Source organism: Rattus rattus, chromosome 3, assembly GCF_011064425.1.
Source record: "Rattus rattus isolate New Zealand chromosome 3, Rrattus_CSIRO_v1, whole genome shotgun sequence".
NCBI classification, from domain to species: domain Eukaryota; kingdom Metazoa; phylum Chordata; class Mammalia; order Rodentia; family Muridae; genus Rattus; species Rattus rattus.
The window spans coordinates 72,565,068-72,709,246 of NC_046156.1; the positions used below are offsets into that span (position 1 = coordinate 72,565,068).

At 38.9% G+C, this 144,179-nt stretch overlaps 1 protein-coding gene across 1 annotated transcript; it reads left to right on the forward strand.

Annotated features, from left to right (window-relative positions):
• Positions 1–41,716: 41,716 nt before the first annotated feature.
• On the forward strand, positions 41,717–111,797 carry Glrb (glycine receptor beta). Its single transcript, XM_032898199.1, has 9 exons — positions 41,717–41,838; positions 75,772–75,878; positions 77,414–77,481; positions 93,665–93,894; positions 94,001–94,083; positions 95,901–96,041; positions 99,850–100,002; positions 104,376–104,668; positions 110,075–111,797. The coding sequence occupies exons 1-9, from the start codon at positions 41,717–41,719 to the stop codon at positions 110,366–110,368; spliced, it is 1,491 nt and encodes a 496-aa protein (XP_032754090.1). The 3' UTR covers positions 110,369–111,797.
• The last annotated feature ends 32,382 nt before the right edge of the window (positions 111,798–144,179 follow it).

Sequence of the window (144,179 nt, forward strand, 5' to 3'; positions counted from 1 at the left end):
TCTTGCAAGAAAGCTTTCTTCTCTGTATAATGAACATGACCCCCTGTTCTCTTTCTATTCCTTTCTTCCCTCACTCACCAACTTGCTCACACTGACTCTAGAATCCAGTTATGGTAAGAGGTGTGCTTTCTCACAACTGATTATTTCAACAGCTTTTATTTTTTCCCTTTAGTGCTGGGATTAGGTGGACAGCCTTCTGAATGTTAGACAAGTGTTCTGCTCTGGGCTAACTCCTCAGATCTCAGCATTGACAAGTTTTAGAGAACTTGATTTTAGTACTCTTATACCATTCTCTGTTTTTCAAATAAAGAATATTGAATTTAAATGTATAAAGTTCAGAATTGAGAAAACAAAAAATGTCTAGTTTTCCTCCTAGTATGAGTGAGCAAGCAATCTTAGAGAGGAAGAATTAATATAAAATTTGCTTCCCACATTTTGGAAAAACACTGAGACAAGCCACAAAGAAATAGCAGGAATTAGCTACAATCCAAAATGCTGCAAACAAGTGGAAGAGATTAGAATAACCAGAGATTCAAACAGACCACAAAGCAGGACATTTCATGACTACCATAGAGATACCAGAAGCAGGAAGTGGGAAAGGCAGGATGATGAAGTGCTCAGTGTTGATGGCAGAGGAGAGTAAACAGATGGGCAGAAGCCTGTCAGAAGTCTGTCCTACTTCCTAGACTCCCTCTAGATTCTTCCCTTGGGTGGACATAAGGGGGAAGCAAGTGGGCAGGAAATTCTAGCTAAATGATTTGCTGAATCTCAATGCCAGTTCCACAAGGCCCTTTGTTGAAGTGCTAATTTGGAGCTCATTGAAGGATAAAAATCAAGCAGTAATTGGCAATGCATATTGTGTTATTTGAATTTCATGTCAAATTGATGTATAAAGTGTAGGGATAGTGTTGTATGGGCAAAAAAGGACCTTATAATTTACAACCTCTTAACTAGTTGTTTATTTTGATTATTGATTTTGGACAAATCTCTTAAAAATTGCCTAAACTCCACATCCCTCATTGTGGTGTCTTACTGAATGACTGCCAATAGAATTTAAGCTTCATGGGTTTACTTGATTCTGTTGTGATTTTTAGAGCCATCGAAGATATTTTGTTTTTAAAACAGTGTAATATGCTTTAAAAATTACATACAGAAGCTTAAGAAACAGTGAGGGATATTCAGGAATGTTGGATCAATGCGTTTGCTTCCAGACATGCAAACAAAGAGGAAAGGATTTCTTTAGTAGTAGCACATGGTAGGAGGGCTGTTTTTAAAGGCATTGTTCTTATTGCCCATTGTAGGAGGATGTCTTTGCAGTAGACTGTTCTTATAGCATACTGTAGGAAGAGTGTTCTCAATGGAGTTGTTCTTATAGCACACTGTAGGAAGAGTGTTCTCAATGGAGTTGTTCTTATAGCATATTGTAGGAAGAAATGTTCTTCATGGAGTTGTTCTTATAGAACTGGTAGGAAGAAGTAGAATTGCTTTTTGTCTTGCACAGAAGTATTGCATTTTTACTGAAGTGGGAGAAAACATAATTACCTTTTCCCAGAATCAGAAGAACATTGTGAGAATCAGAAGAACATTGCGACCTATTGTCTTAACAACGCTTTTCTTCATGACAGTTATGATATATTTGGAAAATACACAGTAGTTATTAAGGAAACCAGTTTTGAAACTACTGAATAATTAGTCTAGCACATACATAGGGGTTGAGTTTTGGGCACATTAGCATCTGGAAATCTTGACATTTTTCTGGAATGCTCAAATAAGAACCAAAGTGACATTAATTAAAATACTGGATTCTGAAACAAAATAATGTGTAGTAAAGGAATAAAAATATTGGAAGTTGTGACTATGGACACCGACAAGAAAGACCTGAGGCTAACACTAAACTTCAACACTATGATTCTGGAATTTATTAAGCAAAACAATGTGTGGAACATTTGGAAACAATCTGTGTGCTACATTATGCATTCACGAGCTAGTTATTTGGATATTGTGGCATTTTTGGTCACTGAACTTTTGAAAAGATATAGACAAACCGAAATTGATTGAGGAAGGATGAGAACAATAAGAAGTTAGATCATTCAGGCCTGGAGGAAGTTTAAAGAATACTAAAATTTTACACAGAGAAAAGCCCTGAGGAGCAGTCTGGTTGCTATGATTGGATGCATGAGCATTTTTCTAATATTAGAATCAATTAATAGTTTCCCCTTGGCAATGCTACCTAGAATAAAAAGGGGTTTAATAAAACAACCTTTTACTTGTTTTTGACTCTGCCTTTCTTTATTCAGTGATGGAAATGCTAGAAGTCATCTATGTAATCCTTGGAAGGATAAGTCTCTCTAGAAAGTAGAAAGCAGGTCCCCAGATCTTTCTGAACAGAGTATCCTCCTTAGTAAATGGACTCCATAGGTATCTCTGTGTTTAGCTGGTATTAGAAACCAGATATTTGGCTAGTTATCTTTTAACATGGTAAACAGTAAACTGTAAGGAAGAGATAGCCAAGACTACCAGAGTCTTGAGAAATACAAGAAGATCTAACTAAATCTACATAGGCCTATAAACAGTGGTTCTCATCTGCTAAGACACTGGGAATATTTCTCAAACAGTACTAGCAGAGTCTGGGCCATGGCTACCAACAGCGAGGGTTCATAATGACCAGAAGCAAGACTGTGAAATCCTTGCAAGGTCAATTTCAAAATGCCATCCTTCTTGGGAGGTGTAAGGCTCAGTGGCTATGGCTGTCCAGTTGTCAACAGAGACACCATGTGGTGGGGAGAAGTAATGACAGTCAAGATATAAAACAGCTGTCTAGGTGTAGGACACATAGAAAACTCGGTTTCTCTTGTAATCAGGATATTTTGTACTAAACTAGAGATAGAATTGCATTCACAGTCCAAGATAGAAGCGTTGCACAGAAAAGGACCACTATATTAAGATTACATTTTAAAGATAAGAGGAATGGCTTAAATTCAAGTTGAAAACATAATAATTTATAAATTACTCATAAAAAGCACTCCTAATATGTCTAGGTTAAATAAAACCTTCCCATGTTCAACTCCCATGGCACTAGAAACATCTACTTAGAATTAATCATAACTGAAAATTTGGATTTCTTGTATCTCTGGAAAGTCTGTCTCCCCTTCAAAATGTGAATTCTACAAGAACGCATATTTCTCGCCTTGTTCCTTTACTGTAAACTCAGGTCAAAGGTGTTTCTAACATGCAGCGGATACATCATTTGGTATATAGACATATCCAATTATCCAGAGACTACAGGGCACTCTTACTCAATTTAACAGGAAAAATTAAATGTGGTATTCAAATCCCTTCTCACAATGAGAATCCCACCCCCAATATATAGTTACTAAATATCATATTAAAAGAATTATTATAGATAAGAGTCAGCACCAGCCAGACATAATTCTGTCAGGAAACAGAAAAAGAAGTGTCTTAGGTTTCTCTAGAGGAACAAACATGACAGAATGAATGTGTGTGCGGTGTGTGTGTGTGTGTGTGTGTGTGTGTGTGTGTGTGTGTGTGTGAAGGGAATTTATTAGAGTGACTTACATACAGGCCATGGTCTAGCTAGTCCAACTATGGCTGTCTACCAACGGAAGTTCCAAGAATCCAGTAATTGCTTAGACTGAGAGGCTGGATGTGTCCACTGGTCTTCAGTATTTCCGGGATCCTGGAAAGTAGGCTCTGATTCCAGTGAAGGCATGAAACTTGCCAGTAAGGATGAAAAAAAAAAAAAAAAGGCAGACGCAGTCAGCTTCCTTACTCTTTCCCTTTATATAGGTTACCAACGAGAGATGCAGCCCAGGTTAAAGGTGGACCGTTCCACTTCAAATGACCTGGATTAAAGGCATATCTTCCCACTTCAAAAGATCCCGATTCAAAGTGGGTCTCCCCACTTTAAATGATTTAATTAAGAAAAATTCCTCACAGGTATACCCAGCTGCTTGGGTTTTAGTTAATTCCAGATGTAGTCAAGTTCACAACCAAGAATAGCCGCAGCAGCAGGCATGGTTCCTATTTTTATTAGGTTAATATTCAAATCTTGATTCCAAATCCTAGTAAGGAAATTACAAAGGAAGTTACAGACTACTCTTGGGCAGAAATGCAATTCACCATTATATAAATTCCAATACCAGATGAGGTCTTTCCATATGCAAAGTTAGTTGAACATTTGCAAAAATGACATCACTGCAATTTATTAAATGAAGGAGGGAAAGGGAGCCAAGGGAAATGGCAGGGTTCCCTTGATAAGACTTAGAAAAAGTATTTGAGCAAATGCAGTATTTATACATGATAAAAAATCTCAAATATTAGGAATAAAGAAAAACATATTAACCTATAAGTGAATAGATTTACATAAAATATAAAAAGATTTATAAAATAATTTTTAAAAAAATAGAAAAAATTAAGAAGTTATAAAAATGGAAATCCCCCCTTTAAAATCAGTAACAAGAAATTAATTGAAATTTAAAAATTCACTTTCAGTATACCATTCAATATTTTGCTTAGAACTACTGACACTGTAATTAGTAAAATAAGGTAAGAAAAATGACACAGTAATCAGAAATAATGGAGGTACACAAAGTCATTATTCATAAATAATCATATGGCCAGAAAACATGAAAAAGTTGCTGTTAAAATCAATTGATGAATTTTTCAAGTATGTTGGATAAATGTTCAATATGCAGAAATAATTTGCACTATAGTAACAAGACAACAAACATAAAATGAAAAGTAATAAATGACAATATTATGTCATAATCAATAAATATCAAATATCTATAAGCAAACATGTCAAAACCTGCATACTAAGTATAAGCATGATGTATACTTATTGGATGGTACGATCTTTGAAGGCACAATATTAAAAAGAACAGTAAATTTTCTTCGATGTGTGCATAGATCCTATAAAACCACAAGAAAAATCCCAAAGGTTCTATTTTTAATCCTAAATTAAAACTGCAGACAGTGTGTAGTGGTACACATCTTTAAGTATCTGGGAGGCTGAGGCAGGTGAATCTCTGTGATTTTGAGATCAAGTTAGTCTACACAGTGAGTTCCAAGACAGCATGGACTATAACAGAGATCCCATCTCAAGAGAAAAGCCATTTTAAAATATATGCAGATGATTCCAATAATCATCTTGGCAGGGCTGATGGAGATAAATAAAAGTAGACCCTACTAAATGCCAAGAACCATTCTAAAGATAGAGTAAGTCAACATAATATTTATACAAAGATAGCCTAGTTCGACCATGGACCAGAACAGAAGATGTAGAACACCCTCTCCTGCCCTTATCAGACTGTTGATCAATGCCCTGAGTCTATTTTGCTTTTCAAAAGGCAAAGCTTATTCCCCATCTAAAATGCTACTTGGAGCTGATCATTTTCAATTCTCCTTCTTTGAGGATCATTTCAGTTGAAGAAAAGTGGTCACCCCCTCTTCTATGTTAGCCTGCATCCATCAGAGGAACAGAAAGACACAGCTACTCACTCATCTGGGCAACTCTGGAAGGGTCAAAATCTATTCGTGGGATCCACAAAAGCTCTTGTAGAGATGGCTTGTCGGAATATCTTCTATTTCCAATGCCACTTCTTTGCAGTCTCGTCCATACTTAAGTGGAATCCCAAGAACACTTCGTAAATGCCTGGCAAGCTCATCTTTCTCAGAGTCTGCTCCACATAAAGGCGAAACTGTAGCTGCCAGTGCCAGGACTCTGCAAAAGGAGCAGATGCTAGAATGTGTTTCCAGAGTCCAGGTATCTGTTATCTGATGACATATCTGCAGACAGCGACCTTCTGCAAAGGCAACTACATAGTAGTTCCACTAAGCCCTGTAGGGCCAGATGCAAGGCTCTTCAAGATGGTAAAACAGCAGGAGCTTGATATGTGGCCATTAATTCTTCTGTGCATTGTTTTCCATCCTTACCTAATAGGAGGGCCATAAAAAAAACACCTCACAATTAATTAAAATAATCAAAGAGTCACAGACATTTATTGCTTTTATTGGATTGTGTCGATCCTCTTACACAATTCTGTTCCATGATACTGTTCAAAATCTGCACCCATATGTAGGATGACGTCATTACGCAGGTGAAGGCATGTACAGGATAGAATGAGGTCTGTCATTGGACAGGAAGGAAGTATGGGCAGGAGAAAAGTTTTAAAGGAGGAGGAGACTGGAGCAAGACAGGGGAGAGGGAGCAGCCGAGAGAACATGGAGGCAGACGTTAAGATTTCTCTCTGCAAGACATACATGGTATGTACTCATTGATAAGTGGCTATTAGCCCAAATGCTTGAATTACCCTAGATGCCTAGAACAAATGAAACTCAAGACGGATGATCAAACTGTGAATGCATATCGCTCCTGAGAGACACAGCCAGAATACAGCAAATACAGAGGCGTATGCCAGCAGGAAACCACTGAACTGAGAACAGGACCCCCGTTGAAGGAATCAGAGAAAGAACTGGAAGAGCTTGAAGGAGCTCGAGACCCCATATGTACAGCTGCCAACCAACCAGAGCTTCCAGGGACTAAGCCACTACCCAAAGACTATACATGGACTGACCCTGGACTCTGACCTCATAGGTAGCAATGAATATCCTAGTAAGAGCACCAGTGGAAGGGGAAGCCCTGGGTCCTGCTAAGACTGAACCCCCAGTGAACTAGACTATTGGGGAGAGGGAAGCAAGGGGGGGAGGGTTGGGAGGGGAACACCCATAAGGAAGGGGAAGGGGGAGGGGGATGTTTGCCCGGAAACCGGGAAAGGGAATAACATTCGAAATGTATATAAGAAATACTCAAGTTAATAATAATAAAAAAAAAAGATTTCTCTCTGCACATTTACAATTGTTATGATTATATTTAAGGGATGGATGTGTACAGGATTGTGTGTATCTAGATGAGCCAACTGAACTGTATCTTATCTAGATGAGCAAATTATTATCTTATCAATTGGATCAGAGGTTATTGTGCTGTGTTTTCTTTCATGTGGAGATTTAATTGAGTTAAAGTACCTGCGTGGTGGCTGGACACACAGAGCTGCCATGGAATAGGGATGTGTATGTCTGGCATGATGGCAACCTGTCTTAGGAACTAGATGGGTAGAGAGATTGTTGCCAGGCTCAGAGACTAGCCGTCGGCAGTGACGATGGGTAAGATGCTTTGCTGACTGAAATGAAAATATCCCACAGATGCCATGTGGCCCTACGGTGCCAGCTATAGTGTGTGATAAAAGAGAGCCTTTTTTAATTTTACCGCAACACCCATACATATAGCACAGAACAGAAATTATATTGTTCAATTGGTTTGATATCATTATCTTAATTGGAATGTACATGTCATAAGTGACAAAGTGTCATAAGTGTCAAAGATGCCTTTGTACCATCCATATATTTCAATAAAACTCACAGATTATCAGCATTTATCATAACACTGACATTTTGAAGGGTCAAGAGGTCCTGTATGCTTAGAAATGAGAGAAAGATTATTGTTTTACTTATCTCCTATTATTTATTTATTTTTATTCGATATATTTCTTTATTTACATTTCAAATGTTATTCCCTTTCCCGGTTGGTTTCCTGTCCATAAACCCCCCATTCCCTCACCCTCCCTCATACAGGTATTCCCCCATCCATCCCTCTTACCACCCCCGCCTCCGACATTCCCCTGCACTAGGGGTCCAACCTTGGCAGGTCCAAGGACTTCTCTTTCCACTGGTGCCCAAACAAGGCTATTCTCTGCTACATATGCGGTTGGAGCCCTGGGTCAGTCCATGTATAGTCTTATCTCCTATTATAATGAAGGAAAATCCTGGGTAGATCCATTTCCATTAAGCATGCACTCAGTGCTAAACCTAGAGATGGTGATGTCTGTTTTACTATTGTATTGACAAGTAACACAAGAATCTTCTACCCTAGTGATAGGACCTACAGCAGAAAAGGATTCTTTTGCCCCCTTATTCATTTATTATTTATTCACTTTACAGCCTAATTGAAGCTCCCCCTTCCTTCTAGTCCTGCCCTCCCACCCTCTCACCCAGGAAAGGGTTCTTAAGATCTTATGTTCTTTAGATGTAGTCTCTGGTTTTCACCCTTGTGCTAATTAATGCATCAGTAGTTAAAAAAAATATGGAGAGTTTATGAGCCTCTGAGAAGACAACTTTACATGGAACTTCAAGGTTCTACAGCAAAGCTTTATCATCTCCACTGGAGTATTTGATGTCTTTGAAGAACAGTCCATGGCTTGGTGTATCTAGAATAGTAACAGTCTAGACAAGTACTGGAGCACTGTGAGTGATTATGTGGTACGAACTGCTCCTGATAAGCCAGGATCTTCCAAATCAGCCATGAGATGAAGTCTACCAATAATCCTCTGTGAGTCAGAATTGTTACATTTTGCAGACCAAGTATAGGAATGTCTAAAAGCCCAAGCTGGTATTTGAGGTTTACCCCATGTCTTAGATAAAATTTCTATTACTGCAATGAAATAGCATGACCAAAAAAGCAAGTTGGGGAAGAAGAGGTTTATTTGGACTACACTTTCAGATCAGCATAGTCCATCATTGAAGGAATTCAGGATAGGAACTCAAACAGAGCAGGGTCCTGGAGGCAGGTGCTGTTGCAGAAGCCACAAAGAAGTGCTGTTTAGGGGTTGGGGACTTAGCTCAGTGGTAGAGCGCTTGCCTAGCAAGCACAAGGCCCTGGGTTCAGTCCTCATCTCCAGAAAAAAAAAGAAAGAAAGAAAGAAAGAAAGAAAGAAAGAAAGAAAGAAAGAAAGAAAGAAAGAAAGAAAAAAAAGTGCTGTTTACTGGCTTGCTTTACTTGGCTTTCTCAGCCTGTATTCATATAGAACCCAGGACTACCTGACCAAGAAAGGGATCACCCACTCTAAGCTGCCCTCCTCCCACCAATTAACACTTATTGAGAAAATGCCTTACATCTGTATCTCATGGGGGGGTATTTCCTCAACTGAGGCTTTTTCCTCTTGGATGATTCTAGCTCATATCAAATCGACACACAAAACCAGCGAGTACACCTTAATTATCTTGAGCTGTCAACTTAACACAACCTGGAATTGCCTGGAAGGGAGTCCCAACTGAGCAATTGTCCTCATCAGATTGGTCTGTTGGTATGACTGTTGGCTATTGTATTAATATATATTTATACAGGATACCAGACCTCTACCAGTGGTGCCATTCCCCAAGCCTGTGGTCCTAGGCTACACAAGAAAGTTAAAAAGCATGAGTCGGCAAGTGATCCAAAATCCCCAGCCTTCTGGTAAAGTTTCTGCTTCAGGTTTCTGCCTAAGCTTCTTCCTGGCCTTCGTTTTGTGATGGACTGTGATCTGGAAATAAAAGTCAAATAAATAACTTCCTCCTGTGAATTACTTTTGACAATAGTGTTTATTACAAAAAACCGGAATGGAATGAGAACAATGAAATCGCTCAAGACCCCATGCTACCGATCACTTCTTCACAATCCTCTCTGCTCACATTCTTTGCTAAATTGGTTGTCCAGAGGGGTAAAAGTATCAAGGTTTGTTCTGGGTTGGTCTGTTCTTGGAAATGAAGGAAAACCATCGTAATGAACAAAGTTTCAAGGAAGTACCTACTTTTCATAAGTGGAGAAATAGATAAAAGTGAGAATTCTGTGGAACAATGGTCAGTAGCCAATGGCTTGTGAAGCTAGTCAGCGGGTTAGAAAGGAGAGAATTGGAGATCTGAGAAAAGTTGTTGGAGAAGCATTTTGATTGGGTACACAGAGATGGGCACCATGTATGAAATATCTCTGTATCACATGTGAGTCTCCACTAGAGAACACTAGTAAAGAAGGAAGAAATAAGCAAATGGACATGGTTTTTTCATCCAGTTAACCCCAGCCAGCCTCTGTCACTGTGGCATCCCAGAGCTGCACAGTATATTCATGAAGGAAACAGTGATGGTGGCTGGGGTTAGTTATGACTTGGCTCAGAGGCTTAGGTTCCATTTAGCAGGATGGAATTACCCTTTCTATTAATGCCAAAGGTTTAGAAAATAAAACCCAAATTCTTCTTTAGAATCTTTTCCTTTGAGGAAGCTACTAGTTACTGAAGTGAAGTTGGCAGCAAAGCAAACCTGTCAAGAGGAAAGGATCATGGTGGATTTGACAGGAAAACTACATATTATAACAAGTTTTTAAATTTTTCTTTATGTAGGGCATCAGTAAACATCATGGATGTGCATTTACCAACTGTTTGATCCAACAGCATGAGATCTTTTGTAACACTGCTGCCAATCGTGTCTCTCACTCTAATCACAAAGACTGTGTCAATCCATACTATAATCAAGAAACCTTTCCTAAAGATTAAGCAGATTGCATAATTTAAGGAGAAAGAAATGATGACTAAGTCCATCTTCAAAATCCAGGCCAGTAGTTTATCTCACTAAGATTCCTCTTCTAAAGTTGTCTGGAAGGGGAAGCTCATTAGATTCTGGGAGAAGTAGATCTATGCTGTGGATGAATTATAGTCAGGGTCATGGCTTCTGCTTCAGAAATCACAAGATGATCCTCTCTCTCATCTGGTATTAACAATGCTAGAAAATGGCTTTTAGTTGTCAGTCCTCATTGAATAGGATATTCTTAGCCAAAGGCTGTAGAAAGCCAGGCTTCTTTTTAAGGTCTGTACCCAAGGACTGAGGCGCATCTTCAAGACCTCAGCTTTAGCCCTTACTTAGCTCCACAGTTTCTGGCATGGCTCACTGATGCTGTCATTGGTGTGGTGCTTCAGTCACGCTTCCCTCTATATAGCCAGTCTCAACTCTCGGTCCAGTCTATTCTTTCCCCTCATACTGATACTGATCCTAGGAGCATTCCACAGCCAAGGGTTGACCTGCTTAATTCCATCTCACCTTCTGCTTCCAAGGAAACACATTGTATACAAACACTATTAATAAATCAAATATCTATATGATAAACCTATATGTTTGTGGTAGATGGTATTTTCAATGAATGGGACTAGCTGAAATGTCTGCCAATTGAGAAAAAGAAAGTGTTTTTTCCCTAACTTGAATATCATACAAATATTAGTGTCAGATGACTCTGGGCAAAAACCATTAAGGATAAATCAGAAGTGTTTTTAGGAGAAAAGAAGAGAGCTCATTTGACTAATATTTCTTAAGTAGGATGCAACAGGCATTAATGATACTGTAAAAAATTAAGAAATTGATCATTTAATTTTTAGAACTTCTGATCACTGAATATTTAAAAGACTTGAAAGGCAGGCCAAGAATGTTTACTCTTTGTGTGGAAGAGGCAGGGATCAGACACTCAAGGTCCTCCACTATGTATGTTTGAGTTCAGTTTGAGGTTCATATCATACTCTCTCTCCAAATCAAACAAACAAAAGCACCAAAAACAAAAACAAAACAAAAAAATCATTAAGGATGTAATTACTCTTTCCATCTATTCAACATTTCTTTAAAAATATCAGGTTACCTCATGGGTATTCTCCTGGTCAGATGATAGACAAGCCAAATTTGATTCACTATTTTGTTTTGTAAAGGTTGAAGTGTGAAATGTTCTGGGATTATAAAATGATGCTGGTAGAACACAGATTATATTCTGACAAGAATGAACTAGCTTTCCCTTAATGCGTCTCAACAAAGACCCCATAGCACATGAAAGAAGGAAGTTGGTAATATTTTACATCTCAAGACAGAGAAAATCCAATAATGATGTAAGAGTCTGTTGTATGTCAAGATTTTTTCTGGGGAGATATAACATATTTATCCATCACAGATAGCAAGCCTATGACAGACCAACATCTGGAAGCCACCAGAGACCAAAGAAGCACAGAAGTTCACCAGTTTGATGGACCAGTGGGTTTCATTTAGGGTTACATACAGGAATCTGTAAGGTGTACAGGTGAGGGGTTACTTAGAGGAGCAGAAATGACTTAAAGACAGCTGCATCACCAAAGTTCTCCCTAATATGGGTGACAGCTCACAAATGCTGGGATCCCTGGAACACGCTGCATACCCTGCAGGTAGCTCAGTAGGATGGAGAGTGTCCTTTCCAAGTGACTCGGTTGCTCTAAAGCTCTTCTAGGCAGCTGAGTTGGTTTCTGCTACTTCTAGGCTCCTGGTCTGGCCTCAGAGACTTCTTTGCTGCTTAGCTTATCCAAGAAAGACCCTCAGCCATCTTTATTGCTTACTCTGGAAAGGGGGTGGGGGATGGTAGCAAATCTGGTCAGTTTCATGGACTTTCAGAACCTATATTGATTTGTTTATATTCTGTCTTAATAAGTTTCCTTGGGGGATGGAAGGTTTTAATATCTTAGAAAATGCTACACAACTGGGTTCAAGCCTATTCGTGCCCACATAGCTACCTAATAGTCAGTGACTCCATTGAGTTTTATGCCCATGGTGAAGAGGGTATACATAAGCAATTGATACAACTAGGAAACACAGTGAAATGAAGATGTAAGGGTCCGATTATTACCTTAAGGGGCACTTTCCAGTAATGCAACTTTCCTCCACTGGGCCCAACCTCCTAAATGTTTCTCTATTTGCCTATAGTGCCACAGACTGTTGATCAAGCCTTAAACTGGGGTGGGGAGGGGATTCAGGGAGATTATCACAACCCTAGTAGTTTGAGATTACTGTTTTATTCCTACTGTAGTCAATCAGTTAATCAACAATGACTGCTGCTTAGTCAGGGTTCCTACTTTTTCACAAACATCATGACCAAGAAGCAAGTTATGGGGGAAAGGATTTATTCAGCTTACGTTTCCACATTGCTGCTCATCACCAAAGGAAGTCAGGACAAGTACTCAAGCAGGTCAGGAAGCAGGAGCTGATGCAGAGGCCACAGAGGGATGTTACTAACTGGCTTGCTTTCCTTGGCTTGTTCAGCTTGCTTTCTTACAGAACCCAAGACTACCAGCCCAGGGACCACACCACCCACAATGGGCCCTCCCACACTTGATCACTAATTGAGAAAATGCCTTACAGCTGGATCTCATGGAGGCATTTTCTCAAGAGAGGCTTCTTTCCCTGTGATAACTCCAGCTTGTGTCAAGTTGACACACAACTATTACAGCCAGTAATACATACAACTCCAGCCAGTACAACTATTACAGATACTTCATGTATTGCAGAATCCCACTTTTCATCTTTCATTTTCTTGCCACAGGAAGTAACAACTTATGCTTCAAGAATCTAGATGAATCTTCATCTCCCAGTTTAATTTTCAGACACAGCCATGCTATCAATCTTCCTGTTACACTGAGTATCTGACTCTTGCCCAAACTGCTCCTCCTGTTATTCATCTTCCTCCACTTCTTTCTCCTCTCTCTTCATCTCAGAATTGAACAGGTAAAGCAAGGTTATGCAGGTAGTTACATGCCCATGGAGAAGAGATTGATTTGATGGGCATTTATCTGGTGACTTAAAAAATGCCTCTCTGTTTATAAAGATGTCCCAATTTTGTTGTGGTTGAAAACTCTAGAGATTAATCAGAGAAGGAATCATAGGGACTGCCGTAAAAGATGAAATTTATTGTAAGCAATTTCATGTATAGGGATTATTTTGACATCACACATAATTCTGAATCTGAAGTAGCAAAGCAAATGACTTGGAAAGAAAGATGGGCATAAATGGTGGACAGCAAGACCAAAGAGAAGGTTATGTTGACAAGTTTTATTCTGCATTGGCCTCTTTACATTCCAGGCCAACAGCTCTGGTGAGTGACTTGTAGAAGTTGAAGCTCTTCTACACACACACACACACACACACACACACACACACACACACACACACACACAGGCACTCGCACATGCACATGCATACATTTGGCTTAGTAATCGAGGCTAGAAGAAATCTGGTAGAAGCTGAAGGTCCTATTGGCTGAGGAAGTATCAGATCCCCAAAGCCAACTACCATGGTAGCTGCCATTTTTATGAGCTACCGCAATGCAGAACAGTTCAGTAGAGACCTTCAGAGTAGTGAGAGAAAAAGACTCTTGCTTCTATTGCTTTGCAGTCCTGACACAAAATGAGTCTTGTTGCCCAGAATACCAGAATAGCTTGATATCTTGCAAAAGAGTAATTTTCACAATATTAAGATTTTGTAAACTGGAGTACAAGTATGTCATGAAGATGACAGAATTCTATAAATTTCTAAATGCATGGATATCTGGGTGTGCCACTATGTCCATAAATTCTGGCTGCAGCTTCTTGCACTAGTCCACAATATATAGCAGTGTACCATCGTGTGGAACAAAGGTAACTTAGAAAAAAAACAAACAACAAGAATCGTAGTGGCTACGTGCCAATGCATCTTCCTGATTTGAGAATACAGAACTTCTTAGAAGAATCCTTGAACGTCCGCTGGGCTGATGTTCATGTCCACCTCATTTATGGTGCCCTGTGTGTCTTCTCACAGGGCAGTTCCCACCTGTGTCTACTGTTCTCTACAATTACTTCTAAAATGAGGCATCGGCCACCTTAGGGCCATCATTATCTCTACAGGACTTATATCTCCAGCATGTTTGGGGCCCAAGCTTTTGCTTTTCAGTGGTTTCAATTCTATGTTCTATGAATTTTGATTTGGAGCCAACATGAAAAACAATGCAATTTAAAAATATACTTAGAACATTAAGCTGCAGCTCATTTCTTTATTAACATCCTTTCTAGGTTAATTATTAAAATGTTACTTTTTTACACAGGCACAACCATATGTGACCCCTGTATCCTGTGTCATTAATTACTTTATCCACTATGCAGTGGCTCTGACGAGAGAAGAGAGGGAAGATTTCTTCTGCTCCACCTCAGAAGACTTCCCAGCATCTAGAAGGATTTTATATTTTGCTTTTATAAGTAAATGAGATTCTCAGTTTTGAGCTAGCTAAAGTGAAGTAATAAGTCCAAGTCTGTGTATTGGAAGAACTCTCAATTGTTATTTATTATCTGCTTAAGCTAAAGTTCATAAATCAATACTGTCTCACTTACTTACAAAATAATCTTATTTGATAAATTGGGCAAGTGAAGAAGTCTACTTCCTGAAACTATTTTTATTTATCATTATAAAGTGAGCTAAATACATTATTCTTCAAGCATGGAAATGATATTAAATCTCCTGAATTTTATTCTGATGCTCACATCTCAGTTTGTTTTTGACAGTTTTAGAATTTGGCCTTTCCTGAGTTTCTTCTAGACTATTTCCCATTTGGAGTTAGAATCTGCTACAGCCAATGTTTTTGTGCACATGGAAAACTCAGTGAATAAGAACATAGTGAATACACTATGAGTGGTATGTCTTCTTTCACTAGCTGAATGATGCCTATGTTGCTTGCAGCTGTCTCCTGAGCTAACTGAACCTCACCTGGTATCTGAATTTGTTTTTCAAATAAATACAATTAACTCAGTCAATTGCACATATGTTATTTTGCTAGCATTTGCTCTTAACAAAAACAGAATGGAGACAAATGAAGAATTTTTGTTTTTCTTTAAAAAGCCCTTTGGTTTATAGCATGCCCAAACAGAAACTTTCTATGAGGTATACACTTGAGATTCTTTTGATAAGTTCATTTTCTAAATGCATCATTATATTACACATTATAAGAGAAATAGTATACATATTATCTTTATGCTATTTAAGTATACAATTCATACTTTAAAGAAAACTTCTGGCTCTATATAGAACTAGATACAGTCAATTTTGATTGATTAACTAGCTTACAAATTCCTTTTTTTTTTTTTTTTTTTTTTGTGCTGCACTTCAGATTTGAAATGTCCTCATAGGTCCCTGTGTTAAGATTGACACTGCCCGTTAAGGTTGTGGGTTACTGAGAGGTGGGAGCAACATTAAGGGATGGTGTGTGTGGAGAGGATAGGTCACTGAGGCTTGCTCTCTATGGAGATATTGAAAGCCTGGCTCTTTCTTCTTCTTTGCTTTCTAGCAACAATAAAGTGACTACATCTCCTTTGCCACATGTTCCCAAGATGATGGACCATGTTACTTCAGAACTAGTACACAACAGGGAGCCAAATAAGGTACTGAGCTGGCTCAGTGGGCACAAACACTTACTCTAAAGCAAGAGGACTAGAGTTCCAATCCCTACAACACATGTAAAAGCCAGGCATGGCTGTTCTACCCATACACCATTGTGGGGAACAGAGACATCTATCCTGCTGGCCAGCCAGTCTAGCTGAAACAGGAAGACTTCAAATTGACAGAATGACACTGTTTCAGAAACTAAGGTGGAAAATAGAGGAAGGCACTCTATAGCCTCTGTATGGGTACTCATGGATGCTTATATACACTATGCACACAGAATCAGGGAATTGTACTAAGAGGAGGTTATTCACTGAGGTTAGTGTTGGAGGAGAGTTTGAAGAGGGGAAGGGATGAAGAGGAGGACTAGGGAAAGGGGTCAGCATTATCAAGAGAAATAAAATAACTAAAAAACAGAATAAAACTAATAAACAAACAAACAAGAAAAAAATACAAGACCAAATTAGAGTTGAATTCCCTGGAGCCAAGAGCCAAAATAAATTTCCACTCCTTATTTGTTTACCATTGATGTATTGTTGCATAATGCAAACATCACCATCACCTAGCCAAACTGGCAGAAGCAGAAGTTCTTGGAATAATAGATTTGTTGAGTCCTGCACAGCCTGAAAGGGACATTGTGACATAGTTTCCTGCCCCTGGAGCAGTGCAAGTCAGATGTGAGCCTTCATGAGGGCTGACAGTTGCTATGGGAGTGGTACTTGTTTGTATAATAATGTAAATAATTTACTTTATATTCCTCCTTCTAGAAATGTTCTCCCAGTCAAGGTTAATTACTCTATGATAATTAGAAGCAGCAAGAGTCCTAAGTCCAGGAAGCATGGGCGTGTCTCAGCAAAATGGTAAACACTGGTACCTTCAGGACAGATCTTAAGGCTTTGGGAAAGAACTCTGAAAACACAAGTTCAAGAATATATAATCTCTCAGCTATGCAAAATATAAGGATGCAAAATCAATTATATGAGGGAATTCATGGACCTAAAAAAACAAAGGTAGCTAGTTGCACTATAAGCCACCTTGTGAGAAAGATATTAAAGAAGGAGATAAAGAGATTTAGGGAGTGATGATCACAGGGCAAGATTCTGTCCAGCTAAGTTTATTGAATGAGTTTACAAAGGCAGACAGATTTCTGAGTTCAAGGTCAGCCTGGGACAGAGCTAGTTTAGGACCAGGTGGGGTGGGAGTGGTGACCTCAGAGCTGGACCTCACCCAGCTAGCTTATTGTCTGTACTTACAAAAAGGCAGGCAGATCTCTGAATTCATTACTATGTTAAAAAAAAAATCTATTTGCTGTCTTTTTCTAAGACTCAGGGGCTAAGGTCATAAAATGTTGATTCATTAGATAACAAAAGGTGAATCTAGGGCAAATGAATTGATATGTAAATAAAAGACTGAGCTTTTTTTTTTTTTTTTTTTTTTGGTCTGCAAAAGATAAGCTACCAGAGAGCTATTGCAGTTTTTCTTTTTGGCAGGCTTTCTGACTTTGGTCAACAAAACTGTCGGCGCCAGCACCGACACGGTACCGAGAATCGGGCGAAAGCCTACGGGATGAAAGAAACACGCATACACACACACAGGTTATCGTGTCAAGCCAGGAGAGGAAGAGAGGAAGAGAGAGAGAGAAAGAGAGAGAGAGAGAGACAGAGAGAGAGAGACAGAGAGAGAGAGAGAGAGAGAGAGAGAGAGAGAGACAGAGAGAGAGGAAGAGAGAGAGTCTCCTGTAGCTTTATTCACCACTTATATACCCAAGTCTCCAGGTAGAAAATAACTGGGAAGCACAGTGGGAACCCTGGCTCATGACTACCTGGCTCGTGACTTCGGTGACAAAAGACCGACTAGGAGACCTGAATTAATTAGGGAGAAATCCGAGAAGACCAGCCTAAATCTCAAGGATAAAGGCTGAGGAAGTAAAAGGCAGAAGTAAATTGACCACCACCCAGGTGTGGTCCAGGTGTGTCAGTTCCACATGCATCAGTCGGACTCAGCAGAGGTCATGCAGTGGAGACACTGGGTGTTTACTACTTGGTCTTTTCTTTCTGTGCCGTAAATACATGGGAGAGGCCTCTGTCCAACAATCCCATGACTTTTACTATGGCCATGCAGTTACAAAGCAGTTAGACTGCAGGCCCAAAATCAATATGGCTCGGAGCATCTCCCCATTTTTCTTTTTTAAAAACCATTAGGTGGAATTTAGTGGTCTGAGAGAGAAGATCAGACATGCCTCACAGAGTGCCACATAAATAGATTGCTATTGGGTTCATCTGCCATGGTGAGCCACTCTTGCAGTTAGGACTGCACCCAATGGCTAGGAATGAACTTTTATGCTGTAACACACCATTCTGGGCTAACAAAGGGTCGTGTGTGTGGTTAAGGAGGGAGAAACTGGGCAGAGGAGCATTTGACCAGCCCGCACGTTTAAACGGGGTGTAGCCACCTCTGCCTTATCTGTCATAGGATCACCTTAGATGATAATCTAACTTACAGATATAGGTTCTCTAAAGATAAGTCCTCAGCCCCCAAGGCACCATGTCTTAGATTGGTCAAGGGTCAGTTCTTAAATGGGAAGTACTTAGTGCTCTTAACAAGCTTCTCCAGCCCCTCACCAGCTTTTATTTACCTTAAATCTTAATTAAAATCGTCACTGAAGAAGCTACATCAGGTCATCTTCTCATTCCTCTTACTTGAGCCCAGGGGCGAAAGAGTAGGAGCCAGATGGCATTAATATAAGAGATTGTGGAAATTGAGCCTCTCCCGATAAGTTGTAGGCACCTCATCTGGTTCTCCTCAGCTGCTATGGCCATACCACCAAGGGCCTAGTCAAGCCTCTCCTGTAATAAAATTTAGATTTCCCAATTGTTAGCAACTACTCCAGAAAGATTGGGGGAAGGTAACTCCAGACACTGCAGACACAATGGCTGCAGCAGTAATGGCTGCTACAATAGCAGCGAAAGTGCCAAGGTCTTTCCCAGGACAGTTCAGGATCGGCCATCCTTCTCTGGAACAACCAGCAGGCAAGGGAACCATGTCTGAGATCTGCAGAACCAGGAAGTCCCTGAGCAGGGGCAGTTCTAGCATTAAAAATACAGATAACTTCCCATGGGTCCACAGCAGCTTCCAGCAAACAGCAGTGCACAGAGGTCGGAGCGCAGGCCGAGGTGGGGCATTTAAACCACACACTGACTGCAGCAACGCCCAGAATTTCTGTGATGACAAAAGATGAAAGGGAATCCTCCATATTCCTCCAAGGACACAGGAATGACCCCAGGGACCCAACCAGGAGAGAGCTGAATCTTCATGCTCCCAGGATCAGCACGCTCACCAGCCACTCTCTCAGCTGGCACACTCCCAAGTAGCATCCTGAAGAAAAAACACAAATATTCCTCTTCCCCATATAAAATAAGATAAGCTACCAGAGAGCTATTGCAGTTTTCTTTTTGGCAGGCTTTCTGACTTTGGTCAACAAAACTGTCGGGCGGGCCCAGCACCGACACCGTTCTCGTCTTTATGGACCGAGAATCGGGCGAAAGCCTCCATGCGGATGAAAGAAACACACACACACACACAGGTTATCGTGTCAAGCCAGGAGAGAGAGAGAGAGAGAGAGAGAGAGAGAGAGAGAGAGAGAGAGAGAGAGAGAGAAGCGGAAGGAAGAGTGAGAATGAGGAAGAAGAGAGAGAGAGAGTCTCCTGTAGCTTTATTCACCACTTATATACCCAAGTCTCCAGGTAGAAAATAACTGGGAAGCACAGTGGGAACCCTGGCTCATGACTACCTGGCTCGTGACTTCGGTGACAAAAGACCGACTAGGAGACCTGAATTAATTAGGGAGAAATCCGAGAAGACCAGCCTAAATCTCAAGGATAAAGGCTGAGGAAGTAAAAGGCAGAAGTAAATTGACCACCACCCAGGTGTAGTCCAGGTGTGTCAGTTCCACATGCATCAGCCGGGCTCAGCAGAGGTCATGCAGTGGAGACACTGGGTGTTTACTACTTGGTCTTTTCTTTCTGTGCCGTAAATACATGGGAGAGGCCTCTGTCCAACAATCCCATGACTTTTACTATGGCCATGCAGTTACAAAGCGGCCAGGCCCAAATCCAATATGGCACTACACAAAACCTAAAAATTTTTTCTGACTTTGGTCAGAAAAACCCCAATTTTGTCAAGCAGAGAGCTTTTTGATTTTTCTTTTCTGGTAAAAGAGTGATTTTTTTTTTTGTTTTTTGTTTTTTGTTTTTTTTTTTAGCAGACAGATGTCTAGGAAGTCATCTTGAGCAGACTAGCGAGTCATGGTTGACTTTGAGTTGCTTCTTCTCCATCTTGCAAACAACCTTTCCTCAGGACCCACAACCAAACCAAGGATGATCCTTGGCAGTGATTGGCATCAGCATAACTTTTGTTGTTGTTGTTGTCATTTTCTCTTTTATTTTGGGGAGAAGACCAACAGTAAGATAGGACTGTTATCATTTGAGGTCTTGGAGATAAATCATAGCTCAGGCTTTGTACAGAATTTCTTAACTGGAAAGTTTATAATTTCAACACATTAATTTTTTAAAATTCAATGTGTAACAATTCTAATAAAAATAACAAAAGGAAGGATATTAAAGCAGGAGCAAAATAAAAATGGTAGTTGTTTTAGGATCACAATATTGAGATTTACTCTCAAGGAATGTTTGCTTACCATGTTACTGAAATTTCTAGTATTTGGAAGTAAGTCAAAGGTGAGTGCTTTAGTTATTCTTACATTTCTGTAAAGAGACACTGTGACAAAGGGAACTTATTATAAAAGAAATCATTTAATTGGCGTCTTGGTTACAGTTTCTGGGGATGAGGTGAAAAGACCTCCGGAGAGGACCTTTCCCTCAGGAGGAGACCCCCAAGCGCCCAATGACCGAGCGAGGCCACTCGGATGCAATCAGCAAGAGGGTTTATTGAAAACACAGGTACCTCGGGCACACAGTCTCTTGAGGACTTGCCCAGCAGCTCCAGCATGGGGCTTTATAGGTTTGGGGAAGCAGAAGCGGGCGTGCAGAAGCAGATGCATAGTTACGGGGATTGGTGGATTTAAACGAGGCATATAGACATGTTCACATATGATTGGTTATTTCACAAGATGAGGTAATAAGGTATAGCTACACACATTGGCAGGTTTGAATCATATTCGAATGAGGTTGTAACATGGTAAAAGAGTACATGCGGGCTGGGACGTCCTGAATGTCGGGGGCCTAGGGACTTATCCCTTCCTGCCAGATCTGGTACTCCTAGTCTGTTCTGTATTCCTTTCCTTTTATGGTCTATTAGTTTTAGCGGTGACTCGGCCCTAGGTATCTGGGCATGCCTGGGCTCGTTCAAGCCTGTTGCAGCTCTGAGTTAAGACTCATGGGGTGGGTCTTTCAGAGGAACCTGGCAACTGGCAGCCTAGACTGATGCTAAAGCAGTAGCTGAGAGCTCACATCTGATTTGCAGGCAGCATGAAGAGACAGATGAGAGATAGAGATAGATAGACGTTATGTGTAGTTTTGTCTATACCACTTTGTGCTCCAGGCTGATCACACAGGAGCACCTGCCCATGATCTATCTCAGATCTGCGAATAGAAAACACACACACACACACACACACACACACACACACACACCAGCACACAAGTCATTCTTCAAATGCCTTACTAACTCAATGACCCGGCACTCCTATATCTTCCCCCTGAGACCCCAGGTCCAGACTGGGAAGTGGCTAACTTTACCAGAAATCTAACATGGCTGGTTGGCTTTACCTCCTCTACTACTGTGTCCCCTTCTCCTCTCCCCAGTTCTCCTGATTCTTTCTGTGTCCTAACCACACAACTCTTAACTCTCCATGTCCTTCTGCATACTCAACCATTGGCTACTGGCATCTTTACTGATAGATCAAAAACCAATTGGGGGCAAGGATCTTCAGCATAGGTAAACAAATTGCTGATCAAAACATCAGAACCATCCTTTCTTGATAGATAGATAGATAGATAGATAGATAGATAGATAGATAGGTAGATATTGATTGATTTAGCATAGTATAGGTCTTTGAAATCAGTGACACACCTCCTTCAATATGGCTGCATATATTTCATACCTCCTAATCATTTCCAAACAGTTCCATTAACAATCAAACATATGAGCTTATGATGTGTCATTCTTGTCCAAATGATCACAGTGAGTCTGCTCATTTTTAATATTTGTATTAGTTATTTTTATGCTGTTGTGCCAAAACATCCTAGATAGGATCAAGGTTATATTCTGTTTCAAGTTTGAGTATAGTACATCATGAAAGAACAGTCAAGGTAGCAGGATCTGGAAGCAGCTAGTTACCTCATATCCAATCAGGAAGCATAATAAAATGATGATATATATCAAAAATTAAATAAACTAGTTTATCCTGAGATCAAATAAATTGATCTTAGTATTATCATGTTGAATTAATCAATTCCATGAAATCTCCTGGAAGTCTCTTGATTGCCACTTGATGACTTGCACATGATGATGTGAAAGATCCCTGAAGAGAGACCTTTACTCAAGTCTTGGGAAATCGCGGACCCCAGACACAGAGAGACCATTTTGGATGTAATAAGCAAAGGCAAGGTTTATTACGGAGACCTATTACGGAGATCTCCAGGCCGACACATATCCCGCGCAGGAGACAGAGGTGTCGACCCTGAAACTCAAAAGTCAGGGGTTTATATAGGGAAGGCTAGGGGGTTTGGCGCGGTTTCACACAATTGGCTGTTTCAAACAGTGGCGGCTAATTTTTGGCGCGGCTGTAAGTGATTGGCTCATTTAAACATAGCAGTGAGATCACAACACAGCACAGCACAGCAGAAGAGTACATGCTGGCTGGGGCTTGTTTTTCACAGTGTTTAGCCCTGAGTCTGTGAATTTTGAAACTTATTCTTTTAATTTCCTTTCAGATGAAACTGTCAGACCTTACTTTCTGTGCATGCTATCTATAAGTATATCCCGGTACCTATATGTCTATCTAGATGCTTTACTAAATTATGTCATTTTTATATATTCTATTTCTTTTAGTGACATATTTTTACTTCCATAGGCTTCTTTTAAAATCCTTTACATATAATGTCCTATGATCAATCTACATTAGGAGGACTTGAAAGGGGGAATGGACTAATTTTTAGTGCCAGCTTATCATATACAAAGTGTAAAATGTGTTTTGCAGCATGAGTGTTACAGGCATTCTGTGTAAATAAGGCTTCTGCTTGCTTTCAATCCTTCATGATCCCCACTCGAGTTTCTTGTTTTCACTCATCTCTCCCTTTAGGTGACAGACAGCCACTTCTGCTATGCAATTGTCATTTAGGAGAATTCTCTCCTTCACATTCACAATAAGGCAGTTTATTCCCTCATCTGTATAAATGATTTTATGTTTACTTAGTTTATTAAATTTATATTATTTAAACAAATTCTAAATATATTTTGACCATATTCTTTCTATCCCACAAAGACCTTCCAGATCCTCTCTTCCTCTCCACCCAACTTAAAGTTCTTACTAAATAAAACAAACAAAACAAATAAAATCAAACAAAAACTCAATACAACAACAAAACCTCCAAAGCCAAGAAAATGAGATAACTCCCTTCCCAAAGCCACCAAACAGTAACCAAATAAAAGCACACAATAAACTGTGGGGTTCACTGTATGTTGGTCAACTATGCCTGAACATGAGGCATGCTCTGAGTGTTTGATGTACCCAGTGTCATTTGATTGAAGACAACCTCTTCTGTAGGTATAAGTGATTGTTCAGTTGTTAAACTAGTTATAGGTTTCTATGCATTCATTCATTTACTCATTCATTCATTCTCTTTTTAAATATAACAAAATATAATAAAATAAAACAACAACAAAAATCCTATCACAACAACATTGGACAAGACAAACTAACAGAAGGAAAAACAGTTCAAGAGAAGTCTTATGAATCAGAAGTTCACTTGTTTGCACACTAATGAATTCCACAAAAACAATTAAAATGGAAGTCATATGCAGCGGACCTGGTGCAGCAGACTATTTTAGTTTCTGAGTTCATATGAGTTTTGTGTATGTTGATTTAGAGGGTTTTTTAAAAAATATTTTTATTATTATTATTATTATTATTATTATTAGTAGTAGTAGTAGTAGTAGTAGTAGTAGTAGTTTTTGGTGTTCTCTATTCCTTCTGGCTCTTACACACTTTCTGCTTTCTTTTCTGCAGTGTTCCCTGAGCGCTGAAGGTTGGGATTTGTTGCAGATATCACATTCAGGGCAGAGTCCTCCAAGGTCTCTCACTCTCTGGCTGTGGGTCTATACAATTGTTCCCATCTTCTGCATAAGGAAGCTTCTCTGATGATGGCTGAACAAGACATTGACTATCATTGGAAGTCATTTTATCACCTCCCCTTTTTTGACGAGTGTCTGGTTCTTGGCCACCCAAGAATTGCTGTATATTTTTTCCATCCCATGGAGTGAACCTTAAGTAAAATCATGTATTGGTTGGTTACTCCCATAAGTCCTAGCATATCTTGAAGGCAGGACACCATTGTAGAAAAAGGGTTTGTGACTGGATTGGTGTTCACATTTATCTTTTGAAGATGTACCAAGTATGCGCCCGTACCAAGATACTGGAACACAGTGATGAAGGCTCTATATAGGCATCAGCTTGAACTCTCCATATTCAGTGAGTTGTGTAGGTGTTGGCTTCAGTAATGAGAACTTGCTGGCAGTTTGTGGAGGGAAACCTATAGTCTCAGCAACAGTCTAAATTGGTTTTGGATTCACATGAGATGCCTTTGGCCAGCAGCTCAATTAGATGTAACCCATCTCAGTATTGGAATCTTCATTTGGCAACAAGAGATGGCCAACTGGGACTCTGTCTTCCTCATTATTTAGGATTTCTTTTTAATCATCATATATTTATATATTTTAGAAGTTTCTGCTGTATTATGGTTCTGCACTGTCCTCAAATGCCCCTTAATTTTAGCTGTTTCTTGCTTGGCACTAATGAAGACATAAGGGAGGAACAAAACTGAGCTATTAGTAATTGTGTTTTTGTGCTAGTTTCTGGGCATTGAGGACTTGAAAGATTATAATTCTAGATCCTAATATCTGGTCTTGTCTTTGTTGTCTGGGTTCTTTTTCCTTGTTTTTCATTTTCTGCCTGATTCTTAGAAGACTGTAGTAGGAAAATAACTGTGGTTTTCTGGTAGGAAAATATCTGTGGTCATAATAAGTGTGTCCACTGGTGGTTTCAGGTAAAAATGTGTTTCTGGATTGTCTTAGTTAGGGCTTCTATTGCTATGATGAAATACTATGACCATAAAGCAAGTTGAGGAGAAAAGAGTTTATTTAGCTTGGACTTCCACATTACTGTTCATTATTGAAGGATATTAAGACAGGAATGCAAACAGGGCAGGATGCTGGAGTCAGGAGCTGATGCGGAGTCTATGGGGAGATGCTGCTTACTGATTTTCTTCACATGTCCTGTTCACCCTGCTTTTCTATAGAGCCAACAACCACCAGCCTAGGCATGGTACCACACACAATGGGCTGGGCCCACCCACATAGGTCACTAATTGAGAAGGTTCCTTAAAGATGGAGCCCAGGGAGGCATGTTCTCAATAGAAACTCCTTTCTCTCTGACTGTAGCTTGGATCAAGTCGACACACAAAACCAGACAGTAAATGGATATTGGGATTTGAGGCTTAGGAATGAGGAATAGGCTGTGGGTAATGAAGGAGCTTCACAAGAAGAAGGAAACCAGGGTTTTCTACCAGGTTGTACTTCATTGGTCCATTTGAATGGGTGCAGAAAGGCTTATTATCTAATCCTTTCCTCTTTAGGTTAATGGTAATTAACTTATTAATTTATTGCTAGCTTTCAACAAAAATGTTCAATACATGAATGTTATAAAATGCACTGAGTGTAAAAATGTATCTGTTTCTTGATTCTTTTTACTATCCCATACACAGACACCAAACCCAGACACTATTGTGAATGCCAAGAAGTGCTTGCTGACAGGAATAAGAGGCTCCCAGGACCCAACAGGGATGAGATTAGTTGAAATGCCCAATAAAGGGGAGGGAGAACCTGTAGAGACCATATCCAGAGGTAAGGCAAGGTCCTTGGTTGGGGGCCACACACTCATCCAAAATTCTTAACCCAGAATGGCTCCTATCTTAAGGAAATACAGGAACTAAGTGTGGAGTAGAAACTAAAGGAAAGGCCATCCAGAGATTGCCCTACATGAGGATCCATTCCATATATGGACACCAAACCCAGACACTATTGCAGACACCAATAAGTGCTTGCTGATGACAGGAGCCTGTTATAGCTACCTCCCGAGGCTCTGCAGAAGCCTGACAAATACAAAGACAGATGCTCACAGCCAACCTTGTACCTTAATGGGACCTCAATGGAGGAATTAGAGAAAAGAGCTGAAGGGGTTTGCAACCCCATAGGAAGAACAACAATATCAACCAGTCAGACCCCCCTCCCCCCAGAGCTGGAATGAATCAAACCCAATACTGTTTATTTCCTTGAGTATCTTCTCTGTACTGGAGAGCCAATGGATATTATAGTTCACTATTGTATTGACCATAATAAGTACATCTGGCTCATACAATGTGGTCAAGCGTCCTGAACCCAAGAGGGAGTTCTTAATCAGCTTCCCGAGCAGAGAAAGCCTTGCTGTGTTTACACCGATCCTTCAGATCAGTGGTCAGGATGAGCAAAAGGAAAAAGAGAAATTCTAATTAGTTGCAACAGCAAAGATGAAGACAGATATAAAGAACGTTGTGCAGCGACAGTTCTCTAAAGAGGTTATTTTGCTAGGACATAAATAACCGGTGATGTAAGGAAAGGAACGTGAAGATAGGACATGATACTTCAAGAATACCTAAACATCCCCTGAGAAATAACAGCACCAATAGACATGCTACAGTGGAAAGGGGAATCTCAGGCAGCCCCACAGCTAGACAAGAGCAATAGACAACTGAGAACTCTTGAGAGTGGAAGACTTAACCTTCCCCACTCAAAGGTTAAGTCCCTAATTGGCTATCTAAGACTCAGTGATGAACCCTCAAATATATATCCATACTAATAACACTAAATGAACTCAGCAGACTATATGTAATGTTCATTATATACAATATATTATAAATGTGTATATATGTAACAATAATAAAGAAAAGGAGGCCATCAAGAAGGAATTTAGAAGGAATGGAGGAGCATGGGAGAGGTTGCAGGGAGGAGAGGGAGGGGGGAAATGATACAATTTTATTTTAGTTTTTAAAATAAAATATGAAATTGACTGAAAATTATGTTGAGGCGTTATTTGAAACTGTATTTAATATCTTCATTCAAAATGGTGTTTATTTTAAAGACTGGAATATATCAGAGAATGGTCTTCAGAAGGCATTGTAAGATTTGTTTCCTTGATTTTCCCATAGAAAGAGACATCGGAGAATGTAGGTAGGAAGAGGAAAGAAGGGGAAGAAGAAAAATAAGAGGAGGAAGAGGAGCAGGAAGAGGAAGAGGAGGAGGAAGACGGGAAGGAGGATGAAGAGGAGGAGAAGACTATTGATGCAATTGAAATGCCCTTCTCAGAGTAACGTGTACCAGAGCATAGGCAGAGTGTTGGGACAAAGAGGAAGGCCAAGGAATGGCAGAGATCATAACGAAGCAGAGTCTCCAGGAAGAGCGTTAAGGAAGGATGGAGGTAAGGAACTGGTTGAGCAAAGAAGAGACTAGAATGAAGCCAATCCCAGAGTGAAGACAAGGAAGTGGGCATTAGTTTGTGTGTTTTGTTTGGCTTTGTTTTACTTTGTTTTGCTTCATTTCATCGGCACAGAAAAGAATACAAAGTGTGGTCAGACAGTTAAAGGAATAGCTCTCTAGCAGACAGTATGAACTCCAGTACTTTGTCCTTCTGCTCCATTCTGACAGCACAGCGTCAATAGCTGCACATCAGCTACTTCACTTGCAAACTGTGGAGAGAGGCTAATAAGCCATCATTAATGTTCCAATGAATTAGAGTAAAGGAACTCTATATTTGCTCAGAAATCTTCGTGGGTTTTTCTTTTTTGGCTTTCCATGGTTATTTCACATATCTACAGTCTTCCCACACTTCTACACAACCAAAGCAGGTGACAAAATAGACAGGACAAGATTATAACTTCTCTGATGTGCTCTGAGTAAGTCTGTTTGTCATATGAACTGTTCTTGTTTGCTGTTAGACAATTAAAAACTCTTTGGTTTCTTCCCCTGTGCTTCAAGTATCATCATGTCTCAGGTACAGAGAGACTTCATTTCTCTCCCTGACTTGACATTCATACCCACTGTTTCTAAGGACATCATTGGATGCCAAGGCTTTCATCACTTAAAAGTAGAAATCTTTTTCTGCCTTTCCTGACCTTCACTTGTTTACTTGTCTGTCTACGTTTCTTGAATTTAAGATGACCAGACTCCTCCTACCAGCGCCTCAGGGGCACACGCATCCTCTCTTTTACTTCTCTGATTTACTGATAATTCTTGTTGGTCTAAAAGCCATGATTTTTGCCTACTCTACCATCCTTTGCTAATTTTTCTCTCTCATCTCATTGAATGCTCCTTTCAGTTTTGAGTTCCTGTGGGTCCTTTCTGTTCTTCAGTCTTTGTCCCAGCTAACTGTATAAAACCCTTCTCTTCATTTCATACATTTTGGCCACTTCAGTTGCCATCTAGATGGGGATGACTTAGTTCAGATTGATATAGGGATTGATATAGCAGAATCCCATAGAAGAGGTGGCTTAAACAATTTCTTTTTTACAGTTCTAGAGCTATGAAATCAAAATTAAATATTCTCTCCCTGCTCTTTTTTAAATAATATTTTAATGTAGAAAATCCTGAAGCATTTTTGGTGACTTCTTTCATGTTGATTACACATTCATTTTATCATTTATGTTCTCAAGAATCCTTTTACATCTTCACAGGACCAAAGGCATCTCCTTTCATTGATGGCCATCCTTTGCTACATATGTAGCTGGTGCCATGGGTCTATCCATGTATACTCTTTGGTTGGTGGTTTAGTCCCTAGGAGCTCTGGGTGGTCTTTCAATTGATATTGTTCTTCCTATGGGGTGGTAACCCCCTTCAACTCCATTGGTCCTTCCCCTAGCGCTTTCATTGGGGTCTCCGGGCTCAGTCTAGTGGTTGGCTGTGAGTATCTGCATCTGTTCTAGTCAGACACTAGCAGAGTGTCTCAAGGGAAAGCTGTTAGCATGTGCTTCTTGGCATCAACAATAGTGTATGGTTTTAGTATCTACAGATGGAATGCATCCCTATAGGGTGGTCTCTGGATGGCCTTTTCTTCATTGTCTGCTCCATTTATTGTCCTTGCCCAGGAACAATTCTAGGTTAAAAATTTTAAGATGAATGGTTGGCCCCATCCCTCAACTGGGGGCCATGACAATCTACTGGAGGGGTCTTTACAGGTTCTATCTCCCCTTTATTGCGTATTTCAGCAAACGTCATCTCTGTTGAGCCTCTGGATTCCTGGGCATCTAGGACTTTCTAGTGGTTACCTCCAGTTCCCCATCCCTCACTGCTACATATTTTTATTTCATTTCCTGACCCTCTGTAATTCTCTCCTGTCCCTTCCAACACCTGATCCTGTCCCCCTTTTTCTCTCCCCCCTCCTCTCTCCCTCTCAGGTCCCTCCCTCCACCTCCTCTGATTATTTTGTTCCTCCTTCTATGTAGGACTGAAGCATCCACACTTTAGTCTCCCTGCTTCTTAAGCTTCGTGTGGTTTGTGAGTTATATCCTGGGTATTCTGTACTTTGGGGCTAATATCCACTTATCAGTGAGTATCAGTGTCATGTGTGTTTTTTTGTGTCTGGGTTACCTCACTCATGATATTTTCTAGTTCCATCCATTTGCCTGTGAATTTCATGAAGTCATTGTTTGGAATGTTTGAGAAGGAGAAACTGGGAAGGGGGATGGATATCTTTTGAAATGTAAACAAATAAAATGATTAATAATAATAATAATAATAATAGAATCATCTTATGTTGCCTGAAGGGGTATGTGTGTGTGTGTGTGTGTGTGTGTGTGTGTGTGTGTGTGTGTGTGTGTGTGTTGTTAGTGTGTATGTGTCTGTGTGTGTTATTAGTACCGGAATGGAACACATCACCTTATGAACTTTTGCCAACTGTTTATCACTGAACTGGCCCCAGCCACTGAAGCACTTTCAGATCTATATTTGGCTACGTGTCCATCAGAACTTTAAGGTTATTTAGCAATGATGCCAACTCCATTTTCCAGAAGAATAAACCCAATTTATTTTTCACTGGATATTTACTATTTCTCTGGAAGATCTATGCAGTTCAATAGTTTCTATTTCCTTCTATGACCAAGGTTTAACTTAGACTTGCCCCTCACATTGTGGGACATGTAAGATGCCTAGACAGACACCATATCCAGTTCTCCTAGAACACATAGATTCTGCCTCACCACTCCTTTCTTCCTCCAGCAGTATGTTTTTACAGTTTGGCCTTTTTTCCAGGGAAACATTTTCTGTATGACATTAGTCATTTTTTATGGAATCTTCGACTTATGAGATCTATCTATCTATCTAAAAAAATATTTCTTTGTCAAATATTTTCAAACACTTGATGTCCCAAGTTGCTATTAAAAAAAAAAGTACCAGACTGAATGACTTAAACACATGTTTCTTCCTAACAGTGGTAGAATCTGAAATCCAACATGAAACAGTTGGCAGATTTGGTGGGTAAAGGGTTCCATGCTGGTTTGGCTGTGGGTTTTTTTTTTTTTTTTTTTTTTCTTTTTTTTTTTTGTGCTGCCATGATAGACTAAGGAGGCAGGTGAGCTGTCTGGAATTCCTCCATCAGGTCATTAACCAATTCATTAGTCTATTCCTTTAGGACCTAATTCCTATTCAAAGTTCTTTTTTCCTAAGACCGCCTCATTTCCAATTAAATAGAATTTCAATATAGATAGTTTTGAGAACATAAACTTTCTAAACAGAGATTTCTCTTTATGTGATAAAAATTGGCTTGGTAAGTATCATATAAGTCTTACAAAGGAAATATGAAAGACAACATTTTCCTTTATTTTTACCACAGCAATCATCCTAAGTGCTAATATTGTGTTTTATGAGATGGTGGAGTGTTACATTTTATCTGAATAATTTACTCTGCTTCATTTTTCCTGACTGAATTAGTTACTCTCTCACAGTGACTAAATATGTATCAGGTAGAAACTGGAAGGAGACAGAGCTTATTTTGACTTACAGTTTTAGGGAATACAGTCCCTCATAGAAGGGAAGGCATCTGGACATACAGAGTTTGGACTAAAATATATACTTTTGATATAATTTATATTGGGGTTCTGGTCTAATTGCTTATCAGCATGTAAAAGTATGCAAATAAATCCATATTTATCACTCTGTACAAAGCTCAACTCCCAGTGGACCAAAGACTTTGCCATAAAACAGATACACTAAACCTGACAGAAATGAAAGTGAAGGGTAGTCTAGAATGCATTGGTACAGGAGACAAGTTTATGAATGGAACAGCAATCATTCAAACAGTAATATCAACAAATAGGACCTCATGAAACCAAAAAGTTTCATAAGGCAAAGGACATCATCCAAAGGATAAAATAGCAGCCTATAGAATGGGATTTTTTTTTACCAGTTCCACACCTGACAGAGAGCTGACATCCAAAATATATTAAAAAAACTCAAGAAATTAGATATCAACAAACCAAAAAATCCAATTAAAAATGGGGTACAGATCTAAACAGAGAATTCTCAACAAAGGAATCTCAAATGGCCAAGAATCATTTAAAGAAATATTCAACATCTTTAGCTATCAGGGAAATACAAATCAAAACTCTGATATTTCATTTTATACCTGTGAGAATGGCTAAAATCAAACCCACAAATGATACCTCATTCTGGCGAGGATGTGGAACCAGGGAACATTTCTCTACTGCTAACAGGAATTCACACTTGTACAGCTGCTTTGGAAATCAATATGATGGCATTTCAGAAAATTTGGAATAGTTCTACCTCAAGATCCATCTATACAACTCCTGGGAATATATCCAAAAATGTTCCACCATACCACAAGACTATTTGCTCAACTATGTTCATAGAAGCTTTATTCATAATGGCCAAAAACTGGAAAAAACAAAGATGTCTCTCTACTGAAGAGTGGATAAAGAAAATGTGGTACATTTACAAAATGGAGTTTTACTCAGCTATTAAAAATAATGAAATTTGCCAGCAAATGGATGGAAGTGGAAAAGATCATATTGACTGAGGTAACCCGGACCAAGAAAGACAAACATGTACTCACTTATAAGTGGATATTAGCTATAAAGTAAAGGACAACCATGTTACAATACACAGACCCAGAGAAGCTAAGAAACAAAGAATGAGGACACATGAATCTCTTTGCGAAAGGAAAATAAGATATCTCATGAAGAGGGGTCTGGAAAGGTAGGGTGGGGAAGAGGAGGGATCAAGCTGGGGAGGATGGGGGGACAGAATAGTAGGAGAGACAACTGGAATCAGGAGGGTATCTCTGTGACAAGCTAGAAACTTAGTGCAATAAAAACTCCAAGGAATCTATGAGGGTGACCCTAGCTAAGACTCTTAGCAGTAGGGTGATGTGTAGCCCGAACTGACCATCTCCTATAATCCTGCACAACTTACAACAGAGGTGTTGGGAAACCAGCCTAGCCACAAAACTTTCAACCTACAATTTCTTCTGCCTGCAAGATGTGCTGTGAGAGGTAACAGAGTTGCAGAAATTGTGGGAGTGGAACCAATGACTGTTCCAGGTTGAGATCCAAGCTAAGAAAGGGATCCCATCCTGACACTGCCTGGAGGACAAGACTGGATAGACCAGAGATCTAGGATAGATCTGAACAGAAATGAAAAAAATCAACGAAATGAAATGATTCCTAATGATATTCTTCTATATTCATAGATTATGGCCTAGCCCAATAGTCATGAGAAAGACTTCACCCAGCAACTGATGGAAAGAGATGCAGAGACCCACTGTTGTTGTAAAAATATAAAAAATAAAATGTCTTTTATCCCCTACTAGGTCTGTCACCACAGTGCCTCAAGATATCTGATAGATATCTTAAAACTCAGTCCGCAAAGCCTCTGACCCACTTTGCTCCATCTTATATCACACTGCTGAAGGCCGCTCTCTGAGCTTGGCATCAATCTCTCTACCTATCTAGTTCCTAAGGCAGGTTTCCATGCCAGAAACACACATCCCATTTTCACGGCAGCCCAGTGTCTCTAGCCGCTGCACACTTTCTTACACTTTAATCACTACCTGACAGATCACGCAACACAATAACCTTTGATCCAATTGATAAGATATAATTGCCCACTTAAACCTCCATCCATTAAGAACATTCATAACAACCTGTAAAGGTATAGCATGGAATCTTTAAGGATAGCCTCCATGTTGTCTTCTCCTCCTCCCTTCAGTTCCCATCTCCTCCTCTTCCTTCAGACTTTTCTCCTGCTCATCCTTCCTTCTCATCCAATGACAGGCCTCCTTCTATCCTGTACCTGCCCTCACCTGTGACATCATCCCACAGATCCACAACTAAATATTGGGCAGAGCTTGAGGAATTCTGAGGAAGAGGGGAAGGAAGGATTGTAGGAGCCAGAAGGTCCAAGATTGCAACAAGAAAACCCACAGAATCAACTAACCCGGGCCCATAAAGGTTCAAAGAGACTGAACCACCAACCAGGGACACTGCATGAACCACCAGCCAGGGACACTGCATGGTACTGACATAGGCCCTCTGGATATATGTTACAGTTGTGTGCAGTTTGGTCTTTTGTAGGATTCTTGATAGTATGATCAGGGGCGGTCTCTACTCTGTTGGCTGACTTTGGGACCCTTTGTCCTACTGGGTTGGCTTGTCTAAGCCTTAATAGAAGAGGAGGCTACTAGTCTTATTGCAGCTTACTAGGCCACAGCTGGTCGATATCCATGGGAGGCCTGCCCTTTTCTGAATAGAAATGGAGGAGGAGTAGATGGGAGGCTGGGGAAGAATGGAAAGAGAGAAGGAAATAGAAACTGTGGTCAAAATGTTAAACAAACAAACAAAAGGTAAGAAAATTACATTGAAGTTAGTAGTCTTACCAAATTGAATAAACAATATGCCTATTTTTTCCTAAGGCTCATTTTAAAAACAGTAATAATATGTCATTTACCTAGACGGTGATGTTTCTTTTTTTTTTAATTTTTCACCAAGGGTTTAGGTCATATACCTAAATTATCTAAGCGCTGCATCGTATCATGAAAATGCAATTGTACTGAGAACTTCAACAAAATGATACACCACAGAAAATTATTTTAAGTCCATACATCATCAACTATAGATTGTTTTTCCCTGTGGGCAGAGCATAAGCACGGGTTAGTAGATATTATGATGGGCCACGTGCTGGTTCTATGCAGTGCCCTCAGTGCTAACAGAATATATATTGAAAAGCAGGTCTCATTTATTTAAATCTCACTCATTTTGTAGATGCAGTATCATAATTAATATGAAGTTTTCCTCGAATGTCATTTCTATTTATTATGTGATGATGTCAAATAGAAAATATTTTAAGGACAGTTTCCACAATCAGACATATGTAGTTACATGTTTCTCTAAATAATTTATTGGCAAAGTGACTTTAGAAAAATTGCATGATATCTTCTTAACCTCATCTATAAATTAACACAGAATGTATGTGAATCTCATAAAATTGTTGAGGTTATAATAAGTTAACGTACTGCACAATAATGAAGAATCATAAGTTATATACAACCTTAAACAATATACAAGAAAATTTAATTTATGCAATTTCCATTATCATTCCTACATTGAGCACAAAACATTTTAGTAAAACTACTGCCGATATATTAGCTAATACTTAAATTCCACGTGGGGCTTCAGATAACAGCCTGCTTGGCTTCACTTTTTCTGATACACAAACATATCTTTGTCTAGATATTGAGCTGTTTTCTTTGCTTTCTCCACATGTAACTAGAACCAATTTGGGGCAGAGCATTCTTGCGATTGAACACAGGTCCTCATATGATGAAGCAGAAGGAGCAGCACTGGGTGACACCTGCAGTCCCTAGAACCAGTGTCTTGATATTGCAACAGACATCAATTCTGAAGTAACATTCTCATTTTCTTTCTTGCTCTATTACTTTGGTTAATTTAATTTCCCTTTCTGGCCCCAGGTTTGAGATAAAAAATAATTAATAATAAATAGTGAAGTTTTTAATGTACAACACTAAAGGTATGTTTTGTAATTAGTATGGAATTAAGAAAATGCACCTCTTATTTGAAAGTGAGCTTCAAAAGTTAATTATATGATTGGAGAGTAGGCTAAGTATAATCTGCTGTGTCAGGAGAGTATGTGGAAGTGACCATGGATTACCAAATACTATTCTCACTGTTTTAATAAGGCTGGCCATTCATTGTCTCTTGCTTTCCTTTACAGCTTATGAATAGTGCTTAACAGAGGCCAACAGGCCCAGTGCTCTCAACTTCATCACTTGTAATCTTCTCCTTTACATTTATACTTCTGTCTTTAATTTTCATAAATTTTAGAAAATGATGGTTCATGAAAAACACATCTCAAGCAGCTGGATATCCTTTTTTTGCTATTATTAATGATTCTAATGCCAAATGCATTGTAATTGATGAAAAATGTCACAAATGGTGACTCTATCACATGCTCTCATTATAGAATGAGTCAGGTAGAGCTGAACAATAACGAATGAATTCGAATTTAATGTTTTCTCTATGTTCTGAAACTACTTAAAAGGATGAGTAAAATGTGCTTTTCTCAAAGGCCAACTGATATAATAATTACCTCTCCTATTCCAATATTCAGTTTAAGATATCTATGAATATATTTAAATTACATGACCAGGAAATATGAGATTGACATATTTTAGGGCTGGTCTACTACCTACGTAGAGCACGTGCTTGCTGTTGGTTGTTTTGAGATGGGCCTACAAAACATCTCCAGCTAGTTGTAAACAAATGAGACCAAAAGCAGCAGAATGTAATATCTAACTGGGTTCCACAAACCTCACATCTATTATTCTATGAAGCAAAGAGAAATAAACATAGATGGGGAAAGGTATTCTGTGTGGCTTCTCCTCTCTCTCTCTCTCTCTCTCTCTCTCTCTCTCTCTCTCTCTCTCAAATATTTAGCATTAATTAATCTGTTTGGTACTGGAACAATTCTCCAAATTATGTATGGTCATTTGCATTTTGTTTGAGCAATATCAGTAGATTAAAAAGTCAGAGAAGCTCCTGCTGTCACTGAGCTTAGGACCCAATCCGAGGGGAAAACACAAGAAGAGTAGTCTATTCATAGTATCTTAGAATGTTATATTAGCATTAACAGTACACTAGAATGTAACAAATACCATAAGAAAGAAAAAGAAGGAAGTCTAAAGTTATCCTTAAAAGTTATCAGAAATCCTTAAAAGTTATCAGAAATCCTTAAAAGTTATCAGAAATCCTTGGGTGGAGGAAGATGTTGAACTTTTAAGTAATATTTAATGAATCTCCATGAGATGTTGATATCTGAGAAAAAGACAATGGTATTAAAGTATAAATACATGGCTTTCTGCGGGAAGATTACTTTTATCACAGGGAACAATTGGAGGCACCCAAGGTCAGACACGGATGGAGAATATCAGAGCAGCTGAGAAAGAGAAAGTGGGAGATGTAGTACAGAAGCAGAGTCACAGGTGTGGGTGGGTGGGAGTCTGGGTGTAGAAGATCTTGCAGGCAAATGTATGCACTTTGGTTCATAATGTCCAGGGGTCACATTGCTGGGATTCGAGCTAAGGAGTGACATAATACAACATGAAATGCATTCCAAGTATATGCTGGATCATCTGCTGAGAAGGTTCAGAACAGGAGAATAGTAGGAAGCGAAGTGTGTATATCACTGTTGAAGGACAGCTTGGGAATAGTTGATGGGGACCCATTCTAGGGTGGTTGCAGTACATATGGTCAAAAGTAATTGGATTCCAGGATTTCTATATTAATGGTAGATGTTAGAAAAAAAGAGGAAACTTGAACAGCTTTACAATTTTTAGTCTTGCCATCACAGACAATCAGTTTCTGTCAGTGAAGAAGAGGAGGGCTGCTGTGGATCAACCAGTTTTAGAGAAAACATGCTCTTAACATGTTGAGGCCAGCATATGCAATGGTTAGCAGTAACTGCCATGTTGAAAGGCTGTAAACTTACCTAGGAGACAAATATCTGGGCATGCTTATGTATGAGGGTGTCTTCACACTACAGTAACCTGGGTGAGAAAATGGACCTTAATTTGGGTCCATTACAAAGGCTGAGCTATCAACTAAACTTAATACACAGGAATAAGCAAGCTTGGGGCCAGCATTCATAGACCTCTGCTTCTTGACTTTCGATGCAATATGACCATTTGCCTGGCATTACTACTACCAAGCCTTCCCCACCATGACAGACTGTATCCCCAGGACTGTAAGCAAATAAGTCATTTCTCTTAAGTCATTTCTTGTTGAGTATTTATTCACAGCAATGATAAAAACAATCAACACTGCATATACATTATACACATGCATACACATAAATATAAAACATAGAAAAGTTTTGATGTTGAAAAAGCATTTGGATATTTAGTGTCTAAAGCTCTGGAGAGAAGTCTAGTCGCGTGAGGTAAATTTAGTAATCAACACAGTATTTAAAAATGTGTAGATGGATGAGTAGATCAGGAATGGAGAAAGAAAAATCTAGAAAGGCAAATAAACACTTGACAGATTATGGAAAATTAACTATATCCTGACACTGTTTTAGAAGATTATTCTTTCACAATATCACACTCAACAACCTTGTTGAGTATGATACCATGTTACTATGCGATGATCTTTTTCATAGAAAATATTCAAAATTGTGAGTGTAACTATACTCATGCAAGACCATTAACTCTGTTCCCTAAGGTTTGGGTACAAATCCTCCACAAATCCACCACAACTCCTTGGTACATTTTAATAAAGTCTCCTTTTCCTTTGTAATTTTTAGATCGTGAAGTGCAGAATACAGAAACAAAAGGCAGGAAAGAGACGAAAGTCTGACCTCAGCAGACAAAACTGCACCTATTAGGACAGCAGCAAGGAGTGTCACCTTTCCTCACAGGAAGGGAAGTGTGTGCGAAGGGGGAGGGAACTCCTGTGGGCTCTTACAGGGATGGGCAGGGTTCTTCAGTATAAGGATGCTGATGAGCTGCGAAGGGTGAGAAGTGTCTCAACAAGCAGCTCTCCCTGAGTTATGGAAGTGGCTGACCCATAACATCTGAGGAACTGGAGCATGGCCATTTAAGCAGCAGGACTTCTAGTTTCCTGAAGCCGGGACATACCTTTTATAATACTTCATAGGTGTGTGTATTCACACATTTAGCAGGAAAACCAAACTGGTTGTGGAGATTTTGAGCATGAGTCCAAACATGACTGGATAAGAGCTGAGTCTATTTCATTACTCAGACTCCCCTGAGTAAAACTCAGGTTTTACTCAGTTTCAACACTCACTTCTTGTTCCTTCTATGATCTTTTCTCCAAGTGTTAACATGGTATAGTGTAGTAAGCCTTTCTATCCTGTATAAGCCTTTAAAATGCATGGCCATGTTTAGAAACAATTTAAGGTGTGCTGTTCTGTTTAGTGAAGCCTTAAAACAAGGCAGCCATGACTTAGCGCTGTAAATAATGTTTGCTTCCTAGGTATCACTGCCCTTGTGAAGCAGAAAGCTTTGTGGAACTGAAAGATGATGGCCGGGTGGAGGGAATGTTCCTCTCCCATGGGTTACAGGTCTATACATGTATTAGCGGACACATCTGCGCTTCTACCCACAATGCTGGGCCATGCTCACTTGAGTTCTAATCAGTTAGGCTTCCCTTAGGAGTTACTATCAGGTGGCATGGGGACACAGGTGTAATAGTGTTCCCAAAGTAGCCTGACAATGCAAGAGCATCTGGACTTCCAGGCCAGGCATCCTGGGCCACCTAGAAGATTCATATTTCAAACACACACACACACACACACACACACACACACACACACACACACACACACACACACACACACACACGTGGGGGAACAGGGAAAGAGACAGGGAAAGGGCACAAACCATGTCTCTAATCAAGGAGCCCTACATCCAAAGCACACAGTCTGATCTCAGCAGACAAAACTGCCTTTATTAGGACAGCATCAATGGGGCATCAACTTTCCCCACAGTAAGGGAAGTTGAGTGAAGGGGAGAGAACTCCTGTGGGCTCTTATAGGAATGGGCAGGATGCTTAAATTTAAAAGGAAGTTGTTTCCTAACTATGGAAAGGAAAGCTAGAGTAGTTTAGTACCAAGAGGCAAAACCCAAGTAGGACTGTTGTGCAAAATCATTGTACGTTTCTGCTAAACCCCTTCTAAGATCTGTAACCCCCAAACGAATCTCTTATTGGCCCGAATTTCAATTTCGCTGTCTATAAAATTGAGAAGGATGTGCAATTGTCAGTGGAGACCCCGTGAGCCCAGCGAATGAAGGGGGCCTGTTGTGCACAATGTCAATTGTGCAACCAATGTTAGGAGCAGCGTTCCTTGCACTGTACTACTGGAAGGATTCTGACCAGATGAAGCCTGCATAGAGAGGCCAGACTTCAGAAATCGGAAGTATCATTCTGACATTAAGTTAGCAGCCAGCAAGAAAAGGAGATGATGAAACCATAGGAACCTGGTCCAGTTTGGTTCAGGAAGGCCAACCTCTGTCCCACATCATATACTGGTGTCACAAACCTCCCCTTGAGCCCTGTTCCTTTATTTTAGTTCTTTTTCTCCTAGCAGTCTCCCCCTAGGGTCCTGTGATGACCCCCCAGCAAAGAGCCCTAAGGTCCATCCCCCCTCCCTTACCCTACTCCCAGCCAACACTGTGAGGTGTCTTGTCCCTTTCGGTGGCGACCTCCGCCCGTGGTCCCCGCAGTTGTCCGCGGCGCGCCACGGCGCACGCTCGGGGGCGGAGCAGACGCGTCAAGCTCGGCGGCGGCGGTGGCGGCGGAGGCGCGGGCGGCGGCGGGACTCGCGGGTCACAGCTGCCTCTGCGCCCGCCACCTGCGCCGCCGTCACCTCGGCGGAGGGCTGCCGGGCGCGTGCGTGCGGTAGGCCTGGCGGCGAGCTCAGCACAGCGCAGGCTCCGGGTCTGCACTGCACTGCGGCGGGGCCGAGCTGGGGCGAGCTGGGGCCCGAGGCGGGCTCGGTGCAAGACGCAGTGTCCGATGCCCGCGGGGGCCGGGGCCGGGGAGGGGGACCCGAGACGCTGAGGGCCCTGGAGTGCTGTGGAAGGGCTCACCTAGCCCTTCAGTGGCCGGCCGCACTGGAAAGCCACTGAGCCTTGGGGACAAGGGTCGCGGGAGCCTGGCTGTAGCGGCCAGCATCTTTCCTGAGGACAGGGGGCTGTGAGTCAAGGGGGTCAGCCTTACTGCAGTGCTGGGACTCTCATCTCCAGGGACAGAGGTGGCTGCGAATAAAAGACCCAGTGACATGCCCTTTGGGCCTGCTTTGGGGGTGTAGAGGATAAATATGGGGTAAACCTGGAGGGGGGGTAAAAACAGGGCACTGGCGTTGCAGATACAAGAGTGGGATGGGAATTGGGTGTTTCGGTCTCAGATTGCAGAAAACAATTTTATGGTCTGAAAACAAGCACGCAAAAGAGGTTTCTTTTTAACTATTCCGCGGTCAGTAAATGCTTGATGGTTGCTTTAGTGTTTATTGTACTCTGGCATAGATATTCTGGGCATACAGTGATGATAGTTTGTAGGTAGGAACATTATCTGAAGCTCACTTGCAGTTTTGTTTCTTTACTATTACTCAGAACTATCTTTTTTTGATGATGACTGGTACAGGAGTTCCCACATGAATGGAAAACTAACAAGCCAACTTACGTTACTGCATGGCGTTTTCAGGGTACAAAGTAGCATGCAAATGTAATGATAGTTTATAAGCAGTGGGTTTAGAGTGTGAAGCTGTTTCGTGCTAATCTTCCTGTGTTTGTCTTTAGCTTTACTTTGTATTAATTCCTTCAGTTGTTTTTGAAAAAAAAGTGCCTAAAAATCCATACAACATAGATTTTAAAATTTGACATGAAATGTTTTAGCCAGAGTGAACCATTTTAACAGAGCGTTCCTTACAGGTACCTGTGTGAACCTATTTCGGAATACCCTCCAATTTAATGCCAAATTCTAATTTCATATAACCCCAGATTTGGAAATTGTACAATCCCCAATTGCCTCTAACTGGAATCTTGTTTTCTCCATCTGTTTATTTAAACTTAGTTTTACTGTGAGTTTAAACTCGCTTTCCTGCTATATAGAGGACACTGAAACGTTCAGTGATGTAGGTAGGATTGGAGATACGGTTGCCAGTTGGGTAGCCGTGGTGAAGCTCTTTAAAGAGAAGTCACAGGCTTGTCACATGTTCCTTAACTGTGAACTCCTTCTTGTTTTCTCTTGTAGATTGAGCGACTGTGCCTTCGGTTTTCAAGATGAAGTTTTCGTTGGCAGTCTCCTTTTTTATTTTAATGTCCTTGTTGTTTGAAGACGCTTGTTCTAAGGAAAAGTCTTCCAAGAAAGGGAAGGGGAAAAAGAAGCAGTATTTGTGCCCATCGTACGTTCCTCACATCTTATATCCTTCTGCAGAACAGTGTGGCTGCTTTCCTTAGAGAACCAGATAGGTTATTAATGTGCCCACCCACATCACTTTTTGCATGCAGTGCTGCACCTATTGTGTCCTGCCCGCAAGAGATCAGGGTAGTCAGAGGTTTCAGATGTGATGGCCCCTTCCTGGTGGTAAACGGGGCATTGTACATACATATCATTTGCAAAAGTGAAACAAGTTATTATGGCTGTCTGTTGCCTGGTATGCAAGTTTTAATTGGATGCGGTGGGCCCATGCTTTGAGCAAATACTAGTTTAAAAGATAGATTTAAGAATAATCTGAAATGAGAATTCATTAAGAACCAGATAAGTATTATCTTGAGGTCTATTATATTTGCCTTGATACACATGGTGTAAGTAAATTTGAATGGAAAATCTGAAGGTTTTATTTTTTGTTTTTTGCTTTTTGGTTTTTTTTGTAAAAGACTTACAAAAGGAATTTAGTGTATCCCTCAAAAAGTGTGTGATAAAATATAGAATTACTTTTTTTAAAAAAAATCCAGTTACAGTCTCCCAGAAGTCAAAGTTTATCAGACCAGGATCTTTTCTGAGAAGGGTTCATATTACTGGTCAATAAAAGCTGAAAATATCCAACTGTTACAGCAGATAATCATTATATAAGGACTTCTAAAGATTATGATGCGTTTTTAGGTAATGATAACACATGTAGTTACTTTGCTGATACAGGCCATTTTTTCAGTTGTCAGAAATTATATTGACCACAGACACCATTTTAATCCAGCTTCATGACTTATGCATGAACCATTGAAGTTTTATAAATGTCTGTAAGAAACAAAATGTCTTTTAGGAAGAAAAAGTTTGTAAATAAAGCATGTTAGGTTTGATACATTCCAGTTGATACTTTAGAGATGTGAGGGGCTTAAAAGTCTGAAGGCAGTGGCATGGAGACTAATATCTATCGTTCAGTAAGCTTCATATCCCGTCCAGAGGCATCTCCTAATTTTACCATTGTCAGCCTATCTATTTAGCAGTTTTATGTCAGGATGAAGTGTAGGCTATCCTTGAATTTTGTGCATACCCTTCCTTGACCTCTGCGTCATTGGGTATCTGCTGAGGGGTGAGGGGCAGGCACAGGCCTACCATGTGCTGGCATCAGAACTCCACAGTGTTAAGATTTTTGTGTCCTAATCAGAAGATCAGCCCTTGAGGGAGCTAAATGATGTTGGGCCTTCTCATGAGCAGGACACATTTTCAAGTTCTAAATACTTTTTGTTGATACAACCTGGTATATGCCTTATAGTCATGGTCGTTGGGTGTGGTCATGGTAAGCATGGACCAGTCATGCTTTTTTTCCAAGTAAGTGATGTTCTGGTTGTTTCCTTGTGGTGAAGCCTCTGCCATACTTCCCTGCCAATATCAAAGGTCATATTGTTTAAAGATCATAACAGCACATCTTGTTCCCTCCTTACAGTAGTATTTAGAGGACACTTGTTCTTTTCTGCAACTACACTATTGAATTGCCCAACATATATAAATGGTCAATATATATGGTGTCTATGGTTATTTAAGACAGATTTTTTAAGTTAGGGTAAGATAATAGTTGTCTTGGAGAATGTGAAAATTGTGAGGTTTCGTAAGATGCCACCTATGCCTGTTGATCTCTTGTCACCATACTTTATGAAGTTATATAAGGAGTTGAAAATCCATCTTTGCTAGTTTCTGCCATTTTTTTTATGAGACTAAGTAAACTTTCGTTGACCGCTGTAGTAATCCTGTCAAACATCTGCCTTATCAATGTGTAACTAGGGCTGAGATTATCCCTCATGAGGTAAATGTGTTCTGCTGTGTTTGGTTGCTGGAACGCATACAGTGGAAGGAGAGAACCAGTTTCTACAGAGGTCCCCTAACAATCACATGCTTGCTATGACACACACGCACGTGCATAGATGATCATTAAAATAGATAGAGAAATGTGCCATGGTAACTTGCACTTGTATATTTTGGGCTGGATTCGTTTCGTAAGTAAGTATCTCTTGCCATAGGAATATAATTCTATAATCCCAGCACTCAGTGGGAAGATGGCGAGTTCCTTGCCATCCTGGTTTGCACAGTGAGACCAAACCTAAAAAACAAAACAGGTAAAATAAATGAAAATCAGCCTTAAGACTAAGAGCATAAGAAATTCAGAAGTGTTTTCTCTGGTCGGAATTTGGTCTCTTATATGAAAGTTCTCTAAAAACTCAGGCCAGAATCTCAGCCAAGGTAATGTGCTGTAAACATATACGGTTATTTGTAGTTTAGAATTTGTGTGAATTTATTACATGTATTTTGTGTGAATTTATTACATGTATTGATTAGCAGAGTTGGAATTAGAAATCTCAGAAATTGAGGATAGAAAATGAATACATAATATCTTGGGATTCTTGCCTGGTGAACTTTTGAACACTTCAGAAGTGGCATGAGAAGCCCTGGGAGCCTATAAGCCTAGCTAATACATTTGTGGTGGACCAGAGTTAACTCTTTGTTTTTCCACTAGAACAGTAGTTTCTCCCCTTTGTTATGAGAATGCACATTTTAAAATACAGGACAGGGGCGGGAGAGATGACTGTGTGATTTTTCCATTCTGCTGGTAAGAGTTCACCTATACCTGTGTATATAGCTAGCTGCTCACTCACCATACATAAAGCATAACATAAAATCATGTCTAGTTCAGACTTGGGTTGAAGGTAACACCCTTCATCCTGCCTGTCCCATCGTGTTCCAAAGTGAAACTCAACATGCAAGAACTGCTCTCAGAACTCTTCCACAGGACTCCTAACACAGTGGCCCTTTGCCAGCAAACGACCACACCATCGCCTTTGCCATCCTTGGATAGGTTGGGCAGAACACTCTTGGTCTACCCTTCCTGTGTCAGCCTTTCAGTGTCAACCAGCACCAAGACATCAGCATCTCAGTAGCTCTTCTTTGCCACCTCTGGAGTCCTGCCACGTTCGCCTCTTTACAGACATTGTTTGAATGATTTTCTCTACAATGCGTAATACTTCTCCTTTTACTTCCGTTTTAACTTCTCCACCACTTCTTTTTTTTTTTATTTCTCTTAATTGGCTTTGTTTATATAGTAAATAAATAAAGATTGCCACTAGTGTTTCTTCCTCTGGAATGATCATTTCAAAGATGGCATTTTATAATCAATTTCAGAAGACTTGAGTTTTAAACTCAATTTTGTTGAATGGTAGTTTGATTTTTTTCTTTTTTCTTTTTCCTTTTATTTTTTACCATACTTGTTATTTTTATTGGATTTTTTTTTTTACATTTCAAATGTTATCCCCTTTCCCACTTTCCCCTCCAGAACCCCCATCCCATCTCTTCTCCCCCTGCTTCTATAAGTGTGCTTCCCCGCCCACCCACCCCCGTTCCTCCCACCTCCCCACCCTGACATTCCTCTACACTGGGAAATTGAGCCTTGACAGGACCAAGGGCCTCTCCTTCCACTGATGCCCTACAAGGCCATCCTCTGCTACATAGGTGGCTGGAGCCATAGGTCTATCCACTGTACTCTTGGAACACCACTTTTTTTCCTGGCTATTTCTGCTCCACACAGATTCTACAGTTTGTTGTTGTTTTGGTTTGGTTTGGTTTGGTTTGGTATTTTCCCCTCAGATCTTGCTTCTAATTAGGTCATTCCAACGTTGAGATGCCTTGCAGGAATTCCATGGCTTTTTGGATATGGCTGACATTTCTTGTCTATACACAGAAGATCTTCAATGGCTAGAGTCCAGCATCTTCATCAGTATCTTCTCCATTCCAGTCTGGATCACCCAGTGCACACCTGTCTTTTCCAATCTCCACCAGCTTCTTCTCAATAGTTAAAGCACCAGGGTTCTCTGTCTGTGTTAGTTAACTCCCACCTCAAGGCTCTGCTTCAAATTCACAGCAGTAACTATCACTTGTTCACTATTGAACCTCAGTCTGTATGCCTAGACCTTTCCAAACACTGATGCATGTGTCCTCTCCATTCAGCATTTTAAACTGACAGTTCCATAATGATGTCAAAATCAACTCAAATGTAAAACCATGACCTCTACTGAGAGCCCATGGTGTGTGTGTGTGTGTGTCTGTGTGTGTGTGTGTGTGTGTGTGTGTGTGTGTGTGTGTGTGTGTTTGTGTGTGTGTAGGCTGGCACTATGCTGTAGAGAAGGGATCCTGATCTCTTTCCTCATTTTGCCAGACTGATTTTGATAATCACATTCTCCATTTGTGCAATTGTCTTTATATTCATGGTCATGATTGTTCCTGGAGCTTCTCCAGCTCTTTGTAAACTCATGAGAGAACATCCTTACTTGACTCATTACCAGGAATCCACGGAATGCCTGGCACAAAATATACATCAGGTGAAGGGAAATCTAAAAGCCTTTGTTTGCTTCTACTATGTCTGGATTTTACAGCAGTTGAAATGGTCTTAGCATATGGACAACTAGATTTATTCAAAACTAGACTAATGAGTGGAATATTTTTACCCCTGGTTATGTTTGACAGGGGTGGAATTTTGGCTTCATCATATTCAACATTTTATCAGCTATTAAAAGGAAATATTAAAGAAAACAAAAACTCACAAACTGAAATTTGTAACATTGGAAAATATAATGTGAGGTACAATTGGGGTACAGTATAACCCTGAATTAAAAGACTAAGACCCAGAAAATAAGAATTTCATACTAAATATTATATGCAGTATATATCCATATATATAGATATAGTAATATATATACACACTATATTCATGCATATTCATATAATACACATTTATATATATTTATGTATATACTACGTGTATATACATAAATCCATATATATTGATCTATCAATAAATCTGTCTGTCTATCTATCTATCTATCTATCTATCTATCTATCTATCTATTTATCGATTCATTACAAGGCATGTGAAGTGGTCCTATCTTGCAGGAGGATAGGGGGCTGACAAGAGTGTATACTTGGATGAATATGTATACTTAGATGAATACAATGATATACAGATAGGAAAATGTCATAGTGATACCCATTTTTATGATAATAATAACAAAGTAAAAATAAAGTGATGGACAAAGACCTAATGAGATAGGGAAATTGGTTCACCTGCTATTTATGCAACCACAGTAAATAGAGTATTTGGAAAATGCTTGATGGTGTCATCATATTGATACAAACGTATGTATGTATATGTATACATGTATAGTGTTTTATTTACATGTTCAAAGCAAAGTTTATGGGCATTTCTATACTGCTTTTTACCGTATTCCCAGGACAGAGAAGTAATAGTAGAAGCAATTAAGATTTTTTTCATACTAGAACGTGCTAAAGGAACTGACATAATTTAAGGGTGTTTGCAGGCGTTTGTAAATCTGTGATACAAATAAGAAACTAGACTTTACAGCTTGACATCAGCTTAAAGCCAGGCTAATGAATAAAGGCTATATGGAGCGAGACTTTTGGCTTCAACTTAAGAAGGTTTACTAGAGATCAGATGACATATAAGTGACTGGGTCAGGGTATTGTCATTAGAGCCACTGTGGTATGGGAAATTTGTTTGGCTGGCCTATGTTAGGTGATTTGAAAATGAGTAGTTAGGTAGATCATATATTAGTGTTTTAAGGATATTTCAATTTGTGAGATTTTTAAAATTTCTGTGAACCTGACATTGTATTTGATTACCTAATGATAAGAGAAAATGGAGTCATCATTATACAAATTTAAATTTTATCTGGCTCCAATTAGGCAGATCTGCCTTTATTGTTTTTGGTGGATTGACTTGGATGGTTCTAGTATATAAAATACATATGCCTTGGTCTTAAGTGCGTAATAAGGATTTGGTGACCTTCCTTAACATAATTTCTGTTTAGGACAGACGTGGTCATACCATTAATCCCAGTACTCAGGAGGAAGGGACAGGAGGAACTCTGTGAATTCATGGCCAGCCTGATCTACATAGTGAATTCCAATTCACACAGAAATACATAGAATGGCACTGTCTCAAAAATCCAAACCCAGCAAGCAAAAGAGAACAAAACGCTATAATTATCCTCTGAAATTTCATATCCAGTTTTATTTAAATCTCCTTCAAGCCCAGAAAAAGCTTTCTGACCTAATCCTGTAGGAAAAGATAAGTCGACCCACCATACCTCCTCAGAAATGACTGCGGGGGATGCAAATGATCAACACTTCCATAGTCAGAAGCCTTGTGATTATGGGTTTGTATTTGCATATTATAAAAACCAGAACTGAAAAATATATAACAATACCAACAATAAAAATACAATTTCAAAAACAGAGGAACATTGATTTGCATATCAATTTTCAGTCATAGGAGAAACGGCCATTCCTTTTCCTTGATCTTGCCTGGGCAGCATCCTGGTATGTATTACTAGTTTTGCCATTTCTGAACTACAGTGCTCCTTCTTATAATGAGGTCTCTGCATTCCAACCATCTGATCTGGCAGCTGATAATTTTGAGTGGAAGTAGTGTGTTTATGAAGTGTATTAGAGAACTTCTTGAACGTTCTGCGTATGTCAGAGACAAGCATATAGTCTGTGTTTTTCAAATGCATGGTTTAATATGCAAACATTACAGATGTGGGGCAACTCACAGAAAACATATATAACAATCAAAAAATGTTGCTGTATATGACAAAACCAATACTTGGAGGCAGGGTCCATTCGCAGGAAGTAAGCTGAAAGTCAGACTGCTGGCACAACAAGGCACCACGTTATGTCCAACGCTGGTTGGAGAAGGACAGTTTGTGGATGTTGACACTGTATCAGATTCTTAAGAACCATATTATTACTCAAGAGCGCTGGATGCTAACTATTTGTGGCTTCAGTTGTACTTATCCAGGACAGTGAGGGTGCTGCATGATCAGTGGTCACCAGAGTCAGAATAGGAGATCCTCCTCGTGGGAGACATGATCACTGGGAGGGCCCACTTTTGCTGGAGTACATGGCTCCATGTGTTCAGGTGTTTTGGAGGCCAGCATTTACTGAGGTGCTTGGAGCCTAGGTTTCTGTATAGCTTCGGAGCCTCATCTTGTCTTCTCAACCCATTTAGCCCCTGCACAAGACTGATACAGGCTGCCAGATCCCAAGACTTTTCTAGGTACACTCAGGTGCTCACTTCTGCCATGGGCAAGGTCTGGTATCAGGACACAGCAGGGGTGCCGCCATCTTGTGAAATACTTTGTGCTATTCTCAGAGTTTTGATCTAAGTGTTTCCTACATAATCTTTTCTTCCTTTTCTGGCCCATATTATGTCTTCCCTCTGAGGAGTTTCACATGAAGCCTGTAGAGATTGAGGTAGGTCTACCTGTAGCGGTGCAATCATGTCAGCCCATGTTTACCATGTCCTCTACGTGTTCTCCAATCCTTGACACTCTAGTGTGAAAACCATGACAAAAGTAACTCAGGTTTACTTTTGCTCTTGTGCCCACACTAGAAAAGAGTGGGAGTTTATAAATTTCCTCATAACCTAAATTATTATGTAGAAGTATAAATGCACTTGATAGCCTCTCTGAGAATTTTTGTTTCTTTTAACTTTTAATGCTAGAATATATGTACATCAGTTGCGTGTATTGGTGAGAGGAAAATTTACAACGAACAACAAAAGCCATCATGTTTAGGCAAATTATGGTAGTCATTAGTCTCTCTAGTTTCTTTTATCTAATTTTCATTAGCAGAGTAGATGGGTCTTTACTTAGTTCCAGTTGAGGTTGTGCTTAGCTGTACTTACTTGTAGTAATGTTCAAGATGAAAACGTTGGCCAAAGATGAGAGATGTCTGAAAAAGATATGACTCATGTTAAAATTGGATGCACATGGAGATTGTCTGTCATCATTGTACACTTAGGCCAGGTTTTTCCCTTTTCTTCTTCTTCTAGTGTCTGGTTCTGTATTTTCCTACTATCTATTTTGCAATTTCTCTTTGTTGGCATACTGTTGTTTTGCGATCACTTAAATTAATGATCTTGTCCTTCCAAACAATTCTTCCGTTTTTCAAATTGGCATCCCCATTACTCCAGTCAGTCAGGTGTGAAGCTGCAGTTGGAGATGCCTCTTCCCTTTGAAACAATCTCCTCTATCGTCATATTCAGGTTTCGTTTCAATGCCTCTCCTCTTACCACCATTGTCAACAGATTTGTCATGGTATTTTCCTGGTGACTCGCCTTATTGTTATCCATCTCAGAATGCTGTTTTCAATCTTTTCTTGATAGTCTTACAGTCAGTGACATAATTTCCAACACATTTCCTTTAACCCCAGATTTCAAGGGACTCTCAAATTGATATTCTAGACTTGTTTTAGAAAGGTTAATCTGCTCCCACTTCCTAACCTTTCCTTGCTATTATTAGTAATTTTATTATTATTTTACATTTAGAAGCATAACTTTGTTTATCCAGGTTTTACCAGTTCTTCAGGATTTAGCTGAGTAAATATTGCTTCATCCTAACAGATTTTTTTTTTTTTTGTACTAACAGCTTCAGTCTGGAGTGGGAGTTCTGTGAAGTAACAACATTCTGTAGAAGGGTATCTAGTTAATGTCTTGGAAATTGATTGAAATTCAGTTTTTAGAAGGAAAAAAGTATCCATCCTCTGATTTATTCGTCCATAATACTGTGCTAACTGTCTGCTGTTGCTATAATTTTCAATAGTTAAAATTATGTGGAAGTTTGTTCAGAGAGTCTCGATTGGTACTTGCTTGGTTGTGAGTATCTACTGTGTGTTGCTGGGTTTGTTTTACTGTAGTTTGTTTTTATTAAAGAGTAGAAAAAGAAATAACTTCTGATTAAGGCTTTATCTTATGAAGTAAATTAGACTGTTTTTGGATATGCCAAATTATAGAGCCATGAGTAAGGGAGGAAATGCAGAAAACATACGTAAATTAAAGGATACTGTAGATGCCTCTAAAGAGAAAAGGAAAAATTTTAGTAGTTAGTTTTTTGTTTGTTTGTTTGTCACCACAGTGATTTTAAACTGGAAGAGATACAACCCAAATCAAGTATTCCTAGGATATTAATAGTATTTAAATTGGTTTTCATCATCCTATGGTTAGGACTGATGTTGGACTTTTTTCCTTTTCCAGAATCTTTTTCCTTCACACCAATATTTTGGCAGTTGATTAAACTAAATCCTTCATAAGATGAGGTCTTTACGTTCTCATTAATCATATGCATGTTAGCAATCTACGTTGTAAACAGTTGAGAGGAGGCAGCCATATGTAGTTTTAGCACATGGCTATTTAAATGTTTGTGCCTAAGAGCTCCAAGTAAGGTTAATAGTACAGTTGAATCAAATAAGTAAGTAATAGCAAAGGAAAAGCAGAGTTAGTCTTTTGACACATCCATAGTTTGGTAACAGTGCAGTTAGATGTGATATTGGTAAGATGAATTCACCTTGAACATCTCTGGTGACACATGCTGGACAAGACATTGGGTCATAGCAGGAAGAATGTGGCACATGCTGAAGAACATTAAGCCAATCCATTTGGGTTTCAGTGTTCTTAGGTTTACAGTAAAATATTTGGTTGTATTCAATCAATCACTCACCTGTTAACTTGAGGCAAATTAGTCTTGGAACTTATGTTTTTATGATTGTTTTATAATCTTCTTACTCAGAGTTAACTTATGTTCCTTTTGTTTTTGTTTTTGTTTTTTCTCTCATTTATTTTTGTTTTTCAGCTTTTAAATAATGAAGTCTGATTTTCTAAGCTTATATAAATTCAGTTTGTTAAATCAGTTAGATATAAGTGGATCCAGTTTGAGATTCAACATTTCAAAGTATAGGTATTTAAATAAAAGTAGGATAATGCATGCGAGGGTTGAATTGTTCAGGTCGTCAGCATCTCATATTTTCACAAATTAAGGAAATTGACTTTCAGAAATGCACCCTCTTCTTTTGCAAGTAAATAATTTCGTTGGTGTAGTAAAGAATCATGGATATATACACAAGTCTCCTGCATTGCTCTTCTAGCTCCTTAAAGAAATATTTGACCACCCTGCTATATTTTATGGAAATTTACACTCAGAATTCAGGGAGCAAGTTATATAAGTTTATGCGCCTATACATTGCAGGTCTGAGAAGTGACATACACCTGAAATGAAATTTCTAGAGTAAGAGTGAACTATGTAATAAATTGTTAATACCGCATGTTAGATAACACGTCATCTGATGTTTGTCACGGCTTCTCTGTTGACATGTCCTGTGTTGGTTTGTCTCACCTGCTGATCTGCTCATGTGTTTTGGCTGTGCTGTCTGTGTGCATCTGAAGCCTCACCCCAGACTTCTTCTCACTCTGTGCCTCACTTTCTCCAGCACTTCAGTCTTTCCTCGCACTCCGGTCAGTTCCAGCATGACATTTTAACTTTTTGTTACAGGGCAGTGATTGTCAATCATCGGGGTTGGCAGCCCTTTTACAAATATTTACATCGCAACCCATTACTATAGCAAAATTACAATTATGAAGAAGCAAAGGAAATAATTTTATGGTTGGGGGGGTCATCACAACACAAAGAACTGAATTAAAGATCACGGCATTAGGAAGGTTGAGAACTGCTTCTGTAGAGGAGACATTTGGCAAACATTCACAATGTCTGTTCCTTCTTTACCCTGAAGTGCCATTCGCTTTTTTCCCCCTCAGTTCCTGTCTTTGAAAAGAATCTCCCTTACTGAGGGGCCCCTGGGATCCCCTTCCTGCACTCTCCATTGTATTTATCTTCTATTTCCTTTTTCCTTAAGGGTTTAAAACATACTAAAGGGGCTTCCACCTGAAATAAATATGGAGTGTATTCAGATTTCCTTAGTGGTTCCCTCTCTTAATTGTTGTATTTCCTAAACTAAAATGAGCTGTTTTCTGAGCTCTACTATGCTGTTGTCTCCTTGTGGGCCCCCTTTAATTAACTGCACATTATCTTAAGAAGTGAAACATTTGGTCATTTATTTATTAATGTGCACACCTAGTTCTATCCTACTTTTTGATGCAGATATTATTTTTTCCTTATAAATTAATCTAGTCACTTTCTTGAAACCATTATTACTTGGTAAGGACAATGTGTTTTTCTCTACATCCTGGTACATCACTATGTCTCCCTCTGGGTCTTTTCCTTGTTTCATGGTTAGCTTCTAGAATTCCCTAGTCTGAGCCTTTTCCCTAACCTTTCTGACTACTACTGATATATTGCTTTCACTGACTCGCCAACCACTGGGTCTTTCCTGATAGTCATTTTTGACTCTTACATGACCTTCCCATCCATATTTTACCCAGCCATTCATTTTCCATTTCCTACTATACTTTACTGTACTGCACTGCACTGTAAATGCATGGGACAGAGCTCAGTGGTAGAATAATTGTGTGAGGTCCTAGTTTTAATCTCCAGTACAGTACAACAAACAAATAAGCAAAAATTAGATTTTATGTACTGTAGACATTAAATATTAACAAGAACAGCTCACTTTATAAAATTTTCATGGTAAGTATTATCTTAAAATTAGTGAAAATAGCATTTTGGTTTGCAGCGTTGTGTGTTAGTTTTGGGGGCTGACTTCATCGAAGGATGCTTACGTGCACTCTCCCATGTGTGTTTGCATTAAGTTCACTGTGGTATATTAATTTGGCTGACCATGAGGAAGAGATGAGCACATGGAATTGGAAAAGGGAAGAGCACTTAAATAGCTTTTCCTAATTTTGAAAGTTCTTTAATGTTGTGCCAAAGTTAACAAGTGATGTTTCCTTAAGAGAGAGTTTTTATGTGAAGCCCACAATCAGATCAGTGAACATTTTGTTCTGTTTCATTGCAATTCATTGGTCGGGCATGCACATTGAATGGACTCTTTTGTCCAGAAATGATTTTGTAACAACATAGAGTAGCAGCTAGAAGACACTCGCTTGCCTGCTTTGGACGTCGTCCAGAGGTTGATCCTGTCATTGCACAGCATCAAATGATGCTGCCCCTCTTTGTGTCAGTGGAGAGAGGACATCCACATTGGGAAGTACTCAGTCATAGGAACTACTGTCCTTCTCAGATTCTGACTTGTATTAGAAAATGAGAATTTGTCACTAGCAACTAATACAGCAACGTTTTATCTTTTTATTACTTTAAAAAAAATAATCAACCAACCAAAGAACAACAAAACAAAACAACAACAAAAACCTCACCTCTGGTCACCCTAGTTTTTTTCTTGTTTTGTTTTGTATCTTGTTAATGACCTTCTGTGAAGAATAGGAGTCTAATTTAGCCGATAAGTCAAACCACCAAGTGCTTTTCTTCCCCAAACTCTTCAGTTTGGATTACAGCACTAGCACCATGCAGGTTGTCGGGAATAATGTTAGCACAAGGCTGATTTCAGTTTTAAAAGGCAGCTTATGTTTATCTGAGTATTTCTTTAGAAACACTGCTTAGAGACCTTAAAATTTTTGCCTAAGTTGCTGTCAGGGTATTAATGTTTGATATGTTTTAAAGGCATGTGGTGTCATGTATAAACTGTGCAGATTTATATATTGGGGGTGTGTTGTATATTTAGATTTTGTGGGAATTTAGGTTTTGGTGTGTGGTTTATGTTGGCAGTGTGTGGTATGTTCTGATGAAATCTGGTGTTATGTGGGTTTATGTTTTGGTGGTGTGCATTGGAGATGTGTAGCGTTATGTGTTGGTAGTGTATGTCATATTTTGGTGCTGTGTGGTGTTAAATATTGGTAGTGTGGGGTTTTGTTCATTGGTGTGTAGTGCTATAATTCGGTGATATGTATTATGTTTTGGTAGTGTGTGGTCTTATATATTGGTGGCGTGTGGTGCAATGATTTGGTAGTGTGTGGTGGCAAAGAATGCATTGGCATTGCATTTGAATGTTTTCTTGATGTGTGCTGATGAGCAAGCAGTTTTATCCAACTTTGCACCATGCGCACAATTGTCAATATTTAGCCAAGTAAATCGTGTACTACTGGTTTTATGAGAATGGTTTTGACTGTGGTATGGGCAGTCGGCAAGTGGGCAAAGCAGGCTTTAGGAACGGTTGTTCTGGTGTGCAGGCATCTTTGCTGTTTGGAATAGAGACAGCTGTTTGCTCATCTGCCATGGCCAGCCCTTTCCCCTTCTAGATTTCCTCTGCATTGCCAGCAACTTGTTCTCAGATAAACTACCCGGCTTCTGCTTTACTGTGATGTATTCTGTGATTTTCCCTGACATTTGCCCTGCTTCTTTCTCTTAACTTGTCCCATCCTTCATATCTTACTACGTCCAGCCAAAAGCCACATACTATTCAGAGTTCCTGCCCTGTAACTTGTGCAAAATTCAGTACTAAAGATACAATGCCAATAATTACAAGTCCCAAGTAAAACTAGTCGAGCTAGTTCTGAAGAGAAGAGAACACTCGGAGCTCCCAGCGATATGGGTTCCTTTCAGTTTTGTCTTATGCCCTCCCACTGACCACATCCGTAAAGTGATAGTACTGATAGTAGGGATTAATGAATTTCTCAGGGTAACTGAAGTAAACTATTTTCTGCAAGTTTTTTCTTTTCCTTTATTGGATATTTTCTTTATTTATATTTCAAATGTTATCCTCTTTCCTGGTTTCCCCATCTTAAACTCCCATACCCCAACTCCTGCCTCCATGAGGGTGCTCCCTCACCGACCCACCCACCCACTCCCTCCTGCCTCCCCGCCCTAGCATTCCCCTACAATGGGGCATGGAGCCTTCACAGGACCAAGGTCTTCTCCTCCTATTGATGCCCAACAATGCCACCCTCCGCTACATATGCAGCTGGAGCCATGGGTTGCTCCATGTGTACTCTTTGGTTGATGGTTTAGTCCCTGGGAGCTCCAGGGTGTCTGGTTCATTGATATTGTTGTTCTTCCTACAGGGTTGAAAACCCCCTCAGTTACTTCAGTCCTTTCTCTAATTCCTCCATTGGGGACCCCATTCTCAGTCCAATGGTTGGCTTTGAGTATGTGTCTCTGCATTTTTCAGGCTCTGGCAGAGCCTCTCAGGAGACAGCTATATCAGGCTCCTGTCAGCATGCACTTCTTGGCATCCCCAATAGTGACTGCATGTGATCCCCATGTATGGTAATCTCTGGATGGCTATTCCTTCAGTCTCTGCTCCACACTTTGTCTCTGTATTTCCTTCTGTGAATATTTTGTTCCCCCTTCTAAGAAGTACTGAAGCATCCATACTTTTGTCTTTCCTCTTCTTGAGCTTCATGTGGTTTGTAAATTGTATCTTGGGTATTCTACGTTTTGGGGCTAATATCCATTTATCAGTGAATGCATATCATGTGTATTCTTTTGTGATTGAGTTTACCTCACTCAGGATAATATTTTCTAATTCCATCCATTTGCTAATAAATTTATGAAGTCATTGTTTTTAATAGCTGAGTAGTATTACATTGTGTAGATGTACCACATTTTCTTTATCCATTCCTCTGTTGAAGGACATCTGGGTTCTTTCCAGCTTCTGGCTATAATACATAAGGCTGCTATGAACATAATGGAGCATGTGTCCTTGTTATTTGTTGGAACATCTTTTGGGTATATGCCCAGGAATGGTATGGCTGGGTCTTCAGGTAGTAGTATGTCTAATTTTCTGAGGAACCTCCAGACTGATTTCCAGAGTGCTTGTACCAGTCAGCAATCCCACCGACAATGGAGAAATGTCCTTTCTCCACATCCTTGACAGCATCTGCTATCACCTGAGTTTTTAATCTTAGCCACTCTGACTGGTGTGAGGTGGAATCTCAGTGTTGTTTTGATTTGCATTTCCCTGATGACTAAGGATTTTGAACATTTCTTTAGGTACTTCTCAGCCATTCGATATTCCTCAGTTGAGAATTCTGTTTAGCTTTGTACCCCACTTTTTTAATAAGGCTGTTTGATTCTCTGGATTCTAACTTCTTGAGTTCTTTGTATATATCGGATGTAGGATTGGTAAAAATCTTTTTCCAATCTGTTGTTTGCAGTTTTTTCCTATTGACAGTATTCTTTGCCTTATAGAAGTTTTGCAATTTTTATGTGAAGTAAATTAGCCTCTCCTCCACAGGCATTGAACCTGTCTGATCACTTCAAATGTCTCTGACATTAATGGAGCAGACAGTGTTTCCAAACACCTTTATTTTCCTCTCTGGTAATGGGCACAGCAATCCTCACGTATTACCCAAAGCAAAAGCTCTAACGTGGGTTACTTTAGCTTGTGATCGCAGAACATCTGAGGCAGAGTTCAAAGATTTGTATTTTAAATATTACCCTTAATATCCTTGTACTTTTGCTTAATTTTGAAAATAGAAAATGTAAATGCAGAAAAATCTCTGCATAACTTTATTAGACATGGCCTTCTTTGTAACCTTCGACGCTGGCCAAGTTAGAGTCAGTGTTTGTGGTATATTTTCCTATGTGAGAGTGAATGCCTGGTGTGATGTCGCTGCATCTTCCTGATGAATGGACTCAGAGTGTACAGAGTGAAGTTGGTTGTATTGCTTGATGGGTCATTGTGAAGGAGAGGTAGGCTAACATTTTTATGATTCTACATATAGCAGTGGACATCCTGGTTATCTGGAAGATTAGAAAGCAGATCTTAAGAGGTGAGCACAAGTCTTCCCTATGCCTTCAAAGATGAAGACAAGTCTACCATTGCACTGAGGAGAAATCTGGTCCAGGGAGAGTTTCTTCATTATCCATTCTGGTACTGGCTTGTTTACTAAACACCATGTGAACACAATTCCTCATCGTCGATCTTTGCATCTTATTTATTTTAATTACTGGCTCTCCTTGAAGGCTTTAATGAACTGTAAAGTTCATTGAAGTTTTTAAGAAGAATAACAGAATGTTACTTCCTGAGTACATAATTTTACAGGATTTCTTTTTCAGACCTGTGTTCTATTACATGAAAACTGGTTGTGTAGGGTGGAGAGAGGGCACAGTGTTTAAGAGCACCTGCTGCTCTCCCCGAGGAGGTAGCTTTGGTTATCAGCATCTGCATCAGGCAGCCCACAACCATCTATTACTCCAATATCAGGGGATCCAGTACTCTCTTCCGGTTTCTGTAGGCATTCTGACACGTGTGCTATATATTCTCTCTCTCTCTCTCTCTCTCTCTCTCTCTCTCTCTCTCTCTCTCTCCTCCCCTCCCTCCCTCTCTCTCTCTCACACACACACACACACACACACACACACACACACACACTCATTTTCATATTTTGCATTGCATACATTCATCGGTTCAGCTGTGATGAATAGATTTAGATCTAGTAGGAGGGTTTTTGGTTTTTGTTTGTTTGTTTGTTTTGTTTCCTATAAAAATGATCAGTTTGTGTTTAAAATGTTGATCTGGACAAAGAACTTTAATTCATAAATTATTAAATTTTATTATATATTGTCTATTTAAATGTTGGTTCATTTAAACATTCTTAATTTTTTTTTGCTTTAAAATCTCTGCTTAGCTACACTCATTTATATTGACTTCATGTCCTCATGTGATGTCCTGCCCAGATCCAGTATGCAGGAATGTTTTCTGGTTATTTAATATTAATGAACACCTTACTTGTGGCCTTTGCTTCAGCAAACCTTCCCAGAAGTTTAGAGTGCTTTAGGCCTGGTCCTCAGTGTGGTGAATTGAGGTGATGGTACCTTAAGAGATCTCCCTTGATGAGACTGGGTCCTGGTTCCTCTAGAAACTAAGTAAGACGATTTGTGTAGAGTGAGTTTGCTTTCAGAACAGCAAGTTGCTAGAAACAAGACTGCTTTGTGCTTGGCTTTCCTTGTGATGAGCCCTTCTCTGCTTCTTGACATGCTTGGCACTCTGCTCTTGGACCACAAAACCTGAGAGATACGTGAACTTCTTTCCTTTATAAAGTACTCAACCGCACTCTGATTATGATAACTGAATGTAATAATACAATTACTTATATTTCATTTTAATTAAATCTTAGCATTTATATTAATCTAAATTATGTTTGCAACATAACATAACATTTTCTGTTATTTCTGTATTTTCTGTTAAGAATGCCATAGTGGATAGTTAAAGGTTTTCCAAAAGACAATAATGAACATATAAAAAATGGAAGATCTCTTCTTCAGGCAGTGAAGACTAGGAAAGGAAACGTGGCATGGTGACCTTAGCTCAGTATCTCCTCTTCAGGATTTGCCAGGGCTGAGGAGATCATGGCAGACAGTATTCAAGGAAGCCCTGAGTGAGCTGCATCTCCACACTGTGACCATTGAGCTGTAAGGAAAGTGCATTTCCTTCTGGTTGACAAAGTGAGAGGAACACAGAGGAGGAGTCATGCCTGCCCCTGGTGTTTTGCAGGCTCAAGGCAGACTGCTGTCCATTCTTCTGAGAACTCTTGGGGCCGTGGAACAGAGATGTGGGCTGTGCGGGATGGCAAGAACTAATGCTGGAAAAGAGAACATTGAATATTTGCTGTTCCTCAGATGTGGATCATAGGAGGGAGAAGAGAGTGAAGGCAGCGGAAGGCACAAGAAAGGGGGAGTTTAGAGAGAAGCAGACAAAAGCAATTTTGTCCACAAGAACCTAAGAGGGGGCTGCAGTCCAATAGCACCAATGTGGGGTGTGCACTTGGGGCAGGCAGAAGCTGAAGCTGGAGAACAGCCAAAACCCCTTCTTAGCAATTGATGCAGAATTGCTGGGAGCTTGAGGTCAACCTGGGATGTACAGTAGGATCTTGCTACAAGGAAGACCAAAACTAAACCAACCAAACAAAACCTTCAAGCAAACAAATGAAAATTTCAAAGACAGGAAAAAGGCACAAAGAACGTATAGATCAGCCAGTGAACTAGCTATGACAGGGCCAATGCTCTTATCTATCTGCCTCTGTCTCAGGGCCTGGCTGGGGATGGAGGAGCTTTAGAAACCATCCACTCTTCTGACCAGGACTAGACAGGTTGCACATGCAGTAACAATTCTGAGTGGTAAGAAAGTGCCAGAAAAGAGTTTTCATTCTCTGAAGGTGGCGGAAAACATCAGGAAACTTGCTGGAGATTTCATCACATATGCTAGGAAGTGCTAACCCACAAGGCAATCAGGATGTGGTGTGGACAGGTAAAGTTTCTTTCTAAGGCACCCTGTGGGTTTTAACTTCTCCGATCTAGGGTGTTACTGATTGCTAAGCAATGGTTCATAGAGACAGAAAGGGCTATCTTTCTTTTTTCTGTACTGAAAGGAAGTAGGTAATCTAGTATTCAGATTTGTATGTATTTGTATGTATTTGTATGTATTTGTATGTATTTGTTGCTCCTGCTGGATAGTGAGTGAGGTTTGTCCATCACTGTTCACATTACCTCATGAGGCTATAATAAAGTAAGTCATTCAAAAAGACAGGTGTTTTTCTTGTTGTTGTTGTTGTTGTTTGTTTTGTTTTTGTTTTGTTTTGTTTTGTTTTTGTCTCTGGTAGCAGATTAGATCTGACATAAGGGAAAGGGAAAAGGTCATGGTAACAGAGCTGGGTCAGCTGTTAGGGGTGACCTTGGGCTTCGCCACTGGGTTCTGACAGGAACAAAGCCTCTTTAGCTGTGTGATTTGTGGTGTCCCTGGAGTGACTTACTCAAGGAGCTTTGAAGTTTAAATTATTCATTTCTCAATATCCCGTCTTTACTTCTTTTAAAAATTGGCTTGTAGTGGCAAAGAAAATATTTCCTTTCAAAACTTAGTCTCATCAATTTTGGGGGAATAGTGGAATTAGGGTGGGGATTTGGAGGAAAGAAGATACATGAATATATAGCATGCATTTTTATAAGAAGGGAAATACTCAGCATACTTGCTTAAATAAGTCCCATGTCCATGGCTTTCTTGTGGCTGAGAGTAAATTGTGTATGTCTATCATTCCGAACAGTTACTGCTTTCTTTTCCTGCCACATGACACAAAGAGGCCCCGAGGAATGGTCCCTCTCACAGAACATTACTAATCTAGCTTCTTTATTTCACTGCCATAATTCATTCCGAAGACAGGCCTTTTGTGAACTGGTTTTCTGCAGTTTTCTTCTCTGTTGAGAGAGAAGCTCACAGAGGCAGCTACCAAATGTCCAGAGCCACAGTGCGTGTCAGCCGTAAAGTCAGTCCTCCAGTCCAGGCCTGCTTAACTCACAGAAAGGTCAGCTATATATTGATTTTCTATTTTTTTTCTTTTCCCCTGCTGCCCTCCCCTCTTCTCTCCTCCTCCCCCTTCTTCCTCCCATGTCTCTTCCCCATTTCAGCCTCCTCTTCCCTCCCTTTACAGAGATAGAAAATGTGCAGAATGGAGTACTCGGAGCACTAAGTCCTTTCTGGATCTCTCCATAGTTAGGACAGGTGCTGCTAGGCAGCCTGGGCTGGGCTGGGCTCACCATCATCTCGCCTCTTACTCTGAAGTGCTGAGACTGCAGGGTTTCACCATTCCTGGTTTAACTATTTTCTTCTTTTCTGTCAGAAGAGAGACCAATCTTGCCTTTGATGTACAGTTAGGAAATTTCTGAATGATATGTTGCAAAGTAGCATGTAACAGGATAGATAACTACATGAATTTAAACAAAATCAATACCTATTATTTAGCTGAAGAGCTGAACATGGACATTCACGTAATATGTTTTCCTGAACAATACAAATCGCATGTATATTATAAATATTAGCTTGCAAAATAAATGATTATATGATTAGTGACTCTTGCTTTTTACAAAGATTTATTTTTGTTTGTTTTATGTGTATGAGCTCTTTCTCTTTTTATACGTATGTGCACTTGTACATCCAGGAGCCCAGAAAGGGCATCCAGTCCTGTGAAACGAAATACAAATGACTGTAGGACACCATGTTAGTACTGAGAATGAAACTGAGTCCTCTGAAAAAGCATCTAGTGCCATCTACCCAGTTTCAGATTTGGTTGGACTATAGCCTGTCATGCCAAAGTTTGTCTGATTAAGCCATTTGCTGTTTTATTGACTAGTTATGGTATTCAGCAGAGCACACAGATAACTATGGTATAGGTCAATGACATTTAGTTATGTAGAAGTCCCATCTTTTGTGAATTCTTCTATGTCTATCTCCCATCTCTCTCTCTCTCTCTCTCTCTCTCTCTCTCTCTTTCTTTTTTGCTTTTCATTTTTATGTTATATAAATATATTTTTGTTGGATTTTTTATTTACATTTCAAATGTTACTCCCTTACCCTGTTTCCCCATATAAACCTGCTATCCCATCCCCCCCCCCTTGTTTTATAAGGGTGTTCCCCTCCCCAACTCCCCCCCTTCCCACTTCCCCGCCCTGACATTCCCCTACACTGGGGATTCCAGCCTTGGCAGGACCAAGAGCTTCTCTTCCCATTGGTGCCCAACATGGCCATCCTGTGCTACACATGCAACTGGAGCCATGGGTCTGTCCATGTGTACTCTTTGGATGATGGTTTAGTCCCTGGGAGCTCTGGTTGGTTGGCATTGTTGTTCATATGGGGTTGCAAACCCCTTCAGATCCTTCGATCTTTCTCGAATTCCTCCAATGGGGACCCAGTTCTCAGGCCAGTGTTTTTCCTGTGAGCATTTGCTTGTCAGGCTGTATGAGTTCTGTTAACCATGTCCTTATAAGCATTTGTTGTCTTTTTGATAAGTTTCCACTTAACAGCTCCCCCCCATCTTTTTTCTTTTTTAAACAAAGGATGACTTGTTACTGTTTCTTTCATTCTGCACAGTATTTTTCTCTATTCTCAGGTCAGGAGGATACGTGTGCTTTGGCTTAGATTTCTAGCGGCTTTGTTATTTCATGACACACATTTGCTCTGTGATCCTTCTTCTGCCCTGCTCTGACTCAGGCAGCCTGCACTTTCTGTGTCTCTGAAATCATTGCCAAGAGCAATGTCATGAGGACTTTCTCCTCTGTTTTCTTTTGAAGTTTTAGATCTTCTGTTTAAGGCTTTAATGAATTTTGAGTTGATCTTTGCGTGAGCCAGAAGATAAACATCCAGTTTCTTTCTTTTTCTCGTAGATGCCTGGCTTTCCTAGCACCAGTTGTCAAATGCAATGTTTTCCGCTCATTGTGCATTCTTCTTGGCTGATTTCTTGAAGATCAGTTGGCTATATGCTATATTTATTTATGGTTCCCTTCTGTTTCATCAGCCTATAACCATTTTAACTACATACATTTTGGTAAATATTTTAGGAGAATTTATTTAAAACACACACACACACACACACACACACACACACACACACACACACACACACACACCACTCTCTAGCTAGCAGTGAGAATACTGAATAAAGTTCAAGTTGGCATATATTAAATTATAGAAGAATTTCAAAAGGAGAAGGATCTGATAAAATGGATGTGAAATCTGAAACATTCATTGAGGAGAGCCAGGCCTTAAAAAGAAAATTTAAAAGCAGCTATTAATCACAGCGTAAATTTTCATATTATAGCTCATGGCAGTGGAAATTAGCCAGCTTCTACAGGCTGTCTCCATACACTTGCCCGTAATCTATTTCATGAATACACCTTTTGCTTTGTCATGTATTTTTAACTTAGAAAATTGTATACTTTCTTAAAACACAATCTTTCTAAAATGTTTGATTATTTCATGTCTGTGAAGCTAAATCTTAATTGCCAACTGCATTAGATTGAGAATTACTTAGATTTATACAGGACATCTTTGGGTATGCCTTTTCCCTCAACGTTTTCAGAGAGGACTCACTGAGTGATGGTGCTATACCATGTACGTGGTCACCACCAGCTCATAGACTGGGAGTCTTGGAAGAATGATTGGTGAAACAGAGGGAGAAAAAGGGTCATTGTGAGATGTCCTGTCTTTCTCTGCTTCCTAGACCGCTCTGCACGATAGTCGTCTGAAACCATAAGCACAATTCTTTCTTTCTTAAACTGCATCTCTTAGCTGTTTGCCCAAGCATCAGAGTCCTTTTTGGTTCCTTAGGAATTTTTGAATGTTTGGGTATTATTTCTGTCATAATTTTCATCAGAGTGTGGGCTTCTTTGTCTTAGAGATAGGGTCAGAGATAAGGACAGTATTCCATGTTGTCCTTCTGTGTAGCCAGTAATGTCTGTGGACTTTGGATCCCCCTGCCTTCACCTCCCAAGTTTGGGGATGATGGGGGTTATGCTACTATGCCCTGTTTATCCGGGGATGGAAATTGAACCCAGGGTCTCCTGACAACACGATAAACTGAGCTACTAACGAAGTCTCCATTCTGAGGATTTTGATAGGTTGATTGCCTTGAGTCTTAAATCTCTTTGAGAAGTGTGGACATTTAACAGCACTGTCTTCTAATCCATAAACTTGTCCATCTTTCTGTTTGCTTCTTTAATTGATATTTTATAGTTGCTAATGTACAAATATTCCATTACCTTAATCAGGGATAAGGTTATTTCTAAATATGTAAGTCTTTTGATGCTGTTGTAAATAGGATAATTATCCAAATTGCCATTGCCCAGTATATTAATGACTTTTTGGAGTTAATGCTGTTTCCTGCAGTGATACTTTGTCAGTTCTCATAGGATGTTTGGACAAGTGTGTGACAGTGTATGGATGTTAAGAAATTCTACAGATAGAACCGTATTTTTTCAAACAGAGGCATAAATTTATACAATTTGGATTCATTTCTCTCATTAAATAACTAGCTAAGTCTTTTGGCATGTGTTGTGTAGATGTAGTAAGACAGTACATTTTTGTTCTTGATCTTGGTATAACAGCTTCCAATTTTTCACTACGGCATGTGAGGTTAGATGTGGACTTTTTAATCCATGGCAATGGTTTTCATGCTCTATGTCTTGACCACTTTGGGTAAAGGGTCACATACTAAATAGCCTGCATATCAGATCTTTACATTATAATCTAAAATAGTAGCAAAATTACAGTTATGAAGTAGCAATGAAAATGATTTTATGATGTGTGTGTGGGGGTAGGGAGGCAGGATCACCACAACGTAAGGAACTGCAGTAAACAGTATTAGGACTGTTGAGGCCTAGTGATCGATGGCTTCTATTGCATAGAAATGATTTTCCTTCATCTGTAGTTTCTTGAGTATTTTTAATCTAGCAGGAATGTTAAATTATATCAGTTCATTTTTCTGCACCTGTTGATATGATCATGTGGATTTTACCTTCATTTCTGTTATAATGAGTGAGGTATAATACTGATTTGCAAAGGCTGAGCTATCCTTGCACTCAGAGGTAAGCCCCACTTGATCATGGCACGTGAGCATTGAAGGTGCTGTTGAGTCTGTTTTCTAGTCTTTGTTAAGGGTTCTTGCTTATGAGGAACATTGACTCGTAGTGTTTTATGGTGTATTGTCTGGCTTTAATATCAGGGTCACAGTGTCCTCATAAAGTCCTTGGAAGTGCTCCGCCTTTCAGTGTTTGGGCAGATTTTGACAATTACTGGCTTGAATTTGTTTTTTAGCTGTTCAGGAGAATTTGTCAGTGAAGTCATCTCTTCCTGGGCATTTGAAAACAAATTCATTCTCTTTGATAGTTAACGATCTGCTCAGATTTTTATTTCTTCATGAGAAAGTCAGAATGCTGGCCGCATCTAGAATTTTACTACTTGCTCTGAGTTCATCCACCTCTGGGCGTCTATGGTTTGTCATTGCTCATCAGCTTCCTCCCTGGCTTGACATCACTTGTAATGTCTCTTCTTTGATGTCTGACTTTATTTACTTTTTGTCTTTCATTCCATTATTATTCTAAAGATGTGTTCATTTTTACTATATTCTCAAAGGATTGCTTTTTATTTTTTTCTTTATTTCTTTATTTTGTTTTCTGCCAACCTTTGGCTTATTTTGTCCATTTGCTCCACCAGATAATTGATATATGTACATTTTGATAAAATTTGTTCAAGGAATTTTATCATGTTCTTTTCAATGGATGTCACCAATATGTGTAGTAGAAAATACCTCCTTTTTTTCCTGCTTGGTGTACTGATCTCATGCAAGAGACCTTACTCTGTCAACCTGTCCACTCTTCTGCACGAAATTCAACTTTCATGATAGTACAAATCCATGATTTTTTTTTCCTAGTGGTTCCCAAGTATGGAGGTATGTTATGTCCCCTTTGTCTTCTGTAATGGTCAGGCCAGAAGCTAGTCCCTTGACTCTTAGAAAAGTTGAAAAGTTGCATCTGGGTCCTTCCCACCTTGGTAAGAATCTAACGCATGGTTTTATTTGCTTGCTCTGTGTTGAGTTAAGAGAGGTCTTTTATTGACTTAAAAATGCTGGTCCATATCAATGCTTTGAGGCAAATGATTTAAAACCTGGTCCTTTGGGAACACCAGAAATTACTGTGTTGTTAAATGGGGAGCTCAGCTGTTCCCTGCTGAGAGCAAGGTGAAGACTGTATTCCTCTGGGTTATAGAACGTCTGCATGCTTGTCAAATTAATACTTTGTCCTCTGTATCTGACAAGGAACTGCCCTATGCAGGGCCCCAACAGTTTTCCAAGATAGAGAGACCCAGGCTTTCAGGTCTCACTGAAAAAATTAGGCACTAGAAACCTCGTCTGATAATTCCTTTGTTTCAGAAAAAGATGCGGAACTGAAAATTTCCTGCTGAGCAGGTCCCATGCTAGGGTGAGATTAATGGCCTGAGAGTGTTTCACTGGTTTCCTTACTAGTCACATTGTGGACGATTTCTCTGGAGCCTGAGTTGCAGAAGAACCTCAACTAGCTGCAAGGTTTTTCACAAGGGAAAAAACCCTGATGTGTAGGCTGCCATGAACTTGTGTGTGCACATGAAGATGGAAAAAAAAAAAAAACAGACTTTCTCATTTTGTCAATTCATGTGAGCACAGTCGGTGTACGCCTATAATCCTAGTTACTGGGTGCCTAAGGTAGAAGGATCAGGAGTTTGAGACTAACCTGGACAACACAGTGAGATTCTCTTGTAAAAACAGATGAAAACGCCCAAACATATTTCATGCTTAATAATAAACAAACAAAACAAACACACACAAAAACATGGTGCTCTATTAGAATAATATAAACAATAGCCATAAAATTAATGGAAATAAATTATATTTGCAGGAGTCTTATTATAAGTAATTTCAAGCTTTATGTGGAAATATGCTACCATTAACCGTTTTTCTTTTCTGAAACAGTGTACACTGTATTTCCATGTTATTTTATATTAGTGATTAATCAAGGAGAACTGAAGAAACTGCTAATCTGGGAACAGAAGTAAGTCTTTCACATTTTAGGCCTTATTCCTGAACACGATCATTTATAGGATAGAAATCAGTAAGGATAGCCACCTAAGTCCTAAGTTCAAATCTCTAACACCCATGTTTTATTTAAAAAAAAAAGTATGGTAACATGAACCTGTAACACCAAGGCATGGAGACAAAGACAGAAAGGTCTTAAAACTTCACTGCCTGGCACCCTAATCCATTGGTTAGCCCTTAGCTTCACAGTCAGGGGGAATCAACCAACCAGTCCATCTATCTTTCCTCTCTGTCTCTCTCTCTGTCCTTCCTTTCCTTCTTTCCTCCCTTCCTTTCTCCCTTTTTCCCTCCCTCCCTCTAGTCTCTCTCTCTCTCTCTCTCTCTCTCTCTCTCTCTCTCTCTCTCTCTCTCTCGTGTGTGTGTAGTTGGAAACTGATACAGGGAAATATACACTGAACCTCTGATCTCCATACATGTATGCATGCATGGACCTTTATATTTATACACCCATGCATACAATATGTATACACACACACACACACACACACACACACACACACACACACACACACACACACACTATATTTTTCTGCTGAGCCAAGGGTGTTTTAGAGGTCCTTTCAAGTAGTTGATAAAAAGTTAGATAGAAAGATTATTTTCTCACCAGCAGGATCCCTTCAGTTTTTATTTGGTGACCAAATAGTATGACTAATCATTTTGGCTCGCTGGATACCAAGAGCTATTGGCATTTAAGCATGGAGTTCACAGGAAGATGTAGAGAGTAGCTGCCTGCCAGGGGCTAAATTATCTCCTGGATCCAAAAGGGTGTCTTGGATTTGTTCTGAAGAAAAGAAAGTTAATGTCTGAAATGTCTGAAAGCTGCCGTGTCAGTTCATCCTTCTTGCCCTTGAAACATTTCTTTTATGCTTTTAGACCATATTTTATCCTGCATATTTGTGCAATGATTTCTTGATCACCATCCTTGTGTGGGAAGAATCAGTATCATTTGCGTCAGAAAATGGGAAATTCCTACTGAAGACTCTCCACTCTTTTTCCTTGAAAGTTTTATTCTTCATTATTGTGTGTGCTCATAATGTGTGTGTGCTCCCTAACATGTGTGTGTGTGTGTGTGTGTGTGTGTGTGTGTGTGTACATGTCATGTTACATGTGGGAAGTCAGCGATAATTTCATCAAATAGGTTTCTTCTTCCACGTGTGTGTGGACTCCAGGGATTGAACTCATGTCAGGCAAGAACTTCTGCTTTCTGAGCAACCTCACTGGCCAGTCCAAGTTCTTTTTTTTTTGTATTGAATTTTTTTATTTACATTAAAAACGTTATCCCCTTTCCCAGCTTCCCATCCATAAACCCACTATACCATCCTCCCTCCCCCTTCTTATAGGAGGTCCCCAACCCAACCACCCACCCCTTCCCACCTCCCTGCCCTGACATTCCCCTATACTGGGAGGTCCAGCTTCTCCTCCCATCGGTGCCCAACAAAGCCATCCTCTGTTACATATGCAGCTGGAGCCATGGGTCTATCCATGTGTACTCTTTGGTGGTGTTTTAGTCCTTGGGAGCTCTGGTTGGTTTAGTTCTTAGACTTAGCAAATTACCTGCATTTGTTTCTTTTTCATGGAAAAGTCTTCCCTGGGGTGTATGTCATTTTATAGCTGTGGTTTCCAGAGTGTGATGTTGATAAGGGCATTGTGGAATGTGGGTTGAGAGGCAATTCCTTAGCATAGCTTAGCGCCCTGGTGTCGCAGAAGCCAAAAGAAGAGGCATCTTCACTCTCGCCATCATTTGAAGACAGACACATCATAAGTGTACTATTCATGTGGGTCAACACATCCTAACTCCATAGCCCTAATTTCTAAATTACTCGATGGAACATGCTAGTGACAACTGAACAGTGACAGTGCTTCTGAGAGGAGCAATGATCACAGCCTTAATTATGTGCGGCCCCTTCCACCTTGGCGTACTGTTCAAAAGACTATCAGATAGGTCTCTGATGTTCTTTTTAAAGTTTTGACTCTTAATGCATACACTTTTTAAGTAGTTTGGATGAAAATATTTGGAGATTAAGAACACCATTGGTCCTGGCACTTTAAGGCATTTAGCGGTTTTACAGCTGATGCTACTTATTTCCTTCATGTGTCTCAGAATATCAGTGAGATGTTGCCATTTATGATGTCGATTGCCGGCTTGGTCTAAAGATGCCAGAAGCTCATTTTGCCAATAGATTATCAAAAGCTGCTCCGTGGAAGTCAGTGAACCCAACTGATTGCACATGGCCCATCCTTTCTCTGACTAAGGCTGATGAATATGATGTCAAGAGATTTACAGACTGATTATCGTCTGTCTGACTGGACACAGTCCCCATAGAAAGGTCATCCCTGTGAAGTTGTGAGGCTTGGTTTTCAGTGGTTTCTAGGTACAGAGAAATGCTGTCAGTAAGTCTTTCAACAACTGGATGAAATTTTCCCAGCTGTTCTGGAACTGTGTGAGACATCTCTCTGTAAGACTCAAGCCTTGTTCATTAACAAATACCAGCTGAGGGTGCTTTTCTTTTTCTTTTTCTTTTTCTTTTTCTTTTTCTTTTTCTCCATCTTTATTAACTTGGGTATTTCTTATTTACATTTCAATTGTTATTACCTTTCCCAGTTTCCAGGCCAACATCCCCCTAGGTCTCCCCCTCCCCTTCTGGACAGGTGTTCCCTTCCCCATCCTCCCCCCATTACCGTCCTCCCCCCAACAATCACGTTCACTGGGGGTTCAGTCTTCAGGACCAAGGACTTCCCTTCCACTGGTGCTCTTACTAGGATATTCATTGCTACCTATGCAGTTGGAGCCAGGGTCAGTCCATGTATAGTCTTTGGGTGGTGGCTTAGTCCTGGAAGCTCTGGTTGGTTGGCATTGTTGTTCATATGGGGTCTCTAGCCCCTTCAAGCTCTTCCAGTCCTTTCTCTGATTCCTTCAGTGGGGTCCTGAGGGTGCTTTTCATTTAAGTCTCTGGCACTTGTAAATTTCTTAACCCCTGAGTTTCCTAGCTTTGTTGTAGTTCTATGTAAACACTAAATACTCTATTAAATACCTAAAGGTCTGCTCTTCAATTTTGAGATTGGGGTTGTTTCTACAGTTGCTTAAACACCATGTTGATGTGCAATAGTTTTAGTGAGTAATGTCCTCATAGGTTCAAGCACTTGAACACTTGTTCCTCAGCTGGTAACAGTGTTTGGAGAGGTTATGGGGAGGGATAGCCTTTCTGAGGAAAGAACATCATTGTGGGTGGAGTTAAAAAGTCTAAAGCCTTCTCCCTTCCAATGCAGCCTCTTCTTCCTGATATGATCCTCAGACTCCTGTTCCTGCTGCCATGTGTGCCACTAGCTGTTATGCCTCCCTGCCATCTATCTCCCTGGAACTATAAGCCAAAATAAACTCTTTCTTCTATAAGCTGCTGTGATCTTGGTGTTGTATCAGAGTAACCCAGCATCAATTAATACAAGCTCCAAGTATACAATGGTTCTCTCCATAAAGAATTTTGTACGGACATCTCTTCATCATGGCCTCTATGCTGAGTCCAGGTCGCAGCCTCTGACAAGGTCATCATCCCTTGCAAACATGAAAAGCTGTGGACTGAATTTGTGATTCTTTCCCCAGCTCCCTCCTCCGGGCATGAAGACGAAGGCACAGCTGCACTGCTCACATGCAGTCCTGGTGAGCTAGTCACAGTGCTCTGTGAGGAAAAGGGGAGCTCCTGTATCGGTCTGAGAAAGAAGATAAGGGAAGTTCCTGTATTGGTCTAAGAAGATCAAAGGAACACAGCCACTCTCCTGTGAGCTCTCACCCCAACTTCTCATTCACATCCAGGGAGACCACCTGGCTTCTCAGGTTCAGCTGCATCCTGTGAGCAGCACCCCTGTGTCAGCCATCCCCTGAGAGTCAAGTATCTTTTTCTTGAGCCCACATGCTTGCGTGACTCCTGTTTCACGACCCTGGGATCCCTAAGCCCTCTTAGTAGTTGGATGTTCTATTTTATTCCATCTTCTTACTGTTTGCTATTCTGTCTATCCCCATCTTGCTCTAGGCTCTGCAGGTCCACAGTGTCCTTGTTGACCATTTTCAGAAGTATGTAACTTTATTTTATCAGATTTCCATCAACATCTCTCCCAACAAAGAGTAAAAACCTCACAGTCTATCCCCTCCTGTTTGCTTCTTTCCTCATATGTTTCCCTCATACTTTGTGCTTGAGTTAGGTCACGTGCAGAGCAACATCTGCAGCAGGTTTCTCACTCCCACAATGCTTTCAACATGAAAAAACCCCATGGCTGTTGCTGCTGCATGTTTACACTGTGACAAAAAAGAGGCATTCTGTTAGACAGAGAACTATGGTTAGAGGAAAATGGAGGCAATGTGCTTATGCAGACCATTTTAGATTGATCAGTTTCAGAGTTGTCACATAATGATAAGATTATTCTCCATTTAATGGAAAGTCAAGCCTCTGTTTAGAAAGAGATTTCTGTATTTTTCTGTGAGTACTGGAAAGCATTACATCATACAGCCATGTAGGCTGACACATTCTTTACATAACTTCCCATGTTAGTAATGACATTGGTTCAAGCTTAGACAAGTGAACAATACAGGGATGGTGGTAAAAAGGCTTGTTATATAAGACAGAATTTCCTCACTCACTTGATTACTTTGCCTGAGTGAGTTATTTTCTTAATATCATATAGCTAAGAAGTAAATCTTATTTTGTAATACATTGGAATTGCTGACAGATGGAAATAAAATATTCAAATGGATAAAACATTCAAAATGTGAACATTCATCTACTGGAGCTGCTATTAATTTGGTTCCACTTAAAATCACTAATAACACACTTTGCAAATTATGTGTGTGTGTGTGTGTGAGTGCGTGTGTGTGTATGTATGTGTATTATTTATGAACAATCAAATACTCTGTGCATATTGTACTTTGTCTTTTGGAGAAAGTAGCTGCAGCCATCTAATCTCAAATTAATAGAAAGTATTTCATGTAATTTTAGTGTTAGTAAGGTACAAAAATGTTTACTATTTTTATGATTACTATTTTTATGTGGATAAGAAAAAACACTGAATTCAGGCCTAAGAATATAAACTACATGTGACTTCTGTACATTTTAGCATGAATTTTAACATAAATTTCTAACAGAAAAACCAAACCCCTTATTAAATATTCAGGTCAAGTTGTATTGAAACAAATGAGGGAGGGGAAAAGGACTGAAAAAGATTTGGTATATCCCCTGACGTATGTGTGTGTGTGTGTGTGTGTGTGTGTGTGTGTGTGTGTGCGCATGTGTGCACCCATGTATGCTTGCAAGTGCCTGTATTTGTGTGTCTAGTTGAATTTTGATATTTTTCAATTGATATTGGTTCTATTTGTTAAACGATAACAATTTGTCCTCACTCTAAGGGGAATTGAGAGCATTTGGGAATAGTTACAGTGTGACCATAATGAAGTTCAGAAGAAGGTAATTCTCATTTTTAGCAGTACTGAGAACAATAATTAGATCAATAGAGCCTTGGGTGCAGCATATGTACCCTGAATCTGGACGCTGCTCACAGAAACTATTGTAGGATGCTGCTTTGGACCAGTAAAACCATCACAGTGCTGCCATGCAGGCCACATCCACATGGACAAGCCAAAGCTCCGAGGCATGGTTTACCTTTGAAGAAATCAGGGGAGAGACATCATTTCCAGCTTCCTTCAGTCGGCATGTTAAGGAGGCTCCTCTTGCCTTCTCCTTACAAAACAAGGTTACAAAACTGTAACCTGATATTGGGAAGTTATTTTTCCTGGCTTTGTTTCTGTGTCTCTTACAAAGAAAGTAACAGGGGTAGGTGCCAAGTGACTAGTCTTCATTGTTTTTTGTTTCTTTCTTTGTTATTTGTTGAGAATAGGATCTATAACCTAACCTGACTTAGAACTTTTGTCCTCACGCTGGCTTCAAATTCAGATCCTGCCACTTCTGTCTCCGAAGTGTTAGGATTTTGAGCCACAGTGCCTGGTTTGGGCTATTTATTTACTTATCTATAAAACTAACATCCTTGCCAGGATTCATTGGGAACTTTGGTATGTTTTATAGAGAGAAGCTTCCCTTGACTCTGTAATTCAAAATCTGAGCATGTACAATATTAAAGTTAAATGTTGTCCTTTAGTTTTGACAGTGGTAATGAGAAGGTAGATAATATTTCACTTACACCATGCTGGCTTTCCCAAGGGCTGAGAAGTCAACCAGATGAGTCAAGCTTTATGTTTTAAGTATTTATTTATACACCATCCTAATGTTTCCATTATTATCATCATCATTATTTTCTGGAGCTGCTGATAAACTGCCAAGTTTGCTTACCCATCAAATTTCCCAATTCATCAACAATTTTTTGCCCCCCCTCAATTGAAATATAGCTTTCTGCTTAGATAAATAGCTTTTGTGTTTAATCAAGTAACAGTATGCTTATCAATTGAAAGGCTGAAATGGATATGCAGGTCAGTTCTCCCCTACCAAGTCCATGCTGCAGAACTGTCCTGAGCCAGTGCGGGTCAGATGGAAAGTATTGAGTCCTTTGTGCCTTTAATGTTAGTACGGGGATAACTCCAGGTTAGAAGCTAGCGCTCCTTTGGTAATCATGGCTTCTGGTTTGAATCTAGTTCTTACTCTCTAAATAGATTTGAAGGAAAGCTACAAAATTGTCATCAAATGATTCATTTATTAGCTTGTATTGCCTGGAATGTGATTGCATGGTTGAGGAAAATTTTTAGAAACAAGATGAAGGTTAAGGTAATTTTTAAAGCAAACGAGGTTTACAAAGGCACAATTAGAAAAAGGAGTTACAGTGTTGAATGTATGAGGCTGATTTTGTCTGAGTGGACAGAGGAAGGGCACAGTTTGATAAACACAGTCTATTTTGAAGAAAATACGGAATATCCTGAAAGTTCCAAACTATACAGCTAGATGAAATTGTCTTTATTGCCTTTTCTCTTTGGAAGAATGTAATTGTAAAAGATTTCATATCAAGAGACACAATAATAGCAGTCCTTAATTGATTCAATAAAAGTATATCTCATAATTAATTCTATTTTCCTTCCTTGAATGAGAAAATCGATAGATAGGATTGAACACTAATTTGCATCCTAATATCCAATTTATCCTCACCTCCTCATTCTCTTTAGAGTGTCTGATCTTGTGATAAAGGATGACAACTGGCTCTAAGGAGGTTACAGTTTTACCTGCAGAGAAATAGCAAACCTCATTACCCATGCTAAGATCCCTGGAGGTGTGGTATTGCAGTCGATATGCCATGAGAAGCAATTGAAAAGAAATCTATGCAATCTCCTGCGCTTTGGGAAATTTAATTAATTGGTTTTCATCTGTTGTTTAATATGTTACACTCAGAATGATTTCTGGCTGAAAGGATTCTCTGTAGCAATTCATAGCTACAATTTTATATTTTACAATTTTAGCTCTTTCATAGATTTGTGCTATCTTGTTTCTCCTTCAGTGGCCTCCTTGTGTCAGAGATGACCAGGAGGTATTTGAGTTGTGATCAAAAGTTAAGCCACTTGCATCATAGTTTGCCTCACAGAAATTAATGTCATTTATAACAACATTAGTATATATTAGATAATACCAGATGTTGTCTCCTTTTAATCTTTCTTGGGATCGTCATGGGGGCTGTTCTCATGTGTGTTTTATCTGTTTGTTATTGGTGTGAAATGATTGATAAAACTTCATGGGTGGTACAACAGAACAAACAGAAACAACATAACATTTATAAAATGTGCTGTTAACCTGTCAATGTAGTCCTGACTCATTATTCAGAAATAAGAGGAAACTGGCAGTTAATAATTAGCTAACAGCAAAAGACAAAAACATGGTAGCCTACTCTCTGCTAAATAAAGGGCTTATAACAAATATATACAGAAAATATGTAATGGTTTTTTTTTTTTTTTTTTTTTTTGGTTCTTTTTTTCGGAGCTGGGGACCGAACCCAGGGCCTTGCGCTTCCTAGGCAAGCACTCTACCACTGATCTAAATCCCCAACCCTGTAGTGGGTTTTTTGTTGGTGATTTGTTTGTGTCATTGGTCTGCTGGTGGCAGGACGACGCTTAACTCCTGTCTCTCCTGAGCAGCCACTATTTAATTTTGAAGGGAGAATGTTATTGTTTCTTGAGAATAACATTTTATATATAATCTGATTGTCTATGGATCCTTAACTGTCTCTCTGGACACATTATCTCACAACACGTAGATTTTCCTTTGCTTACACAAGTTAATAATACAAATTGTTCAACAAACAAATCAAACAAAACCAACCAACCAACCAACCAGTCAACCAAACCTGTTCTTTGCTCTCTCACTGACTTGTGTGCATTATGTAGATTGTGTTACTTGAGGACACATTAAATATCTGCCTACTTTTACTGAAATGAGGAAACCTGGACAATGTTTCTACAATACTGCTTCATGCAGTTAGTAAACTCCTAAGATATATTTATTTATTTATTTATTTATTTATTTATTTATTTATTTATGTAAACAAATGGCCCTGGTTCTGACACTATTTGCAACTCTCTATTTACTTCTACTTGGAAAAATCTTTGTGGAATTGTATATTTGTCTTAAGGGAGCCAAGCCAGTGCTACTGAGGAAAATGACTGTTCTGTTGAGTGTTATTTTTTCATGCTTACTGTCTTCTCTGTCTTTTCTCCTTTAGTCAACAGTCGGCCGAGGACCTTGCCCGTGTGCCCCCCAACTCCACCAGCAATATCTTGAACAGGCTGCTGGTCAGTTATGATCCCAGGATAAGACCAAACTTCAAAGGTTTGTTGTCCCTTTGCTCCCCACAAATTCTCTTAGGCTTCATACCTATATAATGCTGTATTTCTAATGTGCAAAAGGATATGATTTCAAGTTAACATTTAACTGTCCTGCAATGTGCTTAGGGAAAGAGATATTTAATGTTTAAAATACATTTTTTGTTATTAAGAAAAATATTAATTCTAATAGTGTTACATAGTTACCAGTTGAAAAAAAGTGGAAAGGAATATTCTGTGAATTAATAGGCTGGCCTCTGAGATCGATTTTCTAAGAAGTATGTGTCCCTAATCTTAGTGATTTAAAGGTTAGGCTCTGGACATTGATGTGGTATTCAGTAATAGACATAACAGTTAATAATTCGTAGACCAACCATTTACTCAGAGAAAATGAACAGTTTCAAACGTATATAGATTCTCTCTGTTATTAGTATTTCATATTTATAAAGACACTCTATGTTATTTTGCTGAAGAAAGATGGCCAACTTGTTTTAAAAACTTGTTAACTTTCTGCATAAAAATGTTCCAGAACAAAAGTCATTATGTCAGCAAAATAATCCCACTTGACACAAGTTTTAAGAAAAAGTAAAGCCACGGTTAAAATAAAAACCTTTATGGCCAGATTGCGTTATTGTTCTCTGGAAGACTGTGATTGTTATTGTTGGGAAAGGACAGACATTAATGTACACAAGATTAGCATTATAAGACTCGATATTTTTTCTGCCTTTGCAGAGAAAAAAAGGGGGGCGGGGGTCTTGCAGCTGCTTCTAGTCAACTAAGGGTTCTACAGCGATGTTGTAAAAAACAGGGATTTTGTTCATTACCAGAGCCTATTCAGTCCCTCTCCACAGCAGCCCCAGTCACCGTCTGGGTTGTCACATGCCTAGCACGCATTGATTCACACCTGTTTCTCATCAGCAGTGCTTAGGAGGCTAAAGGCGAAATTCACATGTTCCCTTTGATAGGCACAATGAGTCAGAAAAGAAAGAAAATTGCAACATTATACCTCAGTTCTCACTCCATGAACTTTCGAGTTATTTTCCAAGAGGTCAGACAGAAATCGTTATAATGGCTCTATTATAAGTCTGATTAGCTTTGTGTTTTCATGAAATAATATAATAATTATCAGTAAAGTCCATTGAATACTGGCATAGCAGTGAATTTAAAGATTTGAAATGGTTAGAAACAGCAAAAAATTAAACTAGTTTAAAAGTGAATTTTACAGAATACTTTAGTGAGTAGACCCATTCAATTATGCAGTTGGCAATTAAAACATATATTCCAGAGTTTATACAACCTAAAACAGAAATATTTCTGAGTAATGTACACAGCTGAATATAACCGAAGTTAAGTTTTATTTCTATTAGGATTTCTACTAGGAAAATGAAATCAACAGCAATTGTGACCATGTTATATTAAGAAAAAAAAGATTTTTGCATCTAAATGTACATTTAAATATATAGAAGTTAAATATGTATCCTATTCTAACAATTCTGACCAAGATTTTTGCAGCTGCTAAATCTATCCTTATTTTTTTCATAGGCATTCCTGTTGATGTAGTAGTCAATATTTTTATTAATAGTTTTGGATCTATTCAAGAGACAACAATGGTAAGATGATAATTTCATATTTATGATTCCTAAACTTTCAGACAGAGTAAACCAGTGTAAACCATAAAGACTGAAAACCAATGAGTGCCTGTGTAGAGAAATGCACGCAATGTAGCATGGAAAATTACAGTTTCCCAGGTTGTGTTAAACCAGAGCTTTTCAACACCTGTGTAATTTTACAATTCAAATTCAGCCTTGGAACATTTAGGCTTAGGAAATATGCATTCACCCTGAAAAACTGTGCATTCCATCTGGAGAAAGGACTTAGGTTTCTAACCTCTCTCTCTCTGTGTGTGTGTGTGTGTGTGTGTGTGTGTGTGTGTGTGTGTGTGTGTGTGTGTGTGTGTGTGTGTGTGTGTGTGATCCAGCTAGACTGGCTGACCAGTGAGCCCTGGGATTTTTCCACCTTCACCTCTCCAGCCCCCTGGGATTATAGATATGGACCACTGTGGTCTGGCCTTTTTGTGGGTTTTTAAGCATCTGAAGTCAACATCTTTGCTTTCGTGTTGAACACTTTATAGAGTGAACCATATCCCAGCCCTCAAGAGCCATTCAAAAAATGAACCCTGTTGATTCATTCACCAGTCTATATGGAGTAACTGAAACTTGGAAAATGTTTTCTCCTTTTAGTCTCTAGATTTATAAATTTTCGGATGATGTTTTAAGTTTCTAGGAAGAGTCTTTGTTCTCTCTCTTCTGTTCATTCTGAGAGAACTGGAATGACTGCAAAGGAGAATTTACTTCGTAAAGCAGACCTGAAATTCCTGGTAGTGGAACAGGCACACAGAAAGACGAAGAGGGAGCAGTGCCTGTGATCTTGGATAAAACACAAATGTCTTTTCTTCAGATTCTCTCAACAATGAGTAATGTAACCAACACCCCCACGGGCCTCTTAAAGAGGACTTTAACAAAGGCTGTTGTGTGGCCATGGTTTCAGAGGAGCTCGTGCTCTCTTCCTTTGTTCATAAACCAAATACTGAAATAATACTTAAGTGGGAGAAAAAAGTTTTCATTGTGTTGTATTTTCATTATATTTTGTGACTTACTTTTATTCAGTGATGCTTGAGAGTTTAGTTGTAATGACAGTAGAACTGCTGGAGTATCTTATAATCTCCCAGAATATCTCAGAACACAGAATATCTCAGAACACAGAATATCTCAGAACACAGAATATCTCGGAACACAGAATATCCCGGAACACAGAATATCTCAGAACACAGAATATCCCAGAACACAGAATATCTCAGAACACAGAATATCTCAGAACACAGAATATCTCAGAACACAGAATATCTCAGAACACAGAATATCTCAGAACACAGAATATCTCAGAACACAGAATATCTCAGAACACAGAATATCAGAACACAGAATATCTCAGAACACAGAATATCACAGAACACAGAATATCTCAGAACACAGAATATCTCAGAACACAGAATATCCCAGAACACAGAATATCTCAGAATACAGAATATCCCAGAACACAGAATATCTCAGAACACAGAATATCTCAGAATACAGAATATCTCAGAACACAGAATATCTCAGAATACAGAATATCTCAGAACACAGAATATCTCAGAACACAGAATATCTCAGAACACAGAATATCCCGGAACACAGAATATCTCAGAATACAGAATATCCCAGAACACAGAATATCTCAGAACACAGAATATCTCAGAATACAGAATATCTCAGAACACAGAATATCTCAGAATACAGAATATCTCAGAACACAGAATATCTCAGAACACAGAATATCTCAGAACACAGAAAGGGTGATCTAAAGTAGTTTCTTCTTTGTTTTTAGCTACAGAGCTATTAATAAAAACAACTATGTGTTGTGCTTACTTTCTGATACTTAGAGTAACAATTGTGATGGATTTATTGGAGTAGAAGTACATAATTCAGAATGTTTAAGCTCCCAAGCAGTTGATAATCATTGATAGTTAAATGGCATAGACATACATTATAGGTCACCAAAACACTCCTCTGAAATATACTGTCATTTGCCACTTAGGAGAAAGACATAGTGCTTATTAATTTAAGTATGTTTTATCTACGTGAGCCCTTCCTTTCACAAGAATAGGAGGTGGTTCTTGGAGGTGAAATTTTGAGGGGTCTGTTTGGTCTGCTTTGTCTCTGCAGTCTGTCCTATATCTTACTAGATTTCTTCCTTAGCAGTCCTTGAGCTGATCCCAAAACACTGCTCTCCAGAGTCTTCCTTCTCTTGGAAATCTCCTGATTTTGTGTTTGTCATCTCCGCGAACATGTCCATAAAGTCTGGAGCAGCTCAGTAGCTGATCTTTTTATTTTTTTTTTATTGATTTTTTTAGTGTGCTGTCATTCAGCAGGTGACATAACACAAATGTTTGACTCTGAACCTCATTTTTCAGGTAGCTTGTTCTACTCTGTCAATGTTAAGTGGTGCTTCTTAAGTACCTACAGAATTTCAGAGGATGTCTTTTGAGGATGCCATATTTTATAGATTCATCGTGGAGATCTGCTAAATGTTGTTGCTTAATAGAAACGCACGCACGTGCACAAACACACACACACACACACACACACACACATCTTTTGGAAAAAAAAATGGATCTCGACAGAGCAGTTGTACCTTACTTGTTATAAATAGTGACCAGAAAGATAGAACTGAGTCTGGAGTTGTTCAGGAGCATGCTCGTATGTGGGCAGGAATGATAGTGTCACAGACTGCTTGTTAAAAGCACTCTAATAGGGGTTGGGGATTTAGCTCAGTGGTAGAGCGCTTGCCTAGGAAGCACAAGGCCCTGGGTTCGGTCCCCAGCTCCGAAAAAAAGAACAACAAAAAAAAAAAAGCACTCTAATAAAAACAAAACTTTCCCCCAAGTAAGATGTTGGGAAAGCAGAAAGATCAGTTCTGTCAGCAAGCTGGTTACATCTTCATGACAGTGCGATGTTGATTATCCCAGTTGTCACCAATACACTTGAACTTGAGCCTGTCATGCCCAGTTGGGTGACACCTTACAAACAGGAAAGACTACCCTACAGAGGGACAGTGCTTTTGCAAGCATCCTAAAGGTCAGCATGATTTCCTAAAAGGCTATAACATCTCAAGGCACTAAAGAAGGCACGACAGCTTTCATGTGCACTTGTGGTTTTCTTAATCAATGGACGAGAATCTTCCTGTGAGGAACTGCCGAAACAAAACAAATCTTAACGTCTTGGAAGCCCAGCATGTCCACTCCACTTAAGGCTTTTCCAGGATAGACAGGCAGTTGCTTATTCAAATCTCAACGCAAGGCACGGAGCTGAGGGCTGGATTGGACAGTAATAGCCACTAGTCAGGTGGTAGACAGATGTAGAGCAACTTCTGAAAGGAGAGGGGCAACTCTTTCCTCCAGTGCATGAAATTGACATGGCAGCCTTTGCCAAGGTCTCGTAGCGCTGTGGGGGAGGGGAGGAGAGGAGAGAGGGGTCCTCCCGGCTTATTCATCTCTTTGATTCCCGCTGCTTTTGCCTACATGAAAAGTCATCCCGATTCATTTGCACACCCTAGCTGTGGAGTGGATGAAGCACAGCAACTGTAGCCGTCTTCCCGAGGTTGTTTCTTATCCCTGCGAACCTGTGCCCTTTCCTGCCATTCTGAGGACTCACTCTGCACCTCAGTTGTCCCTGCTTCCGGTGCCCATGTGGTTTGTTTGCATTCTGCTACCTGCTGTGATGAGGTGTCCTTATCAGTGCCACCAGTTTTACTTGCTCACAGGAATCACAACATCACACAAATGATCAAATAATAATTACCGCCCCAATATGAAATTGCTAGGAGTGGTGATTCTATTTTCTTCAGCAGTTTCTGAGCTGTGGCAAATGAAATGAGAGTTCTCGAATCAGTGAGAAGAGTGTCTAGGGAACATGTGCTCTACAGCCACGCTTTTAATATTTGTTGACTTTTCCATGTGTTCCCTACCGTTTACTTAAGACAGTAGGTTTTCTTAAATGAAAAGAGAACCATTACCCACTGTGGAAAATTGGGCAACACAGTTGATTGTAATAGTCCACACATGAGCACGTCGTCTCATCAGAAACATACAAGAGCTCCTTCACGGAAAGAAAAGTCTGTTTATACAATCCATTTTCTTTCTTTAGGCATGCTTTGTAATTATATTGAATTATTGCTATGCTACAATTCATGATCCCGTCTGGATTTCTATGCCGTTCTGCTGCGTGCCTGTTGGTTGTTTTAATAATAGACTTCAAATCATTCTGGGCAACAAAGCTGTGCTTGTCAAGAAAAGGAAAATCATGTTTGGGATCGGCTTAAAGAGCTTATTCTAATTCCTTCCAATTGCTCATCTTTGTTATTTTAAAATGATTTTATCTTTCCTTGTATGTATAGATTTAAAATCTATTTTAAAATCCATCTTTTAAAAATCCATTGCATTGTACTATTCTTTCTATTTATTTTTATTGGCTTCCAACATATTTATTTATTTGAAATCTTAGATATACTTGTTGAATTTTTTCCTTTACTTCTCATCTAAATTATTTTTGTCTTGGGTATAAAATTGGAGGTGATGAAATAGTTTTTCTATTCTTTAAAAAAAATAATTCTCGCTTTCTCTCTCTCTCTCTCTCTCTCTCTCTCTCTCTCTGTGTGTGTGTGTGTGTGTGTGTGTGCGCGCGTGCACTACAACATGCCTTAGGAGGCCAGAGGACATTGGGGGGTAATGGTTCCTGACTTTGACCACGTGACTTCTACAGATTGAGTTCAGGTCATCAGGCTCAGCAGTAAGGGCCTTGCCTTCAGAACCATATCTCCAGATCCTCTTCTCTTTTCATGTTCTTAATCTTCAAGGTTTTCTCCTATGATGCACTGATTATTTGTCTACAGTGCTGCCCATGTCCTAATCACAGGAAAGGATATGGTGGTATTCATGGGAATGGAGATGACACTATTAACTCAGGATCTCAAGAAGGGGAGTGGGTAGGTTCATTGTAGTTATCCACGGGAGAGGTGTAATAGAAAAAGCACAGGAAGATCAGACACATTAATCATTGCTGTAATAGAGGAAAGATGGATTGGAATGGCTTGAGGTAGGGCCATGACCTAAGAAATACAGAGAGCTACCAGAAGCTAAAAGGAGAAAAGAAATATTTGCTCAACTCTATAGAAGGCACCAGCCCCATTGACAGAAAGCTTGAGTGTCAATGTTGTTACCTTGTTATTTTGGTGTCTGAAGTGCGAATCTATAAAATATTGAACTTACAATGTTTATTAACCACATTTTTATTTTGCTTTGACAGCAAATAGGACACTAACACATAGGCTCTTGAATATTTGTAAATAATACTTTCATAGGCCTAAATCCTGCTGGAGGAATATGTACTTAAATAAAACCTCTTCCTAATCCTGCTAGAGGCTTATCTGATGGTGTCTGACTCTAGATGTACTAAGCATCTCACTTGATTCCTACTGAATAATTCCTAAATTATTGTCTTTAAAGTAAATTTGTGAAAAATTTGGAAGGGATCTATTTAAAAATCAATATTTAAAATTATTGTATCTCTTTGTCAAAGTTACTCGTTTAGAATACTGTTTAAAGAGAAAATTGGTTTCTTATGCATACTTTCTTTTATACCTCTTTTCCCCCAACTGTATCAGTGAGCAGAGGTGATTAAACTTCATAGGTCATAGCACCTATGGTAATTTGGAAGGGGAACAATAATTTAAGCTTGATTTTTCTCTTTCTAGTAACTTATCATTATCAAGGCATAGAAAGAAAATTTGGTTTGAATCTTGAAACATGTTAAATGTTAGAACCTTTCGCACTCTCACAGACTTCGTTGCTTCTTTTCTGTATTTAGTAGACATATATTGAACATTTTCTGAACATGCAGTCCTGGAAGTCCTGCTTGCTATCCTCCTGCCCTTCTGTTCCTTCCAGAGCTCCTATATGTAAACTAAACCCCAATGCAATGACTGAAAGGGACTGAAGGCAGAGTCCTCGATGATGCAATTCAAACCCTGTGTGGAGAACCAGAGGGAGCTTGTTTTCCCATTCCACCTCATGAATAGGACAAATCAAGAGGGCGCTTTGAGGAACAGCTCTTCATCTGACTTCCACGCTCAGAAGTGTGGTCAATACATTTCTTTTTTTTTTCTGCAGGTTCCTTATTTTTATTGAGAGTCCATGCTACATATGTGTGTTGAGAAACCCTTCAGATACACACACACACACACACACACACACACACACACACACACACACACGTGTGTGTGTGTATATATATATATATATATACACATACACATGCATATGCACATGCATATACACATACATATACATCATACATACACCTATAAATCACATATACGCATATATTATACATATTTATATACATGTATATAACACATACATGCATATGTATATCATACATATATTCACATACCCATCTGTCAGCCAACTATGTAATAGAAGTGCATTGCTGCACAGTAAGGATTCATTTTCATGATGGTCATCATCTTTTTTAAAAATACTTTTTATTTATTTTTACACTCCAGATTTTATTCCCCTCCTGGTCCACCTCCTCCCTGACTTTTCCACATCCCATACCTCCTCCCCCAGCTCCCCTTCTCCTGTCTCCAGAAGGATGTCCCCACCCCACCTACCTACTAGACCTCTAAACTTCCTGAGGCCTCCAGTCTCTTGAGGGTTAAGTACATCTTCTCTGACTGGACCCAGACCTGAAAGTCCTCTAAGGTGTATGAGTTGGGGGCCTCATCTCAGCTGCTATATGTTGCCTGGTTGGTGATACAGTGTCTGAGAAATCTCAGGGGTCCAGATTAATTGAGAGTGCTGGTCCTCCTACAGGATTGCCCTCCTCCTTAGCTTCCTCCAGGTTTTCCCTAATTCAACCAGAGGGGTCAACAGCTTCTGTTCATTGGTTGGGTGCACATATCTGCATCGGACTCTTTCAGCTGCTTGTTGGGTCTTTGTTGGGAGTCATGATAGGTGCTTTTTGTGAGTGCTTCGTAGTCTCAGTAATGGTGTCAGGTCTTGGGGCCTCCCCTTGAGCTGGATCCCACTTTGGGCCTGTTGCTGGACCTTCTTTTCCTCAGGCTCTTCTCCATTTCCATCCCTGAATTTATTTAGACAGGAAGAATTATGAGTCAGAGCTTTGACTGTGAGATAGCAGTCCCACCTCTCACTTGATGCCCTGTCTTTCTGCTGTAGGTGGATTCAATAATTTCCCTCTCCCCAATGTAGAGCATTTCATCTAGGGTCTCCCCACTTTGAGTCCTGAAATTCTAGAGCAACCCCCAACCCCCTTCCTCCTGAGGTCCCCTGTTTCCATTCTTTCTGCTGGCCCTCAGGTCTTCAGTCCTTTTCCCCCAACCAATACCAGATCATGTTCTCCTCTCTCCCCACCCCCATCCCCTTTCCCTCCTCTGTCCATCTCTCCCCCTTTGTGGTTCTTTCTTCTATATTTCTATCGCTAGAAATTACATGAAGTATCTTGATCTTACAATAGGAGTGGATTAAAATGTTAGCTTCATGGGATTTACAGTCTGATGTCAATAGTCCTTAGTGAAGAGCTTGTAATATAAATGGGAAATTGGAATAGATCTGAAAAATATAAACAATAAAATAATGTTCAAAAGAACTCAGTAAGAACTTTAAAAAGTGACATCTTTGAGAAAAATCATTAAAATATGAACAGCGAACTTCTAATTAGCATTTTCTTAACCCAACAACTCTCATGGGAAACTTCTAGTCTGACAAAAGATTATCTTTGGCATCATTTTGGGCCATTTTCTAAGCAATCATTGACAGAAAATTAATTACAATGATGCCAGATGCTACAAGACTTGGTCATTCTATTTCTTTGCATACTAATTTTATTCTTTATTCCAATATAAAGAGAACAAATAAGTTAACAGTTGCTTATATGAGAAGCAGGTAAAAGTGAATCACAGAGGATTGGCTAATGAGTTTGTGAAAAAAAGATAAATAATTCTCACTATTAAAATACCATTAATGGAACATAACTGGCTATAGTGTCTCATTGTGAAATGTTTTATTGCTTTGGAGAAACAGTTTAATTTGAGTTTTAATTGGTACTGAAAATTTGGAGAACATCCATTTCTCAAATAATGACTAATAAAGAGTTATTTTGAATGAACAATGAGTAGAATTTGTCACCAAGTACTTAATAAACAATTAAATCATTCCTCACGGATAAAGTGGCCTGTTTCTGATGGAAATTTGTTTAACACAAAATAAGCAACAGCACTATAATTATTGTAGATTGAGCAATTAGAAAGAAAAATAATGGATTTCAAAGATAGCTGTCTTAATAGAGAGCATTTGAAATGTCAATAACTAGTAATTATTTGGAGTTTCACATTAAACATTAACCAAAGGTTACTAACTGATAAGTTCTTATCTTTTAATGAGTGTTGAACCAAACTCTTAATTTTAATAAAACATTTAGAAGATGTATGATTTTGTTGCAGTTCATGCTGAAATCCAGTAATATGTAATTATCCCGCTGATAGAAAAGTAGCTTTGAAGCTTTTTTTAAAAAAATAAAACAATGAACCATAAGAGTAATAAATGAGAGATAGATTGAGACAATGAAGTCAAGGACCTCCAGTTGGAAGAGTTGTACCCTGGAATATTATTTCCATGGATATCTGGGTTTACTAGTCAGTAACTCATGTCTACTGAATGAGCTCAAGCCTATGGGAAACGGTATCAATAAACAAAACAAAAATGCTAACAGGATGCTGGCTCTAAGGATTGCCACTAATGGCTGACCTTTGATTTCTACCTGCACACAGGTACACATGTACCCACATCCACTACCACATATTCACCCACTCTAACACCTACCCACATATGCACACACTAAAACGGATCATCAAAGCAATCTGAAGTTAATGTAGTATATTGTGCTGTACCATAGTGGATCTTCAGGAAAGAAGGATGCAGAGAGGTACTAAAAACAGGTTAACAGTGTGTTGTCATTTGTTACTTAGAGGTTAAGGTGCTGTTATAGAATGTTGACTGGGGAACAAGTTCGAGCACATGCTGTATTAGTTACACTGGATACAAGAAAATTTTCTGAAGTATAGGAGACTCAGTTTAGAAGACTAAGAATCTAGCTCATGGTCAGTGTTTAAAATGTAAAGTGGAGATATGAATCAGGAGCTTTGCATTTACAGGTCTGTGATGCCATAGTCTTATCAATTAGAGTGATGTATTTTCTTCCTGGTGTATCTTCATTTTATGTGTTTTTTATTCAAATACATCACATGTTTTAACTGTATTCATCCCATTCCTAACTTTACCACTCCTCCTTTCAGCCTTTCTTCTTCAACATTCTAATTTTTATTCTCTTGTGATCAGTCGGAAAGCCTACTAATAAAAGGAGAGAGACCAGTCAGTGCATGCTGACAGGAGCCTGATATAGTGTCTCCTGAGAGACTCTCCTAAAGCATGACAAATACAGAGGCAGATGCTCACAGCCAACCATTGAACTGAGAATGGGTTCCCCAATGGAGGAATTAGAGAAAGGATTGAAGGAGCTGAAGGGGCTTGCAACCCCATAAGAACAATGATACCAATCAACCAGAGCTCCCAGACAAAATTAAAAATTATCAAAAGAAAAATTTAAAAAATATCAAAAGAAAAAAAAAAGGAGAGAGACCAAAGATGGCAGAACAAAACCATCTATAAAATCAACGTCATTTGCTTTCACTTTTTCCTTTTATTGAAAATAGACTCTTTTCTCATACAATATGTTCTGATTACAGAGCTTCTCTTCCTTCTACTTTTCCCAGTTCCTTCCCAACTCCCTTCCCTTGAGACCCATTTCCTGTCTGTCTTTTATTACAAAAGATCAGGTTTCTAAAAGATAACCAAACATGGCAAAATAAAATATAATAAGATGAAGCAAAAACTGTCATATTGAAGTTCGACATGACAACCCAACAGGAGGTAAAGAGTCCTAAGAGCAGGTAATAGAGTTAGAGACCCACTCATTCTTACAATCAGGAGTTCCATGAAAATATGGACCTAATAGCTATATTAAATCAGAGGACCTGGTGCAGACCCATGACGGTCCTATGCTTGCTGCTTCAGTCTCTGTGTGCTCGTATGAACCTTGCTGAATTGATTCAGAAGGCTTTGTTCTTCTGGTGCCTTCCATCCCATCTTCTGACTCTTACAATCTTTCTGCCTCTTCTTGCCCAGGATTCCCTGAACTCTGCGTGAGAAGGCTTTGAGGAAGACCTTCCATTTAAACTCCCTTTCCCTGTAATGTCTGGCCGTGGTTCTCTTCCTCTATTCCCATCTGCTGCTGCCTCTCTGATGATGACTGAATAAGACAATGATCTATGACTATTGCAGATCATCATTAGACATCATCTTATTGATTTTTTAAAAAGACTCATCAGTTGGTTTTACCTTAGGTATCTGGGTTAGCTCGACTCTGGTTCTTTGTTACCCAAGTAGTGTTTGGTATGGGTTCCTCGAGTGGACCTTAGGCCAAATCAGACATTGGTTGGTTACTTCAACAAGTTCTGTGCCACTATTGTCCTAGCATATTTTAGGCAGGACAGATTGTAGGTCAAAGGTTTTGTGGCTGGTTTGGTGTCCAGGTTTCTTTTCAGAAGCCTTCAGAGTACTTTCCTGGACCAAAGAGACTAAAAGATAGTAGTTCTTTATATATTTTGGATATTAGTCTTCTATCAGATGTGGAGTTGGTAAAAATCTTTTCCCGTTATTCAGGCTGCTGCTTTATCCAATTGACAGTATCCCTTGCCTTCCAGAAGCTTTTCAGTTTCATTAAGTCACATTTATTAATATTTAATCTTAGTGCCTGCTTTATTGATGTTTTGTTCAGAAAGTTGGCTCCTGTGCCAAAGTTTTCAAAGCTATTTCCCACTTTCTCTTCTACCGGGTTCACTGTACCTGGTTGAATGTTGAGGTGTTTGATCCCCTGACCTGGAGTTCTGAGGTTAAGCAGAGTTTGTCTCTGTAGTTATACCTCTGTGTCCAGGTGGGGTTCTTGCCTGGGCACAGTGGCAGAATCTTTGTTATGAAGTCACTTGATTGATAGGTATAGACTGTGTGGTTACCTGTCTGATCACAGGTGCTGAGTTTTTGGCCCTTGCATAGTCATTGATGCACACTGTCTGTATAATGTCACTTGACTGGCACATGCAGACTGACTCTGGTCACTCCCCAGGGCAGAAACGAGGATCCTATTTAAATGCTATTTTTATTTTAGTTTCGTTTCTTTGGATTAGCGTCATCCTGTAAGAGCGGCAGCTTTGTGATGTTGCAGTTCCCGTATTGGTCTTTATTTTATTTGTGCTTTACCTAGACATTTCAGGTCATGGGGTAGGCAGTGGTTGGTATAACTAGAAGTTCCATGCCTTTGATGCTCTCACATTTAAGCACTTGGCTATTGTTCCTTTCCTTATAGAGAGCTGGCGAGTCGCACTCCAGTTTGTGGCTCCAATGAGATTTCTACTGGGTAGAATTCTGCACCATTCTGACTCAGTTTTATTTCCATTTCAGACAAATGTATTCAGAGTAGTCCCTGATTCTCCATGGTGGATCAGGCAATTAGGGAGGGATGTTTTCTCCTTGCAGCCACCTAGCTGTGGAAGCAGCGAGGGTCTTTGTAAAGCCACCTTTTGCCTTTCCTTTGATAAGGTGTTGATAGATTTTTCTGCCACTTAGGAGGTATACAGACCTCAAGATCTTTGTCTGAGCACACGCCCGCTCAGTGAAGGACACGTGTTGGTGGTGCTTCTGAATCTCTTCCTTTCTTTTCCTTTGTTCTTTCCTCTTTTCCGTTACCCCAGATGCCATGGGATTTTTTACCCTTGTATTAGCCTCTTACATTCTTCTCTGTGACTATCTAGTTCTGAGAGTCATGTTGGAATTTTCTGAGGCTCTTCTGTGTTTTAAGCTGTTCTTCCAACCACCTGCATTTGAACTCCATCTACCTGCCCGTTTCAGGTCAAGGTGCCTTAAGGATCTTGCTCTCCTCCTGTTCAAAGCTTACTGTCTTTCTTTAAAACTGAAACCATTCTATCTGTACCATTCAGCTCATAGGCCAGCTGCTCTCCAACTGTCTCTAGTTTGTTCCACAGATTCTATCAGTCGGAGTCTGGTATCACCTGCTACCTTCTGCTTCCGGATTAGTGTAATCTTTAAAAAGTCATTGATGTAGCAACAGCATCGCACAATTGCTCATTTTCCCTACAGATGGCTTGTGTGTTTTCAAGGTTCTTGATGCTTCATAGGAATTTTCTCTGTCTTCAGCCAGTGTCTACTGATAAAATATGCTTTGAACTTAGTGTGTTAATAAGCATCATGAATGTATCTTGAGTTATGTAGACATTTGAAAAGAGCTAAAGAAATAACACGGAGAGACACTTTTAAAACTGTTGTAATTATTCCTTAAAAGTTGATTTTGCTTAAGTTAGCCCTACAGTTTTGGAAATTGGTAGAACATACAGCGTTTCCAGTATTACCAGTTGGTGTATGGAAATTTCAATAGAGTGTATAATAAATTTCTGAACTTTAACCCAAAATATTAGAAACAGCTTATTATATAATTATGCAAAGTAAGCTAAGTTAATTAAAGGTTAGCATTGCTATAATCCCTCCTAGATATCATCTTGAATGTTATTATGAAATATTGATATAGTATTCATAAAATTAATTAACAGCAAGCAAATTGGCAGACATATTCCACAAGGTAATTGGTTTAGTGTAAAGAATACTAATGAGTTTTTAATATTTTTATCTCTGTATGTATTTATACCAGCCTACTAATACAGGAAAATCTAGTATTAAAGGAAAATACAGACTCCTTAATCTGTAAATGTAATAGGGAATTTCTGGGAGACATACACAGAAGATAATGGTAGACTCCCTTTAAATGCATGGTATTCTCTAATTGTTATTCTATTTATTTTCCATCCATACCTACTTCTAGTAATATAGGGGAAAATAATTGAAGTTAAAATGAATATGTCACACCATGGCGACTGTACCAAGGAAAAGAAGGAACCTGTGAGTGTGGGTGGCTCCCAGTCAACTCTCAGGAACCTGTGAGTGTGGGTGACTCCCAGTTAACTCTCCATTCCCTAGCCTCCAGACGAAAAGCAAACCGAATGAGACACTTTTGCCTGATTTCCCAGTAAAAGGAAGCTTTTTAAGTCGCTAATGATTAGATATGTTTAATATTATGCCTTCACTAAATATGCTTTCTGTACAAGAAAATAACTATAAAAGGATGTGACTGTACTTTATTAATTAACAAATAAATTACCTAGTAATGAAGAGAAGAATCCCTCTGTGGTGCTTTCATAACAGCATCATTGGCTGAACATTGAACTGCAGCATTGTTTCATAATGACCCTTGCTAAGAATGGGTCATCTATAAGAATACAGTTAATAAATATTAACTTTACCAGTTTAAATATATAACTATGTGATGGTGTCCCTTGGCAAAGCACCGCACTTAGAGAAGTGGATTAAAATCATCTTTGACTAAAAACTTTACAGTGTCAATGACTTGGGTAGATCTGGTCAGGGCCAGTTAACAGTTTGAAATGGAGTCCTAGTGAACGTTCAGTATGATCTCAAGTTGAATATTACCATGTGCTTATGTGAAGGACAATGATCAAAACTTTATGAGAAATTGACTTTGAATAAGGCGTATTACTCCTGAAGCGAAGTCATAGATGACTGTGGAGTAGATACGAAGGTTTGCCATATATTGTGTCTCCTGGAGGCTTGGAGTTGTCATAGTTGTTTTAGTAAATAATTACTTAACCTTCATTAGGATTATGTATGTGTGTGTGTATACATGTGTGTATGTGAGTATGCACAAGTGTGCTTGTGTGTGTGTATGTGTGTGCACATGTGCTCACATTTGCAGGTGTGCTAATGCTGTTGTGTACTGCCAGTCTTTGTATTCTGATGAAAAGACTCCTTTTCTCCATTTGGGTCCGAGTACGTTTGAGTAACAAAGTGTCTTCTCTGATCCATGCTGCTACTGCAAAGTCAGGTGTTCAGTCGCACAGATGTGCTCAGATAATCCTTAAATGACGTGACTTGGAACCTCTATAACCTTTATACAATACGCAAGACAATTTATATGTTGAATTCTAAAATCATTTTTACTTTTATATGATATGTTAATTCCTAATGATATGGAATAGGGTAATATTTCAGATGTGATGCTTGTAGAATATACAGTGGTCATGTATGTGAAATTGGCACACCTAGAATGTCAGTGTGCTGCAGTTTTTCCTATATCCAGAGCAGTGGGCTGATGGAGAAGACTAGGCGTCATGGTACTTTCTAGCTATGACTAAGGAAGTGCACAGTTACTCAATGTCTTACCTTCTCTGAATACTGAACAGAACCTAAGTATAAAAACAAGATGATAACAAGATAAGAAGAGTAAATTTCCTGGTTTGTTTTTTCCTCTTCTGGAATCTCTGCTTATCGCTGCTTTAAAATATATACACATATGCAAGGCATATATATATATATATATATATATATATATATATATATATATTAGAGAGGTATTGGTTTGTTATTTTATTGAATATCTTATTTATTTACATTTCAAATGTTATCACCTTACCTGGTTTCCCCTCTGGAAACCCTGTACCCATTCCCCCTCCAAGCTTCTATGGGGGTGCTCCCCCACCCACCCACTCCTGACTCTCTGCCCTGGAGCGGTCTAAGGCAATGGTTTGTTTTTAATAAAACGTGACCTACTACTTCTTTGTATCTACTTACTTGGATTTAGGGTTTAATTTTATTATTTAATTCATTGTCCAGAAGGCTTTGAAAGTATGATATATGATCTTTGGGTTATTGACTATTAAGATCCTGAGCTCCAATATAATGTATGCCTTGAATACTTTTTTATACAGTTTGTGTGTAGTGGACAAAGCGAAAGCCATTAATGCTGCATTTCCGTGTGCTCCGATGATTCGCTTTGTGCCAGAACTTGTCTTTCCTACCTCTTCCCCCTTCCTGTCTTCTTTGAAATAGGGTCTCACTCCATAGCACTGATTAGCCTAGAATTCATTATGTAAACCACTTCAATTTGCCTCTGTCTCCCAAGTTCTGGGATAACAGGTGCACACCAACATGTCTGGCCAGAGATCCATATTCAACTTGCAAACTTAAAATATTTTTGGCAATCACTGTTTTTTAAGTTCATATAATTTTAGCAGAAAATGTCCCCAAAATTGGTTCATATAATTTTGTGGAATTAAGGTTTCTGAACATGAACTAAGAACTGACTAAACTATATTAAATGTAACAATATTTTTAAATTTTTGCACCCGTTTTGGTCTGTTTCACATAGTCCAAAACTCATTTCACCATATGCTTCAGGCTTTGTGTTAATTCCTGTGTTTGAATGGTTATGAATAGATATTTTTCTTTAAACATCACAAGAATATATATCAGTGCCCTGAATCTGGGTTCTTTATACGTGTTCATTCATGTGTAAATGGATTTTTGAACAAAAATTGCATATTGAACATGTTTAGATCTGGGCATGGACAGACTTCAGTTTCTCTTTACTCTTCCATAAATAATACTTTGTAACAACTTTTTCTGCAACAGTATTAGGTGTCACAACTAATGGTTTAAATATATATAGGATTGCATAGGCTATATGCAAATTCAAAGCCATTTTATATAGAGAGTCTGACATTCACATGGAGTTTTGAAACAATTTCTAGTAGGTATTAAAACACAATGGAGTGTGTAGAATAGTGTGTGTGTGTGTGTGTGTGTGTGTGTGTGCGTGCATGCGCACTCACTTAGGTTTGTCATCTTATTGTGTGCTTTCCTTTTTAATGAAAGGCAAATAGAAATGTTTTTCTCTTTGTTTTCTATCTATTAATTTTATCCTTCTTTGGGAGCAGGAAGAGTGATTGGCATCTTTGGAAGTTTTCATGTTTAAATGATGCTATCAGTCAGCCATGTGGAATTATTTGTTTGATGCTCTAACAGTAAAATACTTTTATTGTTAAAAAAAAGTCTGTAAAAATGCACACATGTCATGCATGTGTTTGTTTTACTTTTACACAATTAAAATATCAGTGGAATATGCTTTTCCCTCCCCTCAGGACTATAGAGTTAATATTTTCCTGAGGCAGAAGTGGAACGACCCCAGACTCAAGCTCCCTAGTGACTTCAGAGGCTCAGATGCACTGACAGTAGATCCTACCATGTATAAGTGCTTGTGGAAGCCTGACTTATTCTTCGCAAATGAAAAAAGTGCCAATTTTCATGATGTAACCCAAGAAAACATCCTGTTGTTTATTTTTCGGGATGGAGACGTCCTTGTGAGCATGAGGTACCCTGTTTTCTTTAGTTCTTGTGTGTTTATATTTTCCTTTTCAAGTCAACGGATCACAGAAATGTCTACTCAGTGATTCCAACTTTTCTGTTCCTGCCTTCAGGTTGTCCATCACTCTTTCATGTCCTTTGGACTTAACTCTGTTTCCCATGGACACACAACGCTGCAAGATGCAACTTGAGAGCTGTATGTAAATGGGGCTATAAAAGATTTGGGGGAGAAAATGTTTATATCTAGATAAAATGTTATATTATTGGGTTATATAACTGTAAAAACCATAATGCTTTTTTGACCACACTAACATCATAGCGAGTAGGACAATTAGAGAGGGCAGAGCTTTCTGTTGGAGTTGGCTTTTTGGCGAGTTGATGGTCTATGTACTTCTTATTCTGAAGGCTAGACTTACTTAGATTGGCAATGTGGAAAACATATAAAAAATTATGGTTTTCTAAAAAATAATTTCTCTGTTAATTGTCTCATAGTAAAAAAAGGAAAACATTGTTGTTCTTATGGGGTTGCAAGCTCCTTCAACAATGTCAACCAACCAGAGCTTCCAGGGACTAAATCACTACGGAAAGACTATACATGGACTGATCCAGGGCTCCAACTGCATAGGTAGCAGAGAATAGACTTGTTGGGGCACCAGTGGAAGGGGAAGCCCTTGGTCCTGCCAATGTTGGACCCCCATTGCAGGAGAATGTGGGGGAACAGTAAGGGGGATGTATGGGGGAAATACCCATATGGGGGTGGGGGAGGGGGAGGGGAAGGGATGGGAGCTTATAGACAGGAAACCAACCGGAAAGGGGAATAACATTTGAAATGTATGTAAAGAAATATATCTAATAAAAAATTTAAAAGAAATCAATTTTGAAAAAATGGAACTAAAAAAAAGGAAAACATCAAAATATATGTAAGCCCAACCAAGTGTGCATTTCTCTGGAAGAATAGAAAAAATATTTTATGTCCCTATGACTGTATTTTTTAGTTTATAAAAGATGTACTAAATTCTATTACCTGAAATTTCTATAAAACATACTAATTTTATATGACGAACATTTTTTGGAAAATAGTAAGATATAAACCTTGATAAATGAAGACTGATGCCATAAAAACTCTTTAGTATAGATGCTTAAAGATTAAGCTAGTTTCATGAGTAATAACAACCTGTAAATTATTCTGTGTGTGTTAGATTACATGTTATTTAGTGGTTTTCTTGGTTTTTAATGTGCTAAAATGAGTCTTATCTTTCAATAATATTTCTAACAATGTGATTACATTTAAGTCTGTGCAATATTTTACATATATATACATATATGTATTTTACATATATATATACATATATGTATATATATATATGTATATATATATCCAGAAGATATGCTTACTGCAGATTTAGTAAGTCAACACTCACTCACTGCACTCATTTAAACACTGTGTAGTATTTTAGAATCCAGTGGTCCTTGCTACTCTTCGTTAGATCCTTCCAGGGTGTAGTTCTGAGTTGATGCCACATATCCTAATTCCAGACCATTGAACTCCTGGTTACTTTAAGGATGACCATTTGGACTGCAGTTTTGCTGCAGGTAGACTGTCATGATACAGTTCCTTCCAGGAACCTGGAGTGATTTATTTAAAATCATACCTGTTTTAAAACCTTAGCTGCATAGTGCATGACTATAAATGGGAATATTTATATGACTATAGATAGAGAACATCAATCTCATTGTCACTTTTTCTTACAGATAGAGATGCAGAAGACATTTTCTATACATGATGATTTAGGATTGTATCTGATTGTGACGATCATTTAACTTAGTCTTTATGATGATGACAGGCTAGTCTAGTGCATGCCTATAGATTAGACTACTGTTAATTTTAAACTACAAATCCATAACATGATGTCATGCTTTCTTACCTTCTCTGTGTTTCATATGGATTATTAAAATAAAAGGAAAGCATTGATAAGCACATTTTAATCGAATGTGTTTATTTGCTTATTGTAGTTGGTTACACCACTGATGATTTGAGATTCATCTGGCAGTCAGGAGATCCTGTTCAGTTGGAAAAAATTGCTTTGCCTCAGTTTGATATTAAAAAGGAGGATATCGAATATGGCAACTGTACAAAATACTATAAAGGCACTGGTAAGTGGTGGGTTAGAAAATAAAACTGACCAACCAGGTTTCAAAGTTAAGGGAAAGAATTGAACAAAAATGATTAAAAATAAGACAAACGAAGGCAATTTATCCTCACAACCCTTTGTTAAATCCCTTTGCACAACATATTCACTGAAGATGTCTGAGCCTATACTCGTGAAATGGATGGATATTTTTCTATGTAATTCTGTTGGTAAGAGGCTGCCAATATTTCATTATAGTAACACAAATTTCCTCAAGTAATGGCTTTCTTAGTTGTTGCCAGGTTTTGACAAGATTGTCTTTGGAACTAAGCATTTAATATAGCACAGTATAATCTTTCTTTATTCATGTGTTGTCTTGGTGAGCGGTTTTATTTAGATGACAATGACACTTTCTTGTTAATTTGAAAATCCTTGATGTCTGTGGTACAGGAGGAGCAATACGAGTGTGAGAAACTCGGACATTTGTGAGGATTCCTGGCACAGTGTTCTTTATCTAGGTGGTGGAATATGAAAGGCAAAGCCAAGTAACCTTAGTCGTTACATTACAGTGACCTCTTGAAGAACTTCAGTCACTGCTCTGCTCTCGTAATACGCAGTGCTCAGTCTCAGCTCCTCGCTGTCAGCTCCTGTCTCTGAGGGCTCCAGTAGCACTAAGACATTTAAAAATTTAAAGTTAAATAATACAGACATTTGGAGGCTGCCTACAATTCTACACTGGATGACAAGTCATGAAAAAGTTATTCAGAAGTAGAAAGGAGTTAATTTTATGGTTTTGGAAATATTTATATTACGTAAGAGTCTACTACTATGATGTCATCATCAAGGGAAATATTATTAAAATGAGGGAGGGAAGAGGTTTCATACTTACAGTCCTAATATACGCAAGGTTAGGAAATTTTGTAGTAAACCTAAATTAAGCATCTGTTGTTGACTATCAAATAAACTGATTAGATTATATACTTTTATGGGGAGACCTTATAGTAAATTATAAGATAAAGTAGTAAGTAGTTACTGAATTTAAATGGTAAGAAGTGAAAAATTCTTATTTCTTAGAAGGGAATTAGAACATGTGCTGCAAAGAAATAACTTAGAGGACTTCTGGAGAGACCTGTGAGGGCTTTGAGGTATATTTTTTTATTAATATGAATAAGACCTTATAATTCTAGTAGCTGCAGGGTGACAGCGACAGCAAGGTTGTGCCTAACATACTTTGGACATTTACTATGTCTCATATTCCTGTCAGTATTTATGTAAATTATAAGTAAAATATGCAGTATTTAGATATTGGTGAAATTTCATAATATCAGATAATTCAAAATATATGTGATATTAAACATGCAGATTTGTATAAAATTATGTAGACGTATACGTATATTGACGGTTTATACACAGTATTGGCAAAACTAATTGGAAAAGGCAGTCTGAATTGGCATTCGCCTTACTGAAAGGATGTTGTTGCCTGACTCACAGAGAGTGAAGGTGAAGAATATGGGAACACAAAATGAAAATACTTAAATTGGGTGCCTAAGTGAATAATGAAAGAAAATGACACGGGAAATGGAAAGTAAATTGAAGTTTTCCAACGCACATTTATATCAATTAGCTGCCCACCTGCCTCCCATAAATATAACGGACTAGAGAAAGATCAAAAAGACCAAGAAAATGTTTCTAATAAAAGTTTATGAAGCAAATCACTGTAATATCCAACATACATTTTACGACGAGGTGCATTGACAGCTCGTGAAGTCTCCCAGTGAGGACCTTTATGAAAGTACATGGTGGAGTCCTGCTTTAAAACACATGGAACATGGCATTTAGTCAGGCTACCTTGAAACATACTGAGGTGGAATGTACATTTTTATTTTAAATTATATCAATTTATAGTGACTATGTATTACTATACATAGTATGTACATTAATATATTACGAATAAAATATATACTAAACTATATGTATAATATATAGTGACTGGAGAACCTTCATGTATATGTGTATTATATGTAAGTATACATATATGTACAGTTGCTTATAGGTACACATGCTTTGTTCATTATTTCATATGCAGTAGGTGAATGCATAAATGTTACAAAGTGATACGGTTACTGCATAAAGTGATATTATTATAAACAAGGTACTTTGAGCTCCACACTTAGGGAGTGCTATGAGTCTCTTTAAACTCTCACTTGTAAGTACAAAATAGTTTCTGTTATTATGAAAAGTTATACTTTTGGAATATTGCACATGGTCACTGGTCAAGAGCATATGGTTTTGTTATCAGGGGAGGAAGTTTAAATGGGTCCCAGTATAGACAAGGGGAATTTTATTAACTTTCCCTCCTCATCTTATAAGACCTGTGGACAATATACTGTATTCCTTTGTTTTTAATGAAGTTAAAACCAGAAAGCTGTGCGTTTTGTTTCTGATGACACTGTCAGCATTTGCTCCCATTCCTACCCACTCACTACTTCTGTTTCGTGTTGGTGTTATCACCTTTCGGATCTCCCTGAGACAGCCGTGGGTATAATTCATGATTATATATATATGAATATATATATATATTTCATTCAGAGTAGCTGCCTCATGTAACTTAAGACCCTTGTAATTATAACTTCTGTATGGAAATCTTGTTGAACAGATAGGAAGTTTATTTTAGTGTTTGAAACATGGTTGTTTTTCCCAGTCAGAATGACTATTATTTTTTAAGAATAGGGCAGTGGATGATAAGATTCTTTTATCCATAATTAGTTGACTTATGCATGGTTTATATGGTTTAAAATAATTATACACAGGCCCAACTGAAAACAACAGAAGTCTTTTAACCTTTGGTATTTATGCATAATCTTACTTTTATTAAATGGGAAATGCCATTTTTATCTAGATTAACTATTTGGGTGGCGGGTAGAACTCTGAGGTAGAAGGAATATAAGTTTGAAGTCAGACTGTCCTGTACGGAGCAACTAGTTTAAGAGAGAATTAAACCTTTTAAACAATAAACATTATATGTAAACTGCTGACCAAAAGGAGCTAAATATTTGGAAAACAATCTCCAACTTAGAAATTTGTCTTCTTTTCAAGTGGAATTTTGTCAAAATATTTCTGTCACTTGTCTTCTTTCTCTTCCCTCCTCCAGGATAACAAAACCCTCCACCAGACTGCCAATACTTCTGAGTAGATTTTGTTGGTGTTTTGGAAGTTCTAGAATGATATTCTAGGGCAGTTTCTGAACTAGTCTCAGCACAAGAGACTAAAAGATGTAGAAGTTTGAGAGCTGTGGAGTACAGGTGGGGAGAGAGTGGAGAGGAAAGTCCTGTCTTCCCACGTCACAGCCCTTGGGTGGTTACTGAAAACCTCAAACCTTGCTCTCCCTACTGTCTAATGCTTACCTAAAGGCTTAAGGGTTAACTCTGACTGTGACTCTCAGAGACTGTGGTGTCTCCTACCCACCAGATGTCTTTCCTCTTAACATTAAACTGTTGCTTGGATTTGGGGTAGGGTCTCATAGGTTCGTCTTCCATGCTAGCGCCTCTGACAAGGGATAGGTTAAGGGTTGCAGACTCTCACACAAACTTAGTGCCCACGGGTGATACTGAACAGCCTGCAAGTTCTCCTTCTCAGTGTCACGTGAGTTATCCATTCAGGGGAAGCAGGATCCATCCTCTTCATAAAGTGTCACCAACTAAAGGCAAAAATCTTTGCATGGTTTACTTTGTGAAACTGTCAGGATAGAAGTATCCTTTCTCTTGACGGGCCTTCTAAGCTATGGTTCTATGTTGGTGGGGTGCTCACAGCTGTCACTTATCTGACTCTGATAGGTTACTACACCTGTGTGGAGGTCATCTTCACCCTGAGGAGACAGGTTGGGTTCTACATGATGGGTGTGTATGCACCAACCCTGCTGATTGTGGTCCTCTCCTGGCTCTCTTTCTGGATCAACCCTGATGCCAGTGCTGCCAGAGTACCTTTGGGTAAGCCTCCCTGCTTCTCTTCCACCATGACTGTGGGGGCCTGGTTGAGCATCCTATTCTGAAAATGTAGATCTCAAAAGTGCAAGTGCAGCAAGTATAAAGTTGCACACTTTCACTTCCTGGGAGAGCATAATAAAAACACCATGTATAAAACTACTCTCAGGCTTTGTGTTGAATGGTGTACATGTGTATGAACTGTAAATGAATATTTTTTGGCCTTGGGTCCTGGCCTTAAGAATTCATACAATATATGCAATTATTTTAAAGACTGAGAACTCTGAAATTGGAAAGGCTTCTGGTCAAAGTATTTCTGAACAGGAATACTAAATTGTGCCCTTTTGTGATGTAGTCAATTTAAGCTTATTCCCAATAGCTAACAAATAGATGAGACTTGGGCTATGATTATTTTATTGGCTTGATTAATTATACGGGGTTAACTCCTAGTCTACATTTCCACCTGCTGGTCTGGCCACTCCCCAGCAGTGTTCCCCAGATACTTGCTGTTTCTCCTGACCGTGTGTGGTCATGGTGTATCTTGTCTCACAGCACCTTCTTCTCGCCCCCTGATTTCCTGCCTCAGACCCCCAAGCCTAGGAAACTAAACCCCATCTAACTCTCTTCTCCCCAGTTATAGGCTATCAGCATCTTTATCCAACCAAAGTTTAAAATAAGGAGCAAGGTCACATAGTACTTTGGTATAGTGATGATTCTTTCATCCCCGAGGGCAACCCAAACTTGGGGGCCAGTATTTGGTATTGCAATACATAGCAAAAGACCAAACCCCAACACATGCTCCATGCATCAGCAGCTACTTTGAAGCAGAGAATTTAGAAATGATAGCTCCCTGCTGTTTGGAGGGGAGCTCTGTTCAATGTTGACACTAATCTATATTTTCTCAGTGTTTATACAGTTGGTAATTTTTTAAAATTTTCCTCTTCTGAGAATTTTTCAGTGATTGGTTTATTCTATTTTTTAAGGAAGTACTAATTGATTAGATATAGCCATCTATCACGAAAATATAGTGCCAACGTTCAAAACAAATAATCATGTTGGTGGAAATCATTCTAAGTAATATACGTCCCAGGCTCAGAGGATAAAATCATGTACTACTTACCTGACATCTCCTTAATATTGCCTGCATGTATGATAGTGTGTACATCATAACCTATGTGAATAGAAGGCCCTCCCGGTCTAGATTTGCGTAGTTACACTCTGATGTTCACACAGTAACAAGGTCGCTTGATGATACATTTGTCCAAGGCATAGCTTCATCTTTAAATATCATGTGAGTGTTACACTATGATTTATTATTTTAGAAAAAAACCTACTAAGTGCCATTTATGTGCTGTTTCTCTTTCCTTGTAACACTCATGTGCTACAACTTATTTTCAAGGCTGGTGACAAAGAAACACCATTTACTTACCATTTAAATGACACCATTTAGTCATTCAAATTTGTATTTGTTTAATGATCCTTAAGCAAATGCTTTGGCTGCAGATGAAGCTCACTGGTAAGGAGCAGGCGTGCCATGCATGTGCAAAGTCCTGGGTTCTATCCCCACTAACCCCTGCCTCCCCTTCCTCTACATGCATGTGCAAACTCCTGGGTTCTATCCCCACTAACCCCTGCCTCCCCTTCCTCTAAACAGTGCTGTATGAGAAAATCAGATGGACTCTTTCTGTAAGGAAAGTAAGTAAAGGTCAAGATGTAAACATTAGTGCCGGCAAGAGGGACATAGGGAAAATGTGAAACATTTCCATTGTGTGCTTTCTGAATCTCACCAGGACCTTGCACAGATGAAACTCTGGTATACATGGCCTCCCATCAGACGATGGGTCACAACTTTTAGAATTTTTTTCTCCTTCCAAAAAGGTTTTGTGTGTATCTCACTGTGAATTGTTGAAGGGAATGAATAAGACACAGAGTTTTAGAAACACACACATTTTAGTCATGTACATTATATAATGTATAATATAATATAATATAATATAATATAATACAATATTATATAATATAATATAATATAATATAATATATAGAGAGGGATATAACATGGACAGGCATGCATGCCTCTGTGTGTATGTGTGTGTGTGTGTGTGTGTGTGTGTGTGTGTGTGTGTTAAAACACAGTTTAAGGTTGTGGGTTCTAGAGAAGGAGCACAGGGATAGTAAGTCTTGGTAAATGCCTTTGTAGCAACGAAGCTATGTCATTTATATATTTTAAACGTTAAGAAACCAAAGAAGCAATGAAAGTGGCTATTGTATTTAAATAAGCAATATGATCAAAATCAATCAAGGAACCTTAAAGCCAAAGTCCTTATTTTTGTTATTCTGTGGGTGGCATTCGTGTGTTTGTGCAATTGTCATCAGCTTGTATGTTCACATTATTCTGTGGGTGGCATTCGTGTGTTTGTGCAATTGTCATCTGAGCTTGTGTGTTCACATTCAGAAACCACGCGTAGACATTGGGTACCTCTTTGATCACTTTCCACTTTTTTTTTTTTAAGACACTAAATGTGGAGCTCATGGACTGACTACACTGTTTGTCTCTATCTCTCAGTTCAGTGCTATATAATAGGCATGTGCCACCATATCTGAGCCAGGGATCTAAACGCATGTCCTCACACTCACATAGCAGGCACTATACACACTAAGTCTATAGATTAATAATTTAAAAAATATATTTCATACTAGAAGTTATGTGTATATAATACATATTATGTATATATGAAATATATACTATATATGCGCATTACATACATGTGTATATGTATCATATGGCTAACATGGTACTTTGTGATATTTAAATTTATTCAACACATTTCTTTTTAGGGACTATTTGCTGGGAAGTAATCAAGAATAAGAATGCAGTCATAAAAATGAATAGCAATTGTTAGTAAGATGGATTAAAAACATCATATTTCTAATGCATCTATATTTCCTTGCAAAGCAGCAGATGCCAAATAAGTATGATATATACCATATGAGATTGTGATATGAGGCAGAACAACATTGCTTGTCAGAAAAGCCTTAACAAGAAAGCATTGTAACTAAAGAGAGGAAGTGAAGACAGTAATTCATGTCATTTGCTGGGAGAGAGGAAAGCAAGGGCTTGAGTCTGATCATTCGTAATAGTGAGGGCTGGACCTCTGGAAACCTTTTTATCAGACTCCAATTTTGATTAGCTTTGATTTTTATCCTTGCCTAGTTTATTGTGGACTGACTGATAAAGGCAAGGTAGACTCAGGAGAGCAGTTAGGAGATGGCTCATGGGTCCAACTGACAGTTGTTTATGGCAATGAGTGATAGTACCTCAGACTTTCATGTTAATATTCCACCGACGGTTAAAAACCATTGAGACTGATGTTGATTTCCAAATGTATGACTCACGAATGTTATGCCTGAAATAGTAAGTTAGATGCTGATCAAGTCATTATTCCAAAACGTGATGAAGATCTAGCGGAAACAAGCAAACAAACATGTAACCAATAGGAGACAGGGGACTTGCTGTCCAGGAAGCTGGGGGTCCTTATATTGACTGACAGCATCTCTCTGTGGACATCACTGAACACTGTGTCAGTCATAGTGTGCACCGTGTGCCAGAAAGCCATGTTTCACCACCACCTCCTGATGACGGGAAGGGAGGTTGGAAGAGAGGAAGGAAGAGAAGGCAGAGTGACTAGAGAGAGAAAGACACTTGTAATTGCCACAATTCCTCTCTGGAGTCTTATGGTTGCTTAAATTGTCTTATGTTACATAAACCTAAGTACTGAGTGATGGTTACACATGCTTGTATGTAATGCTGGTCTCCATCTAAAGTTAGTACTTCCTGTAGCAGGATTGTATTCCTTTTAAAAAGGCTGAGGTTTTCTTTCTGAAATGAGTAGGAATGTGCTACACTATATATTCTCTGCTAGGTATTATATGGCAAACAAAGCAAAACAACCAACAAAAAAAGTTCTCAAAAATGTCTATACTCTATTCTTGTTTGTGGGTGAAAACTCCTTCTACAAGTAAAGATCTCTCTCTTAAAAAAAGCAAGAAATCAAAAAACAAATGAATCACAGAGGTCTTTGGTTCTTTCAGAGGCACTCACAAGGTTCCTGACACGATTAATTCTCAAATAAAATCCATCTTGTGCTTCCAAACTTTGGTTTAAAACTATTTATCTTTTAGGTGATGCATAGTTACAAATATTTCCCGACCACAGTTACTACTTCCTGTAGTACAATACATTTCTTCCCGTCTTTGAGCCTTAAAGACCCCTAAGGATTGTTTACAGTCTATTGAAAGTCATCAGAGCTCAATAGTGGGGGAGCAGTGGCTGTAAAGCGTTTCCCAGGAATAAACCCAGCTGATTCTCCTGTTGCCAGGCATCTTCTCCGTGCTCAGTTTGGCCTCAGAGTGCACCACCCTCGCAGCGGAGCTTCCCAAAGTGTCCTACGTGAAGGCGCTGGATGTGTGGCTCATTGCCTGCCTGCTCTTCGGGTTTGCTTCCCTCGTGGAGTATGCCGTTGTCCAGGTGATGTTGAACAATCCCAAAAGGGTTGAAGCTGAGAAGGCCCGGATCGCCAAGGCTGAGCAAGCAGATGGGAAAGGTGGAAACGCAGCTAAGAAGAACACTGTGAACGGCACGGGGACCCCTGTTCATATCAGCACTTTGCAGGTAAGAGTGGAATGAACCATGGAAGTGGCTCGCCCATTCTCTTCAGTGCCGGGAAAGAGACACTGTGTGAATGAAATAGTGGGGTTAGCATTTACTTTCAATCGATGAAACAGAACTGAGTCCCGCAGAGATTTTGAGAAGTCTTCTCTGAAAAAATAAAACATGTCAAGAGCTTCTAGGAAAATCTAATACCTTAAAAATTTTGAAAACTCTCAAGTGAGTTTAAAATCATGACTTCACTTGCTCAACATTGAATGGAGAGATATTTCAAGAGTGTATACCTCGCTATATAAACATAGGTAAGAAGGCAAGTGACATGGGTTTGCACAGGACTTCAGCTCTGAGGCTAGGAGAGCCAGGCTGTTGGTCAATCACTTTCTCATTCCTCCTGTGTTAAGGAGCTTCCCATGGTTTGTCAGCAAATCACTTACCAACTGGATGGCTGGCCCACAGACACTCTCAACACACAGTTAAGGATCTTTCTAGCCTATTCTTCTCAGCTAGAGAAGGCCTGAATAGCCTTTCTGCCCTTAGCCTGCCTTGTCATGTATCATTGGCTTAAAAATGGATTCAAGTAATTGGTCCCAGAACAACCTGCTACTTAGCAGATTAAAGTTACCTGTGCACTTACTCTTGCTTGATGTTCACTGTTTGGGAAGAAAAGTCAGCCAGAAGGCTATTACCATGGAGCTAATAGCTGTACACTCTCCAGGAGACCAATATACAGCCATGAATACTGGGCCTACTCTGACCATGTCCTGGTCCCACAGTGTTTATCCCTCTCCCCTTACCCTCCTACAAGGAATTCTAGAAAATATGCTACATAGAGAATTTTTAGACAAAAGAGCAAACCAATTCTTCCTATATTGCTTATCCTGTGGTTGTGTGTGTGTGTGTGTGTGTGTGTGTGTGTGTTTACTGTATTCTTCCTTATACCCTAGTGTTCCAAAGTTACGTTTTACTTTTTAACACAATTCTTTTATTCACTATTTTGTGTGGTATGCATGTAAATTGTCTTCTGCCGTCTGAGAAAGACAGCGAGAAAAATCAATCAGGAAGCAGAGGAAAGAATTGGTGAACTGTAAAATCTACAGAAGACACTACCCAATCTGAGCAACAGACAGAAAATTTCTTGAAATTTTAGCGGAGGCCCAGAAAGGCATAGACATCTAGCAGTGCACCCCACACTATGTTACTGCAGTCCTTAAAAGAGGAATGCATATTTGTACATACAGTTCTTATCACCTGACTTTTATAAATTATATCTAAAAAAGAATAAAAAATCATGATCCTGCTATCTATGATTCTGAGTGAATAGTGAAGAAGAAATGTTGGTGAACTCTCTTCTATCATCTCTTTGGTTATAGGACTGTACAATGACAGTTAATTTCATTTAGTGACTCACATGTATGATAACACTTCCTTCTTTCCCTATGGCTTTCCGTGGGAAATAAACATTCTTGTTCTTTTTCCTATATGTAATGAAACTAATCTCTAGATTTCAATGAGATTGCCTCCTTACCCTCAGAAGGTCATATCTGCCTTAAACTTCACCCTTCACCTGGTTCTTTCCAATGCTCTTAACATTTTCCTGTTGATTCAGCCATGATTTTTATAACTTGCTACTAACTTTTCAGATTCAAACTTCCACGTGGTGAAAATACATACATATTTTCTCATCTCAATTCCTGTTTCTTACTGAGATAGTCTAGCCTTTCATTTTTACATGTGTATTGGTTAGAGATGCTTGTTCCCAATTTTTAAAGTTTTGATATCTTGGATTTGACATTTATTTTTCATTTCTTTTGAGATATACCCTAGAATGGCTGCCAAATCCTAGACATTTTATATTATGAGACTCTGAATCATATTTAAAACTCTGTTTTAGTGGCTTTAAATGTCCTATCAGGGGCATGGACAGTATTGATGCATTGCTACCCGCAGGGGAAGTAGAAGTCTAAATTCCAAATCACTAAGGTAGGGCCACTTTCTCCTGCTGAGTAGAGAGGGAGGACTCAATCTCTACGTGGTCTGTATAGACACAGCACATGTTACTGCTTGGCTTCCATCCTTCATGGTCCCCTTAGGTGTCACCCCAGTGTGGTAGAGGACCATCTGTCATTTACCTAGCCTCACACCATTTCTGTGCAGAATGTGGGACTTCTTATTATGGCCTTCAAAGACAGCAGCTACAGTCCTCCCACAGCGTTCGTTGGTGTGTGTAGGAAAGATTATTTGTGTATGTATCTGTGACATTTGGGTGGAATAGAAGATAAATCATAGGCTCAGCAGTTTATGAATTGTTAGGTTGTTCTTACTTTTCCTTTGTTTAGACAGAGCAGGATCCTTGTGAACTTTTCGTCTGGCCCTGTTAGTACATCTACAGCTCCCAGTCAGACATGTGTAAGGGAAAGGACAATGAGAGAATTTGTCACTGTGTGAGTCCAGGGTCTCACCCATGCCCTGCACCTTTGCTGTGGTCCTTTTGATACTCTTCTTCCTTCTACTCCTCTCTCCTGTTCCTCCTGCCCTTCTTCCTTACTCCTCCCACATTAGCATTTCTTTTCCAGTTCACTATTCATTATTCCGCCTCCTGCTGCTTGCTTCTCTTAAAGTCTTTTCAATATAAAAGGTAGGGTTTCCCGGAACTCGGTGAGAGAAAAGAGGACTAGGTCTGCTCTCTCCTCCCAGAAGCAGAGGTCCATTGTGTTATTCAGACCCACAGACTACTTTTTCTGCACCTCACCCGACTAACGATTAAAGCTGTTCACCGATGCACTGTGTGGCTTCCAGAGTTAGCCTCCTGAGACCTATGATTGCAGGCTTAGGACACCACATCTGTTTTAACACTTCCCTAACTTTTTTTTTTTTTTAAAGATTTATTTATTTTGTATATGAGTACACTGTAGCTGTCTTCTGACACACCAGAAGAGGGCATCGGATTCCATTACAGATGGTTGTGAGCCACCATGTGGTTGCTGGGATTTGAACTCAGGACCTCTGGAAGAGCAGTCAGTGCTCTTAACCACTGAGCCATCCCTCCAGCCCCCCAACTTCCCTAACTTTTATCATGCACCAGCCAAACTATTTTCAGAGAAATTGTAGTTCCCTTCTCCGGGGTTTGACTGTAGTTTCTTTTGCCACCAAGACCTCATGCTGGCATTGAGCAGAGCTGAGAGACTGTAGGCTATGCTTCTAGACCTTGAAAATTCTGTAAGGGAGACTAGCATGCTCCTTTGCTCCCGCAGCACATATGTATTTCTTATTTTCTGAAATTCAAACAGGAGCCTTGAGGACGCCTCCATGTGGGGAGATGTTCATGGTTTTCTAACTGCAGTCCCCGCCATTCTGTTGTTATCTCAGTGTTGAGCCTTTGCCATTGTCACCCCTCTTTGACCCTCCTGACATGCTATTATCATGCCTTTATCAGTAACATGAGACCCTAAATAAGTTGCTACTAATATACCCACTAAGTTTACAATAATCTTTAACTGGGTAAGTTCACAGAGTTGGTTCATGTTTGAAATAAAATAAAATTAGAAATTGTTTTTAAATCTCACAGTTCCAGGACGAAATGGACATATAATTACAGCTTTAGATTCATAATCCACTTGTTTCCACGTGTTTTGCTTTTGAAAACACAAGAAATTCCCAAGTAATTGCAATCAGGAAGTAGGTCACTAATTTTTGATCTAAGTAACAACAGAAGCATAGTAAGATTTGAGTTGTAGGAAACCTAAAGGGCAGTTTACAAGATAACAGTGTGATTGCTAAGGAAAAGTATGACTAAAAACAGAAAAATATGACCCAGATTTTACTAGAAGAGCTTTTAGGAAATACACCTGCGTTTGTCATGCAAACTTGTTTTTCAACCATGTATCTGGCTATGGGTTCCCTTCTGTAAAAACAAAAAGATGGTGCTGGCTTAGCCATCTTTCAATATTTTGGTAGCTGATGTATTTTCCTGTTCATTTATAAAAAACAGCTTCAAACCTTTTGCTGTCACCATCAACCTTTCCCTAACTCTCCTCACTTGTCGTACACAATGAGTTCATGAATAAAAGACAAAACAACCCCATGCTCACAATCTTCAGTAATTTAATGAACAAAAGCTAATGTCTGACCATGGGAATTGTTTCTTTATGGTAAAGTTATGTTTAAAACTTAGCATTGATTTAGATTCCGTTAAAATCTGTCCAAATTGTTTCCTCTGGACATTTTCTAACATCTAGAGAAGACATCTTATCTTTAATTCTAGAAGTTCTATACAAAATCATTTGCTTTTACATGAACCACACATAAAATTTTAGAGGTTAAATTAGGAAATATTACAGTTTTATTGGCTTGTTGGTGTTGTTCCTGTTGCTCCTGGCAGCCGCATTTCTGTTATCAGCACTTGGCAGGGGCGACAGTGTACACTCAGAGTAAATGAGATGTGTGCAACAATGGGAAACTGATGAATTTAGGGTTCAAGCAGACAAATTAGGAATGTGTTGAGTAGGATTGCTGTCTTACTCCTGTGGTTCATATGGCTACTTGCAGAATTATAACTGCTGAAGAAGACATTGTAAAATCTTTTCTCCTGCCCTATTTCCATTTGAGTTAATAATGAGTTCAAAATAACAAGGAACATTTGTGTAAAACCTCTGATGAATGGTACAAAAAGAGATCTACCAACTAGTAAGTGAGTCATGACTTTTTAAAGGAGGTCTGAGGATCCTTTGTGGACGGGAAACCAATCTCACTCCTTCAGCTGTGTCGTCACGTATGCCTTTCCTAGCACACACATGACACATGTGTACCATGCCACTTGTTCTGAACATGGGAGACAAGCACAATGTCACTGAGAGTTTCCAGTGAATTGAGTGTGAGAAAGACAGCTTCTGGGAATTCTTCATAATGTGCTCACTATGATATTGAAGTCATGCTCTCCTTACTGTTGTGAGTAGATATTTAAATAATATGGATTTTTAATAGGTGTGATTCAGAGGCTAATAGTCCTATTGCAGGACAAATGGCTCCGTCGTTAATCAGCAGTTCTGAATGGAAGCAGGAAAGGAAAAATGAGGGCTCTGAATTCACACAGTTTCTCTGGCTCAGGGGCAGATTTTTATTATTTTAGTATTTAAACTGAGAAAGGTCTTACGATCTAAATAGTAACATAAATTAATATTGTTTCATGACTTATTTCTTAATACAAATTAATTAATAAAAAAGAAGCCCGTTCAACAGTATGAACTTGGGTTATTTGGACACAGTGTCGGAGCTTTCTTAAATGTCCAGTTGATCCGTTGGTTGTTCGGTTGACTTTTATTCCTGCTAATTTATACACTCAATTTTAAAGAGATGTGGTATCTATAACACTAAATTAAATTCTGTTACATCGTCTTTCATTTTTGTGCTCAGGTTGGTGAGACCAGATGCAAAAAAGTTTGTACTTCCAAGTCTGATCTGAGATCCAATGACTTCAGCATTGTTGGCAGCTTACCAAGAGATTTTGAATTATCCAATTATGACTGCTATGGGAAACCCATTGAAGTCAACAATGGACTCGGAAAACCACAGGCAAAGAACAAGAAGCCTCCGCCTGCCAAGCCTGTCATCCCCACGGCAGCCAAGCGCATTGACCTCTATGCAAGAGCATTATTTCCCTTCTGCTTCTTGTTCTTCAACGTTATATATTGGTCTATATATTTATGATAAACCATTTCCATTTGTATGAAGTACAACACCATTTCATTGTGACCAATGCAATTCATAATTGCTGATCTGTGAAAACTTTGCATTTTCATAGCAATATATTGCATTTTGGATGCCACTTGATTATAATGAAATGCAGCACCTTACTTTGAATGGCAGCATGACCCTGTAACGTCTGTGCTCCAACCATGAGATAGACAGATAGATAGATAGATAGATGTACATTGAGCATAGTACTTTAGGAATCAATGACAAATACGCATACTACGTAATCTTCATAATGTGCTCTTCGGCTACTGTAACTCTGTAACTACAAATACTTCCAGTAATCCAGATGGAAACATGATGTGCACGCTGACCCCTGTCATGTTCACCGTTCTATGTATGCAGTATCTTACATCCCCTTCCTTGTAAGAAAGAAAGCCATCTTATTAAATAATTTTCAATAGTATTATTACAGATTAAGCAAGACTATATGGCATAGTGTTTAAAGTTTTTAAGAGAGATAGATCAGTAATAGTTATGCAGGTTCCTTAAGAAATAAAATCAAAATTATACATTTATACAGCAAGCTTATTTTTAAGTGTGCTTGTGCTGTCAAAATGCCAGATAATAGAACAGTAAGCATTTTTGAGGAAAAGAGAAACCTGGGCTAGTATAAATGCATAGTGAGTTCTGGCTTCTGGCAAAATACAAACAAATAAAGGATAGATGTATTAGTTAAATATTTTGGATAAAGTAAATTCTTTAATCAACCTTAAAAATCAAAGTCTATTTTCATGCCTTTCATTTGTTGGTATGGAGAGCATTAAGCATAAGCCTTAAAAAGAGTTGCACACATTTCAAATCTAAATGGTGTGGTGACTTGTGATTCCAGATTACTATTAGACTCCAGGAATCATCAGCGTGAACTTGAACTGGAAAAATCATCATCATTGGAGGTCTTAGCTTGTTTATTTTATTAAAATATTTCTATATTTCAAGTAATATTTGAACTGTTTTTGAAATTTTTTATTTATTTGAATGTATTTGAATATGTTATAAACCAATGATTTAGTTAATAATTTTTTTTTAATTTAAACTTTAGATTTCACTTTTCCCTTCTTGCTGAAAGTCTAGATATTAGGGCTAACTTTATCTTCTTTCTACCTGAAAAGAACCCCTAAGCCTCATCTTATAAAGCCCCATTTTCTAAAAGAGTCATAATGTAACTGTTTATTTCTGTCTTAGCTAAAATCAGAGCTATTAGTAATTAATGTAATGTAAACATAGACCATAAAACCGTTTTACATTATTTGGAGTGCTTTTGTTCTTGTTGATAGTTTGTACAGCCAACTAATACGATGCATTAAAAGTATTATTTGTGCAACTGCCGAATGCTATTCACTGCTATCTGATTTATTGAAGATTTTTTTAACTTCAGAACATCCCCAGTGGTTGTGGTCTTCTTTAAATGGTATATAGAATAATCCTCTGTAGTCTTTCATCACCATCCAGTGACAAAAGCATGGCAATCTAAATCATTTTAAAATGCCACAAGTAAAAACGGAGCTTGGACTTCTCTCCCAAGACCTAGGGAAGTATTAGCTTAATGGGCCGGCAGTGGGAGAAGTATCTTGAACATGTATCATTTAAAGAATCTCTTTGTGGTGACGTTTTCTTACATTTGTTTTTATAGCTTTTCTTTCATGTTGGGGCCTTTGATCTAGGGTTTTAAGTGTCTTATAGTGAAAGCATTGGCGTGATATAGAAATGTATTGTGAAAACAGTGGGGATGGGTTTTTGTCATATGATACAATATAATATCAGACCATATCCTTGGCCTACAGCCTCTCGCCACTACTTATTTTGAGCTAAATATGTAGATTTTTTTGAACCAGACACATCTGTTTAGGATAGCACATGCGTTGCTATCCTTGCTGTTATTTTTTTCTTTTTCTCTTTTTAAGCTTCCCAGGGTTCATTGTGCCGAGATTCTAACCCAGATCTGTTTTTAGGTATCTCTAACCTCACTTTGACTCACCCTGCCCCCCAGTTTGACTTTTGACTATAAAAAGTAATTTAACATAAAAGCATGTAGAATAAATGGCATTTAACCTACCATTCCTTGGATTTTTCACATTATATGTGTCAAGATTCTTTCTAGGTGACAGCATACTTATATTCACATCTCTGAACTTAGCCTCCTCTTATGCTTGGGAGGACTTTTTCCCCCCCAGGCAGAAATGAAATTGTCCTTTTACAAATACAAAACTATATAACACTAGCTCTTTGTGTATGGATGTGACTGTTTATGGGAATGCCCAAGGTGAAGCTGCTGATTTGAAAAACTTAGACATTTAAAACTCTAGCGTGTTTCCTCACGTATTTCTACTAAAAGATGCTAATGTATGCTTTCACCAGAAAGCAGAGGCTCACACTCTCCCCGTGCCAGGTCCCACCCAATTTCATGTCATTGACCTATTTCTTTTCAATGTCTTTCCTTTGGCATCATTTCAGAGTGTTCTGGTGAACTTGAAAAAGCACAAAGAATTCCTGTGCACGCTCGATCTAAAGTCTGCAAACACTTTCCTTTCCTCAGATGTGTTTTCTTCCTCTTCTTTCACTATGTGTGCACGAGAAATGGCTTTTCAAAATTTTAAATGGCACATAGGACGTCTTTTTACCTGTGCAACTTCAGCATGTGTTTCCAAATTGCAAGGACCTTTTATTTTATGACCACGGTGATAGAGTGAGTCCTCATCAGGAAGTGAGCATTGAAGGAATTAGTAACTCTTAAAGCTGCCTCTCAATTTTCTGTTGCTCTCCTTCATAGTACAATCCAGAGTCATGAGTTTTATTTCACCATCATGACATCAATTTCTTTAACACGACTGGGGTTATGTTAAGTTAGAGATGGTTAGCGGTTAGGAATGCTTGCTGATCTTGCAGAAAGACTGTAGCTCACCTCTTATCATCCATGTGTCGCAGCTCACAACTGCTTATAACCGCCATGCCAAAGAATCTTGACCCTTTTCCGGCCTTTGCAGGCCACCCACATGTAGAACTCATGTGCACCTACGCATATAATAAAGTGTTTTTCAAACGTGATTATGAACTCTCCATACACCGCTACTTAATGCCTTATGGTGGGCCTCATTGGACTAAACAAAACATTCCCTTATAAAATTATCATAAAGTTATTTATACCCTAATATCCCACTAAATTGATTTCAACCATTTTCTCTCATGTTTAGACTTCAGTGAAGTGCCAAATTCAGGCATCCCCCTTTATGGAAATGGTTAGCGAAATGTTTTGTTTCCTCTAAGTAGACCAGTCATGGAGGTCATGTCTGCAAACATTCCTTTCAACTCATATGTATTTCATTCAGAAGTAAGTGTGTTTCAGTCATACTACTTCCTCTCTGGTGAAAAATGAAGTTAAAATATTTCCCTCTGGAGGTGCAGTACTCTAATTAAGCCGCTCTAAAAATCACGCAATTTATCATTATTCATATCACTGAAGATTTCCACTTATGTGTACAGCGAACGTGAGATTTAAGCAACCAGTTAAGCTAAAGTGGCAGTTTGCTGTCTTTTCTATAACCTTTACTAAATACATTCATGGTAAGTGTTGCCTTGCTATAGAAAATGAGTGTCATTCAAATTATATTATCAAACTGATGGCATATTTATGCAGTATAATGAGGGGTCAGAACTCACTAGCTTGCTTTGTTTTAAAATAAAACTAATCTTAACCTTCTAAGGGGTAAAATCAAGCTCTTGGAAAATGTCGACCACGTCACCAAAGGAATAGGAACCTTTAAAAAAACATTTGCGTGATTAACAATAGTGAGAACTCTATGCAGGTCACATTTAACGTTCCTTTTATTCCTAGTGTTCATGCATGCATAAACTAGACCCTTATATTCTGATACATTTAACACTTTCTCTGAAGACATATCTGTGTCTTTTACCACCAAGGATACTGAAGTTCACGAATTCTGATGTTTATTCTCTATTACACTCTTAAATATTTTTAAGTGTCTCAAATCTCCCCAAATAATTCTTAACAATCCACAGATACTTTATTTTACCAAGGGTTTGTGTGAGTCCAAAACTGTTGAGCTGAATAGAGCAGAGCTCCCACTGAAAACTGAATGCCATACAGCAACCAACAGTGTGAATAGCATATGCTAAACATCGAAATCACTGTAATACAGATAGCAATATAAAACATATTGACCAAAGGACATGAAAAAGATCTAAGCCTTTGGTCTAAGGGAGCTCCTAGGTATACAGAGATAGTAAGCAAAGTGGCCCAGCTGCTAAAATGTTTGTAGCCAAGCCAGGAGTTCTGAGTTGGACCCCTGAGACCTACAGAGTAGAAGAGAACAGACTCTCACAGGTTGTTCTGTAATCTCCACGCAGTATCTTAGCACATTCCTCCCCAATGAATATAATTAGAAAAAGAGGAAATTAATGTGTCTGACTAAAGATGGTTTAATAATGTATTATACAATTTTGAAGCTAGAGGCTAATTCAAAGAAGAGTTACAAATTGTAAAGTGCAGGAGCAGCTCAGTTGAAAAAAACATTAAGAGTTGTTGGGTGAGCAGCAGGCAAATTTTCTTAGCTCATGGTGTTCATCTGTCTACCTAATTTCTTAACTAAAACCCTCATCTGCTCTTAATCCTATAACTTCAATCAATTTTCAGCAAGTCTTAATTTTCACTGGGAAGCAGTTCAAACAGTTGCCATGGTGAGCGAAGAGCAGTGAAGCGGAGCGTCCCCCCACCCCAGTGGCTTCCCAAGTGTCTGGGTGCACCTACAGCTCCTCTGCCCGTTACCTCTGAATGGCTATTTTATTGGTCAATTACTATTGCCTCACCCTAGGCCACCAAGGACAGAAACAGAAATACCTTGTGTGAACTGATTGGCAAGAGGAACTGGCCAAACACCCTGGCTCCGAAAGTCTCCACTCAGGTTACCCCGTGTTAGAGTTGTAAACGTTGCCTCGCCAGAGAAAACTGGCTTTCTGTGACAACAGACATGATTATTCTTTGAAGACTACAACCGTGTGCCATACGATTTACGGAGACTTCCTCTAAAATGTGGGTCAGATCTGCCTGCTGGACTCAGATACGCCACTGTTTAGCATCGTTCTAAGTCAGCATCGGCCAGCTTGACAGCTGTGAAGATATCTTTAGTTTATTAACTGAGAGCATATTATACAGGACTCATTAAGAGGGAATAACCTAATAAATTCTGCTTTGGACTATTATAAAGCCTCTTTCTAGACACAGCTGCGCTTTTCCTGTTCATTCATTCCTAAGCTCAAAAGCTCTTTCATTCAAAAATCACGAGTTTCCAGTCAGTGTGCTGGCATTTTGCAAGTTTTGAAATTTTTTAGGTGAATCAATTTCAATGTCCAGCATCATATACAAGAGTAGAGGAGACTGTGATAGAGCAGAGCATGGACTGGCAGCTGGCTTTGCTGCCAAACTGGCATATTTATTAAAGAACCTTTCCTTCCGTTTTTCTACTTTTAAAGGAGGAGAATGTATAATAATACATACATCTGTATTTATGGTGGTTAAAAGCAAATATTTGGAAACAGTTAAGACTACTACTTACTTTTTTAAAAAAAATCCTTATAAAATTGGGTGTCTGGCTAAATAAAAACCTTTATGGTCACTTAGCTAAAAGCTTGAGGTTGATTCTGTTCCTAAGGTAGATTAGCATTCCTAGTTACCCAAACTAAAAGGAGCTGTAACTTATATGAATGAGATCTTCTTGGACGTTAAAATTTTAATCTGGAGACCACACTTATGAGTCTGGCTATGTGTATGACTAAACAATATCCTAACACCAGAACTTCAGGGTGTACCTACTTTCCACCCCTTTAAATGGAAGGCGTGAGGAAATGAGGGGGCTTCTGAACATTTCAAAGAATGAGGACACATTTCCTGGATCTATTAAACAAGCTGTACAAATTGAGCTCAATTTCTTGTATCTATTATATACATCCATATATATTTGATATATTAGATTATATATATGGTAATTAGTTCTCATAATGACTACCCTGAAAAACTATGATTCTGAGTTTCTGAAACATAAAATGAATTTTAAATTATGTTCAATATAATGGTAATGTTAAAGTATTTTATTATATGCCAGTGCTTTAAAATGAGATAATCCCATCAACCAGAATAGCAATTCTCAATCAATATATGAAATTAACACAATTCTGAGCAAATGATAATGTTTTATGTCCTGGGCTTGCCTTTAAGTGTATGAGGCAAACTTCCAACTTATAAAGTCACATTGAATTCTCCTTAACACAATATGCTACATTATAACCACCGTGTCTGTCATTCACTAAGGAAATACTTACTCAACTCCTGACATATGAAAGTATAAGAGGGCACTAACTGCTAACGGAGTTTTAACTTTGGATGCACTTTGAAGGATTGTGTGTGTTGGGGGTCATCACTCTGAGGGAAGCACATGAATAGTTTAAAAAATCCAACCCCACATAACCTACAGATCCTTAAGGACAAACAAACCTGAAAACATCATTGTTTTTTTAACCAAGGAAAAACAATTAAGAAAAATAAAGAAAGGCTCTAAATATGGAATAATTATGAATGAAAGACAGTAGGTGGAAGTTAACCGCTTCAAATAAGGATTTTAAAATACAGCAAAGATAGATAACTATTTTTCTTCATAGCCAAAATTACCCTTGAAATTTGATCTATTATATTTTAAGCTTTTAAGAGCATTCATGTATGAACTCTAGTGTATTCTTTCAAGAGATAGATAGTCCATTCTGTTCTCCTGACTTTTCCATAACACCATTTAGGATGTTGTTAGTCAACCCACAGATGCATACATATTTTTATAAATATTGTCTGTGTATAATACATTCCAGGTGCTGCATATCTTTGTATAGTTATGCATACACACACATACAAATGACAGCATTAATTAGTGTTCTCCTCACAAGCATGTGGCGTAATTTTTCCTTTTTTAAGTTCTGCAGGGTATACATTTTATGTTTGTTCCATAACAGTTTCACATTATAGCTGCATTAGGAGCCCTTTCCAAGCTTTCCTATTAAAAGATCAAATAAAATAAGTGTGCGCTAATTGATATGAACCAGATGGCCCAAAAGAAAGACTTAGTCTCAACAGATTGTTCCATTTACTTATTTGTATGTTTATTCATTTTAAAAAGCTGCCATTCTTGAATGTACCCCAGGCTCATTCTTCTGCGCCTCATAAAATGAAGTGTACCCCCATCTCCTTCAAGACGCCAAAAGAATTCCCATTCCCTATGTGCCACACGGTCCTTGGAGGAATCTAAGTCATTTTTTCCTCCAGTCTTCTTCTACTCTAATTCTTATAGACTGGAAAAAGAAAACAGTACATTTAACTCCTTCCATATAGGCCGTGTCCTTCAGGAGACCTGGTGAAGTTTCCTATGTTGCCTTACGACAGGGTATGTTCCCAAATCTTTTTTCACTCCGGCGATGAAATATTTTGGTTTCCTCTTCCTACATGCATTCCTTGGTTACCCTCTTAAATACTGTGTCTGCATAATGGTCCACATCCCCAGTTTTGATGTGCTCCACTGCTTCGTCTCCCTCATTTGTAACTTTCCACAAACTGTTTAAGTTAGACTCTAACCTATATAATACACATCTAAATCTGTCGAATTCAAACAGACACTGAATTTTTTTTTCTCACGTGGATTCACTTGTGGGACTTGGAACCTTCACCTTGCTTCCTAATAATGTTCCTGAATTCCTTCTTCACCTATGCAAACACCCTTACTTTTGAAGATGGTGCTGGGTTATGCCTCTGTGTGTGCATGACAGAAACATGGAAGGGAGGAGTAGGGAAAAATCCCAATAGAGAGAGCTGTGTTTCAAAGTTTTACATTGGCATAATATTTTTATATTTTGTATAGCCACCAAAGAGCCAAATTGACTGTATTTCTTAGAAATGTTAAACGAAATTGGCTTTGTGACATTAAAAATAGAAAGGAGGGGACTTATGATTCTGAGCTCATTCTGAAATTCTTGACTTTGGTTGTTGTTTGCTTGATGGCTGAAGATGTTCAGTAACCTGTTCATGGCCCTGTTAGTCATTTATGTATCTTCTTTGGAGAAATGTCTAATTAGGTGCTTTGTAAGTTTTAAAACTTGTTTTCTTTCTATGGATTTCTTATATGTTTTGAATGGTAAGCATTTATATGTATTGGTTGCAATAAGCTTTCTCTTTCATATGCTCTAAAATTTTTCCTGTGTGGTTGTTTTCCTTGCTGTCCATTGACTTTGGCTTGGCTTAATTCCCCCTTTTCTAATTTCATTCCCTGTACTTTGAGAATCATATCAAAAAATTCACTGCACTGAAAATGTCAGAAAGCCTTTTCTTTATGCTTGCTTCCAGAAGGGCAACAGTTCCTATTCTTATTTTAAAACTGAATCTATTTGAAGTTTATTTTTATATATACTGTAAAATAAAGATCTAATTTCATTCTTATCAATGCACATATTCTGTATTCACAACACTATCTGTTGAAGAGATTAGTCCTGTACTTTTTCTTCCTCCTCCTCTTCCATTTCTTCCTCTTGGTACCATTGCGAGAAGTCAATGTCAGTAGATCTAAGCAGTTAGTTTCTACTCTGATGGCCTGCGTGTCTGCGTTCATTTCGGTAGATGCTGCCTTGATTACTGCATATTTTTATAGTGTTTTGAAAATAAAGAAGTGTGGCTCCAGTCTTCTTCTTACTCTTAAGATTGCATTTGCTAATCAGAGGTTTTTGTAGCTTGCTTGGAATCTGTTCATAAATATATCACTGGTTCTGTGATGGGAATGACACTGAATTCTCAAAATAGAGTAATATGAATACATACTAGGACAAATTATTTGAATTTATGTACAGAGAATACAGTTCTATTTTTTGTGCATCTCCTTTAATTCTTTATCAATGCTTTATAGTTTTTGGTACACAGGTGTTTTTGTTTGCTTGGTTTTATTGCCTAAGATATTAATAAATCAACTTGTTGCTTAATTAACTTTTAAAGATTAATTTTATTTTTAATTGTGTGTGTGTGTGTGTGTGTGTGTGTGTGCACCCAAGTGCAGGTCCCTGTGGAAACAGATGAGAATGTCAGATCACTTGGAACTTGAGTTACACACAGACTGTTATGCACTACCCAATGTGGGCACTGAGAACCAACCTCTTCAGAGCAGCAAATGTTCTTAACTGTTGAGGCATCTTTCAATCAGTATAAATTTTAATTTTTTAAATTGGCACGTATTTGGGATATGGGAGGGAAAGGAATAGGAAGAAATACAGGGAGGGATAACTAACATCAAAGATATATCAATGATGATCTATAGAAAGTTACTACTATAGAAGCCCCATAAAATATATACATTTGCCCAACACCTATGCATGCATGTATATAGAGACAATAGGTAAATAAATAACAATCTCGGTGCCAAGAATGGGTTACCTCCTTTGGAGTTGTTGGGCAGTGAATGTCCATCAATTCTCTAGACATCACAGGCTTGTGACATTTGTTATCCTCCAGTACATAATAGTAAAATACTATTGAAGAAACCATATATTTGAGTCATTGAACACAGAAAAATCAAGCTGGATTTCTGGAAATCTCATAGCTAATGGCTAGCTTTTAGAGTGCTGGAAGTATTTCACTTGCTACAGGAAGAGGTAAAGAAATCATCAATCTTACCTAGCTGTTACCTTAAGAGCTATAATAACAACTGATCTGGCAAGATGTGCCTATGGGTGCCCTCATGACACAAACATAGTGGGAATAACCAACTACTTTCTGATTGGACTTGATTTCAGTTCCACAAATCGAAACTTGTATTTCATACTCTTATTGTTGTCATGACTAAAGAAGTCATAGGACCTTCGGGAAAACATAGTCCTGGTTTTTCTTTTAAATGGGCATAATATAAAACCAACTTCCAATAAGCTATTGTTATGCTCATAGAGTGATCATCTGTCAACCTTCACCAGAGAAGCTTCTTTCTGAGTTATACCAGGGACTGACAGAGACCTACAACTTGCAAAGCTATAGAGAATGAGAGATTGTAGAGTACTCAGATCTAAATGGGGGCATCTATAGCATTGATTTTCCCTTAAAATTCAGGGATCATTCCATAATTGGGGGTTGACCAATCAGAAGAGCAAAAGATTGGGCTGAGTCCAAGAAAACAGCTTTTTAGGGATAAAGCAAGCAGTTGCAAACACCTAGCGATTGTGACAGCAGGCACCAGACCTGAATAGGCTCAGCTCAGACAAAATAGCAGCCTGGTCAGGGAAGGTGGACACCCACCTTTAGCTAAGGAAGCATTGGCAACTGAGAGCCGCCGGAAAGAGAAGTCATTCCTCAGGGTGTGGCTCCAGACAGCTCAATCAATCACACTCTTGTGAAAGGTCACCCATCCAAGAATAAATGGGCAGGGAAACTGTACTTCCTAGTTTATTTTATTTATTTATTTTTTTAAGGACACAATGTGGGGTGAGAAGGAAAAGGGATAGATCTGAGAGGATTTAAGGGAGAGCAGTTGCAGTGGTTGCCCAGCGAATGGCACCATTAGGAAGTGTAGCCTTGTTGGAGTAGGTGTGTCACTGTACGTGTGGGCTATAATACCCTTGTCCTAGCTGTCTGGAAGTCAGTATTTTTCTTGCTTTTCTAGCTTCCCCCGTACCATGCCCACTTGGATGCTGCCATGCTACCATCTTGATGATACTGGACTGAACCTCTGAACCTGTGAGCCAGCCCCAATTAAATGTTGTCCTTATAAGAGTTGCCATGGTCATGATGTCTGTTTGAAGTAGTAAAACCCTAACTAAGACAGCAGTAAAAGTAATAAACAAACAAACCCTTAACTAAATCCTCAAGTGATAACTAAAGAGAAAAATTGGTGTCTATGTTGAGTGAGATTATTTGTGGATAGTTCAAGGTTAATAAAAACATTTATATTTTATATACTGATATTTTTAACCCAGAAATTTTATTATTTGTTTTATATTCTACCCATCTTTTGGGAGAATCTTCTGGAGTTTTATTTTCTATATATTAGGACAAATCATTTTCAAATGGGGAATTTACCTTCTTTCAAATTTTGATTTCTTTTTTTTTAAGATTTATTTTATTTATATAATACACTGTCTTTAGACACACCAGAAGAGAGCATCAGATTCTATTACAGATGGTTTTGAGCCACCACATGGTTGCTGGGAATTGAACTCAGGACCTCTGGAAGAGCAGTCAATGCTCTTAACCTCTGAGCCTTCTCTCCAGCCCCAAATTTTCACTTCTTTACCTTCGTTCTCTTGCCTAATTGCTCTGGCTTAGAAGTTTTTTTTGTTTGTTTGTTTGTTTCATTTTGTTTTGTTTTGTTTTGTTTTTAATTCGCCCTACCTTGTATTTTCCAAAGAGGTACTGTGTTTTATAATGCAATGTTTCTGGCGAGGTGTCAAATGTCATTTTAACTCCCATTTTTATACCAATTGCTATTCTCACCTTTGTCTAGATACATTGTTATTTAGTTAGCCATTTCTAACAGTTACTGGATTTTCAAACCTGTTTTTATGACAATAACATGCTGTTTTTATTAACAGAGCTCTGTAATACAACTTGATTTCAGGAATGGTGCTACCTCCGGCCGCTCTTTTATTATGCAGGATTGTTTTAGCTCTCCTGAATTTTTGTGTTCCCATATGAAACTGATGATTTTGTTTTCAGTTTCTGTGAAATATGGTGCTGAGGATTGCCCTGCATGTTTAGATTGCTCTTCCATAAGCGTGGGGATGTTTTCATCTTCTAATGTCTTCTTCAGTTCCTGTCTTCAATGCTTCAAGTCTTTTATTATACAAGCCTTTCCCTTGCTTGGCAAGAGTTACTCCCAGATACTGCATTATTCTTTTTGATCTAGGTACTGTGTTTTTCTGATTTGTTTTTCAGTGTGTTTTTCATTTGTGTGTGTGTGTGTGTGTGTGTGTGTGTGTGTGTATATACATATGTATATATATATATTTATATATTTATATATATACATATATACATACATGTATGTGTGTATATATAGAGAGAGAGAAGAGAGAGAGAGAGGACAGAGAGACACAGAGACAGAGAGACAGAGAGACAGAGCGACAGAGGCTATTGGGTTGGGAGATGGCTCAGTGGTTAAGAGCACTGACTGCTCTTCCAGAGGTCCTGAGTTCAATTCTCAGAAATTATATGGTGGCTCACAACCGTCTGTAATAGGATCCAATGCCTTCTTCTGGTGTGTCTGAAGACAGCTACAGTGAATGCTTATAAATAAACTTTTCTCTTTTTTTTTTAAAGAAAAGGCTATCAGTTTTTGTGGTTACTATTATATCCTGGTCCTTCGTTGAAAGTATTTGTCAGCGTAGGAGCCTTCTGTTAGAGATTTTGATGCCTTTCATGCCTAAAGTCCTATCACCTGCATACAATAATACTCTCTCCTTCCTTTCTTATTGTATCTCACTGATTTCTTATTGCTCTAAGATTTTAAGTAATATATCAAGTATGGAGCGAATAGACAACCTTGTCTTATTCTTGATTTTAGTGGAAATGCTTTGACTTTCTCTTCCTTTATGCTTATATTGGCTGTGGGCTTGCTGTAAATCTCCTCTATCATGTTGAGCTAAGTGCCTTGTATCATTAGTCTGTCATGGAAGGATGTTATGCTCATCAAAGCCCTTTTCTGCATAAATTGAGATGATCATGTGGTTTTGGTCTTTCTGTCTGTTTATGTGCTGGATTATACTTATTGATTTGTGTATATTTAATCATCCTTGCATCTCTGTGATGAAGCCTAATTGATTATGTTGGATAACTTTTTGATGTGTTCTTGGATTCAGTTTGCAAATATTTCTTCAAGGATTTTGCATTTATATTCATGAGGAGTACTGGTCTTTAATTTAATTTTCTTTTGCAATTAATTAGAAATCACAGGGAGGCAAGTCTGCTGCTGGTAACTTCTCCTTAGTGCAATAGGATAGACACTTCAGGCTTGTTCTCCAAATGTAAATATACATTCTGATGTCTTATGCATGCTGAAAGAAGTATGTCCAGTATTTATATTAGTTATTTTTCTCATTGCCATGGCAAAATATAGTAGAAAAGCAACTTCAGGAAGTGCTTATTTCAATTCATGCTGAAAGAAGTAAAAAAGAAATAAAAGGAAAGGGATGGAAACGTGACTGCTCCTAAGTATGGTAGAGGAAAAGATTTTTATAGATATAAGGGACATAGCCAGAAGCAGACAAGTCTGGGGGAGTTGAAACTCTGAACTATGTGGGGAAAAGGGGGGAGGGTAAGAGAGAGGGGAGACCACTGAGTGTAGCAGCCATTAAGTCAAAGTTACAAAAGAAGAAAAAGAGGCAGAAAGGGGTAGAGAGATAACAAAAAAATGTCTAGTTTATATAGGGAAGAGCCGAAAGGCAGTTCAGTCCCTGGGTTGGAAGGTTCAGGGTAGGGTGAGGAGTATGCCAGCCATACTCTGTAATAAGTAGAGATGGGGGGGGTGATGCTGGGAGGACCTGTCGGCCAGCACCCCAGCTGCTTGTCTGGGTCTGAAACTTTGAGGATTCATGCCTTCATCATAGCTATGCCAGCACTCAGAATGTAGAGAGGCTACACTCACTTTCTCCTTTATTAGTCTGAGACTCCATCCTGTGCAATGGTGCCGCGTGAATTCAGGGTGAGTCTTCTAACATCAGTTAAACCTCTCTGCAAACACATTCACAGATGTACCTGGAAGTATGTCGCCTGTGTGATTCTAAATCCCATAGAGTTGACAGTTTGAATTAACTATCACAACCATGAAACAGTTCCCTTTCAGACTCCAAATCTTCAAATTTCCCTAGGTAGATTGTTGTGCTCACTGCAGGACACTGCAAAACTAAGAACCTTAGTTCTTAAGAACCTGATACTAGGGTGTTTTCCAGGTAGTTTTTACTCAGCATATTTACAAATATATCTCAATTCCAGGCTTTTCCGCACATGCCCCACAAAGGGAAGGAAGCTTTCCTGTATCTATTGCTAATCTTCAATTTCATACTCCACCTCTTTAATTCAACCCAGGTGACCTTGATGTATATTTCAAACTACTAATAATTTTTTATTATTTATTTTGTGGACTGTTTTATAGTAAAAAATATAACTCCCAAGCCCTTTGACCTCCAGGATATGAGCTTTATCAAGTATAGAAAGGACTCTTTCTAGAGAGTGTGTTAACAGTGACCGTATACTGTTTCTTTTCTTTGAGATTTTCTATTACTAGTTCTATTAACACCATGTCCGTATTTATTTGAATTTCTTAAAAACAGTACGTGTTAGAGAGAGGCATTTTTAATAGTTTCAGAGGAAATGATTTTTGCGTGTTTGTTGTTTGTCATAAACTGGTAAATTATTTATGGAAGTGGTTTGAAATCATTCCTGTTTTTAAACTTAGCTCTTAAAATATTTTCCCCAAATGGAGATCATTATCCATACTAAGTGTGATTTTTTTTTTAAGTTTTTCTACTTTTGGCCTATGAGTCTTTTGTTCCCTGGTAGAGTAGCAGATGAAAGCGTTCTCGGGATACCACACTTATATTCACCAGAAAATGTCGGTACTATTTCTCACTGTTTATTAGTTGACACCATGTTCTATAATACACCTATGTCACAACAACTAGAGACGCAATGCTATTGTACAGTAAATGATGAGTTATATCTGGCCTGTGACTTAACTGTGTTCTTGTAATTATAATTGAATTTTCTACCAATTCTTGGGTTAAGACAACAAACTGTAAATTTACTGATCTGTCCCTGTTGTAACATTGAGATATTCTTTATAACCCATACTATTAGAAATATGAAATGATAATACCTTCTTTTAAAATTCATGGCATAGGTCATTACAGAACAATACAGAATTAACAGGTCTCTAACATTTCATTACATTTGTCTTACATTTACCAATATGTTTCCATAAACTTCCCAGTTACCTTTTGCTATCTAGATGTTTGGTTTTGGAGCAGGACAAGGGAGTAGGGTGAATATTTTACATATAAAGCAGACCAGCTTCCAGGTTCTTCCAGCATCCATCACTCCTTACCTGGCAACACTGTCCCCAACCCTGAACTTTCCATCCCAGGGACAGGGGCTGCCCTTCCCTCAGGTTCTCTTCCCTATATGATCCCTATATGAGAGACATTTGTTTTCTCTCTCTCCTTCCCCATCTCCTCCTCTCCCTCTTCCCATCTCTCTTTTCCTCACCTCCTCCTCTTCTTCTCTTTTTTTTCCTCTACCCCTCCTTTTCTCTTTCTATGACCACGTGCCCTTTTTTTACTTTCTCTTTTCCCTTCCCACCCCCTCTCTCCTTGGTGACGTCCCTGGCCTCCTTCCTTGGGGCCAGTCAATTTGCCCACACCAGAGCAGCTTCCCAATAAATCTGCCTTTAATATATTCTAATCTGGCGTGAATTGGCTCATTCCACCTGCAGAGAAAACCAATCATTGGCATTCCTGAAGCTAATCCTTAAATGTATCATAATATATTACAAATCAAAAACTCTATCTTTGAGAATGTTGTTATTGTTGATGGGCATGGAGTTCTATTGGAGTAATTATTTTTAAAGGTGAAGACTATTTGGATTTAACTACGACTATTGTAAGTTGCCAAGGCACTCCAGGGTATCCCCATTCCATGTTTTGTGGGTATTCTGCTGGCTTCAAGGAGAGCATGTATGTCTATAGAAATCCAACCCCAGGCTTCCAAAGAGCATATTCAGTGTTTCTCTTCCAACATAAGACACTCTAAATGTGAAAGATAAATTGCATTCATTTCTCACGAAGGCCATCAATTAGGAGTAGTTAGCATATTTTCTTTTGTTATTTCATTTATTTCCATCAGAAGAGTATTGTCTAGCTTAATTTTTCTATCCAGCCATAGATCTGTCGACAACAGTAAATCTGTTAATCTCCTCTTCACATTTCTTCTAAGGAGATGTAGTAGGATGTGACAGATAAAGAATCCAAGAATAGTCTGTCCCATTTGGTAATTTGGTCTTTTGTGACACATTCATACCTATTCTTAGTTTTCCTGAATATGTTAAAATTGTGAGTGATATGAGTGAGCTTTTACAAATACACACACTCAGGTTTAATAATATTGATATCACCTATTTTGTATAAGTCAGTCTTTGATAAAGTTAGTTGTGATTTGAATGAGAATGGTCTCCAAAGGATAATATATTTGAATATTTGTTTTCAGTTGGTGGGATATTTTGGAAAGATTAGGTGTAGCCTAGTTGGAGGGAGTATATCACCAGGGGCAGTATTTGAGGTTCCAAAATCCTGTGTCGGGCCCAGTCCACTCTCCATCTGGCTGCATCAGGCAGATAAAATGTAAGCTTTCAGCTACTGCTCCAGCACAATGCTTGCCTCTCTGCTACTATATTTCCAACCATGATGATCATGGACTCACCCTCTGAAACTGTAAGCCGTGATGAAATGCTTTCTATGTAAGTTGCTGTATTCATCAGGGTTCTCTAGAGTTACAGAACTTATGGAATCTCTCTCTGTATTGAGGAAATTTATTGTGATGACTTACAGTCTGTAATCCAACTAACCCAACAATTTTCAGCTGTGAATGGGAAGACCAAGAAGCTAGTAGTTGCTCAGACCCATGAGGTTAGTTGTTTCCACTGGTCTTCTGCAAAAGTAGGTTCCAACAGATGTGCTGGTAACTAAAGGCAAGCAGGAGAAGAAGAGTAAGCCTTCCTTCCTCCAATGTCCCTTATGTAGGCCTCCAGAAGAAGGTGTAGCCCAGATTAAAGATGTGTACCACCACACCTAGATCTGGAACTTGCTTTGTCCTAAGCTAACCTTGAACTTAGAGATCTTGCCTCAGTCTCCTGGGATTGCTATTTTGCCTGGACCTAAGTTTTTCATGGTCATTATGCCTTAAGATCTCCATGTCAAGATTTAGATCAGAAATTTGGGTCTTTCAGCCTCCAGATCTGGATCACAGTTGAGTTCTCCAATTCTGGATTGTAGTTCACTCCAGATATGGTCAAGTTGACAACCAGGACCAGCCATTACAGTTGCCTTGGTCATTGAAGAGTCCAGGGTAATTGCAGGCATTGGTTGCCACTCCATCTTATTGAATGTGCTAAAGCCCTAAGTTCTTTTCAGTTGCAGTAAAACCACCTGGCCTGTGTGTGCCCCACAAAAGTTGATATTGTAAGGGTCCATGATTGCCCGAAGGATGATACCCTGGAATCAAATAGTATGTAAATACAGTGTTTTATTCTGCAGAAGTCAAGCATGCTGGGGTCTCCCATTACCAAGATAGAGAGACAATCAAGTAAGTTTGCAGGCCAGATTAAAATCACATTTAGGGAATTCAGGGGTAAGTGATCTTTATCTTGCTCCATTTCTAGGACAATCCAGAACAATTACTGGGGTATGGGAACTGGAAACTGTTGTTGGGGAGGTCTGGAAACTGTTGATGACACATTGTCCTTGCCTCAAATCTGGTGGCAGGGCAGCTTCTGAGGCCTGGACTTTCATGAACTTACCCAGTTCCTGATTTATGCCTCATCTCCTAAACTACAAATTTGAAGTCTGTTTTGGAGTCACCCTAGCCTTCTCAACATAAGCTGCTGCCTTACAATAGCCTTGCCCGTACCAACACCCTGCTATCTGCCATACCCTGAGCTTGAGGAATCACCCTCAATTTAAAAATTCTTTCTTTATTATCCCCTGAGCATCTATTCTTGGATTTATGCTTAAACAGAAGACTGTTCAAGTCCTTTCAAGGTTGTTGTGTCAGCTCCAGAGATTGACTACAACCCTAAAGATTAGAAACACCTCCCCTCTGTCCAGGGTAAATAAAGTTGCTTTTGGTTTATTTCTGATTTCGTGGTCATTTCCTCTTTATTTGTGAGCCCAGCAGTCATGATGTCCCTTCATAGACATAGAGAAACAGCAAAGACACTTTTAAGTCCAAATATGAGAGTATTTAAAACAGTAATCATTTACATAATTATTAGTTCTAAAAGATACTGTTTCCGCATTCCACAAATTCTTTTTTTCCTTCAATGTTTATTAAATTGGGTATTTCTTATTTACATTTCAAATGTCATTCCCTTTCCCAGTCTCCAAACCAACATTCCCCTAACCTCTCCCCCTCCCATTCTATATGGGTGTTCCCCTCACCATCCATACCCCCATTGCTGTGCCCCTAAAAATCGCATACACATGGGGTTCAGCTTTGGCAGGACCAAGGGCTTCCCTTCCACTGGTGCCCCTACTAAGCTATTCATTGCTACCTATGAATTTGGAGCCCAGGGTCAGTCCATGTACAGTCTTTGGGTAGTGGCTTAGTCCCTAGAAGCTCTGGTTGTTTGGCATTGTTATTCTTATGGGGTCTCAAGCCCCTTCAGCTCTTTCAGTCCTTTCTCTGATTTCTTCAACAGGGGTCCCGTTCTCAGTTCAGTGGTTTGCTGTCGTCATTCCCCTCGGTATTTGACATATTCTGGCTATGTTTCTCAGGAGAGATCTAAATCCAGTCCCTGTCAGCCTGCACTCTTTAGCTTCATCCATCTTATCTAGTTTGGTGGTTGTATATGTATGGGCCATAATATGGGACAAGCTCTGAAAGGCCATTCCTTCAGTCTCTGTTCTAAACTTGCCTCCTTATTCCCTCCCAAGGGTATTTTTGTTTGCATTTAAAGAAGGAGTGAAGCATCCACATTTTGATCATCCATCTTGAGTTTCATGTGGTCTGTGCATCTTCGGTAATTTGAGCATTTGAGCTAATAGCCACTTATCAATGAGTGCATACCATATGTGTTTTTCTGTGATTGGGTTACCTCACTCATGATGATATTTTCTAGTTCCACCCATTTGCCTATGAATTTCATGAAGTCGTTGTGTTTGATAACCAAGTAATACTCCATTATGTAGATGTACCATCTTTTCTGTATCCATTCCTCTCTTGAAGGGCATCTGGGTTCTATCCAGTTTCTGGCTATTATAAATAAGGTTGCTATAAACATAGTGGAGCATGTGTCTTTGTTATATGTTGGAGAATCTTTTGGAAATATGCCCAAGAGAGGTATAGCTGGGTCCTCAGGTAGTGGAATGTCCAGTTTTCTGAGGAACCTCCAGACTGATTTCCAGAATGGTTGCACCAGTCTGCAATCCCACCAACAATGGAGGAGTGTTTCTCTTTCTACACATCCTCGCCAGCATCAGCTGTCACCAGAGTTTTTGATCTTAGCCATTCTGACTGGTGTGAGGTGGAATCTTAGTTGTTTTGATTTGCATTTCCCTTGGGACTAAAGATGTTGAAGATTTCTTTAGGTGCTTCTCAACCATTCGATATTCCTCAGCTATGAATTCTTTGTTTAGCTCTGAACCCCATTTTTAGAGGGTTATTCGTCTCCCTGCAGTCTAACTTCGTGAGTTTTTTGTATATTTTGGATATTAGCCCTTTATCAGTTGTAGGATTGGTAAAGATCTTTTCCCAATCTGTTGGTTTCCGTTTTGTCCTAACGACAGTGTCCTTTGCCTTACAGAAGCTTTGCAGTTTTATGAGATCCCATTTGTCAATTCTTGATCTTGGAGCATAAGCCATTGGTGTTTTGTTCAGGAAATTTTCTCCAGTGCCCATGTGTTCAAGATTTTTCCCCAATTTTTCTTCTTTTAGTTTGAGTGTATCTGGTTTGATGTGGAGGTCCTTGATCCACTTAGACTTAAGCTTTGTACAGGGTGATAAGCATGGACCAATCTGCATTCTTGTACATGCTGACCTCCAGTTGAACCAGCACCATTTGCTGAAAATGCTATCTTTTTTTCCATTTGATGGTTTTGGCTCCTTTGTCAAAAATCAAGTGCCCATAGATGTGTGGGTTCATTTCTGGGTCTTCAATTCTATTCCTCTGGTCTATCTGCCTGTGTCTGTACCAATACCAGACAGTTTTTATCACCATTGCTCTGTAATACTGCATGAGTTCAGGGATGATGATTTCCCCAGAAGTCCTTTTATTGTTGCGGATAGTTTTAGCTATCTTGGTTTTTTTGTTATTCCAGATGACCTTGCAAATTGTTTTGTCTATCTCTATGAAGAATTGGTTTGGAATTTTGATGGGGCTTGCATTGAATCTGTAGATCGCTTTTGTCAGAATGGCCATTTTTACTATATTAATCCTGCCAATCCATGAGCATGGGAGATCTTTCCATCTTCTGAGATCTTCAATTTCTTTCTTCAGTTCCTATTGTACAGATCTTTCACTTGCTTGGTTAAAATACACCAATATATTTGATATTATTTGAGACTATTATGAAGGGTGTTGTATCCCTAATTTTGTTCTCAGCTTGTTTATCTTTTGTGTAGAGGAAAGCTACTGATTTACTTGAGTTAATGTTATACCCAGCCACTTGGCTGAAGTTGTTGATCGCGGTTAGTAGTTTTCTGGTGGAACTTTTGGGGTCACTTAAGTATACTATCTTAGCATATTCAAATAGTGATAATTTTGACTTCTTCCTTTCCAATCTGTATCCTTTTGACCTCCTTCCGCTGTCTAATTGCACTGGCTAGGACTTTGAGAACTATATTGAATAAGTAGGGAGAAAGTGGGCAGCCCTGTCTAGTCCTGATTTTAGTGGGATTGCTTCAAGTTTCTCTCCATTTAGTTTAATGTTAGCTACTGGTTTGCTATATATGGCTTTTACTATGTTTATGTATGGGCCTTGAATTCCTGATCTTTCCAGGACTTTTATCATGAAGGGGTGTTGAATTTTGTCAAATGCCTTCCCAGCATCTAATGAAAGGATCATGTTGTTTTTATCTTTGAGTTTATTTATATAGTGAATTATGTTGATGGATTTCCATATATTAAACTATCTCTGTATACCTTGGATGAAGCCTACTTGATCATGGTGGATGATTGTTTTGATGTGTTCTTGGATTCAGCTTGCAAGAATTTTATTGAATATTTTTGCGTCAATATTCATAAGGGAAATTGACCTGAAGTTCTCTTGTTTGTTGGGTCTTTGTGTGATTTAGGTGTAAGAATAATTGTTACTTCATAGATGGAATTCGGTAGTGTTCCATCTGTATCAATTTTGTGGAAAGTTTGGACAGTATTTGTATGAGGTCTTCTGAGAAGGTCTGATAGAATTCTGCAGTAAATCCAACTGGTCCTGAGCTCTTTTTTGTTGGGAGACTTTTAATGACTGCTTCTATTTCTTTAGTAGTTATGGGGTTATTTAAATGGTTTATCTGTTCCTGATTTAACTTTGGTACCTGGTATTTATCTAGGAAATTGTCCATTTCCTGCAGATTTTACAGTTTTGTTGAATATAGACTTTTGTAGTAGGATCTGATGATTTTTTTGAATTTCCTCTGACTCTGTTGTTATGTCTCCCTTCTCATTTCTGATTTTGTTAATTTGGACACACTCTATGTGCCCTCTGGTTAGTCTGGCTAAGGGTGTATCTAGCTTGTTGATTTTCTCAAAGATCCAGCTTTTGGTTCTGTTGATTCTTTGTATAGTCCTTTTTGTTTCTACTTTGTTGATTTCTGCCCTGAGTTTGATTATTTCCTACCTTCTACTCCTCCTGGGTGTATTTGCTTCTTTTTGTTCTAGAGCTTTTAGGTGTGCTGTCAAGCTGCTGATGTATACTCTCTACTGTTTCTTTCTTCAGGAACTCAGAGCTATGAGTTTTCCTCTTAGCACAGCTTTCATTGTGTCCCATAAGTTTGCGTATGTTGTCCCTTCATTTTCATTAAATTCTAAGAAGTCTTCAATTTCTTTCTTTATTCCTTCCTTCACCAGGTTATCATCGAGTAGAGCATTCAACTTCCATGTGTATGTGGGTGTTCTTTCCTTATTGTTATTGAAGACCAGTCTTAGTCTGTGGTGGTCTGATATGACGCATGGGATAATTTCTATTTTTCTGTGTCTGTTTAGGCCTGTTTTGTGACTGATTATATGGTCAATTTTAGAGAAAGTACCATAAGGTGATGAGAAGAAGGCATATCCTTTGTTTTAGGATAGAATGTTCTATAAATATCTGTTAAGTCAATGTGGGTCCTAATTTCTGTTAGTTTGTCTATGTCTGTTTAATTTTTGTTTCCATGATCTGTCCATCGATGAGAGTGGGGTGTTGAAATCTCCTACTATTATGTGTGAGGTGCAATGTGTGCTTTGAGCTTCAGTAAGGTTTCTTTTATGTATGTAGGTGCCCTTGTATTTGGAGCATAGATATTTAGGATTGAGATTTTATCTTGGTGGATTTTTCCTTTGATGTACATGAAGTGTCCTTCTTTTTCTTTTTTGATGACTTTTGTTTAAAGTCAATTTTATTCAATATTATAATGGCTACTCCAGCTTGCTTCTTCAGACCATTTGATTGGAAAGGGTTTTCCAGCCTTTCACTCTGAGGTAGTGTCTGTCTTTGTCTCTGAGGTGTGTTTCCTGTAGGCAGCAAAATGCTGGCTCCTCATTACTTATCCAGTTTGTTAATCTGTGTCCTTTCATTGGTGAATTGAGTACATGGATGTTGAGAGATATTAAGTAATAGTGATTGTTGCTTCCTGTTATCTTCGTATTTGGAGGTGAGATTATATTTGTGTGCTTCTCTTCTTTTTGTTTTGTTGCAAAAAGAGAGGTTTCCTGCTTTTTCTAGGGTGTAGCTTGCCTCATTTTGTTGGGCTTTGACATTTATTATCCTTTGTAGGGCTGTATTTGTAGAAAGATATTGTTTAAATTTTGTTTTGTCATGGAATACCTTGGTTTCTCCATCTATGTTAATTGAGAGTTTTGCTGGATACAGTAATCTGGGCTGGCATTTTTGCTCTCTTAGGGTCTGTATGACATCTCTCCAGAACCTTCTGGCTTTTGTACTCTCTGGTGAGAAGTCTGGTGTAATTCTGATAGGTCTGCCTTTATATGTTACTTGACTTTTTTCATTTACTGCTTTTAATATTCTTTCTTTGTTTTGTGCATTTGGTGTTTTGACTATTATGTGACAGAAGGAGTTTCTTTTCTGGTCCAATCTATTTGGAATTCTGTAGGCTTCTTGTGTGTTTATGAGCATCTCTTTTTTTTAGGTTAAAGAAGTTTTCTTCTATGATTTTGTTGAAGATATTTACTGGTCCTTTGAGCTGGTAGTTTTTACTCTCTTCTATACCTATTATCCTTAGGTTTGATCTTCTCACTGTGTCCTGGATTTCCTGTATGTTTTGGGCTAGGGTTTTTTTCCGTTTTACATTATCTTTGACAATTGTGTCGATGTTTTCTGTGGTATCTTCTGCTCCTGAGATTCTCTGTTCTCTCTCTTGTATTCTGTTGGTGATGCTTGTATCTATGGCTCCTTAGGTATTCTATATCCAGGGTTGTCTCCCTTTGTGCTTTCTTTATTGTTTCTATTTCCATTTTTAACTTTTTGATTGTTTTATTCATCTCCTCCTCCTGTGTTGTTGTTTTTTTTTTCCCAGTAGTTCTTTAAGGGATTTTTGTGTTTTCTCTTTAAGGGCTTCTTATTGTTTACTTGTATTGTCCTGTATTTCAGCAAGGGAGTTATTTATGACCTTCTTAAAGTACTCCATCTTCATGATAAATGTGATTTTAAATCTAGATCTTGCTTTTCTGATGTGTTTAGATATCCAGTGTTTGCTTTGGTGGCAGAATTGGCTGTGATGATGCCAAGTAGTCTTGGTTTCTGTTGCTTGGGTTCCTGTGCTTGCATCTCACTATCAGGTTGTCTCTGGTGTTAGCTTGTCTTGCTGTTTCTGACAGTGGCTAGACTGTCCTGTAGGCCTGTGTGTCAGCACTGCTTTAGACCTGTTTTCCTGTTTTCTTTCAGCAAGTTATGGGAACAGCGTGTTCTGCTCTCAGGTATGTAGTCATTCCTGTCCCCTGGCTTTCAGCTCTCCCTGTGGGCAGGAACCAGAAGGGTCCTGCCCCTACTTCTCTTAGGTCCCTCTGTGCAGGGAGCACAGAGGTCACAAGGTGTTTTCCTCTTGAGTCGGGAATGTGGGCAGAGAGTAGTCTCCTCTGGTTTCCCAGGAGTGTCTTCCCTCTGAAGGTCTAGCTCTCCCCACCACTGGACTTGGGTGCAGGGAGCTGTTTGACCAGTTCAGTTCAGATCCGGGTGCAGTCTGGACCACGGGCTCCTGCAGCTGTGACTGCTCCTATATTTCTCTGTCCAGAGGCACTATGCACTTTCCTCTTGGGCCAGGGATGTGGGCAAAGGTGGGCAGAAGTGGTAGACTCTCCTGTCCTCCCATTTCAGGATTGCCTGCACTTCTGGGTGTTCAGTTCTCTCTCACACAGGGTTTGGGAGCAGGGAGCTGTGGGCTGGAATCAGCAAGGTTCAGGTGCCAGCTAGAAACTAGACCATTCCACATATTCTTACCTCATATGCTAAGAAGTCTATCCAGTTGAGCCCCTGCCATTAATCCTCTCAGAGTTGATGCAGTTCCACATCAATTTAAGATATAAGGCAGCCATTCCTATGACCCCATTACTTCTTTGGGTAATCATTTTTTAATAGCCATTAGAATTAAAATTTTTACATTTTGATGGTCCAGATTATCATCATCATCACCATCACCATCATCATCATCATCATCTTCTTCTTCTTCTTCTTCTTCTTCTTCTTCTTCTTCTTCTTCTTCTTCTTCTTCTTCTTCTTCTTCTTCTCTTCTTCTTCTTCTTCTTCTTCTTCTTCCTCTTCCTCTTCTTCCTCTTCTTTTTCTTCTTCTTTTTAAAATTTTGCTTAATAATATTATCAAAGTACTCTGATCAGATATTTATCTGCTGGTGAAATGAGCCAGTTCAAGCCAGATGAAAGTATATATGCATACTAGTTTATTGGGAAGCTGCTCTGGGGAGGTTGGGTTCACTAGTCCCAAGGAAGGAGGCCAGGAAAGTCGCCATGGGAAGGAAGACAGAGGTGAGAGGAAAGAAAAACAGAAAAATTATGCCTGTAGAAAGAAGGAAAAGAGGGAAGAAAAAGAAAAGAGGTAGAAGCTAAAATGCCTGGATTATATAGGGAAAAACATCTGTTGGGTGGGGGAGGACAGCATAAAAGCCTTTTTCTTATGACAAGAAATACTCAGGAGACATGAAACAGAGGAAAATTTGATATTCTAAATTTTAATAATTTTCTCTAAGGTTTTTTATGTGAGATAAGAAAAATATGTTAATCATAGTCTGTAGCCATTCCAATTAAAAGCCATTCATTTATGGCGGCCAGATGTTACTGGTTGAGCACCAGTGTAGCCAGCTCTGCAGATATCTATTCTCTTCCTGTTGACATTTGACACAACTGCTTTTCTCATCAGGCCTTTCATCAAGTATCAGAGAAATATTCCATTCATGCCATGAGAGCATGTCCTGACCATTTGTTAATAAACTCATCAGCCATGTAGGCATTTATTCTAACTTCCCAATCTACTACACAATTGTCAATGATGTTAAACTGCAGGGTATCTTCATGAACTAGATTATCTTGTCTTCTAAATCTCATAAAGAATAGCATACCTGAACACTCAATCTACAGGAACATTTTTTTGTGGGCTCATCCAAAGCCCATTTGTCTGGCTTTTAAGCAAGTCTTTGGTACAGTCAAAGTCTATTCAAAAACTCTTAAGAGGGTCTGAAATCTAATTCCTGTTTCATTTTTAATTAAACACTTCTCAGCTTGGTCTCCTGAATGGACATGCCGTTCTTCATTAACTTTTGTCATCTGAGGAGTATTTTGTGACACATTCTAATTGCAGTTTGGTCTTGATATTGAGAATTACCACCAATGACCTGAAATCTTAGTTTTTTTTTTTTTCCTTCCCACTGAGAGAGAACTTGTTTCTGCCTACACGGCAAAGGGAGTAAGAACTCATTTCAAGTATAAAATTTTATTTATTACAGGATTATATATTGAAGGTAGATGGTGATGTTGTAGAAGGTGCTAGAAACTTTGGAAAGTGGCACTCCAAGTGGCAAAAAGATTGAGCCTATCCTTGGAGGATACACTTTGTCTAGGAATCTCTCTCTCTCTCTCTCTCTCTCTCTCTCTCTCTCTCTCTCTCTCTCTCTCTTCTCTCTGTTCTTATCTCAGGACCAGGAAAATAAAATCAGCAAACCATGGATGGATACCTCTGAAACTATGAACCAAAATGAGCAATCCTGTCCTTTATATTTAACATATCTCTAGAAAGTTACACAAAACAGATAATTGGTAGTAGGCATCAGAGGAGTAGTGGGGTTGTTGCTGATAATAAACATGATCATGCGGTTCTTCACCTCTGTAATTTTTTTTGGGAGGTATTTGGAAGAGTTTGAAAATGAATTACAGAAAAACCTAGAGCACTTTAAGATGCCCATGATGATAGTTCTGGTGTGAACTCAGAACAGAACACTTATGAGGTTTCACATGAAAATACTGACTAAACTGAAAAGTGGAATAGGAGTCATTTTGTATTACATTCTGACAAAGAACTTGTCTACCTTTTTCTGCAGTGAGACTTATAAAGTATTAAACTAAAACTGACAAATTGATTTGATGGAGAAAAGGTTATAACAATTAGTCATTCAGACCATGACATGGTTGTTCTGGACATCTTGGAGTAAATATGTAGTAGAAAGATATTAAATGCTTGTTCTTTCATAAGAAAAGGCATCAAAAGTTGGGATTAAGGACATCATAATTTTTAAAAATAAACTTGTGCCATTTAAAGAGATATGTACTTTAAGGATAATTACTAAAATACCTTGAGGGCATCTCGGGTATTTTCTAAAATATAACAATACAAGGAGGACCTGAGCAAACAGTCTCTTTGACTCTTTTATTGATGTACCTTCCTCTTAACTTCCTTGTCATTGTAGTCTTGTTTTGACGTGAAGATATTCCGCCTACGTGGTATCTCATTTCTGTAGTTTTCTACAGTCTTGTGGCCTTGTCAAGGTTAGGGCTCATGCTTAAGAAAGAAACAATGCAGTAGCTTTCATGCACCATCACTCCTGCTCCCTGACATTGCTCTGTGAGTAATCTCCTGGGCCTGTGTCTTGACGGCACGATTTGATAAATGATAATGTAGGGGCTATGTGTACATTTCCCAGACTCTATCAGTTCCCTTTATCAACATTGTAGTCCTATCCTTCGGGTGTCCTATGGTTTTCCCCACACCATTGGAGAATGAACTTTAACCTACCTAGCACTCTGAAGAAGAGGAAGTATAGAGATTTCATTTTTGTGACCATTGGTAGCCTGAACCAAGTTGCTGGCTGCATTGAAGGATGAAAATTCAACCATTCTCAAGTCACTTATTTTAAACCTCCACAGGTCCCGAATATGGGATTTATATCCTTTTGTGACCTACTCCTCTTCCCAATTTGGTTTTCCTGTTTTCACAAGGTTTTCTGGAATTTAAAGTCTTAGTCATATTCTGTTCCTAAGGCGATCAAACGCACCAAGATACTTTCAGTTTGTTTCATGACATTCAAATTTTTCCATGATTTAGAATAGGAATAGTAAATGGGTAGCCCTGGCTGATGACCTTCCTTCCTATTTCCAGTCTGACACATCACTCCACGATATACATATTGACCTCTTTTCTACTAGACTCAGATATGGTCATAGATTATTTTTGTCACCTGTGCCAGAAGGCTACTGATAATCCTGAAATATTTTAACCTAAAATAAAACCAAGAACAACAGGCATTTTCAACACTCAATCTCTCAGTCTACCAAATCTAAACTAAATTATAAGTGATACAGAATTCATCATGGTTACTGTGGTAGGTAACTTCCTCATAAATGATTACTGATATTCTTGACATAGTTTCAATTAAAGATGAATAAAGAGATCCTATAGCTCTTGAGTCCAAGTGAATGAACAGGCTGCTTCGTCATGTCGATCATCATTTGGGTGTTTTGCATATTCACCACCTTATTTGGGGTGAATTTCTCCCTGTTGAATTTTATGATCATTTAAATTGACACTACAGGTAAGGTATTGAAGATAATGACTCTTGTAGTTTTTCAGACAATTTCAAATTGACTTCTCAATCACTGTTCTTTAAAAGACCTGATAAAGGGCTGGAGAGAGGGCTCAGTAACCAAGTGCACATGTTGCTCTTGTAAAGCACTGGGGTTTGGTTCCCAGCAACCACATGATAGCTTACAGCACTGTTAATCAAATTCCAGAGGAAACAATTGCCCTTTCTGGCCTGTGTGGCACAAGGCACACAACTGCAGTACACATACATACATACATACATACATACATACATACATACATACATACGTACATGCAAAACACTCATACACATAATAAATCAAAAAAGTCTAAAAGACATGGTGACTGAGTCATGAAATTTTGGTATATATACACAATGGAATGCCATTCATATGTAAAGAAAAATAAAATTATAAAATTTGTAGAAAGATGTATAGAAATGGAAAGCACATAAAAGTGATAACTCAGGCTCAGAGACAGAAGGTGTGTGTTCTCATGTGCTGGGTGAACCCTAGCTTCTTCTTTTTTATTGGATATTTTTTATTTACATTTCAAATGTTATCCCCTTTCCCCCAGCCAACCAAGCTTCTAACAGTTAAATGTGCATATCCAAATGAGAATGTCAGGAAACTTTGAATAAAGAATTTTTAAAGGAATAAGGAAGGGAGTAGGAAAAGACAATGGAGCAAAACAGGAGAGAGAATGCCAGAGGGTGAGTAAATAGCAAGGAAAAGAGTGGGGTCAGGGAGATGGAAGGGGAGAGCTAACCAAAACAGAGTATAAAACCCAACTGGGGAACTTAGTCTTTTATAAGCTAATTTAAAAAATAATTAAAGTGCAATCCTCTTCCCTTATGATAAGGGCACTGTTTATTCCTTCTTGTTCCTTATTACAAGATATAAATACTTGAGCTTTTGTATTTATGTTTTATTCGTGGTCCTCTGATTTAAAACTACATTAAATATTATTGTCAAAAGATCAGTGATCACGTTTGAGTTGTTTATTGCTGTATTTCCCATGGTGCATTGTCCTGCCTGCAGAGGTACTCAGAAATTATAATATAAATGACCAGTGAACCTGGAGGAAGAGGTTTCTATGCTAAAGGCTGGTCTACATGTAGATCGTATACATGTTTTTGAGAGTCAAAACTTCTGTGTCACTTTTGTAGTTTTATTGTACATTTATATGCCAAATATATGATGAACACTGGACTATATATGATTTTATATATGTATATACATATATATGATTTTAGGAGTTAGATATGATTTATGTATATTTATATTCATGTCTAACACATACTAATTTAGAGCTGTTGAAAATGACATAGCCCAGTGTTTTATTAGTTGAAACAATTTTATGTTTAATAAGATTGTTCTGATTTATGAAATTATGAAGTGTTCAAGTGTCTACTGTTTGATATTTGAAGCTTAGTGAAAATTTAACAAAAGTTATTTTAAATGTGGATATATATTCTCAATTCATTTGATATATTATATGAACAAAGGGAGTTGTTACACACACACACACACACACACACACACACACACACACACACACACACACACACACACACACACACACACACACATCAACTATACTCCTTAGGGTGCACTCAGAACTTTATCTGAATAACGAATCCTTGGCCAGATAAAAGGCTGGAAAATAATCCCCTTTACAGTAGTTTTAAAAAATCACCTCAAAATTAATGTGAGCAAGACAGTGGAAGACCTTTACAATGAAAATTTCAAAATACTAAAGGACGTTTAAGGAACACTGTTCTGTAATGCTCTGGAACAGAATTAATATTATGAAAATAGTCATTCTCCTATAGGCAACTTATAAAATGCAACACAATACCCACATCATTTCCAATGACATCTTTTACAGAAATTCCACAAACAATCCAGAAATTCACGTGGAAGCACAAATGACTCCAGACAGCCAAGACAAAAAGTGGGTGTCAGAGGGTTCCATAGTTCTCACTGATTTTACACCTCCATTGAAAGGATAAAACCAAACAAAGGGACAGATGAACAGCCAAGCAAACAGGAAATCAAAGTGTCACCATACAAATATTCTTGTGGATCAGTGGAATAGAATCTGTGATCTAGAAGTGAGCACACATAACTATAGGTCTACGATTTTTAAAATAAGTCATTTCTTTGACAATTTCATGCATGTATATGCTGTCTTTGAGTCACTTGCTTCTTCTAATGTTACTTATCTCTCTCCCACTTTTATTTTTTCCCTTTCTTTTTTATTGGATATCTCTTTATTTACATTTCAAATGTTATTTGCTTTCCCGGTTTCCTGTCCATAACCCCTCTATACCCTCCCTCTTCCCTTCTTCTACAAGGGTATTCCCCTCCCACCACCTCTTACTGCCCCTCCCCTACATTTCCTTGCACTGGGCGTCCAACCTTGGCAGGATCAAGGACTTCTTCTTCCATTGGTGCCCAACAAGGCCATCCTATGCTACATATGCAGTAGGAGCCATGGGTCAGTCTATGTTGAAGCTCAAGAAGAAGGATGACCAAAATGCAGATGCTTTACTCCTTCTTAAAAGGGGGAACAAAACTATCCATAAGAGGGGATATGGAGGCAAAATTTAGAGTAAAGACTGAAGGAACAGCCATTCAGAGCCTGCCAAACATGTGGCCCATAAATATACAGCCACTAAAACTAGATAAGACTGATAAAAGTAAGAAGTGCATGCTGACAGGAACCGGATATAGATGTTTCCTGAGAGACACAGTCAGAGCATGTCAAATACAGGAGCTAATGCTAGCAGCAAACCATTGAATCCCCATTGGAGGAATTAGAGAAAGGATTGAAAGAGCTGAAGGGGCTTGCAACCCATAAGAAAAACAATGCCAATCAACCAGAGCTTCCAGGGACGAAACCAACACCCAAAGACTAGATACATGCACTGACCTAGGGCTCTCCCACTTTTATAAGCTCATCTGCTTACCTAGCCTCTCTCCACATTTCTAGGCTGGGGAATTGTTTTGTGACCCATTTAGTTTAACCATGTGCATGACTGTTGAATTGAGATTGTCTACTGGAGCCTGAGGGGTCACTGGGTACACAACAGAAGGTAATGATTCCTTCTCTCCCTGAATCTGTCAGAAGCAAATAGTTCAGCAGCAAGAAATGGGCTCCTCCCCTTCTTCTCTCTGGTCTCCATGGTAGCAGATTCCTGGTTATACACAGCACAGTCACTCATAGCTATTGCTTCTACTGCCCTTTTTCCTATCCTTTGGCTCTTATGCTTTTTTTCACGATATCTTACGATGTTCTCAGACTCTTGGAGGGACTGCTATTGATGCCATGTTTAAGTTACAGCTCAGCACTCAACTATTTTTTATTTATTTATAACACTTTGTACAAACCATGCCAGCATTGCAGGTCAGGAGAAATAGACTTCTCTGATTATACATGAGAGTGGTAATTACCTATAGACATTAAAGTGTATTTCTTTGAAGTAGTAGTTTATCACTGAGTCAATGAACTCAACCAAATAATTAAGTTTTGCTTTGATCCTATAACTTTCCATACCATGAAGTATTAAATAGATTTTCAGTTTCAATAGACTCTACCCCTCCCAGCTTCAAATCTAATCAGTTAGTAGTTAGATATCTTCAAAACAGTCATGCCTCTATAACTCAAGTGAGTATAAGGTTGGTCTTGTAGTTTGTAAGAGTCATAGCTAGGTAAGATCTCTGATGTCTCTGACTCTCACCACTCCACTTACTAGTACTCTCATAGCACTTTAAATGCTGCCTAGCAGGATGAAGCTTTCAGCTCAGTTTCATTTTGAATTCTGTATATCAAGCAACAAAAGTTTGTTAGCCACTTGCTTTATAACAAAGATGACAAAAACATACACTAGAGAGAAAGGAAAACCCTTTCAACAGATGGCAGTAGGAATTTGGCTAGTCTAAGAAAAATAAAGCTAGATATCTATTGTTTACCCTGTATAAAGACTGATTCAAAATGAATCAAAGACCCTAATTTAAAACCAAAACCTCACACCAGTCAGAATGAGTAAGATCAAAAATTCAGGTGACAACTGGAAAAGGAGAGAATGTAGAGAAAGAGGTACACTTCTCCATTGTTGGTGGAATTGTAAGCTGGTACAACCACTCTGGAAATCAATCTGGCAGTTCTTCAGAAAATTGGACATTGTACTACATGAGGACCTAACCATACCACTCCTGGGCATATATGCAAAAGATGCACCAACAAGGATGTAACAAGGACACATGCTCTATGTTCATAGCAATCTTATCTATAATAGCCAGAAGCTGGAAAGAACCCAGATGTCCTTCACCAGATGAATGGATACAGAAAATATGGTACATCTACACAATGGAGTACTACTCAGCTATTAAAAGCAATGACTTCATGAAATTCTTAGGCAAATGGATGGAACTAGAAAATATCATCTTGAATGAGGTAAGCCAGTCACAAAAGAACACAAATGATATGTACTCATTGATAAGTGGATATTAGCCCAAAAGCTCAGAATACCCAAGATACAATTCACAGACCACATGAAGCTCAAGAAGAAGGAAGACCAAAGTGAGGATGCTTCAGTCCTTAGAAGTGGGGACAAAATACTCACAGGTAGTAAAAGGTGGGAGAGACTTGGAAGAAAGAGATGATGGGGGGAAAGGAGGCAGGATCAGGTACAGAAGGAGATAGGGATGATATACAGAGGGTCAGGAAATTGAAGAGAGGTGTGTAGCAACAGGGGATGGGGAACTGGGGTAGCCACCAGAAAGTCCCAGATGCCAGGAAAGCAGGACGCTCCCAGGTCCCAAAGGGTATGAGATTAGCTGAAATACCCAAAAAGGGAGAGGGGGAACCTGTAGAGACCAATGCCAGAGGTTAGGCAAGGCCCCTGGTTGGGGTATGGGACCACCAACTCCAAATACTTAACCCAGAATTGCTCTTGTCTAAAGCAAATACAGGGACAAAGTTTGGAACAGAGACTAAAAGAGAGGCCATCCAGAGACCGCCCTACCTGGGGATCCAGCCCATATACATATAGTCACCAAACCTAGTCACTATTGCTGATGCCAAGAAGTGGATATTGATGTCTCCTGAGAGGCTGCCAAAGCTTTACTGATACAGCTGAGAATGCTTGCAGCTAACCATTGTACTGAACAAGGGGACCCCAATGGAGAAGTTAGGGGAAGGACTAAAGGAGCTGAAGGGGGCTTGCAAAGAGTGCATCTGGCATCAGTGGGAGGGGAGGCCCTTGGTCCTGTGAAGGCTCGATGCCCCAGTGTAAGGGAATGCCAGGGCAGTGAGTTGGGAGTGGTTGGGTGGGGGTGGGAGCACCCTCATAGAAGCAGGGAGTGGGGATGGGTCTGCAGAAGGGAAACAGGGAAAGGGGATAATATTTGAAATGTACATAAATAAAATATTCAATTGAAACAAAGCCCCGAAATTCTGAAACTCTTAGGAACACTTAAAAAACACTCTAAGATAGAAGTGTGTGAGGAGACATCCTGAGACAGAAACAATAGCACCGGACATAATACCAAGAACTGACAAATGCAGTTGAACAAAATGAAAAATATGCCACACAGCAGAGGGAACCAGTGGAAGAAGATACAGCCTACAGAATGGGAGAAAATCTTTGTGACATCGGAGAGAATATTAGTGTCTAAAACATATAAAGAACTGCCAACAAAGACAAAGCAAAAACAAACA

Coding starts and splice junctions, on each gene's coding strand:
- Glrb (XM_032898199.1), top strand. CDS start 41,717: ATGAAGTTTTCGTTGGCAGTCTCCTTTTTTATTTTAATGTCCTTGTTG. Junction 41,839..75,771: donor AAGCAGTATTTGTGCCCATC/GTACGTTCCTCA, acceptor TTTCTCCTTTAG/TCAACAGTCGGCCGAGGACC. Junction 104,669..110,074: donor TTCATATCAGCACTTTGCAG/GTAAGAGTGGAA, acceptor TTTTGTGCTCAG/GTTGGTGAGACCAGATGCAA.